Source organism: Antechinus flavipes, chromosome 1 (assembly GCF_016432865.1).
Source record: "Antechinus flavipes isolate AdamAnt ecotype Samford, QLD, Australia chromosome 1, AdamAnt_v2, whole genome shotgun sequence".
In the NCBI taxonomy this organism is placed as follows: domain Eukaryota; kingdom Metazoa; phylum Chordata; class Mammalia; order Dasyuromorphia; family Dasyuridae; genus Antechinus; species Antechinus flavipes.
In genome coordinates this window covers 223,374,237-223,518,415 of record NC_067398.1, presented here as the reverse complement: position 1 = coordinate 223,518,415, position 144,179 = coordinate 223,374,237, and the positions used below count along the sequence as shown (strand labels likewise).

General features: G+C 34.0%; 2 protein-coding genes across 3 annotated transcripts; both read right to left on the bottom strand.

Moving 5' to 3' along the window:
* Positions 1-30,040: 30,040 nt before the first annotated feature.
* HSD17B3 (hydroxysteroid 17-beta dehydrogenase 3) lies at positions 30,041-78,669 on the bottom strand. The gene is made up of 11 exons (XM_051996854.1): positions 78,479-78,669; positions 73,909-73,955; positions 52,647-52,722; positions 50,662-50,769; positions 49,441-49,508; positions 46,225-46,260; positions 41,804-41,838; positions 39,163-39,244; positions 37,184-37,249; positions 33,856-34,005; positions 30,041-30,312 (listed from the first exon to the last, which is right to left on the bottom strand). The coding sequence occupies exons 1-11, from the start codon at positions 78,630-78,632 to the stop codon at positions 30,202-30,204; spliced, it is 933 nt and encodes a 310-aa protein (XP_051852814.1). The 5' UTR covers positions 78,633-78,669; the 3' UTR covers positions 30,041-30,201.
* Positions 78,670-83,311: 4,642 nt separating this feature from the next.
* Positions 83,312-142,266, bottom strand: SLC35D2 (solute carrier family 35 member D2). 2 transcript variants are annotated; one of them, XM_051996840.1, is made up of 12 exons: positions 141,986-142,266; positions 124,557-124,590; positions 120,900-120,986; positions 118,347-118,414; positions 109,154-109,225; positions 108,185-108,253; positions 104,942-105,044; positions 99,913-100,005; positions 92,620-92,687; positions 89,954-90,032; positions 86,983-87,065; positions 83,312-84,759 (listed from the first exon to the last, which is right to left on the bottom strand). In XM_051996840.1, exons 1-12 carry the CDS (start codon positions 142,126-142,128, stop codon positions 84,642-84,644), a joined length of 1,017 nt encoding a protein of 338 aa, XP_051852800.1. In that variant the 5' UTR covers positions 142,129-142,266; the 3' UTR covers positions 83,312-84,641. The 2 variants fall into 2 exon arrangements, with proteins under 2 accessions (XP_051852800.1, XP_051852804.1); XM_051996844.1 differs by lacking the exons at positions 118,347-118,414; positions 120,900-120,986; positions 124,557-124,590 and having other exon boundaries at positions 141,986-142,265.
* Positions 142,267-144,179: the final 1,913 nt, after the last annotated feature.

Sequence of the window (144,179 nt, the reverse complement as noted above, 5' to 3'; positions counted from 1 at the left end):
TCTATGTGTGGTCTTAAAGCTGTAATGCTCACTCTTGGCTGCCCTACTTACATGTTTCTTATGCAAACTGCAAAAGAGTACAGTGAACTTTATTACTTGAAAAGGGAAAAAAAAAAACTGAAAAAAGAAGACTGAATTGTCTTTCCTTCTATTTAACCTGAGCTGTTGTTCAAAACTAGACTTCAATAGCAAGTTATTTTTTTTTTCTTTTTGGTTTTGTTTTAGAGAAGATGTGTTCTCTCAGTATACACATACACCCAACTTTTTTGACATTACGTACAACTTTCTGAGTATTGACCAAAAACTTGTGAGTTTCCTAACATGGCATGGAAAACTTAGAGAACTGTTATGGGGCAACCACATTCTAATTTTATGACCCAAACTTTATTACCCACACAGAAGCAATAAAGACAAATAATAAACAGAACAGCAGACTAGAGCTCCAGAGACAGAGGTCACATGTATGTCTATCTCAAATGAAATTTGAACTATCTTATAACCTCTCTGCTCCTTGATTTCCTTTCATTGTAGAAAGGGGGTGCTCATATCCTCTTAAACACAGGTTTCATGAGTATTAATGAGGAGATATGGGTAATAGGCTCTGAGCTTTGTGGTAAAATTCTGTATAAGTTCAAAGCATCATCATTAAGAAGGCAAATGAGAGGATGTTGAATTGTTATAATTGTGACCAGGTGCACTAGAATATTGAAAACAGATAAACATAATTTGTGGAAATAAAAGTAAATCATCTGGAAGTATGATTTAATAAATACATACTATGGTGCTGAATGATCAGATTGTCAAAATTAGTTCTCGAAACTTTCAAATGCTTTAAAAAACATAATGTGTTTTTCACAAAGGGTTAGCCTTCAATAAAAGGATTCATCTGATTACATAGGAGTAAAAAAAAAAATCCATAAACACAATCCTGTGTGTTTTAGACCATTTCAGTTTCCTCAACTTTGAAACCAAGATAAATGTATTGCCTTTGAAAAGTTGCTAACCATCCAAAAGACCACAAGATCTATACATTAATGATTAATGTCTTGTTTATACTTCTTTTTTTCCAAGATAATTTTTCCTTCTTTAAAAAACAAACCAAAAAATTATTCACTGCTATTGAAGAAAGGCAGTTGGAATATATAATATTGGATTTAGAATAAAAAAATATGGATTCAAATCCAGCCTCTAACATTTATTAGCCATGTGACTATGGCCAAGTCACTTAGTTCCTCGGAACCTCAAACAAATCTTTAGGACTGTGGTTATAGGTGAATAGAAGTCTGGGAATCAATCAAAGAAAGAGTCTTGATTTTCTTGATTCGAGGTATTTTTAACCTCTTTCAAAACCTTTAATAATCATATGTAAATCATGATGTGTTTGAAAGTATAAAATATATCTATTTCATAATTATGATTTAAATGTTTATTTTGCAAATATTATTAGGTTGGGGTAGAAATTTTTTGTGTTATGACAGACAATTCCATATTTTGGATGTATCATTGATATTCGCTGACAGTGAAATAATTCTAGCTCAAGGCAAATGAGTTGAATTGGAAATGTATAACTGAGAAAACAATGAAATATACAGGTATATAAACATTTATCTATACACATGTGTTTCATATGGCAAGAACATGTAGCTTTGTTATTTCAAAGTCTGATTCTTTTTGCATAGCAAAATAACTGTATGGGCATGTATACATATATTGTATTTAACTTATGTTTTAACATGTTCAACATGTATTGGTCAACCTGCCATCTCAGGGAGGGGGTGGTGGGAAGGAAGGGAAATATTGGAACAAAGGGTTTTGCAATTGTCAATGCTGAAAAATTACCCATAACATATATCTTGTAAATAAAAAGCTATAATAAAAAAGAACATATAGCCTTATGATGTAGGAAAAACTAAATTCAAAGGCATATCCTGAATTTCAGTCAACTAACAGCATAGTATAACACCAACAACAAAAAAATCATTCTTTGAAATCAGAAGATCCAGGGTTGAATGCTACTACCAGAGTAAGTAAAGGCAAGTGTCCTTGATAATCTGAATCCTAAATTTCTGATGAAAATGTTGGAGTGAATCAAGAATTTGCTAGTAACTGATGTTTAACTGCTAATCTAAGAGAATTAAAATATAGTATTTGTTTCTATGACATTACTAACTGTATGACTTTAGGCAAGTCACTTAACTCTGTTTGCTTGAGTTTTCTCATCTGTCAAATGATCTGGAAAAGGAACTCAAACCACTCCAATATCTTTGCCAAGAAAACCCCAAATGAGGTCACAAAATGTTGGACATGGCTGAAAGACTGAACGACAACAACAACAATTTATTCTATTATAAGGAAGTAATGTTGATGAAACAAAAAGAAGATCTGAATTCTGGCTAGTATAAATTTCTTGAACTTCTACTGGCATATAGTGGGACTACTTCCTGTTTTTATGACTCAATCTCCCAATTTTTGAAAGAGATATAAATGGTAATTTACCTCCTAAGTTTAATTATAAGCCACAAATATTAAAAATTAATTTGTGCATTTTGCCAATAAGAAGAGCCAGATAAAATTTCCATTGCCAGTTATTGGAAGGAAACATAGTTTCATTCTAACACAATATTAATATTCTAAGGTATTTTTAAAAGCAGTTGATTGTAACCTGATTGTATTACATACAAAAGGGAGACCGTCTCTGGCCAAACCAAAGGTCTCTGTGCCACCATGGAGGCTTGATCATAAGACTGTTTTTTTTCCCCTTTTGGTTTGGTTTGACAAAATATTGTTCTGAAAGGAAACCACAGATCAAGATGCCTTTTACTTGGAAATACTGCACTACATTCTAACTTGGAATGAAAATAGTTCTCAAAGCTGAAATGACACAGAAGCCAAAACTAATTGGGATTTTGTAACAGCTCTAGATTTGATTTTCAGTTGTTTTTTTTTTTTTATTTAGAGCCTAAAGAATAGCCTCCAGAGTCAGTCCAGAGCTTTTCAAAAATGCAGAACCATATTTTTATAGGAAGCTCCCTGAGGAAATGGTCCTTAAGATCTACTAATTATTAGGATGCTTATGACCAGCTACTAGCTTTATGTGAGAAAACCTTTCCTCTCTGGGTTATGAGTTCATTGCCATCCAGTATCAGGCAAACCAATGTCATAATCAAAAGGCCAAACTTACCATAAGGAGAACAGAGGTGTGAGATCTAGACCTTAAGTTTTGTCAAAAAGATAATAAGCATTTGAATTAGAATTTGAACACAGGTTTTCCTGATACCAAAAATAGAACTCTATAGAGAAAAGAAGGAGAAAAGAATTGAGGAGAGGAGAGAAGAAAGGAGAGGAGAAGAGAGGAGAAGAGATGAAAGGGGAAAGGAATGGAAAGAAGGGAAGAAGAGAAGAGAAAGGTAGTGAGAATCAGAGACAAAATAGATATATTTAAGTATTTGATGGATTATTATGTGAAAGCTTTAAACTTAAACTGTTTGATCCCAGAGGATAAACCTAGGATCAATTAGAAATTGCAGAAGATATCAGGAAAAGTTTTGCAACCATAAGAACTGTCAAAAAGTGGAATGAACTTCTTTGGGAGTCAATGGGCATTGGATGACCTCCCACTGAGTAAAAGATTCAAGCCTGGGTTTCTGTGGTCCCTCCCAAATCTAAAATTCATGATTCTGTGACTCTGTGAGGAAGCTGATAGAATGTCTTACCTATTCCAAGCTCCCAATGACACTCTAGTTGTGAGTAGTTTCTCCCAGATTGTGTAGTTCTATCCTACATTTAGTCAATTTCTCAAAAAAGAATGAGAAGATATTGGGTATGGAAGAGAACGCCTCATCCAAAGAGATTCAGACTTTACAATGATCTATTTCTATGAATCCATTTGTAGATAGAGGTTAATAAGTTCATTTTTAGGTAATTTAATATGCCCTTCATTTAATATGTACTTCACATATACCTCTGCTGTTTACTAGAAAGCTTTGTGGTACTTCAGCAGATTGGTTCAAGTCTCTTATGTTACATTCAACTTCTCTATTCACCATATCACCTCCCTGCCTTTGGCTCAAGAAAACAGATCCTTATGGGTGATTATACCCTGATCTGATTTTTATCTATTACCATTCTGCCTTCATGATCTGATACTCTTAAATTTTGCTCTCTGACAACAACCTCTTTTTCTTCTATTTCTCTCTCTCCACCTTACCCATCCTAAACTTATTCCTATCCCACCTGTTCTCCCAGTCCAATCCATCATCCCAGTGCTGGCCTAACTTCCCTCTCTTGACTCTATGATTAATAAGATCACTCACAATTGAGCATCCTCTAATAATAAAAGCTAACATTTATGTAGTGCCTTAATATCCCATATACTATTTCATGTGATCCCCACAATGGCTCTATGAAGTAAATTCTATTATCATACCCATTTTGCATATGAGGAAACTGAGACTGAGGAGAGAGTATATTATTTGCCCAGGATTATACAGTAAATATATGTCTTAGGCAGAATTTTTACTCAAGTCTTTCCGACTCCAAATTTTACTGCTCTAGCCATTACAACATCTAGTTGACAGTTAGTTATACCCTACTTGTTCTTGCATCAGTGTGACCTTTTGAAATTCCAACCCTGGGTTACCCACACTGACTACTGTCTCAGTTGAATACTCCTGGAAAAGTTGCATTTTGTGTCAATTGTATGCACTATAAATTTATGATGCCTAGTTTCACATGACCCTTTTCTATTGCAGTTCTTTCATTTTTCATTATTACATCACTTGGGTAATATCCATCCAAAATCATCTTGTATTTTTTTAGCTATGTTGTATCCATCCTTGAATATAAACTCCTTGAAAGTCTGAAGACTTAAAAATTCCTAAAGGCAGAAATCAACTTTTTTTTATCCCTAGTACTTATAATAATACCTGACATAGTACTGACATTTAACAAATGTTTATTAATAAAAAATGAAGAGTTATTTATATTCAGCCTAAATTTCTTATAACATATCCTGACTCAAATGAGAGCTTGGTTCCCTAGGTCAATGATCTGGGCCAAAAAATATACAACCAATTATTTCAATTATTACTAGAAAGGCATAAGATCTTTGTAATATTTGTTCACCCTGGCCAACACCAAATTAACAAATTTTATGGAGGCCTCCAAGTGTTCCATATACAGGTTCTGAAATTCTCAAGGAACCTAAAAACTGTAATTTCAGAGTCAGAAGGCTTCTAGACGTTGCTATTTTTCTGCTGGCTTATTGAATAGATTCAATATTTGGAGAAATGAATAAAAAGCTGTGATGAGGATGCCTCATGCTCAGGCTTCTAGTAGAGCCAATAAAGCTGCAAGTTTTTAATCTTAAGTTAAAGGTCAGGGGTGAATAGTGTTAAAGAAAGAAGTTTTTAAATTCTCAGAGTTCTGGAAAAGCTTCTCCACATTGACCAAACAGAGAATCAATATTAAGTGGCCCAACTTGTACTGGATCAAAACCCCTAGAAGGTTCTCCATCCCACTTAGAAAAAAAAACTGGGGGGAGGAATAAATGTCCAGATACTATCTGAAATCAGAACAATTGCTTCTCAAAACTGTCTCCGCCAGAAGTCTAAGGTCTCCAGAAGCTCAAAGGAGTCTTGCCCTTAGTGCTAGTTCTTCAGAGGTCTGAGACAGCTGGTATCTGAGCTATGTGGTCTCTGGATCCCTCTACTGGGAGCCCTGCAATATGGCAAGCAGGTCAGCCATTAAAATGGCAAAACGTCTGTAGGAGGAGTTTGAGGAGGATGCTGTTACAGCGCCAAGTGTGATTAGGAAACCTCAAGGCAGGTAAGATAGAGAGGAAGATCCCTGTCTGGAGCTAAGGAGGCAGGAGCTGAGTTGGGAGATGACCAAAAATTTTTTAATTAGGTCAGGCTGTGTGTGTGAAACAAATCCAGGGGTTAAGATAGCAGAAGACAGGTTGCCAGACAGAGATTCACAGCCAGAGAAATTTGCACAAGATAGGAAGCCAAAATGTGGGAAATCCAAAAGAGATGACTTTTTATGACTCAACCTGATTCCTCAAAGCTTCCCTTGATGTTTTGTAGCTGCTTGTATTCCCTGCCTCTAAACCATTGAGGTCATTCTGGCAAGGCCACAGGTGGGCCAGTACCTCTCTCAAGTTACTTTCTGTCACAGTCATCCCTTTGGATAAACACACAGTGCTTAAGAGATTCCTGGTATGTGTCTGCACTCTCCTTCTTTCTCCCTGCTTGGCAGCTGACTACTACAGTCTGTGAATGTAAGTTCAACTTTCATGTTGTTTAGTCGTTTTTCAGTCTGACTCTTTATTACCCCATTTGAAGTTTTCTTGGCAACCTGGCATAGTTTGCCCCTTCCTTCTCCAGCTCATTTTACAAATGAGGAAACTGAGGCAAATAGTATTAAGGGACTGACCCAGCATTCTGCTCCTCTCTCCTTTTTCCCTTCTCCCAGTTACTACCAGCAATAAATCCTGTGTTGCAAGTGCAGATAAACTTGAGATGTTTCAGTCTTGTCATATTTAAAGTATGAATCATAAAGGTCCTTCTTCCAAAATGAGCTAGTAATTTTCTGAGACCAAGTTTGAACTCAAGAAACATGAGTCTCCCTGATTGGCGTGCTATCCACTGAACCACCCAGCTATCCTGATTTTCATATTATATATATTAATGTATGTGCTAGTGTGTTTCTTTCCCATTGGATCTCTGTATTCTGACATTAGGAGCAGTGACTGCTGATCTCCTCAGTCTGACATTCAAAGCCCACTCTATTCTAGCTTCTTCTGTGAATAGAGAAATCTTCCTTGTCACTTATTTTGCTAGGCTGTTAGATAAATTATCTTTTGCTTTAAACTAATATGTCTTCTGGGTGATCAATAGCAAATATATGGGAAAAAATTTTTTAATTACATTACTATGTACCAAATACAGTGCTAAGTGTTTTACAGTTATTTTTTTCATTTGATTCTCACAACCACCATGGAAGGTAGTTTGGATTTGAATTCAGGTCTTTCTGACTACATTTAATTGGTTACCAGTACCAGATCTATCATATGCTGCCTGTGGAATTCTCTGATCAAGTCATTTCTAACCTTTATGCCCCCCCAAGACTTTGTTACAAAACAACACCTAATTTGCATTAGTAGAAAGAATTTTCTACCTTAATGAAATCACAGTCTCATGACAAAACAAAATAAAAATAAAAAACAGTTCCTTGAACATATTTGTGGAATTTACTTGACTTAGAATATTCTTTCTATTGTTGTCTTGAACCAATATTCAAATTCTCTGTAGCTATTTAATTTTCATATGTTGATATCTTCTTTTTTCCCATCCCTCCTAGCACACAACACAATGCTTTACATTTACTTTATGTAATCACTGACAAATATATTATGATTTTCTCTGATTTCCACCTAATAGTTGCCCAGTAATTTCTAAGATAGAAGAAAGTAGGTAGTCCTAGGGTCCACAAGGATTTCTTTCATATGCTATCCACAATAAACGCATCATTAATAATTGAAGGTCCCTACCATCAGACTTCATATCTTTAAAGAAGAGGCTATATTTTTCAAGTTCCACAAACCTAACCAGGCAAAATTGTATTTTCAAATTAGCCTTCCCGTAGTGACCCCTAGAGGAAAGAGGCAGGAAAAAAAATAATAACAATAATAGTCAACTTCTTTATTCTGGGACCGGACCCTTATTTAAACTTGAAAGGCTCATGTCAATGAGTCTATGACATAAACCTTTAAAAAGAAATTATAACTGCCTCTGATTAGAGGATTCAATAGCTGCCGAGGAAGTAGACTTCAAATTTGGGAGTCATTATGGCAGACCACAACTCTATAGTACTTGGTCTGGTTAGATAACATTCTCCATTTGAGGCCAAAATAGACATAATGGACAACAGCAGGAATGTTATCTTAGAAAACATCATGTTAATGGACTTCCCTTGGGCATTACAGGGAATTTTTTTTTTACCAGAAATGATTTTTAGCAGCCTGAAATACCAGATTTAGTCATTATTGTCTTCATTTTAGCACTATACTTTCCTTCTTGGCACTATAATTTCACCCCTAAAGCATTCTTTGAAAGCCAAAAGTTATTTTCCTTCACAATTTTTTTCTGTTCTACAAACCAACTTATGTTAGGAATCCTATTTTATGACCTGTATTCACTATATATCTATTATGTTATTTTATGTTTGGGTAAATATCCAAGGTACAAAAATATATTGTTCCTAGTTAGTTTTCTTCCCAGTTTTTTGCTTAATTGATTCATTATCTTCTGAGGTACTTTTCATTCTTCTCTTTCCATTTCTTTAGAGAATGGCTAATACAATAGTTTTCAAAGCAATCCCAGTATCTTCTTTCTTATTTCAACTAGGGAAAGATTCAAATAGGGGTATGCAGATAAAATTTTGATGACCAGCTTTCATTGAGGAAAGAGGGAGAGGGAGAGGGAGAGGGAGAGGGAGAGGGAGAGGGAGAGAGAGAGAGAAAGAGAGAGAGAGAGAGAGAGAGAGAGAGAGGAGAGAGAGAGAGAGAGAGAGAGAGAGAGAGAAGGAAGGAAGGAAGGAAGGAAGGAAGGAAGGAAGGAAGGAAGGAAGGGAAGGAGGAGGGAAGAAATTAAATTTGTAAATTAGGAAAGACAGAAAGAGCATATTTTGGGGAGAAAGCAGATGAATCCAATTTTGGACATATCAAATATAAAATGTTAACAGAACATCTAAGTTGGGATGCAGAACAGGAAGTTCTAAATGCCGGCCTAAAACTTATAAGAGAAACTAGGGGCCAGAAATATAGGTTAAGGTATTATTGATGTTGACAGATTAACACTAGAGCCATGACAATCAATATCATGAGAGTATAAAGATGGAAATGAAGAATCTTGGGGAATACACACATTTAGGGAGCAGGAAAAGGAAGAGATACTAGAGAAAGAGAATGGTCTGTAGGAATAAAGCTAGAATGAGAATTTACTGGTACAGTGTTGGGGCAGCCAGATGGTACAATGGATAGATCACTAGAGAGATCTGGATTTGAAAGAACCTGAGTTCAAATCCAGCCTTAGATTTAGTAGCTGTGTGAACTTGGGTAAATCACTTAATTTGATTTCCTCAAAAAAAAAAAAAAAAAAAAAAAAAGCAAAGAGTGTTTAACAGTTAGCTTCAAATGCAACAGAGGACAAAATGGATATAAATATGGATTGCCAAGTGTCTTGGGCAACTATTAGCAACTACTATTCTTTATTCTCTATCCTCAACACTAGCCTTGCTCTCCTAAAGGAATGGGGGAATTTAGCTGAATTATCAGGAGTACACTTGCCAAACTGGAAAAACAACTGAAACTATAGAATCCCTTGGGGACAGGAACTGTGGTGGTAGTAGAAAAGGGACCAAGAGAGAAAAGAGAAGAGTGTGGCAAGCCCTGTAGTATCCATCACCTGCCATGTGAAGTACCCATATTACTTCTTCTCATACTTTTTTTACCTGATCCCTTTAAGGTATGACTTCAGTCAAACTGAAACCTATTGAGGACCTTAGCTTTAAAAGGCCAAGGTCTCCCATTGTATCCAGGACCATCTCTAGTCATCCTGATCTATAACTAGTCACTGGACCAGGATGATTCTGGACGGGGAAAATGAGGCATCTGACTTTGCACAGCCTTCCTTTGCTTAAATCCAATTCACTTGCATGTCACAGCATCACCTTCGTACTGTCTGGTCCTCTTCGAGAACAAAGGACAGACAGCAGCAACCTTCCCCTTGTATGCCAAAGATCTGGGATTTTATTAATATGGGGACTCCATCCATCAATGTAGAAGACAATATATCTATAAGTCCTAGGGAGTTACTTAATGTTCCAGAAGCCTAATTATTTGCCTTGATTCACACAGCTAGAAAATATCCAAGGTGCCTCCAACTCCAGTCTTCTAGACACTTTATAAAGATGTCATATAAAATCTCCACTCTATGACTTTATAACATGTATGTATAAAGTCCCCTCTTAATAACTGTCAAAAATATATTATTTTACTTTTCAGTATAATGCTTACATTGTCATGTTATTCCTGACTCTTCAAATTCTTGTTTTACTCTTCTTATTCTGATGTATTCTGGCTTCACACAGTCTTCATCAGGATCAAATACACTACTATTGTTCAAGTCAAGTAACTGATATTATTGCTTGGTAATTAATATTCTTAATACTTAGTAATTGTAAATATTTAGCATTATTGCTAAGATCATATAAATCCTTTTTAAGAAGAACATTGCTAAGAAAGAGTATCTTTGACTGATCCTCTGAATCTATAATCACAGACCTTAGATACTAATTAGTACAACCCCTTCAGTTTATATAAAAAGAGGCCTACAGAGTTGAAGTGACTGGCCAAATGTTACCCAGGCAGTAAATTGTGGTTCTGGGATTAAAACCCAGATTTATCCATAGACTTCAAATCTATTATTTTTTTCCACTACAACACACTGCCTTAAGCCTGTTACCCAAAAACCAAAAGAGAAAAGAGAAAGAGAGCTCTGGGATAAGGATGTGTTTGTCCCTCTGGAAACTGAATAAGAGGGGAAAAAAATCTTAAGTCAATCCGTGACAAAGTTTAGCTAATTCTTTAGGGACCAAAAGCCACGTATATGCAAATTCATTTCTTGAGTGGGGGTAGACTTGAAAATGACTTACTTATGACTTTTTGGACTTCCTGTATTAGCTAAATTCACCAATAGAGACAATTGCTCACTGTTGGCCTAAAGGGGTTGTGGAGGAGGAGGGGTGGGAGGGAGAAGCCAGGGTTGGTTCTACATCCTGCCTGACTGCTGACTTGCCTTGTGACATGTTGGACAAAGGAGTCACTCTGACCTCCTTCTGCTTCAGTCCACCCAGCTGGAAACCTGGGCAAAAGAGCAAACTTTCCCCATACACCAGAAATAGCATTATATTAGAGTGGAATCCTCCTAGATTAATAGATTAGACCAAAGGAAAAAAAATTGCCAGAAAAAGCATCTTGGGTCAATCAATGACTTGGAGAGGGTGGAGCTGATTCATGCAAAGTCTGGATAGTCTTCAGTGATCAGACAAGCTGCAAAGTAAGAAATAAGAATAAGCAAGAATTATGGAAGCGAAGGAGAGAGGAAAGACAGAAAGACAGACAGACGGATGGAAAGAGACAGAGAAAGAGGAAGACAGAGAGACAGAAACAGAACAAGACAGGGAGAAAGAAAGAAAGAGACAGAGACAATTTTCTATGGAGCCCAAAATGGAAAGAAAGAAAAGAAGAGACTAATAATGGCTGTAATAAGAGAAAGAAGGGAAGGTAAGAAGCAAAAAATAAAAATAGAACAAATGAAAGAGAATTATACAGGATTATTGAAAAGAGAAGTCAAAAGAAAATTGGAATAGAGAGGGATAGATCAATTTTGCTCTTCCTTTTCCCTCTGGAAACAAAGTACACCCAGGCTAACCTTCAATTCTGCCAGCAGCATTGTCCATAAGAGAATTTCCTGGAGCACTTAGTTGAGCATACTTTTTCACTGTTTGGTCCCATGAAAATATTAATTGAAAGAACTGAACTAAATAAAGAGGGACAGATTGAAAAGAATGAGAAGAAAAATCATTTGGAAGAAGGAACTCAAAAATAGTGTAAAAAAAACTGCAGGAAAACCAGTAAACATCATGAAAATAGACTTTCAAATGCAATGTGTGGGAAAGCTTGATGGAGAGCTGGTTTTGTTACTGCTCAAAAAAAAAAAAAAAACAATTTGTGCAGTTCTCTGGAAGATTTTTTCTTGTTGGCTGCAGAATGTGACAGATGGATACTCAGATGTTCAATGCCTGGAATTTGCCCCTGGGAATAAACCATCCATGTGATGTCTAGAGCTCTATCCGTGAGATCCACCAAACAGCTCATGAGAAGCTTCCCACAGATTCCCGAACCCCTTAGATCAGCTTACCTGCTTCATGATTTCTTATACTTAGCTATATGTACAAAAGGCATCATTGCTTTGTAGTGACAACTCACTGCAAAATCAAGGCCTTAAGACTAGAAAGGAAAAAAAAATAAAAGTTATTTCAGAAAATAACTAAAAATTGCAAATTTTAGTTAAGGAGCAAGATTTCCTTGTCCCCAAAATAAAAAAACTATCTTTTAAATTATATATTGGTTGTTCTTAAATTGTTTTTTTTTTAGAATAAATACTTGATTGTATAATTTCATTTCCAGTTTGCTGCTTTTATGCCATTCTCTTTAGCCCCTCATTTATTATGGTTTTTTTTTTTTCTGGACTATGGCAGTTGCTGTTAATTGGCCTCCTCATCTTATGGGTCCAGCTTCTAATTTATCATGTGTATTGGTGACTTTCCAATGGTTACCAAATAAAGTCCAAATTACTAATCTGGTGCTTAACACAGTGCCTAGTACAGAGTAGGTACTTAACAAACATTCATTGATTAATTGATTGAAATTCTTTTACCTTTCAAAACTCTCTAGAACTTAACAGTAATATAACTTCCAACTATAATTTCTCACTATTTTATTATTCATGCTGTGAAGTCCAGCAAAACTAGATTAGTTGTCATTGCTCAGTTTGGGAAAGAAAATGAACTGCGATTCAAGGGCTCAAATCTCTTTGTGAGTGATGTAGCTGAATTCCTTATTTGTATGGGAAGTGTTTGATAATATAAAAAGATGGAAACTAACATTTTATTTATTAAGAACTATGCTTTCCCACCGCTGCATCTTTGTTTATGATGTTCCCTCTGTAGAGTACCTTCCCTTCACAACTTCACATATTGAATTTTGTAAGTCCTTTAAAACCTAGTTCGATTACATCTTCTTCCATGAATCATTCCCTCATCTGCCCCACTGGAAGCAACTCTCAGTTTAGAAGTCTTTATTAAGCACCTACTACCAGATATTACACTAAGCTCTGGGGATATAAAGAGAAAAATAAAATTTTCCTAATCTCAGGAAACTCATATGGGAGGAGCAGGGGTGGAAATATCACCATGTACAGAGACAACTAGAAACCAATTTATTGAAGGGATGCTAACTACTAGGGAAAGTGAAAAAATGAACCTGGAAGGGATGTAGGACTTCCAAGAGGAAAAGATGAGAGAAAGGAAAGAATATCAAGAATAAGGGATAGATAACCTGTGCAAAAGCTTGAAGGTGGGAGATGAAATATCATGTACAGGATTTAGCAAGCATAAGTATGCTGTTTCTTTAAGGATCTCATCTGGAATATTTTAATGATAAAAAGGTATTTTGAGTGAAGAAAAAGATTTATATGAACTGTCAAAATATATAGGATGTTATCACTGTGGATAGATGAACATTTTGGTATCTATAAGAAGTAGAAAAAAGTTTCTATGTATATGGGGGTGGAATGGAACAATCAGTTTGCAGATAGTATTTGTGCATTTTGGGAGAGAAAATAAACTGTCATTTAAATAAAAGAGATTCGAATCACTTTGTGTGTGATATAACTGAATCCCTCTTGTATGTATGAATGGTCTGATGATATGAAAAAACAGGGGAAGATCTTTTATTTTTTTAAGAAATAGAGAAATAAAAGCAACAGGAAATACAGTTTAAAGGACACTAAAGAAAAAAGAAGTCCATGTTGATGACGTTAAGGATGCAGAATACTACTATGCTTCAATTCATTTGCATATAGCAGCTTTATAACTAAAAAAGGGTAAAACAAAAAAAAATGAGAAATCATCTGAATATTTGAAGACTGGGATTTGATTTTAAGAGAACTATAGATTGAATTGGGAACTTGAGGGAGTTTTGAAAGGGAAAAGTGATCCACTGATGGTTCAGAAAGTTCTCATTTAAGCCATGGAAGTAGATAGGAACCACATAGAGGAGCTATGTATTGGAACTAGATATAGGAACTTAAGAGAAGACTCTAACATAGGAGTTCTGTTTTGAACTTCCTGGGTTTGAAGTGCCTATAGGACATCTAGATAGAGTTGCTCAGTAGGTGGTTAAAAATGTGGAAATGGAGCTAAAGAGAGAGAGATGAAGAGTAGATTTGTTAGTTATCTGCAAATAGGGGCTGACGAGGTCACCAAGAAAGGTCACCAAAGAAAGAAGAAAAAGGGATTTCATGATAGCAATACCATGAAGACCCAGAGAGTATCCAAAAGTAAGAGGTGAGCAACATATCCACTGCAGAGAGGTCAAGCTGGATGAGGATTGAAGAAAGCCCATTGGATTTAGGAATGAAAAAATCATTAATAACACTTTGAGAGAACTACTTTAGTCAGGTAGTACAGATGGAAGCCAAATTGTAAGAGACTGAGAAGTCAGTAGAAAGCAAACAGAGTTAATGGGAATAGGCCACTTTTGTAGAAGCTTAATGATAGTTTGAGGGGAAAGTAAGAAATTAATTTTTAACACTTAGTAATTTATATTGTTAATCATACACTGATTTGACATATATGCCGATCCTTCATTGCTTTGTATTTGTGTCCATGTGCATATTTTATGTCTCTTATTCAACCATAAGCTTTCTGAGTAATAGTGGCAAGTAGAAGTGAATATTGTTGATTATCCTCTTCTTTCTGAATACTCTACTCTCTGAGTTTCCATAACACTACTCTCTTGTGGCTCTCCTCCAAACCATATGATAGATTGCAAAAGAAGGGTCCTCCTTTGGGGTAGCTAAGTGGTGCATTGGATAGAGCACCAACCCTGAAGTCAGGAAGATCTGAGTTCAAATCTGACCTCAGACACTTAATACTTCTTAGCTTTGTGACCTTGGGCAAATCACTTAACCCCAATCGCCTCAGTAAAAAAAAAAAAAAAAAAAAAAAAAGGTCCTCCCAGCTAGGTAATATCTTCAAGTCATACTCCAATTTGTAGCCTACAGGCTCTTTATTACTGTAGCTCCTTTAGAAAAGGCAAAATTTTTGCTTAGAATCAATAACAACAACAACAAAATAAACAAAACAATAAAAAAATCCCACTTTTATTTGAGTTTTTCTATCTGGTTATTTAATTATGAAAACTCTCCTCTGTTCAACAATGATTATGAGCCCCAGGTACCAAACTCTTTAAAACAAGAGGTAATTATCTTTAATCAGTTAAATTGTTCACCCAGATTAAATCTTTCAGATTTAAAATTTCTGATTACTGACTTGGGGATCTTTCTGATCAACCCTAATCTAGTCCATGGTTTGCATTCCATATATGTCCCAACTTTGTTCCCTGAAGACTAGACAATGAGCAGGTAATGACTTTTTGCTCAAAACTACCAGATTGCTACAAAATTTAGGATTTCCCCAGTTTTTAGTGCTATGCCTCTTCCATTCTCATATATGGATAATTGAGTATGGAAAAAGCACTGGCACATGTTAAATCCTTGGAGTAAGGTCATTCTCTCTTTTCTCAAATTAGCCCCATTTCTGGCCAGATTGAAACTTAAGAGGAACTTTGAGACATGTTTTCATATACCTAATAAATGGTTGTTCAGTCTTTATTTGACAGTCCCTAGTAAGAGAGTAGCAACATGATAGCTGACTCTAGATTGGCAAAGGGGATGGGGGAGAGAGGGGAAAAAAAGAAGAGAAAGAGAGAAACAGAGAGACCATTCTAATATAAAAAATATTTTTGGATAGGTCTAATTATTAGGAAACTTTCCTTACATTAAGCCTAATTCTGGTTCTCCAAAGTTCTTATAAATTAATTCCTGGTGGAGGAATGAACCCATAGTGTTTTAAAGACAGAGGGAAATGGAGAAACACAGGAAGTACCTTTGTTTACCAGTGTAAACTTATCTTTAAAATCTTTAAGTTTTTAAGTTCCTAAAAAAGTAAGGGCCATAGCAACATAATTTCCTTTGTGCAATATCTGAGACAACAAAGCACATAATTAAGAAATTTCATTAATAGCCGTAAAAATGGACAAGATGAGGATGAAGCAGTATTTTTCTTACTGAATAAGTTGAGACTCAAAGACTTACAATGATTTTAAAGAGAGGGAGTACCACAGCCTGCTATTCTAGTAATCAACATACATGTCTGATTATATTGTCATTTTGCAGCATGAGACCGATTCACTAAATCTCGTTGCAGCCAGCAGATAGAGCTGCCTGCTTCGTTTTGATAGCTTAGGGTAGAAATCAGATTGATAGGAAGAAGTCTCTCTTCTTGCCTCAAACTTTGAAATGAGAGGAGGGGAAGGTAACACATCTTTTTCCTCCCATCATGTGAAATCACAGCCTAGTCACCATTTTCAATACATTATGAATGTATTCAAGAAGAGTCAAAGATTTTCACCAATTCCTATTTTCTGTTAGCCAGATTATCAATGTTTTACTTATTTTAGTTTAGTTTAAAGGGCAGAAGAATCTAGACCCAGTTAAAATATTGCTTTTTTAAAAAAGGAAATTTATCAAAACAAATCAATCAAAACTATTCTTTCTATTTATTTGGTGTAGCCCCCTTCTGTGGGGGGACCCAAATCCTGACATTTTGAAACAAGGTTCAAACCTCTGTCCTGATTGTTGTTGTTGTTTAATTTCTGTAATGGCAAGGCATTCCCTAGTCTTCTCCAGCATCCCCTTCATCTGAATGGATTTTAAGCTCTCCTAATTAAATTGTAAGTTCCTTAAGAGCAGGGACTTACTTCCTTTTGTTTTTCCAGTATTTGACACAATGCTTGGCACATAGTAGCTGCTTGATAAATGTTTATTGATTGATTGACTTAAGAAAAAACACAAATCACATAGCAATTATGACCAATCATAGTTATATTTCAAGGGTAACAAAACTTTCAAGTTACCATGAAAATCAGAAATTACAATCAAATTTCTGCTGGTTGCAGGCAAAAGGAAAGGAAAAAATCAAAACTTTTCTATATTTATGCATATGTCATTTCAACCATATTCCTTTTTCAGGAGTCTGAATAAGCAAGGACATCAGGTAAAAGGCAGACCAGCTGCCTGCCTGTAGCATCTCCTCTCTAGTGTCTGGATGCATATCTCAAAATATCTGCTGAAGTTTGTCTGTCTATGTCTCTGTCTCACTCTCTCACTGTCTGTCTCTGTCTCTGTCTCTGTCTCTCTCTGTCTCTCTCTCTCTCTCTCTCTCTCCTCTCTCTCTCCATTTCTGTTTATTTCTCTATATCTCTGTGTTGCTATCTCTGTCTGTTTCTGTTTCTGTCTCTCTTTATCTCTTTCTAACTTTCTCTGCCTCTCACTCTGTCTTCCTCCTCTATCTGTGTGTGTGTGTCTCTTTCCCTCACTCTCTGTCCTTCTGTCCCTATCTCTCTCTCTCTCTCTCTCTCTCTCTCACTCTCTCTCTCTCTCTCTCTCTCTCTCTCTTCTCTCTCTCCATCTTCTGTCTCTCTGTCTCTCTGTGTCTCTCTCTTATCTCTCTGTGTTTCTCTCTTTCTGTCTCTGTGTCTCTCCCTGTCTCTCTCCAACACTCTCTGTGCGTCTCTGTCTTTCACTCTATTTCTCTCCCTCCTCTGTCTCTCTTTGTCTCTCACATTGTGTCTCCCTCCTCTATCTGTTTCTCTGTTCTCTCTCTGTCAGTCTCTCTGTCTTTGTCTGTTTCTCTGTCTCTCTCTGTCTCTATCTATATGTTTCTCTCTGTCTCTGTCTCTATTTCCTTCTGTCTCTCCTTCCCTCTCTCTTTCTCTCTGTATCTCTGTCTATCTGTCTGTCTCTATCTGTCTATCTATCTGCCTCTCTGTTTCTGTCTCTCTCTGTCTCTCTGTGTGTCTCTCTCTCCCTTTCTCTCTCTCTGTCCCTCGGTGTGTCTCTCTCTCCCTTTCTCTCTCTCTGTCTCTCTCTCCCTTTCTCTCTCTCTGTATCTCTATCTGTCTGTCTCTATCTGTCTATCTATCTGCCTCTCTGTCTCTGTCTCTCTCTGTCTCTCTGTGTGTCTCTCTCTCCCTTTCTCTCTCTCTGTCTCTCTGTGTGTCTCTCTCTCCCTTTCTCTCTCTCTGTCTCTCTGTCTGTCTTTCTCCTTTTTTCCTCTCTCCCTCCTCTCCCCTCTGCCAATCAATAGTCAGCTATCATGTTGCTAATACATACCTTGTTTTTTTTTTTTTCCTGGGTTCATACCATCATCTGCATTATGATCTTTCCAATTTTTCCAGCACTGGAAGACCTAACACCAGACTACATTTTTTCAAAAATCCATGCACTTAGGTCCCAAAGCCTTCCCACAGGGAACTGTTCTGGATAATGAATTATTCTGTGTATATTTCTTCATCTACAGAATGCATATAAATAAAATATTCCCTCTTCCCTTTCCCCCAACAGAATCACAGAATTTCAGAGTTGGAAGGAACTTCAGAAGTCAGTCAGTCTTATTTATACCTATGTTGAAATACCCTCTACAATATTCCGTCAAGTGATTCACTAAAACATTGAAATATTTTAAGAAAACCTTTTTTTTTACAACACTTCAAATCTCAGAAGGAGAGTGAAAGAAATAGAGGAGGCTGTTTTTTACATATAAAATATAACAAAATTCTCATTGTAAGAACAATACAAGATTACAGAATCTGTGAGTAACCAAACCCAAAGAAACTGATTATGTGTTTCTTGAATCACCAAACCATTCTACCCCACACACAAGTGCTACTGTTGGATCCAGTCAGATAAAACAGCAAGCAAAACTATTATCTTATCCTTTCTCTAGTGACTAGTGATATCACTGCTCTGAATTCCTATCTCTCTCAGCAGAATCTCTAAACCCCCTCCTCTCCTCTCCATGGTACCATGGCTCCCCCCAAAAAATTAGGCATTACAATCATGAGCTAGAGCAAGAAAGGAGCCCTAGCTGAAAGAGTGTGTTGAAAGCAAAGGAAGAGAGATTGATGTGGAGTGCAGGGCTGCCGGCATGTGCTTGCCATCTGTAAGGCGGAGGGAGTGCTGCCAGGCCTACATGGTTATTCAGTATTAAAAGAATATTCTTTAATTTGACTGACACCCTGGGTAGTTTCATCCAATTCTGTTGGTCTCTGTGATCCAGATGGGGGAAGGTGACTTCTCTCCCCTTGGGAGATGGCTCTGGGAAGCTAGGCCACCCAGGGTAAGCAGCTGGTGATCTTCCAGGGAATAGGAATAGATGGAGAAGATTAGGCCAGCAGGCCAAGGACTGTCCCATCATTTTGTCTCATGGCTGTACTTCAGAGGGTGGAGTGGGATTAGAAGAAAATGTTCTTCACTGATTATCTCAAGAGTTATAACTAGAAATTCTGGTGGTCAGGACAAATACCATAAAATACCCCTGAGGAAAACTGCACAAGATATAACTTTGAATCAGCTTTTTAAAAAATCAAACTTTTAAATCAAATTAAGTTGCTAAGGAAGCATAGGGACACCTTGGAGAAGGACCTCAGACCTTAAGAAAATAGGTTCCATGGAGGAGAGAGTTCTTGGGACACCAAATGATTTTGTGTGTACATTGTGATTAGGAGGAGATAGTTAGGTTTTATGGGGGATATGGAGGAGGAGATAACACAATTCAGTTCAACAAACATGTATGAAATATACTCTTGATAGAGAATCATTCTAAATGCTGGGGGGTAGTGATAAAAGAATTAGATAAAATATAATCCAATCCTCATGTAGCATATAGTGGGGAGGGCGGGTTGTAATATATTTCATTAAAAATTTCCCAATTGCATTTTTTAAAAATTTAATATTCATTTTTTAAAATTTTGAGTTCCAAATTCTTTCCTCTCATCACTTCGCAACCCCTTGAGAAGGCAACTAATATAATATTGAATAATTGAATATATAAAGTCATGTAAAACATAACAAATGTATTTTTAATTTTTTTATTATATCTTTTTACTTACAAGACATATGCATGGGTAATTTTTTCAGCATTAACCTTTGCAAAACCTGTTCCAACTTTTCCCCTCCTTCCCCTCACCCCCTCCCCTAGATGGCAGATAGTCTAATACATGTTAAATATGTTAAAGTATAATTTAAATGCTATATATATATATGTGTATATATATATATATATATACATATTTATACAATTATCTTGCTGCACAAGAAAAATCAAATTTAGAAATAAGGTAAAAAATAACCTGAGAAGGAAAACAAAAATGCAAGCAAACAACAGAAGAAGTGGAAATGCTATCCTGTGGTCCACACTCATTTCCCATGGTTTTTTTTTTGCTGGATGTAGCTGATTCTCTTCATTATTGAACAATTGGAACTGATTTGGCTCATCTCATTGTTGAAGAGAGTCACATCCATCAGAATTGATTCTCATATAGTATTGTTGTTGAAGTATACAATATTCTCCTGATCCTGCTCATTTCACTCAGCATCAGTTCATGAAGAAATGTATTTTTAAGCAAACATACATCCTGTCCCTTTTACATTAGTCTGGGGTTCTTTGTGATGTAAAACCATAAATGCACTATCCATCTTAGTTTTTGATCTAACTCTTCTGAAAGAAGCTTAATTAAAATCAAGAAAAGATTTCTCTTAGACAATGAGAAGAAAGTATCGGTCTTAGGCCTTCTATCCTCTGAGGTCATGTGGCCCTGTGAATACAGACCTCAGTTTTTTGCCTGCCTTTGTGTTTATTTCTGTTCTAGATGAAAAGATTGAATACTCTGACTTGCCAGTGTTCAGAGAGGTGGGAGTGAGGTGAGAAGGTAGGGTAGTGGGGTTGCAGTCAGATCACTATTGGTGCTTTAAAGAGCAAGGAGTGTCAGAATCTAAAGCAGTGGTAAGTGAGAAAAGGATTCATCCAGAAACAACATGAATTTGGTGGAACCAGTGGTGGAACCAGTAAGCCTTCTTTCCATGTTGACTATGTGGCTTCTCAGAATCCTCTTTCAAGACTTAAGGAGGAATTTAGCTAAATCCTGAATTTGAAGAAAAGTGACTTGCCATAAGTCATCTAGATATTAAGTGGCAGAGTTGAGATTTGAATCCATGACTCTTTCACAATTTCACACTGATGAAATCACAGCTAAGTGGTGCATGATTACAGCTGTTTCTGAATATATGTTTCCTATTTGGTCTTTGAAAATATCCTAGTTGAAATACTAAAAGCCAACCATTTTTCTTATGAAGTATCATCTTAGAGTCAAGTCAGGAATACTAGTGACTTGCCTGAATTTCATCTTTTCCAGTCTGCTTCTAGTTATCCTAAAAAGTAGATGTACCTCATATAGAAGAGATTTTTTTAAAATATCCATCTGGTTTACCATTGAACTAACAACTCAGCATATTCAACAAGTTGACATAGCCTGAACTGGTAACATGTTGTTTATATAAACACATATGGATCATTTTGTTAAATGCCTAGAACTTTACTATTCAGTTGGGAATTAGGATTGGAATGAAGGGGTGGGGGTAATGGTAAAAGGAAGTTCCCATTGCTCTTTCAGAAATAAATCCTGAATAAACAGATCACTGGATCATAGCATTCTATAACTATGATCTGGCCAACAAGTACTAAACACAGTTTCAGCAGAATTATTCCTTTCAGTCTCTTTCCAGTCTTGAGATGAGAAAACATTTCCACATTCTTCATATCCCTCCTGCTTTCCTTACAGTCTAGTCTATTACTGTAATTATGATCTCCTGCTTTCCTTTATTCTTGGATATAAGAACCAACTTCACACACACACACAAAATGTCCAATCTGTATTTTGTTTTATTTACTTTTACATTTTTAAATATTTTTTATTCTGAATCTGACAGATATTAACTAATACATGAACATTTCAATAAATGAAGAAAAGCAAAGATTGTATATAAAACCATAAATCTCTACTATATACAACTTATATACTTTAAAAAAAAAGGTATATTAAGTAATCCAACACATTAGTTTCAAGGTTATGTCATTTGTCTGTGTTCCTTTGAACCTCTTAGTTTTTTTTTTTTTTTTCCTGGGGAAATCCCTTTGGGATTAATATTCCCCTTCATTCATTCAGACTGTACACTTAGAGGTTTGGAAATGAATGATCATAAATGATCACATACTCTAATAGCAACTTCAGGTTACACACATATATAAATAGGCACTGAAAGAAATGACTTAAACTTACAAATCAATCCTGGGAGGTGAGTTAGTTAAAAATCCCTCTACCCTCTCCTCAAAATAAAAGGAAGCATTTTCAAAGCAAGAGGAAATGAACAGAAAGATAAATGAAGGATGGCTTTCTCACTCTAGGGAAGCAGGGAAAAGAAAGCTGCTTTGGAATGGATTCTAGTCTTACCAACCCCAGCAACTAATTGGGTTCCCAATTAGTTCATGTTTCTCCCCTGAATACTCTATCACCTTAAGAGATCTCAGTTCCATTTGCTTTCTCTACTTTCTGTCACAGGATCATCACCATCTAACTCTCTTCTGTCTCTCTATGTGCCTTCTTTCCATGTTGACTATGTGGCTTCTCAGAATCCTCTTTCAAGACTTAAGAAACAAGAAGGATCCTGCAGTTTTTCCAGAGCAACCAAAGTACCTCTAGACTTTGGTTCTCTTGCATTTCAACAAAAAAGATCCCAGGAAGAGATTGTTTGTAGGATCTTTACATAAAACTGCATTATGCAGGGGGGGGGGGGGGGGGAGGGAAAAAGGGGAGGGAGAAGAACCCTTCATTTCTTTTTAATATCACAATGAGAAAACACTCTCTCGAATTTTGTCTGAAATTTACAGGGCAGAAGATTCTCCCAAGTCAGCAAATCTGAACCCTTTTCATTAAAAAGGTGGCTGAAAGGGAACTCTGTTTTTTACCCATATTATATGGGGTTTGTTTCTCCTATAGCATCAAGTCTTAAGCCATTTGCACAATTACTACACCTATTGCTATGCCCGTTAATGAGAACTCTTGCACTCAACCAATGGATCTTGCATACTTTAAAACATCAAGAAAAGAATGCGTCCATAACACGTGATTTCATTAGTGTGACCACTGTGAATTCATTTTGAGTCAGAAGATTAAAATCCCAACTCTGATACTTAATATCTAGATGAGCAAAACCCAATCAGTATCAGATTACCGAGTCCTTCCACTAACAATCACAAACCCTCCAATTTGCCTTTAAAAACTATCTTGAATTTCTGTTTTAAAAAATCACTGATAGCTAATCTAAAGATAAATCTCTCTGAATTTAGCTACCTGATTCTTAAATAATAATCCACTCCTTTATTTATTCTTGAAGCCTTTCTGGATAGGAAACATGTGCTAGATTTCCAGATCTAGCTTTATTGAAATGGACTTCATGAATCCACAGCATAAGTTAGTGAGAGATAGCAGGGTTCTAAGTATTATTGTTAATACAATACAACATGGTCTCATAACATGGTCTCAGGAGAGTCCTGAGTTCAAATCCTGTCTCTTACCATTTCTAACAGTATGACAACTTCTGCCAGACTCAAATTCCTCATTTTTAAAATGGGGATGCCTGTAAGTTTTACCTCACAATGAAGTTCAAATATAATATGCATAAAGGACTTTGTAAACTTTAAAACTATATCTGGGGGCAGCTAGGTGATACAGTGGATAGAGCACCGCCCCTGAAATCAGGAGGACCTGAGTTCAAATCTGACCTCAGACACTTAACACTTCCTAGCTATGTGACTCTGGGTGAGTCAGCCCCCAATTGCCTCAGAAAAAAAAAAAAAGAGTAATTTTTTTTCCAGTAATAGAGATTTATGCTTCATTTGAATACACGCCATCACCAGATCCTCCTATATGACCTATCAGTATCATATGAAAAGATTGGTTGGGATTGTATGGCCATGAAACAGTGAAACTAATCGGCTTAATAATAATCATATAATACCCACCATCTACTTCTTATCCTGATAACACTTAGTTCTCAGTCTTATATGTTCCTTCCCTTATCCCACAGCACCTATTTAAATCCATATCATTTTTATCTAACTTACTCTGAGACCATATATTTATATCCAGAAAGAGAAAATGGATAAATTTTCATCCATAAATTTTTGCCATCCCCAAAATCTGGCTCTACAGAATAAGCCTAGTTAAAGTTGGTTAGTGTGGTAAAACACTGCCCCTCTGTGGAGACTGTGAAAAGCATAAAACAAATTAGTAGTTAAAGTCCTAAAGCTGGAATTTGCTAATTTAAAAAAAAAAAAATCTCAAAAGAAGTCCATTTTACCTTACCAATTCTCTATTTCTATCTCCAAAATATTTTTGAAAGAAAAAGTCTAATGCTGATTTCCAGTCATATAATTGAGAGATCCACTCTCCCTTCCTTGGTTCTTAAAAGAACTCCAGTGTTTAATGCAAAAACTTAATGAAATAGCTCACATATCTCTCCTGGACTCCCTCAGCAGGGTGGAGATTCCTTGGGGAAAATAAATCACAGAAGCAGAGTTGAAAAGAACCTTCCAACCTTTTCATTTTGTTGTTCAATTCTTTCAGTCATGTCTGTCTCTTTGTGACCTCATTTGAGGTTTTCTTGGCAAAGATATTGAAGTGCTCTGCCATTTCCTTGTCTAGCTCATTTTAAAACTGAGGAAATTGAGGCAAATGATTGTGATCTACCTAGGATCCTATAGCTAAAATATAAAACTATTCCAACTGAAGCTAAAACATGAAATTATTTGTTTGTGGTCACTCAACTAATAAAGTGACTCAATTAACACTTGAAAATTGATCTTCTGGCAAACTTTAGTGTTCCAATATCTTGGCATTGAGCTTGAGTACAAATTCTATTTCAGGTGAATTGCTAGAAATCTAGGCCTGAGCCAAAGTGACTTTCACCTGATACATTCTTCTTGATTCCCTGGAGCAAAAATTCAAACTCCTCAAATGGCTATTAGTCCGAAGAATAATAGCAATAGTTTATTCATGTGTTCCACTTTTCTTTTTATGAATTAAAGTTTCAGGGAAAATGTGCTTATAGAAAACTAAGTATGGTAATAAGTAATAAATAATAATACTTCTGGGCAGTCCTGAATCATAGGATTCTCAATAATCTTACAGAGGGAGAAGGGAAGGGAAAATTCTAAAAGGGGAAATGCAATAGACATCCAGAGATACAGAATTATAGATAAATTCAATTATATAATTAGTTGAGAAAATTAAATTATTCCAGATCCTTAGAGGGATCACTGTCTATATCATCAAACTCAAATGAATTTCAAATACTGAAATCGCAGCTGGGTAGCCCCAATAGATAAGAGTGCTAGACCTGGAGTCAGGAAGTCCTGAGTTCAAATTTTACTTCAGTCACTAATTAGTTGTGTGACCATGGACAGACAAGTCACTTAAACCTATTTGCCTCAGTTTCGTCAATGGAAAAATGGGGAAAATAACTGCCTATCTACTTGACAAACTGAGATTAAATGAAGTAATATTTATAAAGTGCCTTAACACATGGTAAACATTTTGTACATATTTTTTTCCCTTCCCCTTCCCTGCTCAAATCCACCAGAGCCTCTCTATTTGGTTTTGGTATTCATTTTTCATGCTTTCAAAACTTTAGTTTTCTATGATTCATAGTTATACAGCAATACTTGCTGAATGTGGAAAGGGATGAGGTTCAAATTTGTGATTTCATTTGTATAAGGAATCCCTGGAAGCAAAAAATCCTCTTCCAATGCAGGTCAAGTTCTTTGCAACTTAGAGTCTTAGGGAGTTGCCCAGAGTATTGAGAGGTTTGTGTAGCCAATATATATATAATATATATATATATATATATATATATATATATATATATATCAGAGATATGGATTTCTGGTTATTAAACTGGCTATCCACTATGCCATGTTGAGCACTGATTTTTAAAAAATTGGCTTTTGTTTCTGGGAGAAAGGTGGAGTGATGAAAGGAGTTTGCAAATGTTCCAAAGGCAATAATACAAATCACTCTTCTGTTTTATTCTGGACCCAGTTTGTTGCCTTTTTGTAATATCTGTCTAATGGAAAAAAATCTATTTTATTCTCCATCTAACTTCATGTCTGGGAAATCGACATTCTTAAACCACGTCGGCTTTGTTATATGAATATTCAAGTCAAATTCTCTTGAGGAAGCTTTACTATGTTCTGGGATTTAACTCAAGAATGAATTAGGAAATGCTTAATAACCAGCTCTTCAGAAAAACAAAAATTTTCACAACGCACTTTTAAGTTTAGTTTGCATTATTAACATTTTCTCCATCACTTTATTAAGTCTAGACAATGAACAAAACAATAAATCAAACACCGATTTGTAGCATTTTTCAATTTCCAAGGACAATGAAAATTTAACAATGATCTCTCAATAAGCAGTTTAAATTGTCTCCAGCTTGATGTGCCTGGAATGGGGTTGTTCACAAATTATAGGACTTCACTAGTCATAAAGTATCTCTCTTTAACATGGACTCTGAGTTGGATTTCCTCTATTATACTAGCAAATATTTTGATAGTCCTATATCTTCTTGTTTCAAGATTTGCTTGATGTTTGTGATCAGTGGAACCATGAACAAGGTTATTTCTCATTATAGATTTTCTTCTTCATTTTATTTTATTTCCCAATTAACAAGCATTTGTCATCTCTCCCTCCCACTCTGCCCAATTTAAAAGAAAAAAAAACCCTTATAATAAATATGCATAGTCAAGCAAAACAAATTCCCATTGTTGAGGTATAGAAGTGTGTTTCATTCTGCTCTAATTATGTCTGTCAAGTAATTTTATGGGAAGAGACTATTTTATTTTCATCTTTGTATTTCCCAAGTGCCTACTACAGTGACTGACACATAATAGACAATTAATAAATGCTTGTTGATTGACCTATGAATTTAAGGCAGCATTTTGTTCTACTAAATCATGTCTTTTATAATTAACAAACAATAAGCACAGTAGGAGATTGTATTAGCTACATCTTCCAGTCAATTGCACAACAGTAAATATGTAGCCTATTATGGAATATTGTTTGCAAAAAAGGTTGACTTCTCTACCATGTTGTCAAATAGGATGCCCTCCATGGGGATGTAGATGATGCGTCTAAATATTCTTTTAAGATGAAAAAGTAGACATGTAAGTTGATGATTGTTAATGATCTTTTTATCAACTTCTTTTTTGGTTATTATTAAGGGCTGAGATTGTGTTCCACATTTTTAATATCATCCCTTCCAAAAGATCCTGTACAAATCTCTTCCATGTATATTTGGCCTACTTAAGCTGCTTTTCCCATATCCTCCTTTTTTTTTTTTTTTTTACACTTTGGACAATATCCCTTTAGGTACCCAAACTTTTATTTATTTTTGTGTGCATTCAAATTACCATATACATTTTTGCCTCTTTTTTTCATTTCTGCCTATTCTTTATGTATATCTGGGATTGTGACAAAGAGTTTATTATTGTAGCACCCCTAAGTGACAGGATGGGTTCCCTGTGAAATGGTTATCCAAGGTCTAAAGTCTTTTCTAAGTCTATACTCCTGAAAATATAATTCATGAATTCCCTGTTCATATTTTTACTTTTCAAATTCATCAGAGAACACAATTAGTTCAAAGTTAGGGTATTTACTCAAATAACAGATTAAGAAGATTTACAAAATAACATCCTCTTTGACTATAAATTTTGGGCTTACACTACCACAAACACATATACCCAAACATATATACCAAGAGTAAACAAATATAGAAAAAAATATATAAGGGACCCATCTATGAGGAGCACCTATCTATGGGTAGATAACATACCTCTGATATTGCAGGACATCTTTTGTCCTTTTATGGTAGTCTTTGAGAGGCTTTCCTTTATGGGAGATGTCTTATATGGGCACACTACTCTGCAGGGTGTGTTAATCCACTGAGTTGACTCTCCCTATGATACTTAGCGCTACTGGGTTCAGTTGAAGTTGTTTCAGGCATTGCTATATTATGAACTAAGAGTCACTAACTACAGCCTATCTAGCAAAAGGAAAGCACACCAAGCTTTTTAAACTGCCCTGACACTCCATCCTTACTATTGCCCTACTCTTCAGATGCTCGAGTAATATCATCCGTCTGTCACCCTAAGGACTTCTGGGTCTTGCCATCTACTTACCAGTTAAATTCTTCCATAAACATTATCTCCTCTCCTTTTCCTTCCCCACTCAATAGAATATGAGATCTTTGAGAGCAGGGTTTGTCAACTTTAATTTAATCTCCTTGGTACTTAACAAATTGTAAGTGCTTAATTAAATTTTTTTATTCATACTTGACAAAATAAATGATGCTGAGAAACACAACAGATACTTTTAATTTTCACATAAAAATTATTATACTTTTAGATTATACACTTTAATTTCAAATACAGCAAGCAGTCAAATGAAGTAGTTTATCTGAGTCTTAAAGTCTGAGTGGCAATGACAGCAAGTCATTCTCCTAATCAAGATTCAGCAAATACCAATTCATTTTACCTCATCTGTGCATTTTGAATTAAATAATTACTGCTTTGCATTCGTTGTCAATTGAAGCAAATTCACTATTAACTTCAGTTTTAGTTTCAACCTTGTTTTCATTGGGGAAAGGGGATTTTTAAACACAAGAATCATACACAAGACTATATAATATTTTGGCCATGGCTTCATCTCTCTCCTCTAGGTTTATAAAAACCTAGAGTAGTATGATCTCCACACCTTGGAAAGTATTGATTTAGGAGATTGTTGAGAAAAGTCACTAGATCAATTTTATGAGATTATGTGGAGATGATCCTCTGATTGAGCCCTTGACTCTATCTTTTTATGAAAGCTATAAAGCATACCTATGAAGTATTTCCCTAGGAGAATAAATGACAACTCTTGGACACTAGGTGTGAACTGATCAAGTTATTGTATAACAGAGTAACACTTTTGAGTTTTTTATTCAAAGAAAAATACTGTTCTTGAGACCCATGATGTAAAAATAGAAAGATGATATTTGATCTACAAGGAAAATCTAAAATCAGAATTTGTTGGGAATTCTAAAAAAAAAAAATAGCATTGAACCAGACTTTAGCAAATTGAATTTTAGACCTGAAAAGGATGTTGGAAATCACCTAATGTAACCCCATTATTTTATAGGAGAAAAAAACGAAAAATTGCATTTACTTGCAAAAGATCACAGATACTAGCACAGAAAGCTTCTCCTTAACACTGTGTCCAATAGGTACTGGTTCATACATTCTATAAAATTAATCCCCACCAAGTTACATTTTCTAATGCAGTTTGGTAGAGAATTCAAGATCCCAGTGAAAATAGCAAATACCTCTTTTGAACCAGTAGAGGGCAGTAATCACATGAGTCAGATTATTATATGCATATGAAAATTTTAAAATCTTCCTGCCATTTCCTATCCCACCTCCATCCCCTCCCCATCAGATAAATTCTAACTTAATAAAAAGAATTATGGCTCTTGGCTGATCCTCTTTGGCTCCCTATGACATTATTTTGTTGACAAACGTCTGCATTATTTTGTTGACAATGGTGTGATTAAATGGGTAGTTCTGGCTCAATCTTCCCAACAGCTAAAACAAGATGCTAAGGAACAGCTCCAGAAACAGTTCAATCCTGAGGGCACTTTAAGGGTTCGATAAAGCAGTTTATTCATCTTGATCCCATGAAGTATGTAAAGGAAGTATTTTCAGCCCCGTTTAATAGATGAGGAACCAAGATTCAGAGAAATTAAGTGATTTTTCAATAGGTCCCACAGCTATTAAATTATCAATTGAGGATTCAACTCAATGTCTGTGAATTCATTTCTTTTTTCACTACATCATTTAGAGAATAGATTAGAATTTGAAACTCTAGGTTGTTAAAGTAAAGGATAGATGACAACTTAATTGTGTGTGTTGTACAAAGGATTCTTCTTCAAGTACTGGATGGAATGTATGTGGCCTCTTGGGGTCCTTTCAAAATCTTGAGTTACTATGATTTAGTGATCTATTCAAATGGAACTCTAATTTCTTATCCACAAATGTCCCCATCTTTTCTCTCATGCTCACACAAAGTCTAAAGTCACGCTTTTTTTTAACCATTCATACTTTTCTGTCACTCTTTAGCTGTCCAAATAAATGTCCAGACTCGAGGAGAAGCAAAATTATTTAATATTTTAAACATCTACAAGGTCTACTAGCAGCAACTTCAAGTTAGTGAAGTGAGGACTACGGCTTCTGCTGGTCTTCAGGCAACCACCAAGAGTGGTGTTGCTGGGTGTATCCATTGACTTCCTCCCCGAGAGTTACTTATTGGATATTAGAATTTTGTTTTAGATAATTTGTGCAATGGATCAGAAAGATATTTTGAACCAGATCGCTGTAGATTACCCAGGAAGGAATCAAGTCTAAGAGGTGTGCCTTCACAAATCAAAAACACAAATATTAGTCTTCAGGAGGAAGTAAAAGCAATTAAGTTGACAAGTGAGAGATTTTTAGATTATAGATGTGACTTGTAAAAAAATTCTCAGTTCATAGAATTTCATAGCTAGCATTTTTTTTCCAAATTATTGATATCACTTGAAGATATTGAATCTGACTTTCCCAGTGTTTGAGTTACTCCATGAAAGCAATCCAGTCACTTTAGGAATTCATATTAACTGTTTCAGATGACTCTAAGGTCAGCCTTGGTCAAATTGGGTAAGGATCCAGCATCTAATCTATGGTCTTGTTTATAGTAGCCAATCAGTAAATGCTTGCCAAATTGTATTTAACCAAATTGTTAATGTGAAAATGATCAAGAGAAGATGATCTACCTTCTGTTTTTATACCCTTTTTCCTCATGAGCCAATCTCTGAACATCTTTCCCTATTCACTTTCTCTATTAAAGTCTGGTCTGAAACCCCAAGCTGAACACCAAACATTTAATAATCAATTATTTATACTTAGTTTGATAAGTATCTCCCTTAAAAGTATTTACATTATTAAAAGGGGACAAAGTCTTAACTCAAAAGAACTGACTGTCTGAATATCTAATTAAATTAATTTTGACTCAAACATTAGATTGCTCCTCCCCTTATAGACTTGTACCCCTGTAATGAGATATCTTTCAATAAAAAAAAAAGTCAGGAGATACATTAAAAAAAACACAACTACTAAAATTTAATATAAACTGGATTTGAGGTGGGGTACAGAATTAAAACTGTATTCACTCAATCAATCCAATAGTCATTTTTTAAAGCATTTACCATATGCCAAAAACTATACTAAGCACTGGAGATGAAAGAACAAAAGTGAATTATTACAAGCTCTCAGAGAACAAACCCCTTAAAGACAATATAAAGATAAATAAGTATAAGCAGAATAAATAAAAAGTAAGTTATAGAAAGAGGGCACAGCAGTTGAGAAAGCAGGAAAATTTTCAAATAAAAGATAATTCTGGAACCGAGTTTTGAAGAAAGTAGAGGGTTTTATAAGGGGAAGGGGAAGAAGAGCATTCTAGACAGAAAAGACCCAGCTCATAGACTATAGAAATACCTCTTCTCTCTGCGACAGCACTGCCTCTAGCACTGTTTTTCCCAGCTATCCTGCTAATTGCCATTGCCCTGGTTTGTACTCTTTCCTATTTTTTTTTTACTTTATTCCCACTACCACTGAAGATCTCAACCTTTCACAATGCTTGCCAAAGACTTAAACTACCGGTTCTGCTACTGAAGAGCTAGATCTCCTCTTTCCTACCTGAGATTCCCTCTCCATCATGTGAAGTTTTCTGCTGGTTACTATGGTTGGCACAGAGAGCAAGAAGGAGGAATCCCTAGTTCTCCCTAACTGATGTTCTGAATTTGAACTTGGAAAAAAATTTCTCTTAGAAACCATTTTTACATGGTAGCTATGATGAATCTATGGACTTAGACAAATATGGAAATACTTGAGCTTATGAAGGAAGATATTATCCACCTTCAGAGAAGCAGCAAACAAACAGTATAGTCTTACATAGATGTATATAAACATATATGCTTATGATTATAGGTGTCTATATATTAATATAATATTAATAATATATCAATTAAATCTGAATATATATACATAATATACATATGCGTACATACATATAAATATCCCAGAAGGTAGAAAAAAAGAATAAAGTAAAAAGTGGACAACAGAGAACAAAAGAAAACCTGCAAGAAAGCAAAGATGGACAGCTTTGAACACAACATATAGTATTTATTATAAAAGCTTTCTTGAAATGGAAATTTATTGCTTTATATTTTGAATATTCTCTTATGTTCATATGGCAATATACATAGCAACTTTTTTCTTTTTCTATTTTGTAATTAAGTTTTAAATAAATAAATAAAGTTTTAAATCTTAGAAAATCTGAGGATTATGGTCATTGATTTCAATCTAGCAGGTTCTCTAAACCAGTAGTTCTCAAAGTGTGTGTCCAGAGACTCCTAGGAGTTCTCTTAAACCCTTTCAGAAAATCTACAAATTCTAAATTAGTTTTTATTTCTAATGTGGTAAATATCTATAAATATAATCCACATAAACAAAAACTTTTTGGATATATCCTTGATAATTTTTAATAGTATAAATATACTGAGAACAAAAGTTTGAGAACTACTGATCTAGACCTGGGATCTTAACCTGGGATCCCCATTGACAGATGACCAAGGATCTGAGAACTTGAATGGGGAAAAAAATCTTTATTTCCACCAACCTTTAAGTGAAAACATTTGCCTCAATCATTTAAAATCATTATTTTAGTTTATCATAAGCTTTATCAGATTTCCAAAGGGAAATGACTTAAGGTTATAGCTAAGGAAACTGAGTACTATAGAGACTGAATGAATTGCATAAAGTCACAGAGAGGATAAGTAGAAGAGCAAGAATTTGAGGTTCCTGGACTACAAATCCATTACTCTATGAGTCAGCTTCATCATGGATAAACAGACTTCTATGGACTTATTTGGGGAACTAATTATCACTTATATAGCACTGTTTCTATGGGGAATGTCTTTATGAATCCATTCAAAAAAATCCTAAATTTTAGAACACCATTCTTACAATTTTGGATATCAGCAACATATTCCTCAAAAAGTAAGAATTAGAAGAGTTTAACCCCTTAAAATATTAATAACTTGAATTATTCTTTTTTGGAAAAGCAGTTAGGATTAAGTGATTTGTCCAGGGTAATATGGCTGTCAAATGTCTGAGGTTATATTTGAACTCAGATTCTTCTGACTCTAGAACTGGTACTCTTTATTATTCTACCTAGGTGCCCCTGAAATTTTCTTTTAATAACTAATAACATTTATAGAAAGAGAGCTTTAAGATTTGCAAAGCACTTTACAAATAGTGTCTCATTTGATCTTCATGATAACTTTAGGAGATAGGTGCTATTATTAGCCCTATATTAAGGATGAGAAAACTAAGGCAAATAGAGATTAAGGATCATACAGCTAGTAAATATGGGAGGCTGGATTGAAATCTTTCTGACTCTAGATCAAGCACTTTATACATTACTTTATTCAGCTAACCCTATTAAGCAAAATTAATCATTTCTTACTGCAAGAATTTGTGACTTCACGGTATGCGTATTCCTTCTACCAACTTTCATGAATTGCTAAAAATGAAAATTTTATCTCCTGCCAGAAAACTATTTGACTGTGATCCAGCTTGAAATTGGTAAACAAACAAAAAAACCTTGTTCTTAGATTACATAATTTTTTTTCCATCTCCATTTTTAAATCTTTTCCATCTTGAAAGGAATTTTGTCCTTTCCCTGTCATTGTTATCAAGAACCTATGTTATAAAGGATCCCATGTCATGCTGAAGCTTTAGAGAAGAATTCCAATTGTGAATTAACTACATCAAAAATCAGAGAAATGCAACTATGCAGCAGTATGTCCCATACACCTTTCCTCAATCATTGTTCTTAAAAAAAAATGAGTTTTAAATTACCAAGATTTCATGAGCCAGGCAACCACAAGTTTCATCTCCAACTGCAACAAAATCCAAGGATTCCTTAACAAATTCATCTGCTGATTTCGTTATTTTGTTGGGGTTGATGTGCTTTGTCATTGGGGTAGAAATAGAGTAAGGTGTCACCACCTAAAACAAGGAAGAGAAAATAGACCTTTGCCCCATTGCAGTCCATCAATCAATCAACTAATAAATATTTATTAAACACCTACTGCATTCCAATCACTGTGCCAAACATTGGAAATTCAAGGAGAAACAAAAGACAGTATCTGCTCTCAAAGAGCTTACAATTTAATGGAGGATACAATGTACAATAAATATATACAAAACATTCTCATCAGTGTTCTTATCATGATATCATATCTTCCTCTTTCTGTTTCTGCACAGTACAATGTAAATAACCTCTTTGAGGGTAAAGACTGTCATTAAATATATTTATTTTATTTTGATTTTTTTTAAATCCCCAGAGTTTCTCCAGAGAATCAGCATAATATAATGGAGAAAGAGCCAACTATGGAGTCAAAAAAGTTTGAGAAGATGATGGAGTAGCTTAAAAAACTCCAGGCTCTCCAAATTTCCTCCAAAAGAAAAAAAAAAGACAGAACATAACTTCAAAGTGAACTTAGGGTGGCAGAAATAAAAGTCAGGGCAAAACAACTGACCTCTGAAGACAATTTGAGAGGGCTTCACAAAGACTCACCCTCCAGGGGTGAGGGTTTGGCTTGAGTGAAGTATAAACACCTTCAGTTAGACTCCATTGAATCAACAAACAAGCACTGGAGGCTACTTGGTTGGCAGTATCTCAGGAACTTTCATCTCACAGTGTGTATGTGTGTGTGGTAGGGGGAGGTTGGAAAGCTTAATAGGGAAAGATTGAAGGACCTTTTGCTGTCGTGGTTACAGATGAAAAGGAGTATTCCTAGGACCATCCCTCACCCCCAATCTCACTCATATAAACACCATTTCCTTTATACTAAAAACACTCCTCCTTACCATAGTTTTTCTATGAGTCAGAGCCTCATACCCACGTTTCTGTTACAACCAACTAATACACCTATGAAAAAACTTCTTACCTATAATATTAGCAATATGCTTATGATTTATCTCCCTTCCAATCGCTTTATCGTGTATTCCCCCACAAATATAGAAATATGTCTGACAATAGAGTAATCAAGATAATCAAGCACATGACCAATGACCCAGTGAGTGCGGGAGAAGATGGATGAGGGACTTTGCTGGCTGTGGGCACTTGCAGGAAAGTAGACTCCCTGGTTTTGGTTCCAGGGTATAGGGAAGAGCTTGTTTGCAACCACCCAGAGGGAACAATAGTGGTTTTGGAACACCATAGTTGGGGTCCCTTGTCATGGCTGAGAAAGTGCCCGAGGGAAAAACTAATGAAAAAAAAATTTAAGGGAGGAGATTCAACAGTAACAGATTTCAAATTATATTATGAAAGTAATAAGTAATCAGAATTTTCTGATATTGTCTAAGAAATAAAAAGATATTTCAGTGGAACAGAGAATATACATGATACATTGTAATAAAGGATTATAGTGACTTTATGTTTGACAAATGTAAAGATTTAAGTTTTGGGGATAAGAATTCATTATTTGTTTGGGTTTTTTTTAATTATTGAGAAGACTAGAAAACAGTTTGGCAGAAATTGGGCATAGACCATTACCTTAAACCATGTACAAAGATAAGGTCAAAATGGAAACAAAATGGTCAAAATCCTAGATATAAAGGGAGATAGATATCACAAGAAAATTAGAAGACCAAGGAATATATTACCTACCAGGTTCATGAATAGGAAATGCCCTGAGTCATTGTTTAAAGAAAGGCAAATAAAAACAACTTGAAAAATCTTATGCCTATCAGATTGGCTAGCCACAATGGTTGGAATGGATGTTTCCTTGGACAAACTAAGATCTGTGAAAGACCTTAGCTTAATTTAAAAAGATCAAGGTCTCCCATTGTGTCTGGGATCATCTCCAGGTGTCCTGATATATATCTTACCACTGGACCTAAATGGATCCAAAGAAGAATGGGACTGGTAACTTGACATAGCATGACATCACTATCCTGATGTCATGGTCCTCTTGGAGAATGAAGAACAAACAACTAATTATTCCAGGCACTGTCATCTGATCTTCCAATCCACCCTAAGCCTCACCATCTGACTTTCGGTTTCACTATTAGATTTTTCTGGACCTTCCCTGAAGCAGGATTCTCATGTATATGTTGTTTCTCCCAAACTGATTATAAGCTTTTTGAGAGTAGGAACTATCTTGCTTTTTCTGTTTGTATCTCCAGAATTAAATACATTGTTTAGCACAAACTCAGCACTTAAATGTTTCTTCCTCCTTACCTCCCTTCCTTTCTTCCTATGGGAACTATCCAGAATCCATCATATTTCTGCCCTTTTCTGTCTCACATCTTCCCTACCACTCTTACTTGCCCTACTATCACCTATGAGAATATAATGGAGAACGAGAGTAATAAAGTAATAAAGAAAAAATTTTCCCCTTATGTCTAACATGATTGTTTATGAATAACATATATTGGATTACTTGCTGGCTTGGGGAGGGGAAGGGAAGGAGGAAGAAAAATTTGGAACTCAAAAATCTTACAAAAACTATCTTTACATGTAATTGGAGAAAAATAAAATATTATTAAGTATAAAAAAGTAGGGATGAGAAAAATGTTTTTCTAGAGAAAAAGAGAATGTGTAAGATAATATAATATGCTATTTTGGTGGGCATCCATGTATTCTTCAATTATGATCACTCCCACTATGCTCATCTTACTTTTATCCCCCCTGCAACAGGAACAATAACAGTGCCAAAAGTGAAGGTAGTATCTAGCACAATTCCTTATATACAGTAGATGCAATTATATAATTTTTGAATTATATTTATTGAACAATTGAATTGAAGATAATTGGGCTACTACCTCACCAGATGGGCAAGTCAAAAGACCTGAGTACTTATTACCTATATGATAAGGTCATACAGGCAAGTTACTTGACCTCTAAAACTCATTTGTCTTATTTATAAAGTGAGGAGGTTAGAATAAAGAGTCTATAGGTTCCTTCTAGTTCTAAATATATAGTTTTATGAAAAGTAAGGGATCTCAAAGAACTGATAGAGGGGCAGTATCCTTCTCCCTCGATACTCTTCTCTGCACACTTACCCTTTAATAAACATGAGGCCAAATCACACAGAAGTTTTGTATGTCACAAGATTAAAATGGTACAAGGATTAAAACTCAAACCCAAGATCCTGTGAAGTTGCACCATATACATCACCTGTATAATTATTCCTTTCTCCTTATACTCAGCTTGCAGGGCTTTGGAAAATGTACATACAAAAGCCTAGAAAGAAAAGGAATTAGTTATCAAAAAATCTCTCTCCTACCAGCCCAAGGACACACAAGTTCTAGAAGGGATTCCAAAGGAACTTCCTTTTTTCAACCCTGAAAACCTCAGTATTAGCTTTCATTTTTCTCTCTCCTTTATCCCCTATCTCCAGTTGTATCTATTTTATAATTTTTTTCTATTTACAAAATTGTGTCTATTTTTACGAAAATCTCTCCCATATCCTTTACTCAATACAAACTTCTTAACTGGCATTTAGGGCTCTCCAAAATTTCACTGCAACCTACTTTCCCCCTTCTTATTTCATATAACTCTCTTTCACTGTACTCTGTTCTCTTTCCAAATAATAATTCTAATTACACTCTGATCACATTCTGTTCTTTTTGGCTACTGTTCAGTCATTTCAGTTATGTTCATGACCCCATTTGGAGTTTTCTTGGCAAAGATGCTGGAGTGGTTTGCCATTTCCTTCTCCAGCTCAGTTTACAAATGAAGAAACTGAGGCAAACAGGAGTAAGTGACTTACCCAGTGTCACACAGCTAGTATATGTCTGAGGCTGGATTTGAACTCAGGAAGATGAGTCTTCCTGATTCCAACCCCAGTATACTGTCTCTGATGGGGACTTTTCACTCCTATGTATTTATGTCTTGTGTCTCCATGAAAGGAGGGTCTATGATATATTTCATCTTTTATGTACAGCATATTACACATAGTAGGTGTAACGATCATGCTACCACCCAGGACACCCCAGAATCAGCTGGAGTAAGGATAAGCAAAAGTCCTTAACGTTTATTTTTGGTCTTAGACACAGGATTGAACATAATGCAAGCAGAATCTCCACAACCGCCTTCTCCTCGTCTATCCCCCAGAGTGTGTCCCTGGCTAGCTTTACTCCATCCCTAGTCCCTCCTACAATCCTCTATACACCAATCATTGAGCCAGTATGGATAATGGAAAGGACCATTTTCCAAGCATATGCCCATAGAGTATTGTCCAATCAGTAGTTAGCCTCAAGCACTCCGCAGTCCTGACCTCAGTGCATTGATTCAATAGCTCCAGCCCTCTACAAGTAGATACTTGGTAATTTTTGTTGTATGCTCAGCAAATTGTACAGATAGCAATTAAGCAATTATGAATAAGTGTTGATTTTCACAGAGATATTTCTATTGCCTTAAACTGGAAAGAACTCTCCAATAATAGGGAAATAATTCTTTTTAGTGGGAAAAACTCAATGCATTTTATTTATATTCTTCTTTCATATATTACTCATCTTTTTGAGTTCAAATCTGGTTTCAGACACTGGTTAGCTATGTGATCTTGGGCAAGTCATTTAACCGTTTGCTTCAGTTTGCTCATCTGTAAAATGAGCTGGAGAAAGAAATGGTAAACCACTTCAGTCAATAAAAGTCAGACACAACTGAACTGATTATACAGTAACACTTTTTTTATCTTAGACTTATTTTGTGACTTTGTAGACATCCCTGCTAACCTCTTCCCTTTTAGTGATTGGATAACCTCTTGGTGTCACATCAGTGCTACTAAATTATAAGTTTCTTTATTGGTTTTTAAACTTGTTGATGGAAGCATCAATCTTTGTATTTCCCTTAGTATTTACCACACAGTAGGGACTTAGTAATGGTCCAATGACTTTTATTGAGAGGGAGAAACTAACTTCTTTCTTAGAAACCTCAGCCTAACATGCCCAGAACTCATCTCAGTAGCAATTTCAATCTGAACCTTTAACCTGAATTTGTAAATTCTTTCTACCTGGATTACATTCTAAACTAGATGAGTCTATGAGAAATCATTTTGAAATCTCCCATAAATCAGACTGAAAAAATAAAGGGGAATCTATGCAAAATCATTCTATTTGATAAATACTAAGGCACCAAATTGGACTCTCACTCACTTTTGTAGATGAGTATAGGCTATATAATGGGCAAGGGAATCGACCGGCCCCTGAGGAGATATTCAGAATCAATCCTTTCCGCCTGAAATCAAAATGAGCAAAGTTTCACACAAATTTGTGACAAGATTCCATCATGTACAAAAAAAAAAAAGCAATAACTGAGGCTCATAGGGATTGCCACACAGTCCTTCTTGTTCCCATTTGTATTAACTACATTACTTTTAAATCTTATAAAATGGCTTCACCCATGCCCCTTTAATAACCAGGATCCCCCAATAAGTGTTTGTTGAACTTACAATATCTACAATGTCATCTTTGGGGTTCATACTGTGGGATCAGGTCACAGAAGCAACTTTGATATAATAAAAGCCTTCACAGTATTTCTGGTAACCAATTCCAGATGGTCAAGATGGACTCGTGCTATTTCCAATGCCATCTAACATAGGCAATATTACAGAATGTCTCCAATTTCGTTTGCCTTATTTTTAAAGTAGAAATTTCTTTTTAAAAATAAATTCCATGTGATCTCTCAATTCAATTCAATTAAGAAATAATTTATCAAGTGCCTAACGTATACAAGGAACAATACTAATGAAACAAAGACAAAAATGAAAACAGTTCCTGCCTTCATAGAGCATATATTCTTTGGTTTAGACTCTATGCTGAATATTGAAATGCTATTGTATCAATTCCCAAAACAATCCAGAGCCTTCTAGAAGAGATCTGTAATTACTCAAAAGAGTCTGACCTTTCAAATCACACAGGAAAAAAACAGGGGATGAAGAAAGTCCATTGATCAGATTTCAACATGAACTTAGGGATGAGCACCCTAATTAACTTATCCAATAATTGTATGTCTCAGATAAATAATGCTGATAGCATGAACTAGTCCATAGTTGAATAATAGGAAGACAATAGGCTGGTTTGTTTTCAGGAAATTTTGAAGTTTTTTTGAATCTCAGGTCCTCAAGAAAGCAAAGGCCAATATTTTCAATACTTGTATTGAATACTTATTCAAGTATTACTTATAGGTATTCAATAATGGCAATGAATTATGATATATAACTGTCTCTAAAGAGTAAGAAATGAGCATCCCACAGAACACAATAGAAAGTCACACACTATAAATATGAGCATTCTATATATAAAAACAACAAGGAATTCCATTGGACGATAGAAGCAAGGAAACTATGTAATAAAAAGAAGGGCTGATCAAAGGATGACAGATAGAGTTCTGCACTGGTACCCTTTCAATATCAGAAAAAAATGAATAAGGCATCTACTATGTTGGGAGGATCATTTGTAGTGAACTTTTGGAAGAACACAGACAATAGTAGCACAGCATTGGGGGCATAGATGGGTTGTCACTGAAGAACATTCCCAAATTAATGAGAAAATAGCTCCCCTTGAGCAATGAATATCAAATGTGCCCCAAACCCTGCCCAGCATACAATAGATATTTAATAAATTTTAATTAATTAACATTTGTAGAATTGAATTTCATTGATTCCAGGTTTTTCCATTGATATGTTTATGTGAACTTGGGCATATATTTATGTTTTCTGGGTCTCAGTTGCCTCATCTATAAAATCTAAATGGAAGGACAACCTAAATGACTTCTAAAGGCTTTTAAGGTTCTTAATGATCCTAAGAATGAAATTATAAGTCCAAAATATTTTTTCCTGTGAAAATCAGAAAATTTGCCATTCACTGACTGATGATCATCTCAGAGAAAAGTATATTAGTTATAAATTTTCAAATGGCTATAATACATAATGTAATAATAATAGTAACAATAATGTAAAAATAATAGTAATAATTTTAAAAACTTTTACCATATGTCAGCCACTATGCTAAATGCTTTACAATTATTATATTATTTTATTCTCACAACAATTCTGGGAGGTAGGTGTCATATAATCCTTATTTTGCAGATAAAGAAATTATCAGATAAAGATGAGTGATTTAATCAGGATCACACAATTAGTGTCTGGGGGAAGATCTGAATTTCAGTCTATATGATTCCAAGTCCAACACTAGTGCTCTATCCATTGTGGGAGGTGTGTGCATGTGTGTGTGTGTGTGTGTGTGTGTGTGTGTGTGTGTGTGTTTTATATATATTTTATATATACATATCTGTACGGACATATATATATACACATACATACATACATACATACATATTTGTATGTGCTTCTCTGTGTGTGTGTGTCCCCCTCCTATCCCAGACTCTTGAGGTTAGGAACTGTTTTGTTTTTTGCCTTTGTATCTCCAAGTTTAGCCAGGAATATGCCTAATAAATGTTGGTTTAATTAATTTGACTTGAAACCAGAGATCCTTGAAATATGGAATTTAGTGTGAATTAAAAAGACCAATCTACCATTTTAGTATTTTGACTTATACAATACTTGAGTCCTTATGAAAAGTTGGTGCAGAGTGTTATGTCTACTTTTAAAAAAAAAAATCATTATTTCTATCATTTGTTAAAACAGTACCATCAGCAGGAATCAAAAGTCTCAGGTATCAGCACCCTGGGAGATTAAGTTCTAAAATTTCTTGGGTTGAGACCATAAATAGCTGGGCAATCTGCCAGAAAATTAAACTTGGAACATAGAAAGGGACTGGCTGGCTTAGGACTTACCTTATTTCCATGTCTTTCAGAATCAAGCGAGTCATCTAAGAGAGATAACAGTAGTTAAGAATTGCCAAAGATATTAGAGAGTAAGGGCAGGGAGGATTGGGAGATGAAGAGAGGTCTTAATCCTTTCAATAAGACTGCAACAAGACTGATAAAGATTGCAAGAAATTTTGGGAAAATTGTGAAAATACCAGTCTAGAGCTAACAAGAGAATATATCCCCCAAGAGGTTTAAAGGAATGGAAATTGGAAAACCTCTCTAATTATGGAGTTCTTAATATAAGGTCCAGAGATACTTTCTATGTATAGATTTCAAGGCATTCATATATTAGAAGAGCAAATATATATATATATATTTATATTCATCCATCCCTGGTTGGAGTTTGGCAATCATTTTTGTAATATTATTTTGGGGAGAAAAACATTTATCACCAGATCATTCCTGGGTCCACAACAACAACAACAAAATGAAGAACCTCTGTTCCAGTTATATTTTCTCAGTCTCAATTTCCTCATCTATAAAATGAGAATAAAAATAGTATCTACTTCCTAGGTTGTTATGAGGATATGATATATGTAAAACATTTATAAATCTTAAAGTGCTATATAAATGCTAAGTATTTTAGTTTTATTTTTATTAAATATTTTAAATATAAATTAAATAGTTATTGAAAACTTAAAATGATATATGCAGGTTGTTAGTTTATTATTATTTTCTAAAAACTAGAAATATGTGTAAGACAACCATAGGATCACAAAAACAATTATAAACAGATCCAGAAGACTTGGATTCAAATCCGAGCTGTAACACTATCAATGAGGTAAGGTACATATTGATTTAATCTTTCTGTGCTTCATTTTCCTCATCTGTAAAATGGGATGATCCCTTATAAGATTATTGTGAAGAGAGAACTTTGTAAACTCTAAGGCACTTTGTAAGCTTAAGATATTATTAATATATATTAAGATAACATGGTTAACATCTTGTCTTAATAGCTAAATCCATGATGAAGTATAAATCACACATTTCACATCCTTACTAAAATTAGACAGGATCTCATGGGGAAGTAAGAGCACTGAGTGCCTCAAAGGAAAAGGAATTAATTGAGGAAGATGTTTCATGGAAGGAAAAACTAAGATCATTAACTTTGTTTACTTCATAATTGTCTCTGGGCTGGCTCTCCACATAAGACTCAACAAGTGGCTGGATTTTGAAGTTTGTCCAGTACCCACTAATGTCATTGGGTTTAGGTTAGGTCTATTCAATAAAATATAGAGCCTTTGCAAGATTGGTCTTTGATAGAAGACAGGGAAAATTCACAATAATCCAAGATCATCACTCTGAAACCCCAAGGAGGATTAATCATTTCTAAATTCCTCCAATTTCATTAAAGGTATTTTGCTTACAGTGAGACAAAAATCTCAATGGTCCCAAAGGTCGCCACAGAAAATCTACCAGACTTTTTTGATGGATGAAAAAATTACGATAGACTTAGACTATGTTGTAGCACTATTCTCGGCCAGCAGTCAGGAAGATTCATCTTCCTGAATTTAAATATAATTTCATACACTTACTAGCTGGGTAACCTAATCCTGCTTGCCTCAATTTCCTCATCTGTGTAGTAAGTTGGAGAAGGAAATGGCAAACCAATCCAATATCTTTGCCAAGAAAAAAACAAATGGAGTCACAAAGAGTGGGATATAACTGAAATGATTGAACAACATGTTTCCAATTGAACCATAAGATGATCTGGAAAGAACTTTGGATTTCCAATAAGAAAACACCTGGATTTAAATCCCAGTTCTGCTAATTTACTGTCTCTGTGACTATAAGCAAGTAACTTCTTTCTGGGCTTGTTTCCTTCCCACTTTGGGCTCTTAGATGATCTCAAACTCCTTTATTTCATTCTAAATCTTACAATACTATGACCATCTCAAAGCTCCTAATTTCTAGTCAATGTATTATTTACCAGACACACAGGTTAAGAGGCCATTCTATCTTTTTTCTTAGCTATCCTTCTATTTTCTACCCCAAAATAATCTCTACTTTTAATTATTGCAGTACCAAGTACACAGTGGTTACATTCCCAAGGGCTCTGAAAAAATGACAGAGGCAGGATCCAACATCCTAATATTTGAAAGAGAAATTAGTGAGTGAGCAGAAGAAATGATTCTAAAAAGGAAGAAATGGGGGAACTGCTGAAAAACAAACAAACAAAAACTAACATGGACACCCAGGATTGAAACCATAAAGAAGCTAAAGAAAACAGAAGCAAAGAACAGTAAATGGGCTTGAATATAAAGGAATAACACTATATAAGAATTATGTCAGTCTTAGGAGCTCAGGAACTAATGGAAAGAGTGGATCTGAAAGAAAAAGAGTCCAAGTTCTGCCTGAGATACTTATTACTTATATGATCCTGGTGACAACATACAACTTCTTAGCTTCAGTTTCTTCCTATGTAAAGTGGGATAATAATAGTACTTATATCAAAAAGTTATAAGCATCAAATGAGATAGTATGTATAAAGTGTTTTGTAAATCTTAAAGCAGTATATAAATGCAAATTATTATTTTTATTGAGCATCAAGGTGGTGCATTTGGTAGAGTGCCAGGTCTGGAATCGGTAAGAATTGAATTCAAATTTCTGTTTGCCTGTTTTCTCATCTACATGAGCTGGAAAAGAAAGCAGCATTTTCTAAGAAAACTCCAAATGGGGTCATTGAACAACAACATTACTTTTATTGTTATTGTTATTAGAAGAAGCCAAAGCTGATTCTAAAAGTTAAAACAACAGCTAAGAGTTATTTTAAGAATATGAATATGTGTGTGTACTTATCTATATCCAATTTATGCATACAGATATATCATATGAGATATAAAAGTTGAAAAAAAGATTATTAATAACCAATGATTGGGGAAATAGTCCTTATTTCAAATTTTAGATTCTTTAATCTAGATTATACAAGATTAAGTCCTCATTTCCAACTTTATTCCCTTGAAGGTTATTGAATTATCTCTCCTCAATCTTGATTAAATCTCATCCCATTTTACAAGGAATCTCTAATCTAGATCCTTTAATCTAGATTATCCAAGATTAAGAGTGATCTGGGCACAGGAATAGTCTCTGTAGCATGCTCAGCCCCTCCCTAGAGTGATCTTACTTCTCCTTCTAAACTCCACTTATTAATCAGAGTTAATTGCTACTCTCAGGAATATTCCTCTTCCAAGGACATACAAACCATGAGTCTACTGTCATGCAGGTCTTAGGCATTTGAAAATGCCATTGACCTTTTTGTTTAAATGCTGACATTTAATAACTATCAATCAATTAATTAATAATTATGTATAATAGTAATTATATATTAACAAAATATTAATAATTAATGATAAATATTAATTATAAAATTAATAGTTTTAAATTTTAAAAATAAATACCATGACATATATGGCGTCCTGGCTATTCTATGAAGACATTCCTTTTCTAGGCTCTGGGAATTTTCTCTAGCTGTTCCTCATATCTGGACCACTCTAACTACTGACCTCCCTTTCTTTAAATCCCAACTAAAAGAAACTTTCCCCAATCCTTCTTAATTCCAGTGCTTTAATTGTGTTAGTTATTTCTTATTTATCCTAGATAGAACTGACTTTATTTATTTGCATGTTTTCTCCTCTATATGATTGTGAGCTCCTGGAGGGCATCTTTTATCTCTTTTTGTATCCCCAGCATTTAGCACAGTTCCTGGCATACTGTAGACACTTAATAAACATTTATTAACTTGTATAGTTGAAATGGAGATTCAGATCAAGTAAAGACAGAGAGATATATGAAGCAAAAAGATCAAGAAAGTGGCCAAACAACATTTTGAGGTTGATGTGATGAAGGGTCTAAACTTAAATGGAAAAAAAAGACTGACTATGCTAGATGTCTTAGAGAGAATAACTAGTATATACAAAAATAGAAGTTCACAGAAGATAAAACTTCAACACATAGCTCAAAAATACATAGAATTTAGTGATTCTAGATTAGGAAGGTCTTCATTGGTGGCAAAATTTTCTGGCAAAGCGATGTCAGTAACTATCAATTAACAAAGAGAAATATCAATATGAATGGTTGGAGGGAGAACTCATATCCAGGAAATAATGGCTTCTAGAAGTATATACACAAAGAGAGACAGACATAGATAGATAGATAGATAGATAGATAGATAGATAGATAGATAAATAGATAGGTATCTTATCTTTCTCTATCGGACAGTGAACTCCCTGAGGACAGAGAACACAAAGTCTTACTAAGTTCATTCCTTTTCCCCCAAACCCGCACACCCACTATCTACTCCTGACCCCAGTGCCCAGTTTAGTGTATTTCATATATTAGATGTGTAATAAATACTCAAATGATGAATGAATATATTTGGCATTTACCTTAACTACAGAAGAGATGTTGCAGTGGATCAGGTTCTGTAATAAACAACAATTAATTTTTACACTCACTTGAGAAAATGGCTTATACAACATGGTTTATTCTGAGGAAGAGGATTGTGGACTAAAATAAAATCAGGTAGGATTTGAGCTATTCCTGAGTCCCATTGCAAAATAAGTATTTCCACCTTCTCTTTCTGTGTTCACTGCTCCACTGTTTACCATCCTTATTTTAGCACTGAGCCATCTCTTATGGTGAGCATTAACTGGAAAATTAAAAAGTTGCACAGTGGATATAGTACTTGACCTTGAGTCAGGAAGGCCTGAGTTCAAATCTAGCTTCAAATGCTTACCAAGTTGTATGACTTTGAGTAAGTCACTTGAATTCTTTGTGCCTCAGTTTTCTCATTTATTAAATTGGAATGATAATAATAGCACCTATCTCCCAAGATTGTTGTGAAGACAAATGAGATAATATTCTTAAAGAACTTCTCAAATCTGAAATTGATGTATAAATGCAAGTTATTAATATTATTATTATTTTAGAAGGCTTCTATTACATCAGAAAGAAAAAGATTTTTAAAAAAAAAAGATTCTTTACCTATAGCCTACAAAAGAAAGGAGCAAGAAGGCAGTATGGTGCAGTGCAAAAAGCACTGAATTTTGAGATTAAAAACTTTGGTTCCAAATCTCAATACTGTGCTTATGTGATACTAGGAAAATCATAACCTCTCTGAGTTTCCATTTTTTTCATCTATAAAATGAATCCCCTCCCCTGTAGTTCTGCTTTTCTCTTACCTTGTAAATCAGTCAAATTGGACTAAATAGCTATTCCCAGAATGCAAAAGTCCTTTCTCTCGCCTATGTAAGCAATTCACCATATCTGGAATGTAATCCTTCTTCATGTTTACCTCTCAAAAACAAATCTTTGTCTTCCTTCAAGTCTCAGTTTTGTGCCATTCTTCAATGATGTCTTTCCTGATTGCCCCTGCAATTTTCTATCTCCAGAAACTGGAACAGTACCTTACATAATAGGTATTGAATACATCTCTTTTTTAAAAATTAAATTAGAGGATATTTGAGGAATGGTGATATGTGTCTTAGACTTAGCCATGCAGTTACATATTTGACCTGCAGCAATTGAGATTGGTCCACTACCCTACACAAATGGTATAATATAGCAATGGAATATGGTACTTGGGCTCCAAGCTAAGTACTCTTTCCACGATGTCATTTTGCCCATTTAATGAAATAAAAGGAACTTTTAGCCTGGGTTAGACAATAAAAGTTGAGAAAGGAATGTCAGAAGATCACTGTTAAAATCTCTACACAGATTTCCTTACCTACAATTTAAAATTACAAATAATAAATTCTATATTAATTCTATAATATAATATGAAATTCTATGAGAATACAAAATATTATGTTAAATAATATTTTCAGGTAGTGAGTTCCATAGAGGGAAACAAATATTATAAATAAAAAAGTATGTTATAGTAGGCTATGGTTTTGGTGTATTAGTGACATTATTGTGAAATTCTATTGGCATTACTATACATTATAAAACCATGTCTTAACTGGGAAAAGAGAGAAAGTCAAGGAGTTAGTCTGCTTTCTTTTATCCATTGCTGCAGATTCATTTTTCAGATTACCAGATTTTCACTTTGGATAGTTGATAAAAGAGCCTTGCCTTTGAAGTTTTTATTTGTGGAAAGAAAAGGAAAAGGCTAACAATATAGGTTCTCATATTGGGATAAAGTTGGGGACTGATTCAATTAGCTCATCAAACCAATTTTTCTCCTATCTAGTTTTTTTTTTTTTAAGATTAGGACTTTTAAACTTCACAAAGTACATTTGATCAATCAAAATCTACATATATTTTATTATTAAGGACCAGAGAACAGGAAGATTTTCTTCCCAAGTACAATTTGGATTTATATCTCTAAGTAATAAAATAACTACAACATTTATATAATTAAGTTTTGTTTTGCACCAGTACATTAAACCAAATCAGGCAAATCCTGTTGGTTTTGTATAAACAAACAAGTTAGAATTCTACTGACATATAAAGATAGAGTACTTTTAACCAAGTTCTTGAAAGAGAATTGAATGAAGAGATAGAAAGACCAGAGAATAGATCCTTGACCAGAAAATTGTCTTATGAACCGTGATGAGTCAGATGACTGTGATTTCTCATTCACATCCTAGCAATGAACCTGGGAGTGCAGCCACTGGCCTTAGTATCTACAATGAGAGTCAAGAACAAACTAAACATATTGAAGAAATGCAGCTCTAAAACTAAAAAAGCCAACAGAAAAAATACACTACACCTATGGGAAATTTCATGAAAGAATAAAAGGACTTCCAGAAACTTATGAGTTATGTCCTTTGCTACATATGCTTTATGCTTAAGCCCATATTCCATTTTATTCTATATGTACTGATGAAAGATTTTGGTTGGTTGAGGGAGGAAGCATCAACTGTTCTTGCTGATAAATCCTGGTTTTAAGTATCAACTAAAAATCCCACCTTGAATGGGAAGCCTTTCCCAATCCCTCTTAATTCTAATATCTTTCCCTGTTGATTATTTGTTATTTATCCTGTATATAGTATGTTTGTACAAAGTTGTTTGTATAATGACTCTTCCATTAGATTGTGATCTACTGAAAGGGAGAAACTTGTTTTTTGGCTTTCTTTGGATCCCCAGGCATGGGGTAGATGCAATAAATGACTGATTAGTAAATATCAGCTGACAATCAATTTGCAGAAAGGAAACAGTAGTGGGGCTTGTGAGATATAGTACTAAAAAATCACCCTCAACTCTTCTGAGTTACTACTAGACTTGGAGAGAGACAAATAGTAGCCTCACTCTCAAGACCCGACCTGATAGTAAAGGTTGGCAGAATGAGTCCAAAGATTGTGCTTTATTAGAAAGGATAAGCGTTGCTAGATTACTACATTATGGAATACTGGACTTCTGGGAGAAAATCTTGGACTCCTGGAGTGGAGCAGTGCACTATGAATTTCTGGTTCTGGTATAGGGTAGAGATAGTGAGGAAGGAACAGCAAAAATAGAGAGAGGTCATCAAAGACAAATTTCCCTTAGCTTACAATTTGGGCAATGAACAAACCAGATGTGGTCCAATTTCCCCATACTTGAGATCTTAGATTATCCAGGTAAGATTAATAGTCTATAAATAAGAAACCAAATCTACTGACCTGTATTTTATCTGGTCCACTAAGGAAATGACTTGGGAGATAATTATGGACCATTCCAACGTTATTAACTATGAGAAAATGGAAGAATTTAAAGGTATAGAGGTATACCTGAGATATAGAAAACAGATTAATAATCTGATTTTCCTCAAAGTTAGGATTTTTAAACCTCCCCCCCCAAAAAAAAGTATATTTGATTGACATCTACATATTCCTTACTATTAAGGATCAGAGAAAAGAGGGATTTTCTTCCCAAATATAACTTAGATTTATATCACTGGGAGATAATATAACTGCAACATTTATAGAACTTTAATTGCAAAACACCTTCCTTATCACCCTGCTGTGTGGTAATATAGGTATTATTATGCCTATATTGTACAGGTGAGGAAACTGAATCTCAGTTTAAGTGCCATGCCCATGATCACAAAAAAAGTAAGCTGTGATGTAGGATTCCAAGCCCAAAATCAATGGCTCAGGTCAAATGGTGACATTTTTCTCCCCCTTTTCTCATCCCATGCTTTAAAAAAATAACATAATATAACATTTTTTAACTATTAAAATGTTTTTTAATTGAGTCAACCCTCAATTACCCACATGTGAATTACCTACTTTCCAAAAGATTCACAGCAACATTTTATGCTTAAACTGGCTTCTGTTTGCCACCCCAACTTCTTGTGATAATCAATATGTGCTTACTAAATATTTTAAAGTTAACATCAGCAGAAGGGCAGATGAGGAGAAAGAGGAAGCATAATGTGTAATATTTTATTGTAATTATAAGGAAGTTTTCTAGTTGGCACAAGGTAAAGCCTAATGGAGAAAAATGCTGAAGTTGACTCAGAATACCAGTGTTTGAATCTAAATGCTGACATTTCCTAGCCTCAGTTAACCACTAAGAGTCTCAGTTTCCTTATCTATAAAATGAGTATGATTTACATCATCCTCTCATAGGGCTATCGTGGAACAAATGAAATAACACCTGAAATGCACAAAATATAAAATGCTTTGTGAAACAGAGCACATACACAAATATAAGTTATCATTCAGAAAGTTGAGGTCACTATTCTTTTTCATTTGTGTGAACAACTAAAAAATTGAATATAATCTAAAATGTAGCTATGTTTTCATTTAGTAAATGAAGCTATAAACATTAGTCAGATAATTATTAAGGCAAATTTACACTGTTATCAATACAAATTTTGCATTCCTAAAAAAGCTTACCCAAAATTCCAATTTCTAATCCTTGAAGGCTCTCTTTGATGTTCTCATATATGTCATCTTTGGTAAAGTCTGCTTGTATGATCTTTACATGACTACCTGTTGTTTGCTCTGCAAAAATAAGAATAAAAAGTTCTCTTCAAAAAAAGGCCCTGATCTCTTCCTTAATCTCTTCCTCCATCTCTTTTCAAATTATTCCTAAAGAAGACAGTTAGAAGGAGAACTCCACTACAGGAATCTAAAATGAAACTTTCTCTTTATTAAGACATAAAACATAAATTCCATTAGTACATAAAATAAATTGCTGCAAATAACAAGACTTGCTCGATCTGTTAAGGATAATATATTCTGGTAGCTATAATCAGTTACTATGGTACCACTTACCTGATCATTATACACATCCTGTCTACCTTTAATTCACATTCTGTTGTCTTGTGGACAGAGTCAAGGTTGTAGCTGCTTAAGGTGCATAGTTTATGGTGATGTGATTAAATGTGTGTGACTGTGTATGTACATATATACATATTATTAGTGTCAAAAAATATTGCAAATAAGTTAGCTAAACAAAATGATAGTCAATCAGTCAAAGCTGTTTGTCCTTTGTTTTTAAAAAGGACCAATGACATCATGGGGTAATTATCTTGACTTGCAAGTGAATTAGATTTAAATGAGAGAATTGTACAAAGTTATCAGTCTTTCCTAGAGTCATTGAAGTCATCAGCCAATAAGCATTTATTATGCACCTGCTCTCTGTCAGATAATATGCTGAACACTCTATACTTCAGAATTCTCTTACAAGGAAGAGAACATCATCAGGCATTAAACTCAAACTTCATTGTTTCCTGTGCAGAAAACCAAAATTCTTTATCTTCATCAGCTAATTTAAGACTATGCCTTTGAGTGGTGCTATCACTACCTTTGATTTTGTATCAGTTATTATCACACCATATGAAAGGAGTTTTAGCCAACTGAAGACAATTTAAATTTTTTTATTAAAGCTTTTTATTTACAAAGCATATTCAAGGGTAATTTTTCCCCATATTCATCCTTGCAAAACCTTTTGTTCCAAATTTTCCCCTCCTTCCCCCCACCCCCTTCCCTAGCTAACAGGTACAATTTTAAATTGTTTAAACTGATCAGATGGATTGTATGATCTAAGTATATTCTCCAATGAACATCATACTGTAAAACACTTTAATTTGATGATGAAACCATAGACTTCAGATTATTTCAGGGCATTAGCACATTTGTAATTGAAATCATACAAAAATAGTTTCAATTTTGGGGTGCTGTTACTACTGTGCTCCCCTTGGAGATAAAATTGAATTCATATTTTCAATTATTTGAAGATTCAGGGAATAGGCAGTTTCATAGAATTTCTGTCTTATCTAGGGCTTTTAAATTTCCAGGTCTATTGGGGGAAGAAATTTAAAACTACCATTTCTTGAATCTTGAACAGATTACCTAAAATGATGGAGGGTAACATGGGTGTGTACACAATATTCTGTGATTGCACAGGACATGCAATATTCCTACATTTTAAAAAATGGACATAAGAAGCCAATCTTTCTATTCCAAAATAGGTGCAATTTCAATGGAGGATTTTAGTGTTTTAATAGTAGGGACATTCCCAGTTAAATTATCTTTTAGTGACATAAGGAAGACATAAAGATTGCCCAAATCTTGACATCATCAATATTTGTTTCTTCTTATGTCTAGCCAGAAAATCAAGGCAGGTTATTTTATAAGCCAAGAGATGTATAGGTAGGCAGCTGGGAGATGGAAATGGAAGGGGTGGAGGAAGGATGAAAAAAGATTCACCTTCCCATAGACATGTCACACTCAGGATCATCACTTCAGAGAATCCTGCTCTAGAGAAAATGTATCAAAGATAATCATTTCAGGTAATAGGCTGAACACCTGTTCAGAGGTGCAGATTTGTTCTATTATCCTCAAAATGGTTCTTTTTATTACTAATTATCACTTACCAATTCCTTTTGCAACTGCCTGGAGTTTTTCAAGTGTCCTGCTGATCATTACAATATTTAATCCATGTTTTGCTAGCTAGAGAAGTTTAAAAAAAATTAAGATTATCAATAGGAACAGCTTCTTGTTTTAACAGATAAATTCAAGACTTTGCAGTTGTATTATTATAGCAATCACTATAAAGTCCTTGCTTAAGCCTACTATTAGACTGTGGAGGTTCTCAAAATCAGATAGTGACATAGTTGTACATGGAATATGGAAGGACAAAGCACTAAATAAAAGACTCCCAAGTGAATGACAGGACATTTTCCCAGCAGTATTAACTGATAGAAGAGATCATCAAATGAGTTAACATGTCTACAACATTTTGCAAAATTAAGGCATTAGACAAATGCTAGCTATTATCTTTTTCATCATCACCATGTGGAATATGACTCTTGTTTGTGAAATTGTAGCATGAGTGAATGTATGGAAGCAGAGGGCATAATTATTTAACTCAAGTATATGCAAGTAGTGGGTTTGTCATCTAGTATAAGTGTCAGTGGAATGTGTAAATATGAGATATATTAGTGTGTTATTGATAGATGAGCAGGAATGTAATTCAAGTTGGGATCCTTGAACAATTTAAAAGTACATTTCAGGAATTTAGTGGGGATCCTGATGGAGTCAGATTTGTCCCTTGAGCAAATCTGCATTTAGGGAGCAGGAGGTAATTGAAGGCAGTCAGAGAGTTCAGGATGTACTGGGTCCAAATGATCTCCACAAAATAACTCAACATCTTTTAAGCTGATGTTGGAGTTCTGAAAGAGATAATTAAATTATTAATCTAGTCTCTTCCTAGAAATGAAGTCAAGTGGTATAAGAAAATTCAAAGTAAAAAAAAAAAAATGAGAATGTGAGAAACACAGAGAAAGAGAGACAGAGAATCAGAGAGGGGAAAAAAAAGAGGTCTGGGTCACTTATATCTCATAACCAAAAAGTTACATTTGTTCTTTCTATGTGATTTTGAGACTAGGATCTGCGAGTTAACTCATTGTATAATATAAAATAGCAAAATTAAAGTCCTGAAATGCTGATATCCATAAGGCCATAGATTTGGAGATGGAAAAAAATCTTAGAAATTATCTAGTCCAATTTCTTCATTATACAGATAAAGAAACTGAGCTGCATAGATGGTAAAGAAATTGGCCAATGTCACAAATGGTAGTAAGTAGCCAATCCAAGATTCAGTCTGACATTCTCTGATACCATATCTTTCCACTGCACAAGTCTGGCTACAAACCAAAACATGTATACTGTTATGAACAATTTCATTTGACTATACAAATGCAAAATTCTAAAACTGGATTTGCCTGAAAATGTTGTTTACATAAGTGGGAGTAACATAGAAAAATACATGATGGTGTTCCCATCTTTACATATTTAGCCCTTTATCTTCAAATTATCATGTTTATAAATGTTACATCCTCTCAAAAGAATATAAGCTCCTTGAGGGCAAGAGCTATTTCCAATTTTGTCTTTGTAGTCCCAATGTTATTCATAGTGCCTTGTACATATTATTGTTGTCATTTAGTCATTTTCCAGTCATGTCTAAGTCTTTGTAACTCTTTAGGAGGGTTTCCTTGACAAAGACACTGGAATGGTTTGCCACTTTCTTCTCCACCTCATTTTACGGATGAGGAACTAAAGCAAGTAGGGTTGTGACTTGTCCAGCTAGCAGGTATCTGAGGTTGATAGTCAGACAGATGTCTTCTTAATTCCAAACCCAATGTCCGATACATTGTGCTACATAGTAGGTAAAAAATTAATGCTTGTAGGAATGAATTGGAAATATGAATCTAAGAAGCAACTTGAAAATAAAACCTAATTATAAATAATAACTGTATTTCAGGTCAAAAACAAAGATATATTTTATTTTAAAAATCCATATTATTCATATATCTCACTCTTACTCTACCCATTCATATAAGCAATAATAATTTTTTTGAAATAGCCTCATTTTTGAATGTCAATTTGAGTATATCTGCAACAAGGATAAAGTATGTCAATAAATTGGATGGGGTTTTTTCTATTTCTATTATTAAAGTTTAATTTTTGGAATGAAGAAATTCCTAAACACCATTTTAAAACTGGTCTATACTTTAAAATATATATATTTAAACGTTTAAAGCAGAGAAAAAGCATTAGAGGTGGGAGGGGGCATTGGCTCATTGAAGGAATAAGCTGATCTGACAAAGCTTTTGTTAAAAACTATAAAAGTTATCAAAGCATGGTTCAGTACTAATTGAATATTGTTGTTCCTGTCAAAAGATGAGAAGGTAATTGATTGAGTAAAAGAATTTGGTTACTAACTTATGATTGGAAGGAAATTATTCATAGTGTTGAACAATGCACAGAAAAGGAAAGAAAGTGACATCATCTTTCTTTTCAATTTGGGAACTGAAAGAAAGACACTCAAGTAATAGGAAGTATGGGGCAAGTGGTTTGAAGTCTCTGAAGTGATTATCAAGGCATTTCTCTTTTATAGGAGAAAGCCTAAGCAATTAGTGAGAGAGACACATTTGAGAGAGGAAGTCATCCTAGCAACAATTCTCAATTAATGTAACCAGCTGAATAAAAGGCTGCCTAAGTTGCATTAAAAGTTTCTAGATTTTGCAGGAGCCAATTTTTAAAAGCATAGTAATTGAGAATAAACAAAAGTTTCCAAGGGAATTAAAAAAACCAAATTTTTATTAAATAACAATTCATAGCATAGTTAGTGACAAAGATTTCAGTATATAAACTATAGATGTTTGAATTTCTTTAAATCATTCTCTATATCTTGCATGAAGTATGTTTATAATGAATAATTAGTATTTCATTAAGTAATTTTCCTTTTATGTTAATGAGTTGTGAGGTTTTTTGAACCAGCATGAGGTTAAATCATGTTTCTGTAATTCTGATTATGTACACCAACTCTGCATATCTTATTGTTGGAGCTATGCAAATAGTACCAATGGACCTTCTGTTGGCAATTAACTTGTTTGCAGGAATATAAATAATAGATTTAGATCTAAAAGAGACCTCAGGTGCTATAAAGCCAAACCCATCCATTTTATAGATGAGGAAATTGAGGCACAGAATGATATCATCTAGAAGAAACTAAATGACTTTCTATGACTGGTCTAAAAAATCCAAAGGTACTAAAGAACAAAACTGTCACATAGCTGATACTCAAAGCATAGCTACAGAGCATCAGGCAAGGAGGAGGTAGTCATGTATCCTTCTACAAATATTCAAATTATCTACTTTGGTGGATGTGATTTCTTGTCTCTATACTTTCCTCCCCACATTGTTCCCAATCTCCTCAATTCAATTAGCTTTTCTGGAAGTTTTTGCTGCATAAAGCTTGGAGCTTGTGAAAATAAGAAGGGAATACAAATTCATGGATTTGTATTCTGCAAGTGATTTCCTTCCCAAGTTTTGCCCTTGTGTCATCAGTTGCCCAGGAGACCTCATAAGTTTGTTTGCAGGAGTGTATTTAGTACCAACAGGAAGTAGATTGGTATATATGTCTGATGTGATCTATGATGTGAGGTTTGGCACCAAATGATGGCAGGCACCAAAAGTTGGGGTTTGGTCATGTGAAGAATTCACAATGGCCATTCTCCTTGGCAAAAGGTAGATTTTTTAAGTGAATAGGTTATAGATGAAATGAAGGGATATAATAGATACTGAGAATGGCAAATATGAAATAGCGTGGGATAGCATATGAAAAACAAGGTCCTCAGTGGAACTCACAATTACCCATTAGAAAGGGAGCACTCCATGAAGCTGGGGTATATCCTTAGCTGGCAGGCTAAATCTTCAAAAGAACTTAGCACCCTAAAAGAGTTAGTTAGTTATAAGAAGGAGAAGTAAGGTTGAGAAGCATAGTATTGTGAGAAGAAATACCACATAGTATGAGGGAGGAGAGTTAAGGAGAAAGATAACATGAGGCAGAGTGTTGTGGTGGAGTGACCCAAAGGAGAGTAGCAGCCCATGGGATGGCCCACAAGTAGATTTTATAGGGAAATTTTAATCTCAGGGACATAACTGAGATTTCTATAGAGGGTAGATCCCAGGAGTTTGACATAATTTGGATTTCAATCTGGACCACCTCCCTAAAAGGTGGGATCATGGAGCTAAACTGATTTCTTTCTTAGCCTTCTGCCTGCTTGCCTCAGGGATCAATTCTTTTCCTCTTGGTCCAAAACACCTTTCAGGATCTCATCATGTCTTTGAAGTGATCAGAAATCAAACTACATGCTCTCTGAATGTGGCAAGAGAAGAAGAGGTAATGGTTAGAGCAAGGATATGCTCAGGGTCACACAGCTATTAAATTTCTGAGGCCATATTTAAAATCAGAAAGATTAGTTTTCCAGACTCCAATTTCAGCCCTTTATCCACTTTTCAACTTAGTTGCCTTAGAGCTTAAGTCTGCAATAGTGTGTTTTATTTTCAACAATCCATTCTCCTTGAATTGCCAAATTGTTATTCCTAAAGCATAGGGCTGATTCAGTCTATGATTTAAGAATATTCAATGGCTCCTTATTGCTCTTAACATAATAAAGATATAAATCTAAACATGAAAAAATAAGATATAAATTCCTCTGGCATTTTAAGTCATTCACAGTCTGACTGTGCCTATTTTTCCAGATTAAATTGACATTAATCTCCTCATACATTTTATGTCAACTGTGTCCCCATATGCTATATTAAGTGCTGGGTATACAAAGGAAAAACAATTACAGTTCCTCATTTCAAAGAACTCATCTTCTAATGGAGATCAACACACAAAGAACAAAATTAATCAATCATTGAATCCTGTTGACTCTTTTCTATCTAAGTTTAAAAAAAAAAAAGACTTTTCAGCCAAAATAACATAACTGGAGTCCAATGCAGGACATTCCATCTTTCATATGTTTTCTTATGTCTCAATACAAGCTATCGTCTCACACTTGAAATCCAATTTCTCTTCACCATTGTCTCTTGGGAATTTGAATCTCTTCAGAACCCAATTCAGGTGCTACTTCCCAGTTAAGGCCTTTGTGGGTCCACCTAGATGTTAATGCTCCCCTCCCTCTCAAATTACTTTGTAAAGAGTTTGTATTAATATGTCTACTCTAGTTGAATGGAAACTACTTATAGGAAAGAACTGTTGTACTTATGGCTGTGCATTCCCAATTCTTGGCACAGTACTTGGTACATAATATCTGTGTTATAAATGCTCATTGAATGAGTGAATGAATGAATCTTAACATGTACAAATATATCTCAAAAGAAGGACAACTGGGAATAGAAAAAGGCAACAAATGAGGCAATGGAAAGAATGCTGGGCCCAAAGACAAGATCCCACTTTAAATCCAGCTTTAGGTATCTAATTAGCTTAATGACTTAATTAGCAAGAGACCTTGGGCAGATTATTTAACCTGTTTGTTTATTTCCTTAACTGTAAAATGGGAATAATAATAGTACCTATCACTCAGGGTTGTTATAAGGATTAAATGAGATAGCACCTTAAAGTGCACACATCTGACAAATAGTAGATGCTATTTAAAGCAGGGCTCCTTGAATTAAAGAGATTCAATGACTCCTCACTACTTCTAAGATGAAATATATATATATATATATATATAGGTAATAAGATATAAATTCTTCTGTTTGGCATTTCAAGTCATTCATAGTCTGACTCTGACCTATTCTTCACAGAATAAATTGACATTAGTTTTCTTACATAAGCACTTATTGTGTTTTATATTAACAAGCACTTACTGTGTTTCATGTACTGTGGTAAGTACCAGGTATACAAAGGAAAGTAAATGCAATCCCTGTGCTCAAGGAGTTCATATTCTAATGAAGAAAAGCACATACAAACAACTAGAAATAAACAGTACAATATATATTCAAGGTAAATGGGAGAAACTCTGTTTTCCAGAACTAAGAAACAGCAAGCAAGCTGCCCTACACTTTGTACAACAACAATTCTTCGCACTCACCCTCTGGATGATCTCCCTCTCTGGCAAAATCACATAGTTAATTGTATTACTAGACCAGTACTAAGTGTTCTCTTAGCTCTAGCAAGCACAGGACAAGCTAGGATAAGTGCCTGTCATGAAGTCCTACTATGAATCAAACTCGTCACATTGTTGCTATTATTCCTCACTGTCAGAGCTATAGCTCACAGCTCAACCATTGTATCGAGATCTCCCCACACTGTCTCCCCTACTAGAAAAGGGATATTGGTACATATGTTCTTGCTTACATGCTAATTCTTTCACCTTGAAAGTAAACTTCTGTTTGATTCCTGACTCCTGTCTCTAGCCTGCTCTGTTTAACTCAGGTTATCCACAGATTAGAAGTCAGTTTGGACCTGTTGACAAAATTAATCTCAGAGTAAAGGGATTCTCATTAAGGGAGATTGGAAAAGGCTCTAGTAGAAAGTGGAGTTTGAGTTGAGATTTGAAGGAAGCCTCACCTGAAAATGGGAATAATAGCTTCTACCTCCCAGAATTGTTGTGAGGATTAAATGTGATAATATTTGTAAAGTGCTTAGCCTGTGCCTGGCACATGATAAGTGCTATGTTTATGTGAGCTAACATCACTATTAAAAATGGCTCAGTGATACCCTAGGCTGGTATCTGGATACTGCCTGATGTCAGGAAGATCTGAGTTCAAATGTAGTCTAAGACTTCTAGCTCTGTAATCCCGGGCAAATACTTAATCTCTGTTTGCCTTAATATCCTGGAAAAGGAAATGATAAACCATTCCAGTATTTTTGCCAAGAAAACATCATGGCATCAGGAAAGGTCTAGGTGAAAGAGGATGAAAGCCTGAACTATAATACTGGTCATCTGAGTAGAGAGAAGGTAGGTTGAAAAAAAACTGACACTATACTATATACAACATCCTCACAATTGTGATCTTCACAGCAATTCATTGAAAAAGATATTGTTATGAACTAATGCTAAGTGAATAGAATAGAACCAAAAGAACATTGTATATAGCAACATGATTATGTGATGATCAACTGTGATTGACTTGATTCTCTTCAACAATGAGGTGATTCAAGGCAATTCCAAGACTTGTGATGGAAAGTGCAACTGCAGCCAGAAAAAGAACTGTGGGGTTTGAATGTGGATCATAATATAGTTTTTTCACTTTTTGTTGTTGTTGTTGGGTTTTTTTTCTCTCATTTTTTTCTTTTTAAGATGAGTTTTCTTGTACAGCATAATAATTGTGGAAATGAGTATATAAAAAAAGAAAAAGGTATTGTTATTCCCATTTTATACATGAAGAACCTGAGGTTCTGATAGATATGGTGTCTTCTTGCCTAGAGTTCCATAAATAATAAGTGTGAATGATGAGATTTGAATCCAAGTCTTCCTACACCAAGTCTCATGCTTTTATTAGCTCTGAGGAGTAGGATCTCCATGTCTTAGCAATTGATTAGAAGTAGAGTACAGGGAAGGAGAGAGAAAGACCTATTATCACTGTGAGAATATAAATGGCAGGCTGAGTAAATTGGATCTGTTCTAAAAAGGATACCAGTAGGGATTTTTATTGACGTAATGATTCCTTCCCACATCAATATGAGGGATGAGCTAATTATTCAAGGACAGGGCCAGAGTTTACTGGAGTGGATTCAAAGCACTCCAGGTCAAGACTAGGTTACTGAATTAAGGACAAGCTACAAAGCAACAAACCAGTAAATCCTGAAGACATAAACAAAAGTAATTATAAAATGCTTCTTATTTAAGACAGGGCAAGAGAATATAGTGCAGCAGAGTAAGTTTAGTTATTAGAGAAAACTTCCTTGAAGACACAAGACTAATCAATCATTCAATCCTGATGACTCTTACTTAATAACATCTCTTCTATCCACCATAAGCCTCTGTACCTTTTATCTCCAGGAGCTGGCAAATTATTTATTCAAAGACAAATCTGGCTGGGCTGCCTGTTTTTGTAAGATGAGCTGGAGAGCTATGAATGGTTTTTCTTAGTTAGTGATGTCTAGGAGTTTAATAAAAATGTAAGAACCTTGGTTAACTCAAGAGCCATGCTGAAACAGATAGAAAGAGGGATTTGGTCTTTAGGCTCCAATTTACTGATTCCTGTTTATGCTCCTCCTCAGTTTATAAATGTTTAAACTGAGGCCCAGGAAGGTGAATTGACTTGCTCAAGGAGTACTCTGTACCTTTCTTATGCAATTATCATTCTATTTGTTTTACACAATATACAGAAAGTATATATCAAAAGAAAGATTTGAACCTAAATCCTCTGATGACAGAATCAATATCTTTTCAATGTGCCTCCCTTTCAGTATTTATTCTTTCTAATCTAGCTTTCACACTACTATCAAATTATTTTTCTTTTATTCTGATCATGTTACTCCAGTGTTCAAAATTATTCAATACCTCCCCTGCAGAATAAAAACCAAATTTCTTACTCTGGCATTCAAGGTTTTTCACTACTTCCCCACAGGTATTCTTCATCCCCCAAGTTTTATCATTATTCTTGCCTCTATTTAATGTTTTGTGAATCAAGAATAATCTCCTTTTTGATGATTAACATCCCATTTTTTCTTTAAAACCCAAATCAAATGGCATATTCTTTGCAAAAGTCTGAAACCTTTCACCAGACTCTCAGCTGATTTCATAGTACTTTGTACTCCTTTTACACAATTATCATTCTAATTTATATTCTATTTGTCTATGTATATGCCCTATGATCCATACCAGCTAGATTGTAAACTTTTGGAGGGCAAGGATCTAGCATCTACCCACAATCTAGCACAGATATAAGTGCTCAATCAATATTTATTGACTCAGTGAATACATGAATAAAGAATGATGAAATTGCTAAAGAAGAAATTTCAGAGAATAATCTGCAGGACATAAAAGAGAGGGAAAGACAGATGGAGACAGACAGAGATAAAGACAAAGCCAATGAGTTTTTCCTACTGAAGTGGGAATCCATCCTTCATGACAATCAATGGAAAAAGATATGGCATATATTCCATGGCATTACTCTTTACATGAGATAAAGATAGATGTATTTTTTCCCAGATTAGTCTATGTTCTGATATGCCAGATCTAGGAAAATAAATTGGATAACTTTGTGATTCTATACCATAGCCCAAATCAGAGTATTTTCACATCTTCAATGATGGTCAAACATATATTGAGGCCACAGTTTATGAACACTCAGTACATGAAAATTTAACTAACAAAATAATAAATTGGAGGATAATTGACACCATCAAAGGACTCATTATCCAGATTCTTGTAAATAGCCTGCTCTCCTATGGTGCTTAAAATATGAAATTGTTTGCACATATGGATCCACAATTTTTTGGAGTATGTCTATTATCTAAAGATGAACAAGATGAACATAAGTAAAGTCTCTCAGAAGCTGTAAAGGATGTTACTTTGATGGTACATTTGTCTAGATAATCTTAGAAGAAGCCAGGCTACTGGGATTGCAGATAGCTAGGGTAAGGTCTTGAAGTTGGTTCCCAGCTGCAGCTGTCTGTCCTAAATTTTCCTCGGAACAAAACATTAAGCCTGTCCAATCTCAAAGCTGACTCCCTGCAAAGATGTACCAAAGCCCTATCTCTGAACATTGAAAACCTTTCCCCCACCCTTGAGACTCTCAGAAACAATGGAAGGAATGTCTGAGAAATCAGAACCTTTGTTTCCCAATTCACTTCATCAAACTTCGAAAAGGGAAATTGTCCATTAAAGGCATTGTGGGCAACCATTTGCATTCTCAGCACAAAAGATGCTCTTAGCAAAGTAGGCTTCCTAAGCTGCTCTTTACTAACTGTTCAGCTATTCCCTAGGGCCCCAGCAAGCACTTAGACACTCTAACGTTTTGAAAGCTCATTTTAAGGACTGCATGTGAAGTAGTCAGAAGGAATAGGAGGAAACCCCCCCATCCTCAAAACAAAGAGAACTCTGATTGTCTGGGGGATGGCATTGTTCCCTTTGTCTACCCAGAACAAAACTCTTGTCTATTTCAGAGATGGTCAGGGAGACTGGCTCCTTATACACTGACTGGGTTTTCCAGACTCTCTTTTCAGAAAATTAAGGTTTTTAAATAGGCTGATATCCCAGATTTCATTTTTATATAGGAATCCAAAACATGAGTAATCATGATAATGATGAATAAGTTTTCTGGAGTGTGTATATGTGTCTCTGTCTCTGGGTCTTTCAAACTTGTCTATTCCCTGAATTCTAGAGATCATTTATGCTAATGCATAACGGGTGACAGGGAAGAAGAAAAGAAAGGGCTGCTATTAGCTAGCAATGGTTGAAAAGAAAGAGTTTGTAATCAGGTGTGCATGTGTAGGTAGGGGGTAGAGACATTAGATTCTGGAAATGGATGAACCTTTATTGTTGTTTAGTTTTTTCAGTCATGTCCAAATCTTTGTGACCCCATTTGGTGTTTTCTTGCCAAAAATATAGTAGTTTGACATTTCCTTCTACAGATTATTTTATATCTGAGGAAACTGAGGCAAAATGAGTTAACTGACTTTCCCAGAGTCACACAGCTAATAAATATCTGAAGTTGGATTTGAATTCATAAAAATGAGTATTCTTGATTCCAAGTCCATCATACCACCTAACTTCCCTAAGATTAGACCTTAAGAGTCATTTTATATCCCTAGAAAAACTCCCTTCTCCCTCTCCCCGCCCAAAAAAAAGGAAAAAAAAAAGATTATCCTCATTTGTCTAAATTAAATAAATAGAACAAAGCTTTCAGGTCCATTCTAACTGTAGCGACAAATACCTTAAGTCACATACACTGCCAGAAGGAGAGGAAATATATTCACTTGCTTACATTCAGAATAAAATATAAATGTCTCATAACAGTCTTTCCTGAATGCTCATTTGAGGTAGAGGAATGAAAAATCTTAAAGGACAGAGAAGTATTCACAGGGAAAAGGTGATAAACAGAAAAAGGAGATTGGAGATACAGAAAACTAATTCAATCTCCATCACGAATTTGCTCAGAATAAAGAACAATTAGAAAAAGAAGAGAAGATAGGGCAAGAATGAGAGTGATTCCCAGAAAAAGAGTGGTTCAGAAAGTATATTCACAGTGTCTTCCTACTGAAGAACCAGAAAGCCATTTGTGGTCCAATTCACCCTCAATTTAAGAAAAAAATATCTGGAGAATCATAGGAAGAGTATGATTTCTTTAACAAGCAGAAGAACTTTGAAAGAAGTATCTGGTTTAGGACCAAAAGCAGAATAAAATTAGGGAGAGACCACAAACATCTCAAAATACAAGTAATGAGACCAGAACCAAAAAGAAGAATTCAGAACTACAGAAATCTTTGGAAGTCAACCAGACAGGAATCCATAACTGTACCTTATACTGAAATTGGCTAGAGAGCCTACTGTTAAATTTGCATCGTGAGCATTCAGACTTTGGAAATAGAAATGGCTACAAATCAGAGCTTGATTTATTATTTTATTGATTGTCTAGATTTTAAAATGTGATAAAGAAAATGGTAATAAGGCAGGTTAAACTTGTAAATGTATGATGTATACTTTTGGAGGAAGAGCTAATCATTAAATATTTACTAGCACATCTCTGATGGCATATTTATATAATTTACCTATTCCTATATTGAATTTGTTCTCCAAGATCATCTCTCTGTAGGCATTTGTACATGTCAAATGGATGATTCTAATAGAATGAAAGAAGAAAGAGGTGGAAATTATAAAGGGTGCAGTTTCAAGATTATAGGGGAAAAAGGTCATCTTCAGTCTCGTCCTCATGGGATTATTAGTACAGAGTTCCCTGACCCACCATGTTTTGTCACAATTACAAAGAAAACAAAATACTAATTCTTTTCTTTCTTTTATCTGTTCTCCATGACATATTCACCAACTAGCTCTTTAAAATTGTTTTTATTAAGTAGGATCTATTCTTGCTGCCTGAAGTGACATGGAACATTTTTGTAACCTACATTAACAGATCTGCCAACCAAACATGGAAAACAAAGTTCAATCAAAGAAAACTATTACTAATATTTGAACCAGAAAAGACTGCCTTCAGTCTTCAGGAAGGAGAAGAAAAAAATTATAATGCTCTTATTTGCAGCACAGGTAGTTTAGATTGCCGAGCTCCAAAATTGACCTGAGGAATTTACTGCTAGAAAAATGTGAAGAAACATGGCTATTTTATAGTAAAAATGCAAATGATTTTCTCTTTAAGTGACTCCATCCTGAGACGTCATTAGATTTGGAGCAGTAAAGGACCAATTAAAAATAAGTTAAAATTAACTTAATTTTAGATTAATTAATAATAAAAAATTTAATTAATTAATTTCCTTGAGATCAAGAGAGATATAGATTGTGCGTTCTGTCTCTGACATTTACCAGTTGTATGACCATGGACTAGTCATTTCTTACCTCAGAGCTTCAGTTTCCTCATCTACAAAATAGCGATTTTCATTGTTTCCTTTTCAGAGAGTTACCATGAGGAGTAAATAAAATAATGTATATAAGCTATCTTGCATATCTTAAATCACTATATAAATATGATATTACTCTAAGTATTATTATCATGGGCAAGTCACAACCTCTCTGAACCTGGTTCCTCATTTTTATAATCAGGGATAAAAACACACTACCTACTTCAAGTTGTTGTAAGGAAAGTGTTTTGCAAACCCTATAGCACTATAAATGTAAACTATTGTTATTATCTAGTCTAACCCTCTCATTCTACAGACCAGGAAACTAGGTTCCCGAGCATTCCAGAGCAAGAAAAATATTTTGCCATTATTGAGTAGAATGTCATTAGACTTCTAGTTTAAGTATACTGCTATTTCAGTCATTCATCTTGGAGGGGTTAGTAAGAAAATAAAACTACTTCTGCTGCTTGGAGTTCTAGAAGAATTTCCTTTTATATAGATAGAAGAAAATGGGTAAATCTCAATTAACAACTTTGTTGTTCTTTAGTCTTTTCAGTCATCTCCAAATCTTCATGATCCCATTTAGGTATTCTTTGCAAAGATACTTAGAGTAATTTTCCATTTCTTTTTCCAGTTTATTTTACAGATGAGGGAAACTAAGGTTAACAGGGTTAAGTGACTTGTTCAGGGTCACAATCTAGTGTCTGAGATTAGAATTAAATTCAAATCTTTTTACTCCAGATTATAAGATTAAGATAAGATTATATATCCAAATAATAATATAGCTAACCAATTATTGAGCAATAAAATAGCAATAGTTGAATATGTGTGTGTGTATTTAATTTGTCTTACTTTTTTAATCACTACCCAGAAGACAAACTCACCAGCTTACTCCATTACTTCTCAATAGCAATGATCATCAGGCATCCTGAATTTACAGCCCTGAGAGCAAACAATTAGAACAAACAGCTGTTTTCTAGCCAAATTGTCCGCAGGTAGCTGTCTCTCTTGTTTAAGAGTTTTCCATTCTAACCATGTGTTCTTGAATCTTCTCCTTTTTAATTACTTTAGAGCATATTTATATTTTCTTTGCTAATGGCTTTTTAATAGCTGATCAAATGATAACTTTCAGGTCTGAGCTCATTCTTTTTAAGAATCACATGGATAAAATCCATGTGAATTTAAGTGGACTGACTTAATCCCTTCCAGGAATAAATAGATTTTGAATTGAGGTGCTGGTGGTATTTCTTGGGAATAGGAAAGGGGGAATCTTTTCAACCAGAACAATCAGTATTTCATTATTGCACATTCCCCTCTTCTGATATACAGTTATAAGCTTATTTAAGGTTTACAAAGTTTTACTTGAAGATTTATTAAACCTATCTTAATAAACTTTATTAAACAACCTTGTTGTTCAATCCTATCTGACTCTTCATGACCCTATTTGGGGTTTTCTTAGCAAAGATACTGGAGTGGTTTGCCATTTCCTTCTCCAGCTCATTTTACAGATGCTAAAACTGAGACAAATGAGGTTAAGTGACTTGTTAGGGTGACACAGCTAGTAAGCATCTAAGGCCAGATTTATATTCGTAAAGATAAGTCTTCCTAACTTCAGCCCGACACTCTATCCCCTTCACCATCTAACTCCAAATCTCATTTTATAGATATGGAAATTAACTCGGAGAGAATTAATGACTTGTTCACAATTATATAACTAAGAAATGTCAAGGCTAGGGCTAGAACCCTTCTAACCACCAAGTCCAAAGTACGTTCCATTGTTATGCTGCATCTAAGGTATGTTTGACCAGGTCACCCATACAACTTATAATCAGGTGAATATAGACTATATTAAAAACACAAGGAAAAAGCCTCAGACTCCCAATATTGACCTTGAGTACTACAGCTTATTTCCTGCCAGCACACCCTGCTTATCATTTTATTCCATAGTTTCTCAAAATTAATCTGAGTGGAAATAGGGAATATTAGAAAAAGTATTGCATTTGAACCATTGTTCCACTACTGGTTATCTATAAAACCTTGGGTAACTAGTTTTATGTTCTACTCTGGGTCTCAGTTTCTTATAATAATGCAGGTATTATAGTTCACTTATAATAATGAAGGGTTCTCCAAAGTCCTTTCTAATTTTAAATCCTATAACCCATGACTTCATATAGTCTATCCTAATCATATATAAATTAGCTCAATTTTCCCTGGGTTCCCTAATAACATTGGTTAATAATATTGGGGGTTAGAACACCTCTTCAATTAGCCTCCAAATTGACCCACTTTGTTTACCAAAGCTAGTGAGGCAAGAATGTAGCCTGGGTCCATTCCTGAATGCTGAGCAAGATGTCATGCATATTCTGTATGATGTGACTAAGTGGTATAGTAGATCACATGCTGGATCTTAAATCAACTGAGACTATACTATAAGTACCTTTATAATCTAACCTCTATGACACAATGCCTCATTTTCTTTATTAAAACATATCTTTTTTCATTTTTTTTGAAAATAAAATTTTATTGAAATTTTTTGATTTTACATTGTCTAAATATCCACCTGTACCCTTCTATTTTGCCCCTCACAAAAAGTCATGCCTTTAAAGAATTTTTTTTTGAAGAGAAAGAAGGGGGGATTAATTGACACATAAAAAAATAATCATATGTAATATACAATGTTACATACTTCTGGACTCCAAACTTCTGCAAAAATTTGAAAGCTGGTCAGAATGAAATATTCAATAAGAGTTTTAAAGATTAGCATTCTCTGGTGTTAATTCTAATTCTTTTTTCTCCTATGGAATAAGCTGTAATTGCTTTTCATATAGTACACAATTTTTCTTTTGTGAATTAGGACTAAAAGAAATGAGTAAGACATCATCTTCTTGGTTAAGTGACCTAAGACATCCTTTTGAAAAGTTTAATTATAATACCTAACTGATTCTTATTTAGAAACAAAAAACAAACTTTCCTTCTGTGGTTGAATGACAAAAGAGAATTTAGAAGAAATGTTGTGGAGAGGGAATAATTTAATCTGGGAGATTTCTCATTAGTTTGAGTTCCCTTTTAGTGACAAGACCAAAGAAAAACTAACGAGAGCCAATAGATCAGATAAGAATCTTAAGTTCCTGATACAGAAAAAATGGTTAAAGAATTAGGAAGTGTTAGGCCTAGAAAAGAGAAGGCCCTGGTAGGACACAACAGCTGTCTTCAAGTAGTAACCTCTTTTATTTCCACAACTCTGTTTTCTCACTTTCCAACTCCTCCCCTCTGCTGACTATCAAATTCTTCATTTATACTATGGGAATATATTAGAATTTATGCTCCTTGAGAACAGAGACTTTCACTTGTTTTTATATCTCCAAAGTGCTGAAAAACACAGTGCCTGATATATATCAGGGTGTTTAATAGATACTTACTTACTGAAGAGAAAGGTACAAAATCACAATTGGCATACTAAACAGGCATAAAAGAATTTGATACTGTTTGGAGACTTTCTGTTCTCTGAAATAATATATCTGAAGTTTCCAATTCCTATTCATTGGGTCTCATCTTTTTTTCCCCAAAATTTCAAATTTTACCAGAGACAGTTAATAGTCATGTGATCTTGGGCAAATTATTTAACCTCTCAACCTTACTTTCCCCATCAGAAGAATGTAAATAATATCTATTTCAGGGCTTCTTAAACTTTTTCCACTCACAACCCCTTTTCACCCAAGAAATTTTTATGTGACCCTGGGTATATAGGTATATAAAATAGGTATACAAATCAAATATTTACTGATAATAAATCATAATTTTTCAATCCCCAGATTTAATCATTAGTTACCATATGAGGTCTCAAGTCACAATTTAAGAAGATATGATCTGTTTCACAGGGGTATTGTAAAGATCAAATGAAAAACTTTAAATCCTTTGCAAACGTCAAAGACTTGAATAAGTAGTAGCTATCATAATTTCGCCTCTAATTGCAGGTACTTAAAATATTGCTTACCATATCTCTAGAATGACTGAGTTTTTGATTGTAGGAGACTAAAAGAATAGTGGTAACATCAGCAGAAACAGGGAAGTTATGAAAATGTTTTGGAGAAAAGATGATTTCAATTTTGCACATGCTAAGTCTTGGGTGGCACAAATAGGTAGAGAGAATTAAGCTCAGAAAAGGGTGCATTAACACATAGCGATGCCCATTGCATAATATAACTTTGCTTTAGAATTATGTTCAAATGGTTTGCCAAACACTTTGCATACATTTGAACTTTAGTACGTTTTGCAGGTATTCCCCCCTCTCCTAATAGCAACTATTTTCCTTTACTTCCAGTATTCATTAGTCCTCCCTTAGGAGGACAATATCTTAGTCTCAGTCTCAGGCTCATAATCTAGTATTCAATTTGAAGCTTTTCTCTCTCCCCTCCCCATATCTAACGCTGCCACATTCTTCATATTTTATTCTCCTCAGATCTGCTATATAAATTCCCACTTCTCAACCAAGAGTCCTCAACATGTCACACCCAGACCAGTGAAATAGCCTGCTGGTCAGTCTCCCCACTCTAGTCCATCCTCCAGCTCATTGCCACAGTGATTATCCTAAAACACAAATGTAATGATATCAGCCCCCCACTCAATAAACTCCAGTGGCATCCTATTATAATTCCAGGATCAAATATGTCCTCTGTCTTGATTTTAAAGTCCTTTACAACTTAGCCCCATCTTCTTACATCTCACTCACTGCTCACAAAATCTATTATTGTATTCAGCAATACTGGCACTATGCTATTCCTAAGACATGGGACTCCATTTGACTCTGCCTATTTATCAGTTGTCCTCTATGTGTGAAATGCTTTCCTTCCTCATCTGCACCTCCTAGCTTCTTCCCAGATTCTGCTGAAATTCCTACCTTTCTTTATTTCCTCAGTTCACTCTCCAATGTAAGTTCCTTCTCACTAAGATTACCTTTAATTTATATAACATATAATACTATATACTTTCATATAACAACTATCATATATGGAGCACTTACTTATGTGTGAGTATCTTATATATACAGAGTTGTTTGAAGGTAGTTTCCTTCTTTAGAATTCCAGCTTATTGAGTTCAGAGACTCATTTTTTGCCTTTCTTTCAACCCAGCACTTGGTACGTGGTAGGCATTTAATAAATGTTTGGAGACTTGCCTTGTTGGCCTTTCATAGAAAGTGTAAATGACTGGTAACAACTTAAAGTATTGGGAAAGTAGTTTATTATAAGCTTCTTGAGATCAGTGACGATTTCACTCTTATCTTTCTATCCCAAATACTTGGTGCCTGCTACAAAGTTGAGTGTTTAATAAATGCTTGTTGATTGACTGAACAGAAATTAAAACCATTGCTTTGGAAGATGTATTTATTCAGAGTAAGAGAACAAGGAGACTGGAAAGTAGTTGGAGAAGGGATAGTCAGAGAGGTAGTGTTCTGGTATAAAGAATCCTGGGTTAAGAGTCACAAAGTCTAGTTTGAATCCCAGTCTTTCTCTATTGTCCTTGTATTATATGGTACAAATTTTAATCTCTCTCTGAACCAGAGAGGTAAAGTTAGCTTTTAAGGCTTTAAAAATCCCTTTCTGTTCTATCGTCTTCTCCTCTGTTAGGTAAGTAGGTAACCATGAGAGAATATAGCCTGATTTTAGAAGCCTATTGTTATTGTAACTTAAGTCCACCCATCATTCAGTTGGATTGACCTCTGAGAGGTGAAAGAGACTTTCACATGGGAAATAAAGAATTTAAACTTTTAACAAAAAAAGAAATTAAAAGTAAGAGTGGGAGGCAATACTGGAGGTTAGTTTGGTTTGCGGATGAAGGGTTTTTTTTAATTTTTATATTGTGAACTTAGCTAAAAAAAAACTTACAAAGCTAAATCTTTTTTTTTTTAATTTTAAGAAAAGTCTTATAGTAATAGATTAGGATGTCCTCTTAGAGAACAAAAAAATATATAAGAATTTCAAGAAGGGAGAATGAACGAGGATCAGTAAACTACTCCCAAAAACAAAATTCCACACCAAAGTGAGATTTTCTTATATAAATAAAAAAAGGGCTGAGTATAGAGAATCAAAGACATTGAGCCTCCTGCTTTATTCTTGAGGAGCTCAGGTCTGCCCTGCTGGTCCTGCCTAGTTCAGGGTTAATTCTGTTCAACTGTGAGGAGAACATAATGTACAATGGAGAGTACCAAATATTGATTTAATGTCTTGATCAAAAGCCATTATCAGAGCTAATGGTAGCTCTAAGGAAATATAATTTAAGAATATAAAGTTGCCTTGGGTAAGGTTTTAAGTAGCTTTAGTGAAATGTTTAGTCAATAAATGGACTTAGAGATAATTGCTCCCTACAATAACCATTCTCTTTGTCAGGGGTGATTTCTTGAAGTGCAATTCAAAGTGAAATTATTATCCAATATCTGATTACTAACACTACAATACAGAAGTTTCTAATTGCTATAATGTGATAACTGGAGGCAGCCAAGCTATAGTTTGGGAAAAATTAAATGGCCAAAAAAAAAAGAGTAGAAATATACTTTTTAAAAAATTCTTAAGGTCATTAAAAGACTTCTTGCAGTCATTTTTTTTTTAAGAATAGCTATACCCTATGTGCCCCCTTCAATTCAGCAGGCATATATTAAGTTTGTTGAATATGCAAGACTATTCTAGATACTACAGATATAAAGACCAAAAAAAAGTCATTTCCCTCAATGAAGTTGCATTCTATTGAGCAGTCTTTTTTCAAAAGAGTAAGAGCTATCTTTTACGGTTCTTTATATGTCTAGCTCTTAGTAAAGTGCTGAGCACATAGTGCTCTTTTAAGAAATATTTTTGACTATTTATGAAGAGTACAGGTAGGTAGAGAAACTATCTCCATGACCAAGAAAAAACAGAAACATCAAAACTTAATATATTCCCAGAATCCTCAAATCATGGAACCCTAATATCACAGAATTAAAAAGGGTTTCAAAGATAATCTTTTCCTCAAAGAAAAGTAAAGTGAAAGGGAACTGTCAGCTTTCCAAAATTTTAACGGGGGAAGGATTAATTGTCTGGGACAGAATAAAAGGAAGAAAAGGGATGAGGGAGAGGGAGTACATGAATGAAACAGATAAGGTTCTTGCAATAACAGTTCTCAGAGTGTAGTCTTTTGAGACCCCAAGACCCCTTCAAGGTCAAAATTATTCTCATAATAATGCTAAGACATTATTTGTCTTTAAAAATACTCCCTTTTTCAAATGCATGTCTGTGTGAGTCCATGTTTTCTTTATATTCTTCAACCAAAACCTATGACAACAGATTGAATGCAGAAGTAGATACGGGAATCCAACTGTCTTCCATTAAGTCAGACATTAAAGAGATTTGCAAAAAAACATGTAAATAAATGCCACTCTTCTCTACATTTTTTGTTTTAGAAAATACAAGGTTTTTTTCATGAAATTATATTATGTTAATATATAATAGGTTTAAGGAATTAATAAATATTTTAAATAGTTTTAATTTCTAATAATATATCTAATAATAGCAATTTATAAAATCATTTAAAACAAAAAAGTATTTTGGAGTACTTAATAATTTTTAACAATATAAAAGGATCCTGACACAAAAAACTTGAGATCCTCTGATGTAGTAAACAAAATTCTTGATGTGAATTCCAAAGGATTTGGGTTCAAATCTCCTATTATTTTTAATCCTGTCTTATCTCAAAGAATTATCCAAAGTGGACAAAGACAAATCTAGTACCAAAGACTGGGGAACTTGGGACTCCTTGATAATAGGATCTGGGCAACTATAAAAAAAAAGATGGTTCCCAAGGTCTAGGGTCTTATATAAGATAGGATTTCTTGGATCTAATCTAAGTTTCAATCCTGAAAAGCAATGCTGTGTAATGAAAAGAGGAAGAGGTCTAGACTCAGAGAAGGATAACTGAATCCTTTGTAACATTGGGGAAATCACTTCACCTTTCTAAGTCTTAATTTCTTCATCTTCAAAATTAGGGAATGAATTAAATGGATTCTAAGGTTCCTCTCCAGCTCTAAATCCTAGGATGGTATTTTCTAGCATTTTCTCTCTAGTATTTTCTACTGATACTCATTCTTATAGTTTCATAATCTATAAAAATGAGTATCAGTAGGAAATACTAGAGCTACCACTGAACAGTGCCATGATCCAATACAGTGGGCCAGAGAATCCTGTGGTTCTCTGAATTGTTTTCAAATAATCTACGAATTCAAAATTAGTTCTTTTTTCTAATAGGATAAATATCTTTAAATATAACTCACATAAACAAAAACTCTTTGGACAGGTTCTCAATAATTTTTAATAGTATAAAAATACTGAAAACAAAAGTTTGAGAACTACAGGTCTAATAGATTATTGAATTGTTTACTACATGCCTACAGTATTATTTTGTACAAATTTTTTTGTACAAGCCATATTTGATATGCTTTGCAATCAATCATAACAAATAAGAATGGGGAGGGAAGAAAAGAAGGAAGGAAGGAAAGAAAGGAAGGAAGGAAGGAAGGAAGAAAGGAAGGAAGGAAGGAAGGAAGGAAGGAAGGAAGGAAGGAAGGAAGGAAGGAAGGAAGGAAGGAAGGAAGGAAAAAAGGAAGGAAATTTTCCTGATCCTTGAAACTCTCTGTAGGCAATATATTTTGCTGAGTGACATGTAAAGCTCGTTCCTAACTGGGCATTGGGTTCTGCACAATAACGATAACAAGTTCTAAATGGAAGGAGAATGTTGAATAGAAGCAATCTTCAAAAATATGCTAGTTTAATGCACAGATGTTCTTGGTAATTTACCTCATATGAATATGCTTTCCCAATTCCATCTCCAGCACCTGTGATAACTGAAAATAGAGAAAATAGTTTGAAGTGTTTTAACATCTTACATCCAAAATTTTTGTTCAGTTTCTCCAAAATTTCCTTCATATCTATTTCTATTCTACACTTGATATCCATAGCACTAGGTCTCCCTTTACTACTGCTGCTTCTCTCTATCTCTGAACTATGAGATTAACATTAATAGACATCTTATCTCCCCTTAGAAAAGGTTAAAAATGTTGGGGGAGATGAAGGCATTCCAGAAAGAGGCCATCTCAGGTTCAAGGAACATTCTATTCAAACCAGGAACTAAATAGTGATAAAAATTTGGACAGAAGAGTCTGCACTCCCTCAAGGGCAGGTATTGTGTTATCATTATCTCTATTGGTTCACACCATCATGTCATTTTAAGAACAATCAAGCCATTCATTCATTTGAATAATAATTTTCCTTTTCACAAGCCCTGTCAGTAATTCAGTACAAAGAATAGATGGAGGAGGGAATCTCAATATATTGGCAGCCAGTAACAGAATACTAGGATCATAGATTTAGAGCCAGGGTCTATTCAATCCAATCCTTTTATGTTATAGATAAGGACATTAAGGCCAAGAATGGGGAACTGACTTTGTATAAAGTTATACAGTGGCAAATTGTTATTAATTATTGGATTTGAATTCCATTTTCCTGATCCCACATCCATCCTGCTTCCTTAGAATTTTAACAGAAAAAAAAAAAAAAGGCTGGGGGAATAGGAGAGGAAAGAAAAGGAAGAGAACAAACATTTATTTAAGCACATACTATGTGCCAGTCATTGTGCTGAGTAATTTACAAATATTATTTCATTTGATCCCTGGGGAAGTAGGTGCTATTATGATCCCCATTTTACAGTTGAGGAAATTGGCAAATAAATTGAATGATTTGCCTAAGGTCATACAGCTAGTAATTTTATGAGGTCATTTTTGAACTCAGATGGTACTGACCACAGGCTTAATGTTCTAGTCACTGTATCATCTAGGTGTCCAGAGTCACTATCTGAGACTGGATTTAAATTTTGGTTTTTCAATTCCAAGTGCATTTATTGAAGAGAAAACTGTCTATGGTCACACAGATAATAATTATGAGAGAAAAAAATTCAAATACAAGTTCTTTTAAACTCCAGGTCCAAGACTCTATCTTAATAATATTCTAATAATCACCAAAGATCCTTTTCTATTTGCTTAAACATATTGACAAGATTGTCTATTACTTACAGCCTATATGATAAGACTGGCATTTCTTTTTCTTAGAATAATTTTATAGCCTTTTCTAAATCAAAGGTATATAACAAAAACAAAACCCTAATATCAATAGAAGTGTTTTCCCAAGCTCTGTGCCTGAATAATCTGGAGATATGACATCTTCAAAATCTAATTTTATCATTTCTTCAGTATAAATTAATGCTATAATATATTTTCGCTGTGCCTCATTTTAAACTTGCCTTCCATCCCATTTCCATATAAATTATTTCTCTTCTCAAACATTGAATCAGGAAATAGGTGAAGATAATACTTTGGAAGAATGATTTTACTGCTTTTTGCCCTGTTATTTTTTTTTCAGATATTTAAGCTATTCCTACTTCCTTAATTTCAAGTAATGTGTGAACCACTGGTTTAAGGTGTCTGGTACTATGTGGGTAAATATAATTTAATATGTCATTCAAAACTTAAAGGAGCAATGATTTCTTTGCAGTGGGTACTTCCCCTACTATCTTGATTATCCTTACTCTCTATACTCTCAGTATACAAATAGCAAATGTCTTTGCAGAGTCAGGCTGAGTTTCTCAGTGACTTTTTAAAAAAATCATACCCCTTTGGACATTGTACTTTCCTTATAGGTGTTCAACCGCAGGCTGGATGGTTGAACATTATAGTGGTGAGGCACATTATAGTGAGAATTCCCTTCATGTGTGTGCTGGATTAGTTTCTTATGTACCTTCTAACTATGGGATTCTGGGATTATCGTGGTATAAAGTTCTCTAAACAAAGAGACTTGGCTATGATTTTTGAATCTGTTATTCAAGATTCAGCTTAGCTACATTCAGAATAACTCTTGACTAGGGGAGATTCCAGGATAATGAATGTTGTAGATAATATTAGCCAAGATAATAAATATTAACAACTACTTTTTAAAGCCAGTCATCCATTTAACTGCACTACTATTTACATTTTCAGGGAGTGGTTATGTTGTTGTGTGTACATGTAAGTGTATATGTATTTATATACCTATACCTATTTTTGCTAGGACTTATGAATTAATCAGTATAGAAAACTGGTAGAAAACTAACTCTGTCAATGTAGATCAGGTCTTTAGGATTTAGTTTTAGAGAGTTGCTTAAGAGATTAAGCTACCTGACTGAGTCATACAGCTAATACCTATCAATGATAGGATTAAGTTTTCCTGATTCTGAAGGTAGGTCTCTAACCATTATAGCACACTGCTTCTTGTGTGTGTGTGTGTTTTGTTTGAATACTCATAATAAACACATAATGTACACCAATACTCATACACAGAGAGGGAAATGAATAGAGAACTGTCCTTAAAGTCCCAAACAATTCCTGACCCTCTCTTCTCCTGGCTATATGTCCCTCATCTAATCACTTAACCTCTCAATGTTCTAGACTTTAATGCAACCAAACTAAAAAAAATATGGGGGCCACTGATTGGTACATAAGGATCCTTGTGGGCCATATATTATCAGCTTAAGAATGTAATCTTGTTTATATTTTATTGTACTTTTATTTAATTTGTTGAATTTTCCCATTTATACTTTTATCTAGTTTAGGCTACACTTGAGAATAATATGAGCAACCCTTTGATACCATTGCTCAAGGCAATCAACACTCTAAAACCACAAGTTACAGATAATGTACCAACCTAGATTGTTAGAGGGAGTTTCCTAATTTGAGAATTCTATATACCAATTAAATCATAGGCCCAACCAGACCTTTTATACAGCTAGAGAGATATTCATGGGTATATTTCATTTTGTATCTTGATTCTACAACTTTTCACAAGAGATAGAAAGAATACCATAAAATGGTGGATATTAAATTATCTTGGTGGGAAAAGAATTTTAGATCTGGAAATATTTGACTAGTTAGCCTAAAATATATATATATATACATGATCTTGCCCTAATGTAAATAAAGAATAAATCCAGAAAAATCAGTGATTTAATTACAGTAATCAACAATAATAGATCATTTATTCCAACAAAGTTTTCATAAAGTGATATTACCCTTATTGCTAAAGCTGTATAGAATTACCCTTAATTCATATATTATAGATTATTTCTACAAGTTTCTATTTATCCTTAGTCACTGGTTTTGCTAAGTACCTAGCTGCAGGGGTCATTCTTTGCTCTGGACTACATTATCACATTGGAGAAAAATCTTGGGAAGTATTATTCAAAAAATATGATTCTTTTTAATATAATATATAATTTCAGTCATATAGTTGGATTTTTACTATGAACTAGTAGCATTTGATCAACATTTTATATAGGAAATAAACTGCATTACTGAAGAGAATTGCTAATCTTAATATCTTATTTTTTCAGAGCTGGAGGCTGGCTGGCTGGTATTGTTCATAAATAGAATGAGAAAAAACAAGTTGACTTAAGAGTATCAATTTCCAGTAATTTAGAGTGATGGTACCCTGCAATTTTTTATCTTTCTCATAAAATCAGAATCATAAAGCTGATTGAGAAGGACCTTAGAAATCAACTATTCCAATCCCCCCACTTTCATAGTTGTGAAGGCCCAGAGAGAAAAAATCATTTGCCTGAAGGCATTAATAAAAGATGTTGATGGACAAGGACTATCCCATAGTTGTTCTGAATTCTACCCACTGTCGTTTTTTCATAACACCACACTGAATTTTATCCTGATATTTTTCTTTCAGAAGCCTATGGTATTCAAAAAATCTATGGTATAATAAAAGAAAAATCAGTAAGTCTGAATTTAAGTACTGTTTGGTTAGGTCTCTATGGGATCTGAAGAAAGTAATTTCAACTCCTTTTCCTCATCTATAAAATTAATGGGATTAAATTTGATATCCTGACATCATTAGGGAAAGCCAGGAATTTATTGGATAGAGTCCTGCACTAAGATACAGAAAAACAAGTTCAAATTAACTCCATAACAATGGACAAATTATTTGACCTCACACTGTCTTAGTTACCTGATCTGTAAAATTTGGATAATAGTTCCCACCTCCCAAGATTGTGTTAGAATAAAATTAGATATTTGAAAAGTATTTAGCTCATAGTAAATGCTTAATAAATGCTTATAAAAATCAAGAGCAAAAATCTGAAAAGTATTATAGATCTAATGTTCTAGAATCTTTTCCTTTTTTCTTTCTTTAACTTCTGCTTTCAACTATACTTCCTTAAAAAATGATAATAACCTGAGTTATATGAACTGTTCCTAATAACTTCAGCTAACTCTTAAGATTAAAAATGGTAAGACTATAAGCAATAGCTAACATTGAGAAATACGAACTCTTTTACCTGCCCATTTTCCCATTGATCGAAAGAAAGATTTTGGCAATGGATTCCATAAACGCAGGAGAAAATATTTGGAGAACTTCACACACTTCAGTAGATAGTTCAGACACACTAGTGCCCCTATAAGGATAAAGAGTTGATCCTGAATTTCACCCATGGCCAACGGGAATTGTGAATGTTGATGAAATTCTAACACTGACTACGTTGCAGCTCACTTTGAGGTCAATGTCAAAAAAAAAAAAAAAAAAAAAAAAAACATGTCCAATCAAAAGTAAGGTTAGATGAGTTCCTCCCACTAACCCATTAAAGGTCAACTTAAAGTAACTTTTCTCACATCAAACTAAGATTCACACACTATTGGAGTAAACAAAGATTTTAAAAGGGATTATACATAGGGGCCAAACAGAGGAAAAGGAAGCCTAATTATGGATAAAATTATGGACTATGAATTGTTTCCCAGGAATGGGAAAATGCAAAGTATAAATAAATATATAAATAAAGAAGAATCTTGTAATAGGACAGAGAGAACTTGGCTATCATGAAGCTCTGATTAGGATGTAGCAATTCATTTTTTACTCAAGAGGAATGAATGCTATCTGAAAAGAAGGTAAAAATGATGTTGAATAGAATTCAGAAAGCTAAAGTTCCTAGGTATCACTCTAAAATACACACACACACACCCCTACACACACATATACACACACTTTATTAGAAAACGGAGGACTAAAAGGAAGAAGTGGTAGCATTGAAATTTAATGTATTTTTATAAGTTTGTATGGAGGTTTCTCTAAGTAAAATTAAGAGGACCTTCTCATCCAAGAAGATTCCAGGAGAAGAAATTATCAGCAAAGGACTTTTTTTATAACTGGTAGAGACAAGAAAAAAGAAGATAGATCCAAACAGTTACAGTTAAATGCAGTCCTTCTGATTTTAGAATCCAAAAAGTTCTTGGGCTGAAATGCACCAAATCTAACATGACAGTGTAGAAAAGAAAAGTCTTGGTGAAGACAAGATAGGTTTAAAAGTACTTGAATGGCTCAAATAGAAAAGGGATTAGATTTATTCTATGTTTCACCTCAGAGATAAAGCTAAGACTTATGTGTGGAAGTTATAAAAAGGTAAGTTTTGACATTTTGTTCATTTCTGCTATCTGAAACTGGAATAAGCTCCTACTTAAGCTAATGAGCTCCCCAGCACTAAAAGGATTTTATAGAATCACAGAATATCAAAGTTGAAACAGACTTCAAAAGACATTTAATCCAACCTATTCCTGAGTTAGAATCCTCTGTATAATATACCCAATAAAGCAATCTACCAGTCTTTGATAGAAGACTTTAAGAACAGTGGAACCCACTATCTATACCATCTGACATATTCCATTTGGAGATGGTTTTGAGTGTTAGGGCAGATTTTTCTTGCATCAAATCTAAATTTGCTCCCTTTGAAACTTCCACCTACTGGAAGGATTCCACCCAAATCAAATCAGAATTAATGGAATAATAACAGGCAGCTAGTGGTATAGTGGATAGGGCACTGGCTGAAGACCTAGTAGAGTCAAGAAGACCTAGTTCAAATCTGTTCTCAGACACTTATTAGCTGTATGACCCTGAACATGAAACTTAAACTCTCTTTGCCTCAATTTCCTCAATGGTAAAATAGTATTACTTTACATGGTTGTCAGGATCAAATGAGATATTTGTAAAAGTGCTTGACATATAGGAGACACTATATAAATGCTTATTCCTTTACTTCTCCTTTCTTCCTCTACCCTTTCCCTTAAAGTATTTGAAGGTTTCCCCACACACATTAGTCTTTTGTCCAGATGAAAAATCCCAAATTCTTAAAATAGATTTTCACATAGGATGAATTTGGAGCCCTGATCCATCATGGTAGATCATCATGGTGATGACTTGTTAAAATACTGAAAGGAGGTGTGTTGAGATAAAAATATGGAGAAACCTGGACCCAGGAGACTTGGGTTCAAGGCTACACTCTGATATTTACTAGATTAGGCACTTTATCTCTTTAAGGGATTTAATGTGTAAACCTTAAAGTATTATAGAAATGTAAGCTAATATGCAATAAGACTGATATATATATATACACACATACATATAATACTATATATGTGTATACACACACATATAGTAGGTTTCTCCTAAGAAACTCGGACAACTCTTAAGTAGCACCTACCTTCTCCTACCTTGTACAGGATAGAAACAAGTCTATGTTGGATAGAATATTGAAGGATATTGAAGGAAGAAAGAATGAAACTTCTTGCTGCTGGGACAGGATGCTGTCTATTAGAAACATGGCAGCAACAGTAGTTATATTGAGCTGGAACATGGAACTCAGCCTGAGACAAATAACCATAGGGAGCATTGGAGCTGACTTCCTGAAAGCTAGCATGCTACCCAAAGATATAGAGCTAGACTAGGAGTGATAGGAACATAAAACAAACTGAGTCAGGTTATCCAATTGTAACTTGAAATTTTTGTTCACTCATAATTGACATTTCAAGACCCCATTTGAGGTGTTCTTGATAGAGTCACTAGAGTAGTTTGCCATTTTCTTCTGTAGAAGAAACTGAGGCAAACAGGATTAAGTGACTTTCCTCGGTTTTCCTTACTATAATTAAGTCCAGGACTCTGAATTCAAGGAGATGCTGTTGAATCTTGGTGGAGAGTTCACAAGAAAGGACTATATCCTATGGCCTTTTCTGGGTTCTTATAGTTCCTAATAAACAAAATTTGTTTACTAGTTTGTTAAGAGTCGTTCCAGCTGGAGAGTTTGAAGTCTGAGACAAAGATAGGAGCAATATATTAAGCCTTTCCTTATCTTGAATCTTTTCCCCTACTCCCATACCTGCCCATCCAAATGCAAGTTGTATTTCTTTCTCCTTAAAAAGTATTAGAAATGTCCTCAAGAGAACAGGGACATTGACTCAGTTTCCTGTTCACCTGGGTATAAAACAGCCAGGACATGGGAACTCTTCCCCTTAGCATACAACCACAGACCATTAAAAAACAATCTTCAACAATGTTTTCTCCTAGATGAACAACTCTTCTTTGGTCTGATATATATTTTTTCTTACTATGACTAAATTTCCTTTTGTTAACTGTTAAATGGATTATGATTGTCCTCATTTTATTCCAATTCCAGAATACCGTGGGGTCAATTTTAGACCCCATCCATAACATAAATGATGTTCCCCAAAGACACACCAAATTTTAATGCATTCCATGTATGCTAAAGAGTGAAGATGCTAAGCCATGGGTTACACTGTTGTTGTTCAATTGTTCCAGTCGTATGACTCTTTATGACCCCATTTAGAGTTTCTTGGTAAAGATACTAGAATATTTTAGCCATTTCTCCTCCAGCTCATTTTACAGATGAGGAAGTAAACAAGGCAAAGTGACTTACTCAGAGTCACACAACTAGTATTTGAGGCCAGATTTGAACTCTGAAAATGAGTCTTCCTGACTCTGTGTGGAACTTTATCCACAGAGCCATCTACCTGCCCATACAACATAAAAGAATGCTATGGATAAGATTTATATATAAGCAAAGATACTGGACTAAATTACCTCTTAAGAGTCCTCCAAGTCATAAATTCTAATACTTCTAGGTAACCTTGACATTGCTAATTCACTCAGTGAACCAATACAGTTCCAGGCATAATTAAAACTAGCTGAGGAATATTGAAGAAAAACATAGAATTATCAGGGATCTTAAGTCTCCCAGTTCAATCCTATCATTTGACAGATGAGACCTAGAGGAACCCAAAGTCACACATTGATAGCAAATAGCAGAGATTTGGTTTTACATTTTTAGGCTTTTGATTTAGATTGTAAGCTCAAAATAGTCAATATAGTTTGAGAGTAAATCTGAACTATCCCTCTAAAAATCTGATTTAGACAATCTTTGTTTCCCATCTGTAAAGTAAGAATAATGATGATACCTACCCTCACACATTATGAGAATCAAATGAGATAACATTTACAAACCCAAAAGTGTTATAGAAATGCTAGCTCCTAACAATGGTGATTAATTAATGTTTAATTAAAATTAATCTCAAAATTAAAAAATATATATTTGTAATATCTACCTCAGAAAAGGTACAAAATTATCAAAAAATCTTAATTGAAAGAAATTGAATAATCTAGGATTAGTCAGGTTGAGATGGAAGGAATGATATGTCAGCATATATAGAATGTTGTTAATATTTTTTGCAAGCCTTAAAGCACTAGATAAATGCTAAATATTGCTGTGATGAGGGTGTTAAAAAAATGAGGAAACTGAGGCATTAAGGGACTTGTCCAGGATATCTAAGGCTGAATTTAAATTCGTGAAAATTTATCTTCTGGACTCCAAGCTCATGGCTCAATCCATACCACACTCATACCATTTAATTAAACTAAACCTCCAATACTTCCTCCTCCAAACCATCAGATTTCTTTCCACTCTTCTAAAGTAATCTTCCCACTCTCTCTCAAATGTGAGTACAACACACACACACACACACACACACACACACACACACACACACACACACACACACACACACACACACACACACACAAAATCCACTGCCCTGAAACATGGTACTTTGCCTCCACCAACTGGACAAGTTAATGGTACCACGTAGAACTCTGGCTAAGCAGGAGATAGCTATGGTGCTCTTGGAGTGACCTCTGCTGGCCAATATTTAGAAGTAAAGAAAGATAATGCTCTTCCTAAGTAGGTTGCCAAGCAAAAACCACTGGAGAAATTAAAACAAAACAAAACAAAACAAACAATAACAACAACAACAACAACAACAAACAGCCATTGGGATCATTGAAGTAGACAACAAATTTTAATTTATATAGTCCTCATATTATAAGAGCTTTGGAATGCAAAAATCACCCTGCATATTTTAAGACATTTGATTAAAAATACTTTTATAGAATCAGAGAAGTCCCAGAATGTTAACTTTACAGGGATTATTTAAAGACCATCTTATCCTATAGTTCTTAACCTATTTTGGGTCACGGATACCACTGACAGTCTAATGAAGCCTAAGGGCCACTTCTCAGCAATATTTTTAAGTGTACAAAATGAAATACATAGATTTACAAAGGTAAAGCATTATATTGAAATCCAATTTTTATTATATTAAAAAAAAACTCACGTCAAGAACCAATGATCTGTTCAAACCCATTTTTCCCTTCCTCTTTCCCTCTCTTCCTCTCCTTTTCTCTCTGAAAATGAGGCTTAAAGAGGCTAAGTAATTTTTCCAAGATCACAGATACTATTATTCTGGTCTTATAAATGACAAATCTAGCACAGTCAGAAAAAATCCAAAAGACTCTGTATATTTGGTAAAGATCAAAATAATCTTAATTTTTAAAGCACTCTAGGAGTATGTTAGAAATGAACAGAGAGATAATAAGCTACTAAATCTGACAGTTTAAACCTTGATTCCAAGCCATTTTCAATTTTTTAAGACTTGCAAAATGAGATACAGTAGGATAACACATACAGAGTACTACCACCATACATAGCTGTTAGGCTACACCCTCTTTTTGTTTCTCTGCAATAGTATCATGCTATCCAGAATTAAAATCTTTCTTTTCTTTCTATTTTAAAGAAAAGGAACACATCTTTTCAAATGGGCTCACACATACATAAAATCAAAGCAAAATGTATTGGACTCTGGTCATTCAATTGCTAATTTTGGTAATCACTCTTTGAAAATAATTCTTTTAAAACAGATTTTCTTTTCATGGGTTCCTTCTCATGGATTCTTGAAATAAAAGGCAAATTATTTGAAACAAAACCTTTTTTTAAAATCTTCTCTTGGATGAGAGACTGTAAAAATGCAATGATGGTAATGAAGCTAAGGTCTTTAACAAAGATCAAGAATTTTAGAATGAAGAAAAAACCTTTTAGGCAAGAATACATATCAGGTCCAGAATCCTATAAATTTTCTTTTAGAAATACTTTCCCTTTGAAACCAAAAATTTATTTTATGTTCATTATTTTGGAAAAATTGACTTTCAGACAGTTTTTCATATGATGTGAGGTGAGGTAGATTTTCTTTCTATTCGTCATGTGCTTAAGCATGTAAAGATTTATTTCCCACTTGTTTGAACTTCTATCCACTGCTTTCCCTGTCGATCTATCAGTCAATAGCAGATCCTCGCTTTGCCTCAGAAGATATATTTTCTTCATCCACTTGCTGTTTGGGATGCTCTGGGCCTTGTAATGTTAAAAAAGTATACATCACTCCTCCTCCCATACTAAAAAGAAAGAAGAAAAAGATGAATTAAAAAGCTGGACAAATGTATTTAGAGTCAATGAAAATCCTGAAAATTTTTATATGTACAATTAACTCAATGCTTCTAGTGCTTAATAATTTGGTTTGTGGACCAATGTAGTTCTTTCTTTCCTGCTCCTCAAGTATCCTTTTGAGAATTTGATTGTATATTTTCACCTTTATTAGGAAAAAGATTTTTTAGGGCAGAGATATAATGGGTTAAATAATTGATAGTACATGCTCATTACAATTTAAAGCAGCAAAATACTTTCCAGCATAAAGGACTAGGATTAGATTTGTGACTTCCTTTACTAATGAGTACTTCCAGATGAGAAAACTCCTTCAACCAAAAAGGGGTCAGCACCTTCTCTCCATGTTATAGTCTTAAGGGAATTGCTTAGAGTTCAGAGAAATTAAATTAGTCATCAAATGTGGAATAATCAACTGGTCTGTATGCAGCAGAAATGAGACTTGATCCCAGATCTTCTAAGATTAAGTTTGGTGTTCTTTCTAGTATACCATACTGCATCTTATTGGCAGGAGCAAATTCAAAGAACTCAATCACCCACTTAAAAAAAGAAGAGGCTTGGGGCAGCTAAGATGGCACAGTGAGTAGAGCACTGACTCTGGAGTCAGGAGGACCTAAGTTCAAATCCAACACTTAATACTTACTATGTAACCCCGGGCAATCACTTAACCTAATTGCCTCACCAAAAAAAAGAGGAGACTTACACAAAAATTAGATGACTAGTTCATGTCACTATTTGCAAAGAGAAGAGAAGGATACTCAGATACCCAACTCCTTGGTTTCACATGGACAGAAGACTATACAGAAAAGATCAGAAAAGCAAATTTGCTTAAGCAAAATGATTGCACAATAATCTGGTGAAAGCAAAGGTTTGGCCAATTATGAAGGCAAATTAAATTATGTAAACTAATTCAGGGTTAATGACTATAATAAGCACTCACAAATCTAACTTAGATTTGCCCAGTTTGTGTACTTTCCTTCAACTTACCCAGAAATCCAGGAGCCAAAAAAAACTCCTTCTTCCCATCTTCCACCCTTGCTTCAATTTACATCCTCTCTCAGCCTCTCAAATTTAGTACCACCTTCTAAAACTTCATCCCAACAGTTTCCTTATTTCTTCTCACTTCTCTAGGAGATGTATTTCAGAATCTGAGGCTGACTGGGTGGGAAGCTCAAGGATTACTGCCCCACCCCATCTAAGATCTCACCCAGAAGTTTCCTCAGTTCTTGATCTAACTCCTTACTTTTGCTGTTCTTTGTGGCCTCATTTGGGATTTTCTTGGCAAAGATACTGGTTTACCAATTCTCCTCCAGCTACTTTTACAGATTAGAAACTGAGGCAAACAGGGCCTAGTGATTTGCTCAGGGTTACATAGCTTTTAAGTGTATGAGTTCAGATTTGAACTCAGGAAGATGAATCTTATTGACTTCAGGCCTAGCATTCTATCCACTTAGCTACCCACTATACCTCAGCCTTACCCTCTCACAAAGACCCCTTCCAGATTTTGGTCTCAAAGTCTTCATTCAACTCACTAATTTTAATTCTCACCTGAGATCCTAGAATTATCAATAATGGATTGGAGTTAAGAGAGCTTCTGATTCCATCATCAATTTAGAAGAGAGATAAAACTTCCCTCTACTCCATATCCAGGATGTATCCCTTGTACAAGTATTTCCCCACAGACACACTGTTTTACTTGGTAGTGAGATTCTATAGCACCAACATATAGTATAGTACTATACAATAATATAATTACTAATAACATCATTGGTTAATCAGTGTTTTATGAGTTAGCTTGGGAACTAATCCACTTATAATGAAAGGGAAGAAAAAATTGCTCAAATATCAAAACAATTATACACAAATTTTTATCTGTACATATGCTTTATAACTACCAGTAGAATGTAAACTCACTGAGGGCAAGAATTGTCTTACTTTTTGTATTTGTAACCTCAGTGCCTAGCATAATAATACTGTATATAATAATATAGTATATTAGTATAGCAAATATTTTTCATTTAATCATTCACTCATACCCCTGTGAATGAGTGAATGATTAAATGAAAAATCATTCCTGGTGACCAGGAGTACTATGCTATTACTTATCCTTAGTAGTCATTTCTCCTGCTGTACTCATATACTTTTACCAATGTAAGTCCACTTAATATCATACTCACCAAATATTTAGTCCTATAAAGTTTAACATAGAAAATATGTAGTCTCCACCAAATAACATTCCAATGTAAGCAATGGATATATTCTGAAAACAAGATAGAGGATTGGTATATATTAATAATGGAAATATCTACTTACTAGGAAATATGGAATTTAAGAAAAGGCAAAATTAATTTCTGATCAATCTTGCAATTGAAAATACTTTGATTTTCTTTATACTTAGTATATTATTTATATGTACACATAATCATAATAAACATATATTTATTATATTATAACATATTATGTATTCAATTATATTCAAAAATATATATTAAATATGCAAAGCACTAGACTAGGCAGTGGAGATAAAAGAGAAAACAAAAAATAATCCCTGACCTCAAGGAGGTTACATTTTACTGATAAAACAAGGAGGGGAAAAACTAAGTGCTTTATTGCCAACTAGAAAAGAAATTAGTTAATAATCCTAAAATATTATTGAGGTGGGGGTAGAGAGGACTAAAGATTCTCACAAAAATCTTCTCAGTGAAGGAAAATGCAAAGTCATCTATTGAATGTATGGGGAATCGTACTAGATCTATAACTCAAAAGAAGGCAAAAAAAATAGGGAAAAGACATATATATATATATATATGTGTGTGTGTATGTATATGTATTAAAGCATGCACACACACACACACACACACACACACACAGGGGAGGGGAGATGATATCTTGATGGTCCATTAAGACATAGGAGATAGAATATCCATCGAGGAATGGCTGAACAAGTTACTATATATGTGTGATGGAAAACTACTATGCTATAAGAAATGATAAAGGAAAAATAATAAATAAGAATCTTTGGAAAACTTGTATGAACTGATAAGAGTGAAATAAGAAGAATCAGGAAACTAACACTATACACCTTATATCAAGGTAAGCTCCAAAAGGATATATAACCTATATATAAACCTTTATATCATAAACAGACTTAAGGAACATGGGAAAAATTATCTATCAGATCTATGGATAGAAGAAAAGTTTATGATCAATGAAAGGAGTGAGAAGATCACTGAAAATGATGTTACTAATTATTACATATGCTTTGACCCAGATATGCTACTATTAAGTCTACATGCAAAAAAAGGGAAAAGATCTTTTGTTTACAAAAATATTTAGATTAGCAATTTTTGTGGCGACCCAAAAAACCTAGAAACTAAAGAGATATTTAACAATTAAGGAATGGCCAAATAAATGCTGTGTATGAATGTGATAGAGTTCTGCTATGTTGTAAGAATTAATGAAGTAGGTGATTTCAAAAATACATGGAAAGATTTAGATAAGCTAATACAGAAAGCAGAATCATAACAGCTATCAGGATAGTTATAACATAAATGTTATAAACTATATAAAAATTAATTTTTTTAAAAAAATAATTTTGATCAATGATAGACAGAACCAACTACACCCAGAGAAAGAACACTAGGAAATGAATATGGACTACTTGCATCTTTGTTTTTCTTCCCAGGTTATTTTTACCTTTCTGAATCCGATTTTTCTTGTGCAACAAAAAAAGTTTGGATGTGTACATGTATGTTGTATTTAAGATATACTTTAACATTTTTAACATGTATGAGACTGCCTGCCATCTAGGAGAGGGGATGGAGGGGAGGAAGGGAAAAGTTGGAACAGAAGTGATTGCAAGGGACAATGTTGAAAAATTAGCCATGCATATGTTTGTCAATAAAAAGCTATAATAAAAAAAGATTGTTGAAGGAAAATGCTATCCATTTTCAGAGACAGAATTATGGAATCTGAATGCAAATCAAAGCATACTATTTTCACTTTTTTGTTGTTTTTTTCTTTCTTGTGATTTTTCCCTTTGGGTTTGATTTTTCTTTCTCAACATGACCAATGTAGAAATATATTTTTAAGAAAAAATAAAAATTAAAATAAAAAAGAACAATTTTGAATTTTTAAATAAACTGATAAAGAATTAAATAAGCAGAATAAGAATACTTTTTACAATCCCTCTATAAAAACAAACAAGTTTGAATGCTGTAAGAAGTATGATCAACATAATGGCCTTCCATGATTCTAGAGGACCAACAATGAAAGATATTATTTATCTTCTGACAAAGAAGTTATAGATTTAGAATGAAGAATGATACATATGCAGATATAGGTGAAAATATAGGCACAGAAAGAAGATTAAAAATACAGGTACAAATATGGAAATTGGTATGGATATTTTAAAATACAGCCAGTATGGGAATTTATTTGCTTCACTAAGTATATTTGTAAAAGAAATTTATTTTTCTTTTCTTTTTTTTTCAATGTTATAGAAGGTATAAAAAAGAAAAGTTGTTATTTAAAAAAAAAATTTAAACCAGAGGCTAGAGAAAGCTACAAATATTTAATGTTGTATACCCTTTCAAATGAGATCACTGTATTATGAGATCACTATATTTGGTAGGATCATTGTATGCTTAGTGGTTGGATCTTTATTTGTTTAATTTTTCTTATGAGTCCTAGTGACCCAACTTGATTGGTTTTCTCATTCAATCATTAGGTTTCCTGGAAAATCATAACCTTCATTCCAACAGTCACATCCCTGAAACACTCAAGTTAATTAAGGAACTTGTCCACATTTTATTGTTGCTGCTTAGTTGTTTTTAGGGGGTTTAACAGGAAAATTCCTCACTACCTCCTGTGTATTGACATTTATAATTCTCTTCCCCATTCTATTTTCCATCCCATTAGACCCTTCTCATGAGGACTAACCTAGACCAGTGGTAGTAACTTTAAGAAAGAAGACAGGATCATCCAACTCAAATGGAAAAAGCCAAAACTTTCTTAGCCTACTGCAACACTTTCTAGAAACAGCGCTTTTAATTTCAGTATCTAGTTCAGAATTCCTAGGGTCCCTACCAAATAAGCTAATCTATTTGATTCTTAATTCCAAGATTTTTCTTTAGTACCTCCACTTACCTTTACAGCACCCACTACTGTAGTTGTTAGAGCAGAATTGTAGTAACTACAGAGCACCGTGGAATACATCAACAGAAACCTGAATGAAAAAAAGGAAATTCATGCTTTATGCTCAATGACAAGAATACATTCAGCAACAACTGACTTCTTCATCAATGCTTTGGAATATAGAAGCACATGTCAAGAGATGCTAAAGATCCATTTCTAAAAATAGCCTAAGTTAATTTTGAATAATTCAGACACAATCATCCTATTGTAGATTATCCATATCCTTTCTCTTTTGAAAATGTTGATTATCTTCTAGATATCAATTTTCCATTGATCATTCCACTGACAATAGGAAAGGGATTTTTTTAAAGATACAGATGAACTTAAAAATCACTTGGAGAAGATGGGAGGGGTGTGGTTTTTTTCCATTAAAAAAGTGACTTCTTGTTTATTGGGAATGCAGAAAAGATGGGAGGAAAAAACTAAACTAAAAACTAATGGCTAAAATGGAATCCTTACATTATTGTGGATTTATTTTGTTTATAACAGTTTCGTTCCCTATTATTACAGATAATCCAGAAATGGTTATAGTTTCATTATCCTATAAAACACTGAACTGCAGGGAATCATTCCTGCTAGCCAGGCTCCTACATAAAACAAAGACATTAGCCCATACTCCAGTCTAACAAAAGTAACAGATGTAATAGAACTACAATTCCAGACCTCACTGGATCATAATAGGAATGTATGGTACACTTATTTGGAGGTAGGACATAGAGAAATGGGAAGAATCCAGCATGATGATATCTAGCAGTCACTCCTTCTATCAAGAGAAATGTTTTTGGACAAAAAGATCTAGGATAAGAAGCTTTTAAAACATATCATACATATATGTGTATATATACACATATATGTATACATACACACATATGCATATATATATATAAACATGTATATGAACATATTGTATGTCTAATGTCCTATCAAGGACAAAACCAAGTTCTTCCATACATTCTTAGTAGGGATAAATATATTCCCATAACAAATAAGTTATTTAGGTAGCAAGTGATTGGATTAAGATTTCAGGCCAGGTCTTTCGATTCTAAATTCAATTCTAAAAAATTTCCAGAAAACAACAAGAAAGAATATATTATACATTGACAAGAAGTACTATATTGCAACTCATGCACACACATTGTCCTCATCTATTTTAATTAGCATCATTTTCCCCCTGAGCCTGAAATGATGATGGTGATAATAAGAAATCAAAGAGACTATTGGTCCTTCAGTCTGACTGTTCTTCTCTTTGAGTATCAGAGAGAGACTATTTTGTAAGCAACTTACATTCTCTCACTATAAGTAAAACAGTGACTCACTATCATGCTGTAGATTTAAAGACAGCATGAGTCAATTTGAACCTCTTAAATCACAGATTGCCACAAGTACTACAGGTTTTGCATACAGTGTACAAAAGAGGGAAGAAAGACAATAGAATTTAATTATCTGAGAAAAAAATTAGATAACTAAAAGAAAGAAAATCATCATTAATAAATTAAAACTAGCAAAAGGAGTGAAAATGGTGGGGTTAGGTTTGAGGGTAGAGGAAAGAGAGTCTAGGGAAAAAAAGGTTGTCAAAGTATGTTAAGCAAACATGACTGGAGGTATATAATACAATCTTTAAAGTCAAAGAGAAACCAAAAAATCCCAATTAAGAAAAGATAATTGAAGGAAAATAGAAACATAATTCTCATAACTTTAAGTGTGAATGGATTAATCAATCCAATAAAATGAAAGTGTGTGATAGATTAAATGAGAAAATCATGTACCTGTAGGATCATGACCTGAAAGGGGCATCAAAAAAGATCATCATTAAAATCTGTACAAAAAGATTCTAGTATATATTCCCTTGGAAGACTGTGGTAACTGAATCTCCATTAACTGTCCAAGCACTAAATATCTTGTTTACATTAGAATGTAAGTTTCTTGATAACAGAGATTTTTTTGCTTTTTATTTATATCATCAGCACTTAGAATAGTGCTTGACATATAGTAAATGTTTAATATTGCTTATTGATTGATTAATTGGCTAAATGAAAGAGTACTGAATGAGGAGTCAGGAAACTGAAACAAGTTGTATGACTTTTAGTTATTTGTTTAACTAATTTGGTTAATTGCTTTATCTAGGCTTTAGTTTCCTCATCTACATTATGAAGATGTTGGACTAGATAATCTCTAAAATCCTTTCCAATTCAAAATTCTATACTTTAAGATAAACAAAAGGTTACATAATTTATCCAAGATCATATTGAAAACCCTTAACAATCAACATTAGTCAAATGTCATCTCTTATAATCTGTGGCGCCATCAGATCATAGTGGCCTATCTTGAGATCCAATAGACAACCAAATACTAAAATTCTATTTTTTTTTCATTTCTCTTACAACCACAATCATTCCTAAATTGAATTTTTCTACAATCTATATTTCAAAAATTTTCACAATCTAAAACTTCAACTGATTTCTCTTAAAACATAAAAGACAGGAATTATCTGCTGTGTTTGCTTATTTTTCACACCTATACCCCTCTGACAATGAATTTTCCTGAATAGTTTTGTATTCTCATTTGATTAAGGTGAAGAACTTCAATAAAACCATGTGAAATCCACTTTGGTCTCTTACCCCAGCAAACAGGAAAGAAGAAATTGCATGATAAATAAAATGTTCCTCCACTGGCTGAACTCAGTAGCCTAATATTTAAAAAGGAAATAAAAGTGATTATTAGCTGAATAAGATACCACATAGTCACATGGATTATATTTAAAAAGGAGCAGCTACCACAAGAAACTTACACAATTATAAAATAGCCACTCTAAAATACAAAGATGTACATATTCAGAAGTATGGATATATAATAAGATCTTAATTTGTATACCACTGACTGGGAAATTGTAAGCAATGAGTAATTGATTGACAAAAATGAACAGAAAAAATTGGAAAGTAGTTTGTCAGAAATTAAATTCACATACATTTTACGTTATATGCCACAGTAATCTCTTACACATAAAAGGTACTATCATTTATGAACTTTGAAGAAAAAAGAAGCACTTATTTTTTACAACTATAGATGGGACCTTTTATGTAATGGTAAAAAAAATGGAAATTGTGAGAATACCCATATATTGGGGAATAGCTGAACAAGTTACAGTATGTGGATATAATGGGAAAATATTGTGCTACAAGAAATGATGAGCAGGCAGATTTCAGAAAAATCTGGAAAGACTTACCAGAACTGATGCTGAATGAAGTGAGCAGAACCAAAAGAACATTGTACACAATATCAATAACATTGTACAATGATCAATTATGATAGATCTAATTGTTTTCAGCACTATAATAATCCAAGATAATTCCAAAAGAATCATGATAGAAAATGCTACCCATATCCAGAGAAAAGTATTATGAAATTTAAATGCAGACTGAAGTATACTATTTTCACTTAATTTTTGTATGGTTCCCTATATATTCCCCTACACATAACTAATCAAAGGATATGAATGGGCAATTTTCAAATGAAGAAATATAAACTATTAACAAGGTAATTAAAGAATGCTTCAAATAACTAATGAGAAAAATGTGAATTAAAATTACTTTGATGTTCCACATCACACCTCATACTTTGTCAAAGATGACAAAAGAGGAAACTAAATATTGATATAAGGTTTGTGGGATGACAGGTACACAAATGCATTATTGGTGTAGTTGTGAATTAGTTCCATTTTGCAAAATGAAACCATTCACCAAAACAAATCAGAACTATACTTATAGAGTCATTAAGTTGTACATACCTATCTCTTGACCTTAGGAGAGTACCATTAGGCATACACCTCAAAAAGTCAAGGAGAAAAAGGGAAGCTACACAAAAAGATATTTATAGCAGCTGTAGAAAATTAAAAGCAAAATGGTTTGGCAAATGTGAAATGACTGAACAAATTGTAGCATATGGATGAAATGGAATTTTATTCTTAAGAAATTATGAATATGACATTTACATAAGTTCAGAAAGATTTGCAAGAGCTGATACATAGTTAACTTATCAAAAGCAAAAGGATTAATCAATGTTCAATTCTAGTTTTTAAAGAAATATTTTCTTCAGTGAGCTTTTGTACCTCTTCTTCTATTTAGTCTACTTTTTGATTTGTGCCTCTTTTCATTTGGCCTATTCTGTTTTTTAAGGAGTTATTTTCTTCAGTATTTTTGTGTTTCCTCTTTACCAAGTTGTTGACTCTTTTTTTATGATTTTCTTGCATCACTCATTTCTTTTCCCAATTTTTCTTTACCTTTCTTATTTTTAAAAATCCTTTTTTTGAGCTATTCCAGGAATCCTTTTGAGGCCTGAGACCCAGTCATTTTTCTCTGAAAGTTTGGATAAAGCTGTTTTAACTTTGTTGTTGTTTACTCGTTTTTCCAGTCTATTTCTTGATTTTTAACTTTATGTTAAAGTTAAGCTTGCTAGCATGGTAAAGAAGGCTCTGTCCCAAATTTCAAGTTTTATCTCAACTTCCAGCATTCCTTTTATTCTTGGTTATTTATACAAGAAGATTTTAATTTAAAAAAATCAAAATTAACCTTTTTACACTTCAACAATTTTCTCTCTTATAATATTGTTGATTCTATTTCCCTTCTTTTCTCCTGGTTTCTTTGAAATTCCTGACCTTTTGCTTTTCCAAATGAACTTTGTTATTATTTTTTCTCAGTTAAATAATTTTTTAGTAATTTAATTGGGATGGCATTGAATAGTTAGGTATAACTGTCATTTTAAAAATTATTGGCTTTGTCTATCCATCAATAATAAATATCACTTTAATTAGATCTGAGTTTATTTGCATAAAAAGTATTTATGTTTATGTTTATAGAGTTCTGTTCATAGAGTTCTGTTCTGGCAAGTATATATTCATGTATTTTATATAGTCAAGGTGTTTTAAATGGTCTAAACAATATTGAATAATATTGTTGACACAGTATAGTTTCTCTGTTTTTTTTTACTTTTGATTAAATCTATTTTAACTTTAATTTTATCTGAGATTATGATTACTATACCTGTTTTTTAACATAATAAATTTTACTGCTGCCCTTTATTTTATATTTGCATGTATCTCTCATTACAATGTTTTCTTAAAGGAACATATTGTTGGATTTAAATTTTCATCTCTTACCCATTTCTGTTTTATGAGTAAATTTGTCCCATTCATTTTCTTAGCTACAATTACCTGTTGGATATTTTCTTCCTTCTTATTTTTTTTCACTATCTTTTTCATCCTATTTACTCATCTCTCTTCAGGCCTCTCCTTTATTTCTACCCACTACCTTGCCTTCCTATTCCATAACCTCTTCTTCCCTAATCATTTTTGGAAACAGACCTAGTAGTGGTATTGCTAGGTTAAAGGCAAAGGCAGTTTAATAATTCTTTGGGCATAATTCCAGATTGCTCTCCAAAATAGATCAGTTCACAATTCCACCAACAATGAATTAGTATCTCAATTTTTCCATATCCCCTTCAACATTTGTCATTTTCTCCTTCAATGATTTTAATCTGGTGTCATTTGTCTCCATTAATCACTCTTTCCTCTTTCTTTCCTTTCTCTGAGTTTTCTCAACAATTCTGATATAGCTCAGCTCCTAACAGCTGGGATCATATAAAAATTTCTCAGGTGAAAAGGGGTCACAGATGGAAAAAATTTAAGAAGCCCTGTTTTAGGCTGTTGCAATGGTCTCCTAATTAGTCTCCATACCTCAAATATTTCCCCTCTCCAATCACTTATACATCTGCCAAATTTATTTTCCTAAATAAAGATCTGATAATTAATTTATTCATCAAGTGTCTATGATCAAACATAAAATCATCTACTTAGCTTTTAAAGTCCTTCTCAACTCAGCTACAATCTACATTTCCTAATTTGTCATTCATTAATCCTTTTCCTAGCCAAATTGGCCATCTTGTTATTCCTCAAAGGCAACATTCAATTTCCTATCTCTGAATCTTTCTGCCACCTATACCAAAGACCAAGAATTCATTCTCCTATCTTCTCTCTTAGAATTCATTATTTCCTATGACAAAGTAACATCTTTAAATTTTTTTCTTAATTCCATCAGTTCTTAGTGTTCTCTCTATATAGATAAAAAGCTATCTTGCATTTATTGTATAAATATACATATTTAAATATATGGTATGTCCCCCAACAAAATATAAATCCCTGGAAGACGTGGACTATTTTATTTTTTTCTTTGAAATCCTATAGTTTAGCACAATGCCTGGAACATAAGAAATCTTTAATAAATACTTCTTTTGTATAGGACACAGCAGCAGTGGTGGAAGGTCAGAAATTAGATGGTATGAATGAGCATACTTGGGTCTAAGACAAGTGAGATATAGTAGGGACTCCTCAATTAGCTAGGTGACACAATGGACAGAATGCTGGATTTGGAGTCTGGGAGATCCAATTCAAATCCAGCTTCAGACATTTATTAGCTACATGACCCTAGGCAAATGATCTGACCTGTCTGCCTTTAAGTTTTCTCAACTGTAAAGTAGAAAGAATAGCATATACCTTACAAAGATTTTGTGATGATCAAATTAGATATTTATAAAGCATCTAGCACATCTCCTGACCCATGGAAGCCATATAAATGCTTAATCTCGATCCCCTACAATTAGGGGATTACAATCCATGATTCCTAAGCTCCTATAAGGAATGACTGTTAGAGGGCCAATCACAGGTAGCAGCAATGACAAAAAGTATAAAAACTAATTGGTGCCCTTGGGTTTATCATACTCTATGCTTCGAGTTTTTCGGTCACTTCTGGGTCTTGTGAACCTAATATGGGCAACTTTTCTACTTTTTAAAAGGTACAAAATATTTTGATAGCATTTTGTAATTTAGTTTGAGATCTAGCACTTTTGGGCCTCCTTTCTTCCCAATTTCATTGATGATTTCCTGTAAGATTCTTGACCTTTTGTTCTTCTAAATGAATTTTATTATCTCTAGTGAAACTTTGATAGTTTGATTAAGAAAATGAGTAAGTAAATAAATGTATGTAATATCACTTTATCACACCAGAAAAATATAATTTTGAGTAATAAACATCTCTCCAATTATTTATGCCTTAGTTAATTATTCTGTAATTGTATTCATATAATTTCTTACAGTCATCTGCAAGTAAAAGGGTTGTACTTAATGGCCTTTAAGGTTCCTTCCAGTTCTAAATCTATGATACTATAATAATTCTTGGGCATGTGTAGGATTAGATAGGAATGATTCTGTTCTATATAGTTCTGCTCAGATTTTCTAGTAATATAAAGTCTGGTAATTGTTGTGGGTTTATTTCATACATTGTTATTTAAACAAAATAATTAATTATGCAAATTAGTTGAATTTTTAAGGTTTTCTAAGTAAATCATCATAATTTCTGCAAATAACAATAACTTTGCTTCTTCTCTTTTGATCCTTATTTCCTCAATTTCTGTCTCAGTCAACAAGCATTTTAAAGCACTTATGCAGGTACTGTGTTAATGATATGGAATGGCTATCTTCCCTTGATGAAGAAACCCATCTGGCCCATCAGATATATACCAATTTCCAGATTATTGTATTTTTATAACATGTTTGTGAGAATCACAACTCTTTATCAATCTCCATTGTCTATCCCCCACTTCTGTGCATCTTTAAACAACCTCTGAGATACAATTAGCATATCTTTAGATATGTCTGGTACCTGGTCTGCCAGGTGCTTTCCATCTAGTTCCTTGATTTCTTCCTCTGAGTTTCTGCCTTTACTTTCCCGGTTTCCCTGAGAAACCCCAAGTATTTCCCCTCTAAAAGATCTGCTTATGATGAAGATCTTTGCTGAAGCCTTTTCAGGACTAAGCCCACTCTCTCAATTCTATTTCATATTTGCCACTTCTGGTGCCTATTTTACCTCTTATTTGGTCTGTAACCTCTTCTTGTAAATAAATCTTCCTTTAGGCAAAGTGAATGGCTATTGTGCATTTGTTACATGTTTGTTTTGAACTAGAAATTGCTATTCTGACCTCCTCAGTAAGAATCAGTACTGACTATCAATAAGAATACAAAGAAAAGACAAAACCATAATTCCTTTGCTCAAGGAGCTCACATTCAAATGGAGTAAACAACATGCAAAGAATTATATATACAATGTAAATGAAAGAGACAAAGAAGAAACAAGAAAGGCCACCTGAGAAAGTGACATATAAGCTGTTCTGTAGGAAGCAAAGGAAATCAGAAGGCAGAGGTAAGGAAAAAGCTATTGTGTGTAAAAAATTTTATAAATGTCAAAGTGTTATATAAAGGTGAGTCCTCTTCATTGTTGTTGTAAGTATTATTATTCAAAAAGAGATAAGCAGTTTGGTATAGCAGATAAGAGTGCTGGACTTGGGTTCAAATATCAATCTCTAACATATAATAGCTGTGGGACGATGGAAATTCATTTCAACTTTCAGGTATCTCACCAAGACTAAAAGTTACAAACAAGTTGTGATTTATATTAGTGAATGAAATTCTCATACACAAGAATTCATGAATCCTTGATGTATCAATGTACTCATGAAGGAATAAAAGAATAACCTGATGTATGTTTAGGAATAGAGGTTTCAAAGAAATAATTCAAATGATAGTAAATAATCACTATCAATTAAACACTTAGATTATTTAGACACGTGTATCTTTTGTTTGTATATCATCCTAATAAAGTATGCTCATTTAACAATATTTATTTAAATTAATATAAAGTTAAATTTCAAAAATTTAAAACTTTTTCAAGTTGCTCAGCTGAACTAAATTTATTTGCTCCAAGTGATGCTATAACTTCTTTTTTTTTCATTATAGCTTTTTATTGATGGAACATATGCATGGATAATTTTTCAACATTGTCCCTTGCACTCACTTCTGTTCCAACTTTTCCCTTCCTTCCCTCCACCCCCTCCCTTGGCAGGGGAGTCTCATACATGTTAAACATGTTAAAGTATATTTTAAATACAATATATGTGTACAGATCCATACAGTTCTCTTGTTGCACAAGAAAAATTGGATTCACAAGGTAAAAATAACCTGGGAAGAAAAACAAAAATGCAAGTAGTCCACGTTCATTTCCCAGTGTTGCTTCTCTGGGTGTAGCTGATTCTGTCCATCACTGATCAACTGGAACTGAATTGGATCTTCTCATTGCTGAAGATAGCCACTTCCATCAGAATACATCTCCTGGTTCTGCTCATTTCATTCAGCATCAGTTCATGTAAGTCTCTCCAAGTATCTCTGTATTCATCCTGCTGGCCATTTCTTACAGAACAATAATATTCTATAACATTTATATACCACAATTTACCCAGCCATTCTCCAATGATGGGCATCTGTTCAATTTCCAGTTTCTTGCCACTACAAAAAGGGCTGCCACAAACATTTTGGTACATATGGGTCCCTTTCCCTTCTTTAAGATCTCTTTGGGATATAAGCCCAATAGTAACACTGCTGGATCAAAGGGTATGCACAGTTTGATAACTTTTTGAGCATAATTCCAAATTCTTCTCCAGAATGGTTGGATCCATTCATAACTCCACCAACAATGTATCAGTTGTCCCAGTTTTCCCACATCCTTTCCAAGATTCCTGTCATCTTAGCCAATCTGACAGGTGTGTAGTGATATCTCAGAGTTGTCTTAATTTGCATTTCTCTGATCAATAGTGATTTGGAACACTCTTTCATATTAATAGAAATAGTTTCAATTTCATCATCTAAAAATTATCTGTTCATATCCTTTGACCATTTATCAACTGGAGAATGGCTTGATCTCTTATAGAGTCAATTCTCTATATATTTTGGAGAGACCTTTATCAGAATCTTTAACTGTAAAAATGTTTTCTCAGTTGATGCTATAACTTCTAATCAGTAACAATCTGCTTACCTGTTGAAGGTCTCCAGTGAAAATACTAATAATAAATGTTGGAATGATCATAAAACAGGCATTGTAGAAAAGCACTCCATATTTTCCTAGCTCCTATGAACAAGAAAAAACACCTGTTCAATTCTAGAAGTATCCTACAAAACTCCCCCGAATTATTATTTATAAGTTGTTTATTCAAAGATATAATGTACATTCTCTTCATAATACTGTTTTCCTTCTATAATTTAAAAATCTGATATTTCTATCAAAACATGACATTTTAGGCATATTATAATTTTAAAACAAACATGCTCTAAAACCTCAAAATAAACATTATTTTAAACATAATTTCAAAATAAAAATCTACTTCAAGATTCTACAGGAAAATATTGCTGGGATATGAAGAAGACAAAAAAAGATCTCTTGTTTAGTTAAGGGGAGGAAATTGAGTAGATGATTTGGAAGAGCTGAGACTGATGAAGAATGTCAGGTATTGAATTTAGAAGATGTAACTTGGGAAAAATGGAGAAAATTTAAAAAACAACCCCCAAGTTCAGATACTTGTCCAGGTTCTATTTTGGTGTTCTATGAAAGGGTGAAAGAAAAAGAGCAGGAAGAAGGAGCATTAAAAACTAAGAAACTGAAAAGGAAGACTCGAAGACTCAGGAAGAAGAAGATAGATGATGAAACAAGGCAAATAATTAGAAATTAGTGGAACATTTGGAGGGTTAGGCAAGTTAATAGAGTCAATTGGAGAGTAGAGCCAGTTCATGCAAAGGAGACAAATCCAAAACAAAATAGAAGGGGAGATGATGGTGACTATAAAGTTGATCCAACTGAATAAAGGAAATTAAGTGAATATCAGGTTATTAAAGGTTTTAACTGATTGTAAAACAACAACAACAATAATAGGCTGTTTAAGATGTACACGCTCAGAAATATTTTTTAAAGCCTGAGAATCTTAACAAGTATGAATGATGTGGAGCAGTCCTTAAGAAGGATGTAGGAATAACCCCAAGGCTATCTGGTCTTGGGAATAATGTAATTAGAAATGATATATTTCTTCTCCTAGGCTCTATATGACCAGGATTCTAAGGCCACAAACATTGCTGTCTGTCAGATGGCATCAGCTGCCTGTTGATCAGGGATAACAGAGATCCTGAGATTAGTAAGCAACAATAATAAGATGCTTAAAGTTGACATAGACACAGAACAAAATTGGGTGTCCACCAGTTAACATAATGACATTTCAGAACTGAAAACATACCTCGAAAAGTTCCCTGTGAGTTCTGCCCAGAGAATTATGGGTATTGCACCTGCACACAAAGTTAGAACCAGACCACTCCTCAATTCCACTTCTAAGCCATAAAATTAGCATATGAGTGACATGAAGCATTTGTCTTTCTAACTTTTCTATATAAATTGATCTTCTTGCCCCTAGTTCTTTGCTAACTTCCTTTGGAACTTACCTGCTTTAATTGACATTACAATTATAATAAACTTTACCCCTTGACTTGGAGTTTGGTTTGAGCTTGCAAATTCTTTTGAGGTACTGTAACACTGGTCTGGAACCCCAACTTTTTGGGGTTCCCATACCCCCAACATGAAGAGTAGGGGGTATGTATAATAATTTGCACTGAGTTTGTTTTGTTTGTATTTCTGCCATAGTCAGTTGCATGTTATCAGTATTCTGCAGATTGATCTCCTTCCTGGAGAAGGAATGCTTCTTCACAGTCAAAACTTAAAATCTTTAGGGAAAATGAAACATTTTTAAAGGGAAGAGACACAAAGCTGGGGGAAGAAGAGAGTAATGGAAATCTGAGGTAGAAGAAGAAGACTAGATATGATAACATGGCATAACAGAGTGAAAATTTGGAGAGTGAAGAACCCTGCATTTACAGAGAGTGGAAAGGATGGAGAAAAGACAGTAAGTATAATTGCCCTCATCCAGTGAGAACTCAAAGATCTGAGACCTTCTTGAAGAAAAGAGGACAGGATATTTTCTCAGAAAGAAGAAACCAACTGCTGCTTTCCCGAAGTATGATATAGTAGAACCACAGATCTATCACCTAGTAACAACAATAGGAATGTTTATTTTCTTCTCAGAGCATAAATCTTAAAAATAACAAAGAATCTCCCAAGATTGGTCATCTATTTAGATAACTGCTCATTTCTGATAACTCACAAAGGACAAGAATGATTCTGTGTGCTAGATAGAACTTTTCCTAAAAATTATTGCTAAAGGGGCAGGTAGGTGGCACAGTGGATAGAGCACCAGCCCAGAAATCAGGAGGACCTGAGTTCAAATTTTATCTCAGACACTAAACACTTCCTAGCTGCATATATATATATATATATATATATATATATATATATATATAATATATATATATATTATATATATATATATATATATATATATATATATATATATGTATATATGTATGTATGTGTGTATGTATATTGCTAGAGATTACAAAGTCTTGGGGAAGAATAAAGACTATCAAGGTACAGAATAGCAAAGAATTTCTTGACTCACAATAATGATAATTTCTTACTGAAAAGATAGAGGAGCCAACAAGAAATTCTATTCTAGACAGGATTTCCCACTGACAAGAAGAAAAATGGTTGAAAAATGGATGGATATGATGGAAACTGTGGGGAGAAATGACTACTCCCTCCTTTGAAATAAGGGAGAAGAAATCAAGGCACTATTTGAGATATACTCTAGATTTTGGGAAAACGGATTTCAAAAGTTCCCAAGAAAGAATAAATAAAGTTTTGTACGCTAAAAGTCTACAAGGGAAATCAGATTGAGAGGAATGAGAGGTTCTTAAGAATGAAACTCTGAAGACAAAAAAAAAATTCTAATAAGAGAAAATGGAAACTTCTGAGGAGAAAAATCATTGTAGAAGCATGGGTAATTAACTAACAGTTTAAATTTTTAAAAAGAAAGGTACAGAAGATGGAAGCAAGAAATGGATATAATAAGATGGTACAATAAAGTAAAAATTGCATTAGGAGTGCTAAAGTTCAATATGAGAAGAGAAGAGAGATTTGCAAGGGAGGCTAAAGGCAACCAAAAACATCTGGGTTTTTTAAAAATTCAGTCTCTGAAGTATTCCCCTAGACTTTTACTCAAACTAGAATTACTAGATGGATGACTACAACCTCAGATTGTATATAATGGATATAATAAGATGGTACAATAAAGTAAAAACTACACTAGGAGTGCTAAAGCTCAATATGAGAAGAGAAGAGAGATTTGCAAGGGAGGCTAAAGGCAACCAAAAACATCTGGGTTTTTTAAAAATTCAGACTCTGAAGTATTCCCCTAGACTTTTACTCAAACTAGAATTACTAGATGGATGACTACAACCTCAGATTCTAGGGGTAATCGTATATATTACTACTACTACTACTACTACTACTACTACTACTATAATAATAGCTCTTATGACTTCATCAACAAGCTACTCATTAAAAGTCATCTAATAGTCACAATTTGCCCTTATCAAAAAATTTACTCTAATGGCACAGCAATAACAGTTGGCTCAAAACATCCCTCCCCCACAAAAAAATTCCTGGGGATATACACTCTTACAAATATACAGGTCTGTGGTGGTAAGACTAGAAATAAATATAAATTTATTAATTTAATTATTATATTATATTTTTATTATTATTATATATTTATGTATAATTATTGTGTTATAATTAAATAAATTAAATTATTAATAAAATAAATATTTATTATTAAAAACAAAGTAAAATGGATAGGAAAGCATGTGGCCAATGCAATTTACAACTCTTAAAACTTTAGCCCTTTAATGTCTTTTCTATCTCCAGATAGTACTAACAAATTCACTGTGAGAAAAGGCATGGATAATGGACAAGTATATTGCTATTAGAATCTAACTCCCAGGGTTGTTATAAGGATCAAATGAAATAATGTTTGTAAAAGACTTAGCAAAATACCTGGCACAATAAAAGGAAGTATATAAATACTTATTCCCTTCACTTTTCCCCAGCCTCTGTTAGGTTGTAAAACTATCAACCAGTGAGCTTGATTTTAATTCCAAGGGATATTATTGAACAGTTTTGTAATTTTCTGATCACAGTTTCAAAGTTGTTTTCTAGATACTGTGCTGTATGAACTGATGAGTAAGTTGATTTTTAGGAAAACATGGAAAGACTTGCATGAAATAGAGAAGAATGAAATGAACAGAACTAATTTATATACAGTAACCAATACTGTTTGAAAAATAACTATGAATGACTAAGTTATTCTGAGTATTATACTCAAATAAACTACCAAGTTTATTTATATATATATATACATATATATATATATATATATATATATATATATCAATACAAACATAGATATATATCAGTGTCAAAAGATGGCCTTCTCCAGGATGGGTTAAAAAGGGAGGGAAGGAAATAGTTCAAAACTTAAGATGTAGAAAAAATTTATAAAGGATTATTAGACTCCATAAAAATAAAATATATACATATATGTGTATATATATTACATATGTATATATATAAGCCTGGACAATATATTTCAATAGTCTTTAATAAAAATAAAGAATTGTTTTCTAGAGTGGATGAAACACTCACAGTATGCCTATTTCTCCACAGTCCCTCTAACATTTGTTATTTTTTCTTTATTGTCATCTTTTCCTATAATCAAACAGCTAATCTTAAATGAGATTGTATTCCAAGTTCCCTGATTTCCAGTTCAATACTTTCTACTAAGAGATACTGAAATATCTCTCATTAATCACAATTTTTAAAGTGCCCTCAAGGAATTAAAACCTACCAGGGGAGGTAAGCCATAAGTACAACTACAAAATGAAATACAATTAATTGTGTGATATGAACATAATGCTATGACTATAATTGGAAAATCTATAATGCAAATAGTAATGACATCATCATAATAAATAAAATATTCAAGCCTTCTAATATCACCTTCTTTATGTAATTTCAGCCACCAGGTTATAATGCATAATATTTATGTGAATTAAGAGCAGATTATTACCTTTGGATCCATTTTCTGCTTGGTATAAACTCCATTTGCTGCTGTGAAGATATCATTAAGGAATACAAAAATGTAGCCTTCCAAATTAAAACTTAGATCAGAGCTGGCAGAAGAATAAAAAAAATTACCATTATTTTTAAAACCTTAAACTATTGCCTAAAAATCTCTTTTAAATTCTTTTCTTCTAATGGCCGGCAATCAATATTTCCTATTTTTCTTTGTTTTGGTATACAGTATCCTACTAACATCCTTTTGTTTTATCTATAACTAAAAAACCAAATCAAAAAATTAAACTCACATTGATTAAATAGAAGACTCAAAAATAGATTAAAGAAAATTAGCTATCTTCACTGAAATGCTTACCTATAATTGAGTGATTAAAAGAATTTCAAATGGGAGTGAATTGTCCAATTATATAAAAATTTTACATAATATCATAAGCAAAGTTACCCTTGAGTTACTAGGAACTAGAAAGAAACTTCTCAATCAACTGTGAAAACTAGATGACAACTTGGGGAAAGAAACGAACTTGCTCAAGATTCTATGAATACTGAAAGCATTGGTCACCACCAATTAATACTAAAGAAGACATATTAAGCATATGATCAGTCTGTAAAACACTCTTTTCATTCTACTCTCTTTCAAAGGCATTAAGTGTGTATACTTTTTTTTAATCCTTAAGGCAGCCTTTAATATCCATTTTAGCCAGATTTCAGCTTTATAAAACTATACATTGTAATGATATTGACTAATGTGGCTTGTTCTGACATAAAATCTCCAAGTAATGATAACAAGTGAGCCCGAATCAACTAAAAATTCATAGAATTACATACTAAAAATTTTTTTTAATAAAATGACAAACTTCACAGAAAATCATGCAAAGTTAGAGCTACAAAGTACTTTAAATATTATTTAGTCTAATTCTCTCAGTTACTATCCAATGAAACTGAAATTTAGATAAATTTATTGACTTGACAAAGACACTGTTGTTTTGAGAGAGAAGAGAGAGGGAAATGGATTGTTTTCATTGTACATATTATCTGAGAAAGGCTTTTACCATGACACAATTCAATATACTAAGTACTAAGTTGTCATATCTAGAAAGGGGGAAAAAAAGCATGAATCTACTTCAGTATGTGAGCAAGCATGAGACTGCTTTGTGACCCCATTTGAGGTTTTCTTGGCAAAGATATTGGAATAATTTGCCATTTCCTTCTCCAGTCCATTTTACAGATGAGAAAACTGAATTGTGACTTGCCCAATGTTATAGAGCTAGTAAGTGTCTGAGGCCACATTTGAATTCATGAAAATGAGTCTTTCTGACTCCAAATCTGGCAGTCTATTAGCTGTTCCACTTAGCTGCCTTGAGCATGAAATATACATAGAGTTAAAGAATGTGAGAGCTAGAAAAGACTATATATTTTTAATCCTAACTCCCCGCCACCACCCCCCCCCCGCCGCCATTGTGGGAATCAAGACCCAGAGAGGTTATTTTATTTGTCTATGTCCACATAGACATTTTTACTATGCACTCTTTGAAAACTGTATTCTGTTGAGAGCACTATTCACTCAAACTGGCAGTTAAATCTCTAGTTTCCTTCAAAACTCCCATCATATGTTATCTCCTACATGAGGCCTTTCCTGAACCTCTCAGCTGCTAGTGTCCCCACTAAAATTCTTTCACATTTCAGTTTATATCTTTGTATATAATTTCAGATGTAGAGATCATTTCCACTTATAGAAAGTTAAATTCTAGGGCAGGGACAGTATTTGTATCTCTGATACGTAGCACATTTTCTAATGCATAGGAACTAGGGGCTAGATCTGTGATTTCATTGATATATAGAAATATGAGATGAAGAAATATGTTAGTGATTAAATTTGATAATTTCTCAGAAATTTACATTTTAGAGAGTCCATTGGAGAGCTAAAATATGAAATTATAGGGTCATGTAGCCAGTATTTGTTTAACATGCAATAGAATCTTTATAAATGCTTACTGACTGACTTACTGAAGGAATATCAGATTCCTTCCTCATGAAGTGGCATGGAATTAAAAATATTTATAAACCTTAAGTTCTATTTAAATCTCCCATAGTTCTAAAATGAAGTCAAGAACCTTTCAAGTAAAATTGTCAAGACATTCTCATATAGAAATCAGCAATTTACTCTGTTTATAAAGAAAAGTCATTAATACACTAAAACAGGAGTTCTAAAGCTTTTTTTGTGTCATGAACAGCCTGAGAAAGTTGGTGAAGCTTATGGATTCCTTCTCAAAATAATGCTTTTAAATGCATAAATAAAATATGTAAGATTCTAAAGGAAACCAATTATAATGAAATACAGTTAACAAAAAAATCAAAAAAACCAAGTTCATGGTCCCCAAATTAAGAATCTTAAACCTATAATGTCCCTCAGCTATCATTTACTCATTTAAAGAAAAAACTGATATACTTAACTGCTTATTTATCTGGACAGATAAATTAAATGTAAAATATTTTTTATAATTAGGACAATGAAGCTTCAAAAGACTTCATAGGATCACAAATTTAAAGCTATAAACAACCTTAGAGGTCATCTACCCAATCTCCTCAATTTTCGAGTGACAAAACTAAGGCCTAGGGAGGTTAAGGGATTTGAACAAAGTTCCCAAGATAGTAATAGTCAGAATTTGAACCCAAGTGCCCTAGAATCAAATGTATTTGTTTTCTCACGTTTTACTATTGGTGTACTTTTAGCTCTTTCTCAATTCAGCTGTGGCTTTTGTAGATACCTATTTAGCTGAAGTATATCTATTATAAATTGTTCTCCCTTGGGTAAACATAAGATGTCCTATCTTTCCATGCTCAGGAAAGTGTTACTAAATTTTAGAAGCTAGTTTGACCTATATGATGCATGCAAGCAACAGCCTACTTTTTTCTCTTGCTCCAGCAACCACAGACCCCAATTTTGGTATTAAGGAAAATATTAATCTCGGTAAGTGTCCTGATACAGATTACCCTCATTTGAAATTTCTGTTCCTCTTTACATGAGCAGAATAATATTTATGGTCTATTGAAACACATTCAGAAGCTTTGTAGCAGCTAATTCTCAAATAATCAGCTACTCCAAAATATCTGAACAATCTTATCTGTCAAACATAAAAGCTCTTTATAGACAACCAGGCATGCATCTGAATTTAATATTGTCCCTCAATGTCAAAGGAAAGAAATAATATTACTGAATGAGAATTGAAAGTCTTACCCAGCAGCTATAAAAGCCCCGAGAATGATGGCAAAGACACTAACTATGGTGTTCAATGAGTACTGTTTTCTGTAAAATAAAAGAAAAAGAATATAGATCACTTTGGGGAGACTGATGAAATATCTAAGAAGAAAATGTCAAACAGAGAAAGCTAGAAGATTGATGATTCCCACCAGACCAAACAAATCTATCTTCTACCACATACAGCCTTCTGATTGGCAAGGAATATCTTCGTTCATTCTGGATAGATATTGTAATATAGCTTAATACTGGTGGGTCTAGGTGGCACATGTCTTCTGTAAATGTCCAAAAGGAATGAATGGTAGAAATTTTTTTAATGACCAACATTTGGAGCGTGCTCCAAAGTAATCGACACAGCCAAAAGTAATTTATACAACCAAAAGCGAGAAATATATGTTGGTGCTATTTAACTATAATATTATAAACTTTATTATAATTATTTTAGCCTTACTTTGAAATAAATATAGCATGAACCCCCTGTTACTGTGGAATTAATATGTATTTTAATATATTTAGAAGACTGACTCACTGAATTCTGTGCTATTCAATGCAGGTTATTCTTAAAGTCTTGGTTTTTGTGAATAAATTAATTTCTCCCTCAATAACAAGTTACATATTGAGGGAATGGTACTAATTCTATTTAATAAGTAATAATAATAATAATAATAACATCACCCTACCCTCTTTGACATAAGGAGGGACTATAGGTATAAAATATTTTTCATTTGTGATTACCATATAGTTTGGCTGTGATGACTGGTTTTTTTAAAAATGTTCGTTGTTGTTACAATAGATGGCTTGCCAGGTAGAGAGAGGGAGGAGGGAGGAATATATTCAAAATCAAAAGATATCAATAAATCAAGTTTATATATTATATATAAACACATGTATATGTATATGTCTTTATGAAGTTCAAGGAAAAGGAGAAAGAAATAATATAAAAATCACCTGAGTATGATAACTTCCAAGAACAATGTAAGTGGAATGGTAAACTTTCTGAGAACTGTAAACATGGGCAAGCTGTGAAAGATCCAAATATATCATTAGATGCAAAGCATTTGTATTTGTTTTAGATCTAATTTCACTAATGAAAGTAAATCAATGTATGAAATGCAAAAGATTAGCAACTTTAATGTTTAATCTTATCCTTAATATTTATATCAAGCTCTCATCTTATTTGGATCTAAGAACAATAGTTGAAGAGAGATTCTTAAGAGATAATTCAATGTAATGGGAATTAAGCTCTCAGAACCTTAGGATGGAAGTTAAATTTCTCTAAAAATGAATAGGATAGGTTGATGACCTAATCAGAATATGCCAAATTACCAAAAGAAACACTTACCAGTTTTTCTTGAACAGGAGTTAATGTGTATTATGAAAACCATTAGAATTAGTATTTTGTTTACAATGATCATAGAGACTGTAAGTTGTTAATGAAAATTAACTCAGTTCAATTTCAGTTTGGCAAGCATCTTAGCATTTAAAATGTGCAAAGTATTTTGTATGCCCTTTTATTTTATGAAAGCAAAGAGTCAGGGAACTTCTGATTATCAAGTAGGTGAAAATAATTTTTAAACATTCTCTTTTAAAAGTCAATAGTTTACATGTCACACATCTCAGATCAGGTAAGATGACAGGAAAAGATGATGACAAATGTTGGAAGGAATGTGGGAAAGCTGGGACACTAATGCATTGTTGGTGGAATTGTGAAATGATGCAACCAATCTGGAGAGCAATTTGGAACATGCCCAGAGGGCTGTCAAACTGTGCATAGCCTTTAATTTAGCAATTTACCACTGGATCTATATCCCAAAGAAATCATAAAAGAGGGGAAAGGACCCATACATGTAAAAATGTTTGTAGCAGCTCTTTTTGTGGAGGCAAAGAATTGGAAAATGAATCGATGTCCATCAATTGGGGAATGGAGGAATAATTTATGATATATGAAAGTAATGGAATATTATTGTTCTATAAAAAAATGATGAATAAGCTGATTTTAGAAAGGCCTGGAAAATTTTATTTAGAGACTGAACAAAACAAGCAAAACCAGGAATACATTGTAAACAATAACAGCAAAATTGGGTGATGATAGACTATGACATATTTAGTTCTTCTAAGCAGTTTAGTGATCCAAGGCAATCCCAATAAACTTTGGATGAAAAATGCCATCTGCATCCAGAGAAAGAACTATGGAAACTAAATGTAAATCAACATTTGCTATGTTCACTTTTTTCCTTCTGTTTTTTTTTTCTCGTGGTTTTCCCCTTTTGGGAAAAATACAAATGTACACATATAACTCTCCCCCAAAAAATGTTGTTTTCTACATGTAACTAGGGAAAATGAAAAATTTTTAAATGGTTTAAGAAGCCAACCATAGTTACTGATTTCTTTCCTTTCAATAAAATACTTGCAATATAAAAAAAGCAATAATTAAGAATGCAAAAAAAAATTAAACCTCTGAAAAAGGTTTACTCTTTTTTTAGAAGAACTATTAATTCCTTTAAAATATTTTCTTTATTTCATTAAAAAATTTTAATATCTTAATCCTGAAGAATGAAATTTCAAATTTTAAAATTTGATAGTAAAGTGCCAAGTCTCTGTGACACTGCTAAAGCCAGATCATTATTATCACTAGGCACATAGACTCAGATTTGACTCCAGAGACAGACAAGTCTCAACTATTTGTGCTGTCTCTATTATAAGGGACCAAGGTTATGGACAGTCAAGAATGATTTTTATTTGGTTTTAGAATGTATTAGATTGTACTTTTTTTTCCTACAACAGCTTTATCTTTTGATTATGTTTAGCATATTGAATTTGCATTTCTTAGATAGAGTTGGAGTTTTAAGGACTGGGGACAAGCAGAATAGTAAGAGAGGAAGAGAATACTAGGCATTGTGCTAAGAGTTTTACAAATGTTTCATTTGATCTTCACAATAACCCTGCAATTATTATTGCTTTTATACCATTTTATAATTAAAGAAACTGAGGCAAACAATTGTTAAGAGGCTTGACCAGGATCATACAACTAGTAGGTGTTTGAGACCAAATTTGAACTCAGGTCTCCCTCACTCCATAACAAGTATTCTACCCATTGCATCATCTCAAAATAAGCTGGGTGACAAGGAAAGCAGTTTTAGAGGAAAAGTTCCACCATCTTCACCACGTAGACATCTCATACCTCTTTCACTCATCAATTGCTTCTTAGTAAAGAACCATGCTAAACTTCATTTCTTAAGGACACCATACTCATTAACTAATTGTTATTTCTGCCCAAAGATATAGCCTTTGAATGTTCAGGATTTTGCTTCCTAGTGATCTGCTTTAAGAAAGACTGACAAAGTTTATTGGTCTTACTTTTTAAAAGCCCTTTGAAGAACTCATACAAATAAGACCAAAAATTCTTTTACAATGGACATGTAATGAACAAATAATTAAGAACAAAAGCCGTGAACAAATATTCTTAAAAGAATTGTAAACAATTAAGAATCAAATGAAATTTGGCTCCAAATCACTAATAAGAAAAACTACAAATCAAAAACAACTTTGAAGTTTCTCCTAATATCTAACAAAGTTGACAACAAAATAGAAATGAACCTTTTGAGATAATTTATGGAAAAACAAGTATAGTAATACATTCTTGGGGAAGTTTTGATTCAATTGTATTTGAAATTACACAAATACAGTAATGAAAATGGTCATATACTTTGACATCTATTTTCCACTAGTAGACCCATGCCTTCCTTAGAAGTCAATGATAAAAACAAAGTCCTATGTGCACTAAACCATTTACATCAGCATGTTTTGTTACAAAAGAGAACTAGAAACAAAGTGGATATCCATTGATTGGGGAAACAATTAACCAAATTAGTACATTTGTATGTAATCACTGTGTCGTTTCTTTAAAAGAACCCAGAGAAATTTGAGAAGGATGGAAATGCATATATAAAGAAAATTATAAATACGCATAACCAGTGGAATAAGCAGAACTAGAAAAGCAACATACACAATGATCACAACAGTGTAAATGGAAAGAACAATAACAAAACAAAACAAAAAACCAATTACAATGACCAAGTGTGATCCAGAAAAAGAGATGAAAGAATGAACCTCTTTCTGTTCTTGGATGAGGTAGAAAACTCTTAAGTGTGGAATTATGCATATACAGACTTGGAAGTATATTAATTAGCTTTGATTAACTGTTTTTTCTTCTTTTTAAAAAAAATTTATCTTATAAGGGATGGTTTCCTAGAAAAAAGAGGGGGAAGGATATATTCGGAAATAAAATGATATAAAAACATCAATCAGCCATAGAGTCAAGAATGCAGAGTAGCAGAAAAAAGTATATCTAATCTTTCTTTCTACAATTTTTTCACAAAGATCTAGAATATATTACAAGCTAGGTCCTGATTAGAAAATCCAAAGGGGAAAAAAAAATCAGATAAAGTAATTCATCCAACCAAAAGGACACAGATTTAGAGGTCTAGAAATATAGTGAAAGAGTCTAGTCAGAAATGACCAAGTAGTCAATATACATCATGCAAGAAAGGGTCCCAAATCCAAAACTTGGGCAGGGGTCAGGAATTGGTGCTTACTGGCAGCTCTGTTGCTCATCAGACAATGTTAGGTCATCAATCCAGAACAGAATGAAAAAATGTGTACCTAATGATAATCCTGTAAAGAGAGAAGCAATTGTGGGCTCTAAGCTAGGCATTAAGCAACAATCAAGTTGCCGAGTGGCTCTGACCTCTGGAATGGAGTCAGAGAAGAATAATCAGAACAAGAATAGTAAACCACAGGGAAGCCTGTAGTTCTATCATGCTGAACCAGCAGGGTTTTTCAGTGAGCTAACTGTTCCTGAGTTAAGCAGCAGTCTACTGAAACGCCAATCTGAGCAAGCCCGAAGACATGTTGCTCAGACCCAGGAACTTGTAGACAATTAAGTCAATAATCAAACATCCTGCCACTTTGAGAGCACTGAATGATTTCAGGTCCCCAATCTAATCCCTAAGAACCTGGAATAAAAACATCCAATACCTTTCTCTTTCAGAGAAAGGATTAGTCCAGACATTCTCCCAACCAGAAGTAAACAGAGCCTAATATAAAAAGACAAAATCAACAGCTCTGAAATCAGGAGGACCTGGGTTCAAATCTCTCTTCAGATACTTAACACTTACTTAGCTGTGTGACCCTGGGCAAGTCACTTAAACCCCAATTGCCTCAGCAAAAAGCAAAAAAAAAAAAAAAAAAAAAAGACAAAATCAAGAAGCTGGAAAAATAAACAGATTTTTTAAATGGCCACCATTAAATAGCTTTTATGGTGATAAGAATACTCAAAATACAAACCAAAAGAAAAAAAATGGCTCTAAAATATCTATAAACAAAACTTCAAAGAAAAAACTTGAGTAAAAGTTTAACTAAAATTCCTAAAAAAGAAGAAGCAAAATATTTTAATGAATTTTGAATGTTTCTTTTGAATGAAAGGAAAGCATTAGAAGGAATCAAATTGGAAAAGAAATGAGAACTATGGAAGAAAGATTTGAAAGGGGAATTGATAACTTGGCACAAAAAAATATAAAACCTTACCCAAGTAACAAACTCATTGAAAATCAGATGGACCAAAGATAATTCCATGAGACAACAAAAAATATTAAAACAAAGTCAAAAGACTAAAAAAGAGAAAAGAAAATATGACAGCTATTAAGAAAAACAACTGAACTGAAAAAAAAATTAGTTCATATAGAAAGAGTTTTAAGAATCACAAGTTAACTTGAAAGCCATGATCAAAAAAAAAAACTTAATGATTATCATCTTTCCAACTTTACCTAGACATATTTCAGAAAACCTAGAAAGACTTAAAAGAACTGATGCTAAGTGAAATGAGCAGAAGCCAGAAAACATTGCACATGGTAGCAGCAACATTGTATGATGATTAACTATGATAGAAGTAGCTCTCCAGCAATACAAGAATCAAGACAAATCCAAAAGACTCATGATGAAAAATGCTGTCTACATCCAGAGAAAGAACTATGAAATCTGAATGCAAACTGAAGCACACTGTTTTCACTTTTTTTGTAGTTCTTCCCTTTTGTTCTGTTTCTTTTTTCACAATATAACTAATGTGGAATTAAGTTTAACATGATTATACATTTATAATCCATACTAGATTGCTTGGGAGGAAAAGAAAGGAGGAAAGAAGAACAATTTAGAATTCAAAATCTTATTGAATGTTGAATGTTGAAATGTATATTGAAAATTATTGTTACATGAAATGAGGAGAAAATAAAGTAATGTTAAGAAAAAAAGAAAGAAGAAAACTGTCTAGATGTCAAAAAACCTAAGGGCAAAGTGGAAATAGAAATAATCAACCAGTCCACCTACTGAAAGTAATCTCAAAATGAAATCTAAGAATTGTATTTTTGTACCCAAATCTATATATGTATTTTTCCCTCTGTTGAAGAGTATGAGGTTCAAATGTTATCAACTCTCCTTTTTTCTTGTTTATATAGATTTCCACTTGTACACTATGGATTGTGGTTATTACATTATATTATAACCAAGAACACTATAACCAAAATCTACAGCTTCTAGATCAAAGGAAAAAATTGTAAGCAGTGAGGAAAAAATTGAAGTAGTGAGAAGCCACATCAGTATCACTTTATCTAGCAGCTGCCATTGTAAAGGAGTGAAGATATTAGATTATAATATTCCAAAAGGGAAAAGGATATGGAATTATATGCAAGAATAATTTGCCTAGTAAAACTCTGTATAAGGGAAGAAGTAGACCTTTAAAGAAAGAATTTCCAAGTTTTCCTGAGAGAAAAAGTCTACAACTGAATAGAAATTTTGAAGTGTAAACACAAGAGTTTAAAGAAAGGTTAAAATGTAAGCATATGTGATCATAAGGAACTTTAAAAAGAGAGATAAACTGCTTATATTCTAATATAAGGAAATGATATGTGTTTTTCCTCGAAGTACTATCATACTCAGGGATCATACATGGAGTCTAATTTATGTATGTTATGTTTTGGTAATCTTAAAAATGAAAAAGAAGAGCAAGAAGAATATGCTAGGAGATAAGGAAAAGAGAAAAATAGAGAAAATCATCTTGAACAATCAAGATATGCAACAAGTCTATACAAACCAGGAAAAGAGAGCTGATTATACTCAAATGTCACATTGTTTTAAACTGTTCAAAAGAGAAAAAAATGCAGACACAGAGTTGGGTACAGAAATACATTTTATCGACCAGAAAATCAAAAAGAAAAAAGAAAACAGATAATAAAAAGATTAAGGGAGTGATTAGTACTAAGCAAAACATACTCTAACAAAAGATGTTCAAAAAAATTTATAGCAGCTCTTCTGTGGTAACAAGGAATTGGAAACTGAAGAGATACACACAAATTGGGGGATGACTAAACAAGTTACAGCACATAAATGTGATACAATTCTATTTATTATGCAGTAAGAAATGAAGGAGATAGTTTTGGTGCAACCTGGAAAGAATTGGTCTTGCATAAATGAGGCTGCCACCATACCTCTTACAGGTGGGACACCTTGTGATCTGCACTATATAATCATGAATACTCACCACCCCATTACTACCTTACATGTGGGAATCTCATCCTTGGAAATTCATTTTTGAATGATAATTTTTTCTCTGTTACTTTCTTATCTGTTACTGAGATTTTTGCTTTATTATTTTTGAAAGATTATTTTAATATTTTCTTGGATATTATTAGTAATGATTTTGAACTTTTTTGATGTTATCTAGTAGGAATTTTGTCCATTCACTTTTATTTCTCAATTATTTAGTTTTAAATATTTTGTATTTAATATTTTATTTTTTTCCATTCTGACACTCAAAAGTGTTTTCATTTTTTACCTTGTTTCATATTTTTTACTTTTCTTTTGCTTCCAATTAGATTTTCACCTCTCCACTCAAATTTTTATCTTATTTTTTCTTTATTATGAGCAAGCTCCTTTTGAATGTGTTTGCCATTTTGTTTTTACTTTGGGAATGAACACATTTTGTATACTTTTTATTGATCTATTGTATTTCCACTATAACCATTTATTTCAGGAAAGTTCTACTTCACTGTTAATTTCATTTTCATTTTATTGGGTATTCCTCCTAGTCTCTTAGGGACAATCATTTTCCCATAATCTATGTGAAACTGACATGAAAACTATCATGTATCATTGATGTTACTACTATTAATGTAGGTATTAATGAAGCTCAGGGTTATGTGGTTACAAGCACAAGCAAGTGTTTTAATTTACAACATAATGTTTGTATACTTATTTGCTATATTTGGATACTAAGTAACAAGATCCTAGGGATTTCTGTTTGAAGGTTTTGGTTTGGTTTTGTATCAACTAGCTAACTCAACTATTTCAACTATGATAACTATGAATTTGATTAAGTGCCAAAAGTTTCAAGTGTACCTTCTTCACTCTTTTGGTCACTCATCATCTCCAATTCTATGATTTTTAGATCAATATTTGTGTGCTTCCATGTTTAAGCTATATCAGATGGCTTGGTGTCTTGGGGAAAGTGGGGGAAGAGGTAGAAAAATTTGGAACACAAGGTTTTACAAAAGTGAATGCTAAAAATTATCTTTGCATGTATTTGGAAAAATAAAATAGTTTTAAAGATTTGTGTGTTTTTATATCCATTAGAGTCATTCTGTACCTTCCTTATTCCATTTTCTGGCTGCTCAATGTTCTAAATTATTTTTCCACATTTTCTTTAATCTTTTATTTCTTCCACCACCACTATTTTCACAGATAGAGAAGCAGTCTGACAAGGTGGATCCAGGTGCATGGATCTTGGACTCTGGAGATCTCACTTCAAATACTTAGCAACTGTGTAATCATGAGTAAATGACAACTTCCCAGCATCATGCTGTCCTCAGTTTAGACTTGGGAGAACAGCACTTTTTAATTAAGTCACAGATCAAAACTTGTAAGGGAGCTCAGAGGTCATCTAGTCTAATCCCTCTCATTTTACAGAAAGGCATAAAAATGATTTGTCCAAAATCACACTATTTCAGAGGCATGATTTGAACCAGAGTTAATGTTTTTTATGCTACACAAGCAAATTGATAATGTCTGTGGATTCTATCATTAGAATACTAATGATGGCTGTTAATATACAAATATAAGTTAAAACTTTAGAAATCTCACTGAGATTGACATTTAGCCTTTTTTTTTCTAAATAACACAACTGACATTTAGCACAACTGAAAAAAATCTTCTTGCTTTTATAAAATGGTGAGATGGGGGTGGGAAGGACAATTAGGAAGCTTAGTTTTATAATTACATAAGAGAACCTGAGTGATATAAGTGATATGTTTCAAAAAGAGATTAACTAGATTTTTAATTAAAATTTGGATGTTAAAATTTTTTGAAAGTTAACTCAATGTGAACCACAACATAGCATTTCCACTCCCTATGTTTTTGTCTGCTTGTATTTTTGATTTCCTCCTCAGGTTATTTTTACCTTATGTCTTAGTCCTATTTTTCTTGTGCAGCAAAATAACTGTATGGATATGTAAACATACATTGTATTTAACATATATTTTAACATATTTAACATGTATGGGTCTACCTGCCATCGAGGGGAGGGAGTGGAGGGAAGAAGGGGAAAAGCTGGAATAGAAGGTTTTGCAAGAGTCAATGCTGAAAAATTATCCATGAATATATCTTGTAAAAAAAAAAAGCTGCTATAATAAAAAAAATTTAAATAAAAATAAAATAAAATAAAGTTAACTCAAGTAAATCAGCTGAAAATGTATCCTTCATGTTTTAAAATATAGCATGTTGGTTTCTCTATATTCAACCTAACATAGGCAATTTTAGAGAATGGATAAAATATCTACCTTAGAGTCAAGTCAGAAAGAACTGAGTTCAAATTCTACTACTGACCCCAGTTTCTAAGATATAATTTATAGTTTCTTATCTTTTTCAGTAGAAGAAGTTAATATATCAGGCAATTCCTAAACCAATGAAACCATAAGTCTAAACACTCTCTCCCATGTAATTCAAATAAAATTGTTTTGATTATTTCTTCTCCATACCTAAAAAACAAACAAATAACACATAAAATAGTCTGAACTACATTTAATCTTAATTGTACCTTAGTTTACTTGTGCTTGACAATCCACTTATATGATTTCCAACATAAAGGAGAGGCAGAGGAAATAGCTGCAATTTTTAAAAATGAAAATGTGGTAGTTATTATAGATGTAACATTTTAAAAATATAAATATGACTCCAAAACATACATCAACAATGGAGAAGAATGTATTTTTCCAAGAATGATCATAGATTTGTATTGATTCATCTTATACTCTTTCCCAAAGTTTGCTATGAAATCAAGAATATGCATCTCTAAAATTGTTAGCTAGGGTTAAAATCACAACTAGTAGGGGAGGAAGGGAGGAAACTAAATATAAGTTAAAGCCATGATCTTGCCATCTCAGCACAGTGTCTGAGTTATCCAAATCTGAGTATTCATCCTTGCAAAGTATGCCCTCAGTTGTATCCTCTTTTACAATTTATGATTTTCCACATTCTTAAGATGGAACCAAAAGGATCTAGATACATTAAAAGATATAGCCAAGGTTAAATAGAGTATTAGCAGCACAGTTTTGACACACTGGACTTCAGTCTCCTGAATCCACTGAGTTATTACTTAAGCTATTGTTAGGAAGCTACTAAAGAAAATGAGATGTATAATAAATTACAGGCAATTTTTTTTGCAATTTTTTAAAGGAAAAAAATCCTTAGTCTTTCATAAAATCACAAAAACCAAGTATGAGAAATGTTTTAAGCAAAGGCAACATAAAGCTTAATGGTATAATGGATAGAATAACAAATTCAATACATGGATTAAAATCCTGCTTCTAACACCTACTAGCTGTTGACAAGGCAATTCTTGTACCTATAAAATATGTGACTATGGACAAGCCACTTGACCTCTTTAAGCCTTTTGTCTCTATGTCTGTAAGTCTCTTTATCTGCAGAATAAAAATAATCATACCTATATGCTCTAACTCAGAGAGTTGTTCTAAGACTCAAATGAGATGTGTATATACATATATAAATGTATATAAAGTTTTTTGAAAACTTTGAAGTTCTATACAAGATGTTCAAAATGTCGTAAATCAGCTTTAAGATTGCTGATTTAAATTGCCCCAAGACATTTGGAACATCCTATAAAGTCAGCTATTATCACCATTACCATCACCATCACCACACTATTATTACTGCTGCTGCTGCTGCTGCTGCCTTTAGCTGAACTACAAGCAACAGAGTCAACACACTTTCCTTTGTTGTTCATAGAAAGGGACCCTGCAATTTAGAGGTGTTTTGTTCTAAAACAAATCACTAAAGCATGTCACTAGAATTAGTTCCAAATATGGAGTGATTGCAACAGAAAGTAACAATTTTACATAAAAGATTTGCCTTCAAGGTTTGAGTCTTAAAAGAAATTAGAACTAAGAATTCTATCATAGTCAGCAGTCTAGTTATCATTATGCAAACCAATCAACCAAAATACCATCTGGATTTCAACAGCAAAGGAGTTCATCCTGTTCAGCGCCTGCTTCAATTGTTGAAGATGCCAGAAGGAGAAGGAAAGATGGTGGAAGCAGTCAGAAATTCATGTTGTTCATTCGGAGAAATGCTCTATCAGGGGCTCCAATTATTAGGGGTACCAATCAGTTACCAAAGCCTCCGATCATAATGGGTATTACTATGAAGAAAATTATTACCAAGGCATGGGCTGTAACAATTACGTTGTAGATTTGATTGTCACCGATTAGAGTTCCAGGTTGGCCAAGCTCTGCTCAGATAAGAAGACTCAGAGCAGTACCAATTATGCCTGCTTACCCCTAAGCATAGCAACTAGAAAAAGTAGAGTATTGAGACTTACTATATCTAAGCTAAAGGAGATTCAGGCATTTTGCCATGAACTCTGTCCAGAAAGAAAATCCACATTCTATGGGGTAGAAATTTTTTAAATGAAAGAATGTATAGATTTGTTGATAAAATACAGATTAGATATTTGAATCTGCCATATTAATAGGGACATAACAATACAAAGCAGACAGTGAATATCAATGGAAATCCAAATCAGTCCACAATGGAAAATAAAAAACAATGTACTGTTTCCTTTAAAATACTTTGGATTATTCACTTAGATGCAAGAGTTCCAGATTTCCCTGTTCCACTTGCTACAGTAAAAGGTATTTGAACACAGGAATCTACTTTCACCATCACATAACTTAAGGGGATTTGCCATTGCTTGTGTCTGACTTCAAAGATCCACAGAAGTCCCAGGTAAGTGAGATAGTTTGATTGGAAAAACTGAGATATAGGAATAGGGGCAAGACATATGATTTCATTGATATATGAAACTCTCAAATGAGGGAGTCCTTCTACCAATGCAGGCAGCTACAACACTACAATTAGAAGTCTTGGGAAGCTGCCTAGAACACTGAGAGATTAAGTAATTTGCCAAGTTCACAAGGTCTTTATGTGTCAGAAGCAGGATTTGATACAGGTCTTCCCAACTCTGAAGTCAGTTTTCAAATCCACTATGGAGTTCTTCCTCTCCACTTCACTCTATGTTCTCTAACATTTTCACATGCTTTCCACAACAACTAGAAGTACTTTTATTACATACCTTCACTGGGACGTTTTTGTTAAAATCAGGGAACTGAATAATTTTATTTAACTTAGATACATATAGTATCACTATGGTGGTTGCCATCTAAAGAGAAAGAAATACCAGTAAAATGCATGAAAGAATTCTTAAGCATTAAAAATCATTAAAGTAGATATTATAATAAACAAATATTATGACAATTGTGAGATGAAGAAAAATAACGAATTCTTGAGATTTTTTTGCTCTGATCATTCCAGGCATATTATTTCTATAAGTCATTTGTTATAACAAAAATGTTTTTTAAAACTTTTCCTTTATTTCAAGTACATATATATATATACACAATGTTATATAAATATATGATAAATATATATGTTATATAACATGTTTATAAAATTAAAAATATACATACATATTCCTCCTAGCCCAAAAGAATTTGTTTCAGGTCCAATGTGCACAAAGTTTACAAGAACTATGATATATTGGTATGGTAGGGGCCACCACCAATAATAAAAGATGGCTATATAAGACTATAAAATTTATCAAGTGATTTCTCCCCACAACCCCAGCCACCACCCTGCCTTTGTCCCTTTTTTTTTCAGAGTTAAGAGAATATTAATATACAACCCTGTATATAATGTCAGGTTTACTTGATATGTTGACTAGATGTAAGAAACTTCTTCTCCCCTTCTCTTTTTCATTCTTTGTTATCATGTATCATTATTGGTGAAAGGAAAAAGGAAAACATATGGTGCAAAAACTATGTGTTGTAAAAACAAAAAAATAATAAAATATATTTTTAAAAACTAATAAATAACTACCTAATAATTAACTACCTTGTGAGATAAGTCTTAGAACTATGAAAGCTTGGAGATAGTAAGAATAAAGGTCATTTATGGCATTCTAAGGTTTATCATATGCTATGCTGTATAGAAAAATATTTCATGACCAGCAGGATGATTTCAGAAAGGCCTGGAGAGACTTGCATGAACTGATGCTGAATGAAATGAGCAGGACCAGAAGATCATTATATACTTCAACAACAATACTATATGATGATCAATTCTGATGGACTTGGCCATCCTCAGCAATGAAATGAACCAAATCAGTTCCAATAGAGCAGTAACGAACTGAACCAGCTACACCCAGGGAACAAACTCTGGGAGGTGACTATGAACCACTACATAGAATTCTCAATCCTTCTATTTTTGTCCACCTGCATTTTTGATTTCCTTCACAGGCTAATTGTACACTACTTCAAAGTCCAACTCTTTTTATACAGCAAATTAACTGTTTAGACATGTATACATATATTGTATTTAACTTATACTTTAACATATTTAATATATATTGGTTAACCTGCCATCTGGGGGAAGGGGTAGGGGGAAGGAGGGAAAAAGTTGAAACAAAAGTATTTGCAACTGTCAATTCTGAAAAATTACCTATGCTTATATCTTATAAATAAAAAGCTATAATAATAAAAAAGTCCTTAAGCTAAAAAAAAAGAAAAATATTTCATTTTGATATTCATAAGAAACTTGTGAGACAGGAGGTACAGATAATATCCATATTTTACAGATAAGAAAACTGAGAGTGTTAAAGAATCTTGCTTTGTGTCATAGCTAGTAAGTATCTGAAGTGGAATTTTAAATCAGGTCTGCCCAACTTCTATTCCACCATTCTCTATATTCATTAAATTTCAAGGATGGTGCTACATGGAAAATGAGATTCTCATGAAAAGAAAAGAAATATAGAAATCTCACCAAATGAGTGAATGAAAGAAAATCATTTAAGTGCCATTATGTGTCATGTATGCTAGCAATGGTATGGTTAGAAAGTGGGAAGTGAAATCTCATTTTAAGTAAGTGAAATTTATGTACTTAAATGCTTTTTTAAATTAATGAACAAAGGAAAAGCAGAGTGGAAGCTTATATTCTCAACATCTCTATATCTTTCAAACAATTGTGTGATATGTTTTACTGTAGAACATTACTTGTGACAGTCTGCCTGCTTTTTTTAATACCCTCATGGAGATTGCCCTTGATATATATACATTGGATTGGAGTGGTAAGGATTCAAAGCAGAGAGGGTAATGAGGTAACAATTGTATTAGTCACTACAAGGGGTAATAAGGAGTTGAATCAGGGTCACACAGGGCAACTGTGTGAGTAGAAAAAAGGGGGCATATGTGAACGATGTTATAGAATTTGGAAGTAAAAGATCTGGCAGCTAATTAGATATGGAAGGTGACTGTGAGTGAAAATTTGAGAACAATAAGGAGATTGTAAACTTGGGTAAATAGCAGTATTGGTACTGGTAAAAGGATAATTCAGAAGAAGGGTGGGTTTTGGTGATGTGCCTTTTGTACTTAATTTTACTGCTCCTTGGAACACAAACTCAGACTACCAGTATTATAGAAAATAGATTCATAAGATTATTTTAAAGACAAGTGTTCTATAAGTGTTAACATAGCACTGGACTTGCAGTATGGAAGATCTGGGTCCAAATACAGCTTCTGATATTAGTTGTGTGACCCTAAGCAAGAAACAATTTCTCTGAGACTTAGTTTCCCCATCTGTAAAATAAAAACAATATTACCTCACCTACCTCAAGTTTGATGTGAAGCCTAAAAAAATAATGTATATTAAGTATGTTGTACATTTTAAAATACTATCTAAAATCTTATCATTTTACTTTGAAAATGAATTGAAAGAAATTAAGAAAAACGGGTGCTTTAATCATTTTTATCATTACTTTCATTGTTGTCTTCATTACTAACAATTCTAGAATATAATCAGATTTTATCTAAGCCAGATTTTCAGGGAAAAGTACATCCCAATGTTTAGTACAAATAAATTATACTGTTTTAGCTATATATAACCAGATTATGGATGTTTTTATGTCAACTAATATAGAAAATGAAGTCTCACTCAGACTGGGTTAATATGCAATCCTGAAGTTTAAGTTCTGGGAGAAGGAAAAAGAGGAACCCTTACTGGATAATAAAGGTTTTATTTGTGGTTCAGTATAAGTTATTGGATATTTTAACATTTTTACAACAAATTCTACTTTAAAGATTTTTATTTAGATGATTATATTTTCATTTTTCATATTAAGTTTGTCATGCAAAAGTAGTATAATATAGTGAAGAGAAATATGTCTTCAAAGTCAGGAAGACTAGGTCCAAGTCTTCCTGATGAGTACTAGCCATGTGATCTTAGACAAGTCATTTAACTTTGCATCATCTCAGGCAATTTTCTACGAAAACACAGCTTGGCACTGAAAGAGGAAGTGCCTCCCCAGAGGGTAGTCCCTATACTATTAAAATCCCAAGATCTACTAAAAAAAAAAAAAAAAAAGATCCTGGTAACACAGGAGTGCCAGAATTTAAGATATTGAATAGACTCGCTATTGAAGTCAATTTAAAAATTAGAATTCCAATTCATTCATTAGAATTCTTTCAAGAGAATGGTTCCGTTGCCAAAGATTTATTCTATGATTTTATCTCAGAATTTTAGGGCTAGAAGACACTTAAAAATCATCTATTTCAAACACTTCATTTCAAAATCCACTCTAAAATCGGATCATTAGTTTTCTATTATTCTACAAACAAAAGCATTTAAGACTTTGCCAGCAATACTACCAATAGATAAGAAATTAGTTTGTTTCACTTACCTGTCCAATTCCAAGAACTAAGGGTGATGGGAAACTACAAAGAATACAAAACAATAAATACACTTTAGTATATAATAAAAAGTTGTTGAAATGACAAAATATGCATAATGAAAATAACATGAATGGGGATGGAGATTTTTTAGTCAATGTAAATGCAAATATAAAATGTAAGGACATTGCTTAATTTTTCAAACTGAGAAGATTAATACATTCAATTTATTAATGTTATTTATACAGGTTTCAATATTTGGTCACATACTTTGATTATTTATAAAATTTTATTTCCTTTTTTTTTTCCAAATTGCTTTTGCTCAAAATTTTTTTATAAATTTACCTACCCTTGAATTTGTAAGGGATCTCAAAAGTCAGCTAATCCAGTTAAATAGAAACAAAAATCACTGGAAAGCCACTTGTGAAAAGTACATTATGGAAGGCAGTCATTTTAGGTAATGGTTAGTGTACATAGTTGATGACATCCCATCCAAATGTAAATCTGTGATTTTATGATCCTCAACAAGTAAAAATAATAATAGTCATAATAATAGCTAGCATTTACATAAGGCTCTAAAGTTTGCAAAACACTATTATTTCATTTGATCCTCAAAACAACCTTGGAAGGTTAGTACTATTATCATTTTCATTTTACATAACAGGAAAGTGAGGGACATAGTAGACAAATGACTTATCCAGGATCACACAGCTAGTGTCTAAGACCAGATTTTAACTCAGATCTTCCTAACTCCAGGCCTAGTGCTCTATGAACTACTCTACCCAGCTCGCCTTATTAAATAAGATACATTTGTGATCTGACCTGGGCAGACTATTCCCAGTCTTAGTTAGAATGCCTTTCAATGGAGGCTAAAACCTCATTAGCACATTGTTTACCTATATTAGACATCTAGCTTACAATTCTTATAATTTTTTTTAGAGATGAACTGCTATTAAGTCACACTTTCCATTTTGTACTTAGATGAAGCTGATTTCTTTTTACAACACAAGTGCAAAATATAACTCATCCTTTTTATTCTATTAAATCTGGCTCAACATTCTAGCCTGTCCAAATATTTTTTTTGTTCCTGATTCTGTCATTCAGGGCATTAGTTACCCCTCCCAACTTTTTATGATCTACAAATGCAATATGTTCCTGCCTTTAACCCAGTCACTAATACCTATAGGCAACTGTTACAGTTGTCTCCAATTTGAGTATTCCCTCTAATTATGACAATATCTGGCATATAATACAAGTTTAATAATTGCCTTGATATGCATTCATTCAGTGATATGACCTTCAAACTAGTCATACATGTCCAATTTGTATAGCTTTTATCCATGTCCTTCTATAAATTTATGGTAATAGATCCACCCAGAATGGTAAAAGTTCTCCTTAAACTCTCTCTTCCTACTTGAGAATACCAAGCGCATGAAAGCAATGGGGCTTAATGACACTCATTCTCATGTTGTTTGTTTTTTCCTGGTCATGCTTTTCCTTTACAACATTTTCTACATCATTCCTGCTATACAAGTTACTTCTGATGTGCCATTGATTCTTTGGAAATTGTAGCATTCTATGAATTAGACATATATGATCAGACATATGTTATAAGACAATATAAACAGAACAATGCTGGAATTTTTAAATGGATTTTTATTTCAAAGAAAAGGTTGGAATTACCAATTTCCCCCAAACAATCTAGTCTGTAGTCTTATTCTTGTTCAATTCTGAGTTTATCTTATTGTCCATTTGCACTTTCCATTAATGATATATGTGCTAATAGACTATTTCTATAGGTTATACTATCTACACAATTGCAAATCATAATGTTGAATAGCCATTCTTTATCTACTTGTTTTATTCCTATGTGGATAGTTTGATTAAACTCTTTTGAATGATTATAGATCTTATTTAAGAAGATTTGAAATGCTCCAGGGTTTGAAGCTATCAGCATAATACCACCTGCAAATATAGGCATCTGGATGATTTTACCATCTGTAAAACATCCTTCCTCAATCTGAACTTGTCATTGAATTTCCTGAATAACTGTGGCAAATATTTTATTGAGCATTTTAGCTTTTATTGAGCATACCTTATGCCTCATTTGATATAAATAATCAGAGGATCAAATAAAATTTTCTCATTAGATTTTTTAAGGTATTTTAGATAGTACATGTGCACATGTACACACACACACACACACACACACACACACACACATTCATGGCAGACCACTTGTTGGAGAACCCCAAAAGAGACGTTTTGCTCTACTTTTAGTCAACAAGAAATAAGCACAGTGAAGATCTTATATTCTCTAAAGCTTTCCTGAATTATATAATGGTCACCATGCAAAAGTCAACTTGTTCCCTTTCAATAATTTCACTTAGTATACCCTTAATTCACTGGTAGCTTATTCTTTTTTTGCATACAAAGTGACCCTGAAAAGATGAAGCTGAGAAGTAATAAGAGAAAGAAGCTTCAAATGGAGATGACTAGCAGGGTCTACATGTCCAGCAGCAACTAGGAAACTAAATATCTAGCAAAAAGCAGTGTGATAAAATCACCAAAGAATATGCCCTGCAATTTCAGAGCTGGTATTTTTCTGGTTACATATATTCTCTACTTGTGACTCCCCACTTCAAACAACGCATACTGCCTACACAGGGAAAGTGTTCCTTAAGATGATGTGTGGTTTTGTGGAAAAGTATGTCTCAAGTTTATAGCCTGTTTTTCACCATTTTCCTCCTTGACCACTTTTGCACCAAAGTAATTGACAAAGAAAGCATATGTTTATTTTTTTTTGGAAGATCTTGCAAGTTGTTCATACAATTATTCCACTTTTTGAATAAAATCAGGAAAACATTACACAAAGTAACAGCAAGATCTTGTGATAATCAACTATGATGGGCTCAGCTCTTCTCAGCAATACAAAATCAAGTAATCAGGGTGTTTTGCGGGATGGGATCTAGATAATATTCTTACATTTAAGATCTTCTGTAATGAAAATTCAATTATCTCCGTTTTCAGTGTATGTCTTCTTGGATTACAGCTATTATGTCACTAGTGAGAAGAGTCACATATTCAAGCCAGAAGGAATGAATACCACAAGTCAAAAAAAAAAAAAAGTCACAGATGAGAGAAAAGACATTCTAAATGGATCATATGAGTATCATACAACTAGAAGAAAATATTTTGGAAAAAGATTCAAAGTAAATAGGACAGTTTCCAACCTAAGGAATATGAAAGATATTATATCCTCAAAGATAGAGGACAAGGAAAGCAAAGAAATAGTAAATTACTATGGCATTAAAAATGATGAAACATTTCAAAAACACCCCAAAACGATTTATGTGAACTGATAAAAAGTGACATGAAAAAACCAGAACAATGTATACAATATACATGACTATACACAAATGACAACATTGTGGGAAAAAAGTTTACAAAGATTTAAGAACACGGATAAACACAAAGACTAATTATGATACTGGAGGATGTAAAACAAAGCATGCTAATTACTTTTTTGAGAGAGAATTGATGGAGCTGAAGTGCAGAATGTGACATTTATGCTTTGGTCCTTGCCAAATTTTAATTTATTCTGAACATTTGTTATAAAGATTGCTTTTCCAATTGTGAAGAAAGGAATAGAAGATCAATTTAATTTTTATAAATAAAATTATGATTTAATAGCCTAAAATACCCACTATGTGTTCAAGTCACAACTTGTCATCACACACTGTGAGTATGGTCCTACACACTGTGAGTATGGCTCTGGGCAAGTCACAACCTCCCAATTTTCTAGGCAACTCTCTTAAGATTTAAATTCAGGGGGATATAAACCTGCATTGGTAGAAGTAGTTTCCACATCACGGCATTCCCTATTCCAAAGAAATCACTGGCCCAGTTTCTGTCCCATTCCATACATAATTCTCTTAAATCAACTTTTTAAAAAATGAGGTAGATTCTGGTTTATATCCAAGATAGAGGTTTTGAACTACAAAGCTACAATGATAAATCTTTGGATATATAAGAGAAAAAAAGTGTGTGTGTACACACATGAGATAAGAGCTGGCATCAAATAGCAAGGTCTGGATTCATGTGTTGACTATCAGTCTTATCACTTACCTAAAAGTGCTTTCTCCAAAGTGACTAATTATCTCAATTGCCAAATCTAATATCTTTTCTCAATCATCCTTCTTGACCTCTTTTCAGCCTCTGACAATGTTGGTCACTTTTCCCTTCTTTTTTTTCTGTCTCTCTGTCTCTGTTTCTTTCTCTGTCTCTCTGTCTTTTTCTGTCTCTCTATTTCTCTGTCTCTCTCTCTCTTTCTCTCTCCCTTCTATGTATTTGTAACTACTATCCTTTCCTAATTTTTCCTTCTATGTGACTACTTCTTGGTTTCACTTACTTGATTATTATCCATATCCTGTCACTAAGTATTGGTAACCCAGTAAGTCTCTCTATTAGAATCTCTTTTCTTCTAACTTTATAATCTCTCTTGGTGATCACATCAGGAGAGGGAGCATTTGATTTGTAATCCTGAAGATCTAAATCAAATCCAGTCTCAGACTTTTTGGGCAAACCACTTAACATAAGCCTGTTTCCTTATCTGTAAAATGAAGAAAATAACATTTATTTCTGAAGGTAGATGTGAGGATAAAATGAGATAATATTTGTAAGTTATTTGTTAACATTAAAGCACCATATAAATACTAATTATTTTTTACCTTTAGACTTGATTCCCATATCTTTACATTTAGCCCTAATCTCCTTCTTGATCTCCAGTTACAAATCACAAAAATGTCTATTGAACATTTTCAAATAGATATCTTGTAAATATCTCAAACTCCCAAATTTATTATACATTACTACCTTTTTTATATATAAACTCTAATTAAACTGGCCTTATAGTTCCTCATACAGCATTCCATCTTTAATCCAATGCCTTCACACTGACTGTCCTCCATGCCTGGAAAGCATCTTGTTTTACCTTCAGAAAGTCACTTAACTTCTGAATACTTAGGCAACTCTCTGTGATACTCGTCAGAACAGGTGCTGATCCAAACTGGTATGAATTCCTTTCCCAGAGTGATAAAAATACAGATTCAGTATATACACAAACTAACTTTCTCCCTTCTTCCCTTTCTTCCTCCCTCTTTTTCTTCCTCTCTTCCTCCTTCTCTCTCTCTCTTCTCTCTCTCTCTCTCTCTCTCTCTCTCTCTCTCTCTCTCTCTCTCACACTCACACATAGTGTATGTTTATTTATATGAATAATTTATATATACACATGTGGACATTTATACATAAACAAATACATACATTCATGTAAATAGGCACAAACAGCAAAGAAGAAGCAGCTCAGACATGTTTTTCCTCCCATTCTGTAACCCTTTGTAAGAATAGAATAAAGGAAGGATATTTCACAGAATGATAGAATGTAAGAGTTCGAAGGCACTTCAGTAACATCTAGTCCAATGGAAAGGAATCCTCTCTACAAGAGAAGTGATCATCCAGTCTTTGCCTGAGGACCTAGAAGAAGGAGAAACTTATTACCACTTCAGGCAGTTCATTCTAGTTTTGTCCAGCTCTAATTTTAGGAAAGTTAATTTCCTCCGCTCTTTCCTAAAGAAAGAAATGAAAGAATATTATGCACAACAGCAATAATATAATGAAGATAACATTGAAAGATGTGAGTTCTGTTTTAATACTATGTCTAATGGTTCCATCTGCTTGATATGAAAATTCATTTCCTTCTTTTCTGGTATGAAATGACAAACTAAAAGAATACATGGAGGGGCAACTAGGTGGCACAGTAGATAAAATACCAGCCCTGAAATCAGGAGGACTTGAGTTCTAATCCAATCTCAGGCACTTAACACTTCCTAGTTGTGTGACCTTGGCCAAGTCATTTAACCTCAATTGCCTCAGCAAAAAAAAAAAAAAAATTAATTAATGATTTGAAAAAAAAATTTTTTTTAAATACATGGAGAAAGTATGGAAGAATTTATATGCACTAATGCAAAGTGAAGTAAGCAGAACCAGGAAAATAATATATACTATGTTCATAACAATGTAAATGAAAAAAGGGAGAAAAACAACAATCCTCAATGCTGTTCAATTAAAATGATTAAAAAGCTTGGTTCTGAAAAGGTAAGACTATGGACCTCCTTCCCTTATTTACATAATTGAGAGACTATGGTTGTAGAACACTATATATACTACAGGGTTCAGCTGATGTATTCATTAATTTGGCTAAACTGCCTTTTTTCCTCTCTCCATTTTATTTTGTGATGGGAGAGAAATGGATCTCATCATATTGCGATAAGGGCATATTTTGGAATAGAGATAATAAAAAATAATCCAAAAACATTTAAATGGCAAAGCATATGAATATACATCTGTTTATTCATTGCAATAATTATATTTAAGAGAGAGAGAAAGTGTGTGTGTGTGTGGTGTGTGTGTATTTTGGGGAATGTATAATAGAGTTATTTATTACAAAATTATTATATGTCAAAATAAAAACTTTTTTTAATTAAGGAAAAAATTCTCAGTGATGAAGAAAGGCAAGGAAAAATTATCTCAGATCCTTGCAGAGGAATTTATTATCTAAAAGAATTAGCAAATCCAGCATTGTCTCTACTGGGCCTGTGCTCTAAAGAGTGCATAAAGGAGGGAAATGGAACCACATGTACAAAAATGTCTGTGGCAGCCCTTTTTGGAGTGGCAAGAAACTAGAAACTGAGTGGATGCCCATCAGTTGGAGAATGGCTGAATAAGTGATGGCATATGAATATTATGGAATATTATTGTTCTATAAGAAATGATCAGCAAGATGATTTCTGAGAGGCCTGGAGACACTTACATAAATTAATGCTAAGTAAAGTGAGTAGAACCAGGAGATCATTGTACATGGTAACAGCAAAATTATACAATGATTCTAATGGACGTGGCTCTTTTCAACAATGAGATGATTCAGGCCAGTTCTTGTGTTTTTGTGAGCAATCTGCACCCAGAAAGAGGACTGTGGAGACTAAGTATGAATCACAACATAGTATTTTCACTCTTTTTGTTGTTGTTTGCTTGCTTTTTGTTTTATCTTTTTTTTTCTTTTTGATCTGATTTTTCTTGTGCAGCACAATAATTGTGGAACTGTGTATAGAAGAACCACACATGTTTAACATATTTTGTTACTTGTCATCTAGGGGAGGGACTGGGGGGGAAGGGAGAGAAAAAACTTTGGAACACAAAGTTTTATGAGGGTGAATGTTAAAAATTATCTATGCATGTTTTAAAAATAAAAAGCTTTAATAATTTTTTAAATTAAAAAAAGAATTAGCAAAGGTTTGTTTGAGGTTTTTTTAGTACAACTCAGCATGTTACGTGCAAGACATTGTACCTATACTATCTGTCAGATAATACCCCAAAATAATCTATTTTAAAGAAAACACCAGGAAGAACAGTCCCTAACCTACTTTGATAAATCAATTCAATGTTTAGAAAAAAAAAAGCTTTCACTCTAGAATATTTTTCCTTATATTCTGCTCCAAGACCAAAACCTCAGAAAGTCACAAAATTAAGCAAGCAATATTTACCTGACAAACCAAAACGATCAGGGAAAAAGAAATAGAAGAAGGAAAAAAAAAAGGAATCAAAGGATAGCAAGGAAAGAAAACATAGAATGACTTTTTAAATGGCTTCTAACTCAAAAACTGTGAATATCAGACATTGTCCCATGTCACACACACTTTCACTTTTCTCACAATCACCCAGTAAAGTTGATAGTATAGTTACTGCCCTCCTGTTTTATAAACAACTTACCCAAGGTCACACAGGTAATAAAAAAAATCAAAAGTGGAATTTGAACTCAGGCCCACTAACTCCAGACCAATAATGTTTTATCAGTAGGGGTATAGACCTAGAAGATCTAGAAGATTGCTGAATACAAGAAATTTCAAGATCTAGTTATTCATAAACAGAAAATAAGACTTCTGTCTTAGTGTCTTCATTGGTAATATAACATGAATACCAAATGCAGGAAAATTCTTTTCCAGAGAAATGTATTGAAAGATAAGAGTATCACTGGCCACCTCCCATGATAACAAAGCAAGATGTTAGAATATTAGACAACAAGCATTTAAGTGCCTACTGTGTGCCAGAAACTGTTAAGCACCGAGGATACAAAGAAAGGTAAAAACACAGTCCCTTAAGCAACTCATATTCTTTTTTTTAAATAGTATTTTATTTTTCTAAATACACTTAAAGATTGTTTCCCAGATTCATTTTTGTAAGACTTGTATTATAAATTTTCTACCTTTATCTCCCCCAAGACAGTAAACAATCTGATATATATTAAACACATGCAATCCTTTTTTATTTATTTCCATATTTGTCATGTTGTACAAGAAAAATCAGATCAGGGAAAAAAACTCACCAGGAAAAAAAAGCAAGCAAGCAAACAAAGGTAAAAATACTATACTTCAATCCATATTCAGTTTCCATAGTTCTCTCTCTGAATGTAGATGTCATTTTCTATCCCAAGTCTATTGGAAGTGTCTTGAATCATCACATTGCTGGAGCTAAATTCATCACATAATTTTGTGGTTACTTTGTGCAACGTTCTCTTGGTTCTGCCTATTTCACTTAGCATCAGTCTTTCCAGGTTTTTCTGAAATCAGCCTGCTCATCATTTCTTATAGAACAAAATATTCCATTGCATTCATATAACATATTCTTGAACTGATTCCTCAACTGATGGGTATCATTCAATTTCCAATTCTTTGCCATTACCAAAGGAGCTGCTACAAATATTTTTGTACATATGAGATCTTTTCCCTCTTTTATGATCTTTTTGGAATACATACCCAGTAGTGACACAAACATCTCACATTCTGACAGGGGAGAGGTATAAATAACTATTTACATACAAGGTATTTAGAGAGTAGCTTCAAAATAATCTCAGAAAGAAGGTACTAGCAGAATCAGGGAAGATTTAAAGAAATTACAGTTTGAATTAAGTATTGAGGTAACCGAAGGAAACTAATGGAGGAGATAAAGAATCAAAAGTATTCCAAACATGGGGATAGTCAGTAAGTACAAAGGTCTTTGGGATATGGAGTATGTGATAGAAAAGAGAAAATAGGCCAGTGGATTGCATTGTGTATAGAGAGGAGGTAATTAAATGTGAGAAGACCAAAGAGGTAGGAAGAGCCTGGGCTTTCACTCAGATTTTACATTTTATTCTGGAGGTAACAGGAGACTACTGATGATTACTGAATAGTGGAGTGACATGTTCAGTACTACAGTTTAGGATATTTGGTAGCTAACTGGAGGGTATAATGGAGAGAATATTGATTTGAGGATAGAAGACCACCAGAAAGCTATTGCAATAATCTTAGTTAAAAAAAAAGTATCTTTATCAGGATTGTGGCTGATGGAGGTGAAATGATATGTAAGAGCTATTGTAAAAGTAGAAATGACCAGATAGAAAAGACAATAGAATAAGTCTGAGTAATAAATTGAGTGCTAACAGTGAAGGTAAGCCTAGGGAGACTAGGAAAATGTTGGTGCTCTTAAGGAGAACAGGAAAGTTGAAAAGAGAATAGGAAAATATGACCTCTGATTTAGAGATGTTGCACACCTAGCAAGTACTTAATAAAGTCTTATTGATTGATTGAGGAGTTCCAGAATATTTAGAGGCGAGTGCACAGATTGAGGAATGGACTTAAAATGATGCCATGAAAGTAATTTAAGGTAAGACAAGATATCTGCTCCAGTTAGAAGAAGACTAAGGAGAGATGTGGTGGCTGTATTCAAGTTTTGGAAGTGCCATCATACAAAAGAGAAATTTTAGGTATGTTTTTTCTTAGCCCAGAAGGGTAGAAATAGAAACAGCAGAAGATAGTTCAGAGACATTTTTGTTTGTTTGTTTGGGTTTGGTTTTGTTTTGTTTTACTTTCTTTGGGGAAAAACTTCCTGTCAAATAGAATTATCTAAAAGTGGAATATGATAATTTAAGCAGAAGTTTTCTTATTGAGATATTCAAGTAGAGAATGGACAACTACAATTTAAGTATGTCTCTGAGGGGGTTTCTTGTTCTAATATAGTCTGAAAGTGATGGTTAAAGGTTCGCTCTGATTTAAAAATATTATAATCTTGCTCTAACTAAAGTCTAATTAAGAGATCATATTAACTAGTATAATTTGTGGGCCATTCTTCTCAATTTCTTTTCCTTGATTCAACCAGAGCTCCTTAGTGGCTATGGAACACAGTTGTCAATAACTTTTCCTTATCTCAAACAGAGCTCTTTAATAGTCATGGGACCTCTATGGCTGTTACTATCTTCACCTAGAACTATTTATAATCTCATAATAGTATTTCAATACCCAGAAATTGAAGTGTGGGCTATATCTATAAAGATCATAGTATTCTGTATTCCACTATACCAAAATCTAGTTTTGTTTTATTTTGTTTTCCCTCCTTTACTAGAATCAGGAATTCAGTTATTAACATCATAATGTTAATATGTTCTGGGAATCAAGATATCAGAGTGTGAATTGCCATAATTCTCCCATATTCACTTCTACATACCATAAAATAATGCTTAGAACAAATCTTGGAATAGTAGAACAAACAAAAAATGGAGTAAAACAATCTTTTAGCCCAAGAAACTTGGGAAGATTCACAAGAAAGGTCTGTCTCAGGTAAAAAAAAAAAAAAAAAAAAGAGAGAGAGAGAGAGAGAGAGATTATAATCCAGGACAGGAAGTGTCCCTGCAAACTAGCAACAAGTCCCATTTCAGTAAACCAGAAAATCTTGAATCTTAGTGAAGTGGGGCAGACAAATGTAAATGCTAGGACCTCTCAAGTGCAGCATCAAGGAAATCCCTGACATTTTGGAACTAAGGGACATAATAAGCATTGAAAGACCCCATCAATCACCTCAGGAAAGATGTCCCAATGTTTAACAGATGTTTATTTCCTTAATATCCCATCTCTCTCTCTCTCTCCCCACCCATTAAGAAAAGGAGAAAAAAAAGTATCACTAAATAGGGTGGTAAAACAGAAGCAGAGAGTAGAGGAGAGCAAAAAAAAAAAAAAAAAAAATCCTAAAAGTGATTTACAAGAAACACATTTGAAGCACAGACAGTAAAATTAAGGGGCTAGGGTGTTATGAGTTCAAATGGTGGAGTTCCTGTTCTTCTCAAGGCAAAGCCGGTTTAGAGGCTTGGAGCCCTTCGGATGTCTCCAAATCCAAAGGTTCTGTCTTTCAGCCTCTGCCTCTGCTTTCTTCTGCCTCCAACCAAGACAGAGATGGAAGGTCTCTCTTATCTCCTTCTGGGGAGCCCAGCCACCAACTTGCCGCGGAGAGAGGGCTTCTGGCGTAGCTCCACTGAAATCCGTCAAAGTGTTCTCTGCACCAGAGTCGTTCCTCTCGAGTCCAGTGCGATCAGCCAGCCAAGAGGAAAAAATGTATTCTGCCATAGATCCCTCATCGCTGGCCTTTTATCTGCCTCTTCTGAGAGAATGGGATTATGGGTTTTCTCCCATAGTGCTCTCTGGCCCAATGAACTTTAAGGGAGGTGTGAACTCCCTGAAAGTAGAAAGTCTACTTTGTGAAGCTAGCATACTTGTGGACTCCAATGAGTAAAGATGGGAACACAAGCCTTGTCTTGATTAGTTCTACTTAGTACCTTGTTTCAGGTTCTGGCCAAAACATCTTCTTGTAAGATTAGATCAACTCTAATTAGTTAGCAGTTAGTAAGGATTCCAACACTAGGGTAGAATCTACTATGCTTTAGCTGGAAGGAAAAAAAGCAGGATAGCAGTCTTCATCTCAGAAGAAATAAAAGCAAAAATAAATCATTAAAACAGATAAGAAAACTACACCTTGCTAAAAGGTATCATAGGAAATGAAGCCAATATTAAACATATATGCAACAAGTGCTATAGCATCCAAATTCTTTTTTTTTAATTATAGCTTTTTTTTACAAGTTATATGCATGGGTAATTTTTCAGCATTGACAATTGCAAAACCTTTTGTTCCAACTTTTCCCCTCCTTCCCCCCACCCCTTCCCCTAGATAGCAGGTTGACCAATACATATTAAATATGTTAAAGTGTAAGTTAAATACAATATATGTATACATGTCCAAACAATTATTTTGCTGTACAAAAAGAATCCGACTTTGAAAAAGTGTACAATTAGCCTGTGAAGGAAATCAAAAATTGAGGCGGACAAAAATAGAGGGATTGGGAATTCTATGTAGTAGTTCATACTCATCTCCCAGAGTTCTTTTGCTGAGCATCCAAATTCTTACAGGAGAAGTTGTCAGTTATAGATTCATGAACAAACAAAAAATAGAGAGCATTATAAAATGTAAAACAGACAATTTTATTATATAAAATTAAAAAAGCTTTTACACCAATAAAACCAATGCAATCAAGATTAGAAAGAAAACTGGGAAACAATCTTGATAGACAGTATCTCTAATAAAGGCCTTATTTCCCAAATATAGAGAGACTTAAAAATAAAAGCAATTCCCCAATTAATATATAGTCAAAGGATTATGAATATTGCAGTTTTCAGATGAAGAAATCAAAGCTATTTGTAGGCATATGAAGAAGTGCTCTAAATCAGTTTTAATTATAGAAGTGCAAATTAAAACAATTCTGAAATGCCACCTCACACTTATTAGATTGGCTAATATGACAAAAAAAGGAAAATGATAAATGTTGGAGAAGATGTGGAAAAATTGGACCGCTAATGCATTGTTGGTAGAAGGCAATTTGGAACTATGCCCAAAGTGCATTCAAACTGTGCATATTCTTTGATCCAGCAATAACAATACTAAGTATATATTCCAAAGAGATCATAAAAGAGGTAGAAAGGACCTGCATATATAAAATTATTTATAGCAGTCCTTTTCATGGTGTCAAAATATTGGAAATTAAGTCAAAATACTGCCCAGCAGTAGAGGAATGGCTAAGCAAGTTGTGATAATATGCATGTATGAATGTAATGGAATATTATTGTGTAATAAGGAATGCTAAACAGACAGATTTCAGGGAAAAAATTTTTGGTAAGATTTGTTCTAACTGATGCCAAGTGAAATGAACAGAACCAGTTAAAACAGTAACAGCTACACATTGTGATCAGCAACTATGAATGACAAAGTGATCCAGCAGCACAGTGATCCAAAACAAGCATAAAAGGCTCACGAAGGAAAATCCTATCCACATCCAGATAAATTGATAGACTCTGAATGCAAATCAAAGCATACTTTTTTCACTTATTTTATTCTTTTTTGTGGTTTTTTTTTTCCTTTTGGTCTGTTTCTTCTTTCATATTTGTGATTAATATGGAAATACATCTTTAATATTTTATATAACAGTACATGTATAACCTTTATCAAATTGTCTACCATTTTAAGAAGAGGGAAGGGAAGAGAGGGATGGAATAAAAACTGAAATTCAAAAATCTTGTAAAAAATGAATGCTAAAAGAGCAAGGTGGATGAAGATTGAGAGAAGCCTAGTGGGTTTAGCAACAAAGGAATCACTAGTAGCTTTGGTGGAAACAATATTCCATAGCGTGGTAGAATTGAGAGAACTTGTCTTTTCAACTCCTTTTTGTCTATTTGAAAGTAAATGAACTAAATCTAATAAACCAGAAAAGCCACTCATAAAAGGCCTACCTTAATCTATACCAATATGCCATAAAGAGAAAACAAAGAGAGGCATGCTGCTCTTGGACTGAGTTTCCATAATCTCTATGAATGGTAAATAGCTTAGAAAGGTCATTTTATCCTATAACAAAGTTTTGTTGAACACAATAAAAACTAAAATCTCTCAAGCAGCTAACATGAGGATCATATTTCTGTAAATAAGCTTTCCTTTATAATTTATTATAACCCAATTACTCCATGAAAAGAAAATGTGGTTCCAAAGAAACTTAACCCTCTCTGACAAGAGAAAGTATAATGAAAGTGTCTTATCCATGTTATACAACTATATGATGTACATTCAATATATTATATATTTTGATATTACACAGAAATTCTAATTCTATTTCCATTGGCTTATTTTCTTAAGGCACAGTACTAGTTTCTACAATTTCAAGGAATTTCCTGCTCCTTTGTCTCAGAATTTCTTCATATTTAGATATGTCCTTTTAAAATCTGATTCTATGTATCACATGATCACCTTTTGTCTTCAGAACATAATTAGTATATATTAACTTTGTAACACCTGTTGCAAGAAGTATTATATGTATGATAAGGCATTACCAATTTATTTGGCCATTACCAATATATACTACAGAAGATGTTCACACTAACAGTAACAGCTCCTAAATGGACCTATTATTTCAGTTATTGGTGCTTTACCCCCATGAATTTATTATTTATGGTTTAGGCTTGAGGGTAAATTAGCTTGTAGTCTTCCTGAAGGTATAGCTTAACTCTTCCATCCATGTAAGCATACCAGTATGTGATAGATGCTCCCTTTGGATTAAAGATTATGGAATGTGGAATCTAGAACTAGAAGGGACCACAGTAACTATGCTTAGTCATAAACTTCACTCTTTACAAATAAGGAAAATGAGGCCTAAGAGACCTGAAATTTGCCCAAAGTCACAAATACAGGATCTAAGACTTTATTTGTATTCAGAGAATTCTGAATTCAAAGCACTATACAACACTTCAGTTTGTTGTCCCATGGGGATGTTCCTTTAAGACCCTTTAAAATCAGAAGTTTTTAACCTTTTTTTTCCCATACCACAGAACCTTTATCAGTCTGATGAAATCTATTGGACAAACTTCTCAGAATAATGTTGTTAAATGTATGCCCAAGTTCCCAGCTACTTCCAGCTGGAAATTCCAGTACAGGTAATTCCAAGGCAGGAGTTTTCAAACTTTTCCCAGTGTATATGGTATGAAAACAAAAGATTCATAAAAATGTTGGATTCCTAAACTGAAAGACTGGTTTCTTTAATTAAGTAATTAATTAAATTCCCCACAGAACTCAATTCAAACTGTCCATGTCTCTCTGAGGCCTTATCAGAAACTATGGCTTATTTATTCTGGTTGGCCTCTTCAGTGACTGAAAAAAAGGGAGGGCAAAACATTTGGTTTAATATGCTGATGCTAGGTAACAGTATCAGAATAAATCAGAAATCACAAAATGGTGGGAAAATTAAAGAAAAATTTCTTCGAAACTTCTTGACCCTAGGATCAAGAATTGATGAATTTGTTTATGTGCCAATATGATTTTATCTTTAATAAAAGATTCCTATGAATCTTCAGATTCATAGTAATGCTAGTAACTTAAGAAAAGTAAATTGATAACATTTTCCCTAGTTTTAAGGAAATGGAAAGAGTAGCTGAAGTACTGAAGTACATTTTATGACTGAGAAAAAATTCTCAGAGAGGTTAAGTTTCTTGTCCATAGTCAAAAATAGCTAATGTGAAAGAAAGCACTTGAACCCAGATTTTTCCTGACTCCAGGTCTACCAACTACATATTACATCAATAGAATGAATTATTATCCCACAAAAATTACACTAGAAGGTAAGGATTCAAAGTACAAATTGCAATCTTGTGAAATGCCCAATTAGCACAATTTTAAATGTAAATGTGACCGGATGAATTTTCTTCATACATTTTTTAGGACATACCTACTACATAAAGAGACCAACTACAAGTGATATTGATTGCATTTGCTAAGCATCCAGTCATTTTGCATAGTTGGAGAATTTTTCATTTCTTTTTTTTTAATTAAAAATAGGCAGAAATTCTAGTCCAAGTAATTCTGTAAAGTGTCTAATATTGTGCCAAGCATACAAAGACAATGAACAAAAATGTCAAGGATTTGCCTATTTTCAACAAAAGAGAAGGAATGCAACATCCCTTTATGCAAAAGAATTTGAGCAAAGATTTCTATCAGTCTTTTTTGCTCCCTGGTATTACACTTTCTTTGCTCCCACAACAATCTTAAAATCCAGCTAAGAGAACTATTAAAGCCTACTAATAAAGTCAATATCCAATCACTGGGAAATGGCTGGACAAATTGTGATGTATAAACTGTAATTGAATATTATTGTTAGGGAAGGAAAGAAGCATTTATTAAGTTCTTGATATGTTCCATTCTAAGCATACCCAAATCGTGGGTAGTGGCCAGTGACTTAACTTCTCAACATCCCCAAGTTAATATTCAAGATTATAAATTGCAAAAGAGATTTTGGTCTATACAGAAAGAGGGAATTTTCTCATAGGGAAAAAGGTTTCTCACAAAGTTGAAAGCACAAATAAAGTTTTCTACAATCATGTATTTAGTGCCTACTACATTCCAGGAGCATCTGGTGCAATGATTGGCAAAACACTCCCTTTCTTCCTCCCCCACCCTACCTATGAGAAAGGGAAAAAAAAAAAAAAAAAACTAAAACAATATAAAAAATTTGTTAGAACATAGGAAGACTTGTGTAAACTGACACTGAATGAAAGTTGTGCTAAACCAGAACATACTCAATGATTACAACAATGCAAATGAAAAAGCTGAAAACTGTCTAAGCTCCCAGTTTTAGAACTGGGAAGGATCTCAAAGGTCATCCATCTAGTCCAACCACTTCATTTAACGAATGACGAAACTGAATCATAGGGAGTTTAATAAACAACTTATGCAAGGTTAGACAAGTCGAAGAGTTAAAATTTCAACTCGGGTTCTATGACACCAAAAGAACACTCTCTTCAATGAACCACATTTTAAACCTGTTAGTGAAAAGGCCATTCTCGGTCAGAGCTGGAACTGATAATGAACACCTTCCTTCCTGGGTTGGGGGGGGGCTTATGGTTGAGAGATATGGGATGCAGTGCAATCAAATTACTGACCAGTACCTAAAATTACTGTTAAGTTTTGGTTATTTTTTTTTTTTCCTCACTGGGAGTGGGACTGAGGGGAGGAGAAAATCAAAAGAAAATGATTGATATAAAAACAAAAGGTAGTAATAAAAGTTAAAAAAACAAAATCTAGCTACCAGCCAACCCACACTTTCACGAATAGGGGTACCAGATAAACAGCATCAACACTCGCTGTGGGGGGTAGGAGGGGAGACTAAGTCTCCTTGGCCAGCTGCAAGTCAATTTCTTCTGCGTGGGAAGCTAGAGATCCATCAGACTGCCTGCACCACTGTCCCCACCTGGTCCACCTGTCAGCTTCCCTCTTGGTTACCATGACAACCCCAGAGGAAGGGCAGGGGGAGTAAGAAGGTCGGAAGTTTAGTCTAAGGTTTTGGAGCGTCCCAAACAGATAAGGGAAGAAGGGGAAGCGTAGTAAGCTAGATAGGCAGAGTACAGATCTCGATCCCTGGGGTCCCCTTGAAACTCCGCACCTGTAGACACGGGCTCATGCTCACGAGCTCCCACCTCCTCCAGCTTCATCTTACCTGTAAGTAGTCAGCACAGTCTTGTTTACCAGAACGATGAAAAAAGAGCAGGTCCCATAGAAGAGGGCGGACAGAAGCTTGACCAGCTGCGAGTGCACGACAGAGGAAGGCTCCCCCTCCTCCGCCTTGGAGGCGGGAGGCATCTTCCTTCATGGGCCCCAATGCTTGCCAGCCGGACTGAGACGAGAGAGCGCTGTGCTGCCCAGCCGGAGCCTTCTCCAGAGACTCGGCCACATGCCCGAGGCGACAGCGGGCTGGCTAGGGGAACAGACCTAGCCAGGAATCCCAGAGCGAGGAAACGAGAGCAACCCGAGCTCCAGTTCCGTCTCCGCCTCCTATCCGTGAAGGGGGTGTTACGAGCAAAACAGGAAGAGAGACAGAGAGTGGACTAGAGTTCCCCTCCCTTTCAGCCCACAACAGCAGCAGCAACACCAGATTCCTGCCAGCCCAAGTGCCCCGTAGTGAAAAAGGGAGTTTAGCTTTATGTTCCCAGCTATCAGGTTGAATTCTTGTCCTCTCAAGCTTTTCTGTTTCTATTACCTTCCAATCCAGAATCTCTAGGGTCCTTTCAGAGTGGAGTGTGGTGGAGTGGCTTAGAGTGGGACAGGTGGTATAAGAGCACCACCTCCGAAGCCAGAGCCCCTCCAGCCCCCAGGGGAGACGAGTCAGTTTTTAGGAGCAAAAACCTAGAAACCAATCGAGTGCCCAATCATTGGGGAGTGGCTTGAATTAACTGTGGCACATGAATATAAATTAATATTATTTCTATATATCCTATAATATATAGATATTATATCTATATATCCTATATTTCTTTATATAGGATATAAGCCTGGCCAAGTCACTTCATCTCAGTGCACGAATTGAAAGGATGCATTCTGTCCTTTTCTAGATCTAAATTAATTGCCCACAAGGTGGGGGGGTGGGGAGTGGAGGTGGTTACCTTTGACATCACAGTGAACCCAAATTCATTCTAGAAAACTGGCCTCCCCACGGAGGGAGGTGAGACTTCTTGACAGACGGGCTTCTCTCTGGTTTCTTTAAAGCCCCCCAATCCTGAGTGAAACTCTAAAAGTTTAACTATGGTTCATGTGTAGGTTCTCCCAAAAAGATACTGACTTAAAAGTCCTCCTGGAAAGCACATTCAATTTTCAAATTAATATCAATAAAGGTTTTTTTTCCTTCATCACAAGAGTCAGTCATAGGACAAATACTTGAGAAAAAACAATCCATCAGTTTCTTACTCTCCCAGAAAGGTTAAAACAACCTTGTGGGACTGCTAACATATGTAGCACTTTCACCTAGCTGTGGTTTCTGAGCAACACAGAGGTTCCACATCTCGTCAGTACCAGACTCTTATCAGTACGAGTATAGCTTGGGCTTTCTTGGTGTTCCAGGTTCAGAATGATCTTCCAGTACTGACCTTCTTGGAACAGCAATCTAGTTGTAGGAAGCACCTCCCTATGGGCAGTTGGGTTTCCATATGGCTGCCATTTATTCAGTATCACCCAAACTCACCAGGCAACCTAGGCTACTCAGCATTGAAAATGGCAGAACAGTGCTAGGAAGAAACACAAAAATCAGAACTCCAGACTAGGAGTCAGCTAAGAAAGCACATTTCTTCAAAGTACAGGTAAGCTGCCATGGATGCTGAGAAAAAGAGATTCCCAAAGGGAGGAAGGGAAACATTTTCCTATTTTTCAATTTGGGCTCCTTGAAAGAAAGCTCTTTCACCTTTCCTTATATCTCCAGTCCTTGTCAGCCTGACATATAATAGCCTCTTACTACTTGGATAACTCACTTGAGTACCAGTGCCACCTCTTGAAACTGATATGTGACTCTGGGCCAATCTCTTGATATTTCTCTGCTCAAGTTAATATCTTAGTTGCATTGGGTAACTTAAGATTGAATTTCAGAGCATTTTCTGATCTGTATTGGAAGAAGAAATTTCTGCTCTGGAAGTCCCTTGTACTAAAGAAATCTCAGTATGATGGGGGAGAAATGATGCCCCACTTCCTCCAAAAAAGACCCGGAACAGACTTAAACCTATCACTTTAAAATTGGGGTTGAAGGGTGAGTTTTTAAAATTGTAAACTTAATGATACTTCATCTTTCAAATTATGACACTATATTTATATTTTAAATGTTTTACGTCATCCTTGCATCTGCTCATCTAGAGGAGGTAATGAATGGA

Excerpts from the sequence above, each read along its gene's own strand:
- HSD17B3 (XM_051996854.1), bottom strand. The coding sequence starts at position 78,632 with ATGGGTGAAATTCAGGATCAACTCTTTATCCTTATAGGGGCACTAGTG. Across the intron at positions 52,723-73,908 it reads GGAAAGCATATTCATATGAG|CTAGCAAAACATGGATTAAA; the intron begins GTAAATTACCAA and ends AAACTTCTCTAG. Across the intron at positions 30,313-33,855 it reads GCCTGGCTCATGAAATCTTG|GCACACCTCTTAGACTTGAT; the intron begins GTAATTTAAAAC and ends TGATTTGTGAAG.
- SLC35D2 (XM_051996840.1), bottom strand. The coding sequence starts at position 142,128 with ATGCCTCCCGCCTCCAAGGCGGAGGAGGGGGAGCCTTCCTCTGTCGTG. Across the intron at positions 92,688-99,912 it reads TCACTGGAGACCTTCAACAG|GCTACTGAGTTCAGCCAGTG; the intron begins GTAAGCAGATTG and ends TTTAAATATTAG. Across the intron at positions 90,033-92,619 it reads CTTCTTTCCTGTTTGCTGGG|GTTTCTGTTGATGTATTCCA; the intron begins GTAAGAGACCAA and ends TTTTTCATTCAG.